Below are 113,347 nucleotides of genomic sequence, written 5' to 3' on the forward strand. Positions count from 1 at the left end.
TCCATTCTAATAAAGGCAAATCCACAGCTTCTGGGAGCTGTCTGGGCAGTTAGAGTCAGCAGGTCTCATAACCGGATACAGGCAGTGTAGAAAATAAGCTTTGGCTGTCTGCCTAAGGGCAACAGAGTGGTAGATCGAGTTTGTCACTGGTGGCTTCTGCCATGGTTGCTGAGGGAATGAGAAACTGGCTGTGTGGCCACCATTGTGGTGATACCCAGCAGGCAGAGTCCTGTTCACTCTTCAGCATTCCCCGAGAGCTTGCAAGTCATGAGAGGTACGAAACCCAACTTTGTAAGCGTTATTCGCAGGCAGGCTGCTGGAATTTGCTGCCCAAGTTTGCCATGACCTACTTTTGTTCTTGTTACTGTGAGGTACAGACGTGGCAGAATCAAGCAGTAATTATTGGCTATCTGAGATAAGCCCATAATTTGGCTGTCAAACATTTATGAGTTAATAATGCAAGTGAAAGCCTTTACAGAGCACGTAATCACAGCGTGCCCGATTCTTTGCAACAGGACATTTTTCTTATTGCTGTTGAAAATCTGTTACTGTCCCTTTTCACACGTGTGATTTACACCTCAACGCACGCTGCAGCCAAGTAGTTCACAGTGAGGATCTGCATCTCTGACCTTCCACCACCTGAGGGGCCCTGACAGCGCACTCTGGAGTCACTGAGTGCATGGTGAGAGATGATCCCAAGATATGCTTGCAGCCTTGGTCCAGTTCTCCGTCTCCCAAGAGCTGCTGATCTGAGATCAGATATATTCTGTCTTAGTGGAGCAGGGAAGGAAATCTCACAATTCAACACTCTCCTTCAGCCCTTCTAGGATCCTCTTCCCAGAGGCATTGCTCCTTCCCGTCCTCCTTCCTGCTGTTCAAGGCAAAGTTTCCAGGGGAAAGAGAGGCCACAGTTCCCCCACCTCTTACCAGCAGCTGATTTTCCTGCCTGGACGAGTGCATGTGTCCAGCACAGTACAGGTACCCACTCACAGGGCAGCAGGCTGCTGGCCTGGCCAGCTGCCCATTATCCCTCTCTAAGGCAGGCTTGGCTGAAAGCCTGGCAGCTGCGTCTCTGCTCACCTTCAGCCTGGCACATTGTTTTTAAAGCTTATTGCTTTTTCTCCAGATTTTACTCCGAATTTCTTCTGGGGAAAAAGATTCCATTAGGGAACCTCTAAATCACAGCATTTATCGGCTCTGCTGCCTAATGGCTGTGAAACTTGGACCTCATTTCAGAGTACAGATACAGGGATAAATGCCCTTGGCAGGTCAGTGTTTGACTGGGATGCCAATGAATCAAAAAACATGTAGCTGCTCTGAAAATAGCAGACTGCAATTTTCTTTTAATGCTTGTCTCTAAAAAGAATGAAGGAATGAAAAAAAAAAAAAAAAAAGATGGAAGAGGGGGGAGGGGAAGTATTCTGTGTATTTTGGATGGTTCAACAATTTCAGTAACCAACCAGAGGTTTGCACAGAGGCCTGCCCTCAGCCTTAGCTTCCCTTCTTACCAAAAGTGGCAAGAGTGCCGGTGACCCTCAAGCTGGCTGTTTGTCTCCTGGGTACATGCTCTGAAATCAAATAGCCAGAGAGAAGGCAGCCTTTGAAGATTCCCCCCTTACAGCTAGGTACAAAGTGTTTTATTGGGACTGCTTTTGTTGCTGTAAAGTGCCAGCTGCTATGAAAAGCTGCAGTGACACACGGTGTCCTCGTGGAGATGAGAGAAGAAAGAAAGGTGAGAGAAGAAGGAGAAAAGGTCAAATGGGAGTAGAAAATTCACCGCACTGGGTTCTCTCCACTGTGACATTTCCCAGCCACAGGATCTGGAGCACTGGCTCCAGTTAGCTTGGTGGCAAAATTTACTGGGACTTGCAGGAAGCCTGGACTTTATTACAGCTGTTTGTTATTAAAGGGCTGACTGAATATCCTGCTCTCCTTGCCACATTTTTCAGGACTGATATCTGCCAAAAAGGAAACTAGTGCTGTGTGCCTCTAAGACTATGTTTAAGAAACTCTGCTCTGGCCCCTGCATTGTACCAAACCCTTTGGCTTCCACTCTCACTTGGCAGCAGCTCCATTCCTCCAGAGCAGAGAATGATGGCAAATACTTGTGGCCACTAATTGCAGATTATTTTCACTTCTCCATCCTGAAGAAACTGAGCTGCAGCCAGTGATCCAGGGCCCTTGGGAGCTCCAGCAGCCCGGCTGGCTGGAGGAGCAGGGTTGCAGCCAACCTGGGTGAGCTCTGCAAGGCCTCTCAGCCACCCCTGCCTGTCAGCAAAACGCTTCACCCACAGCCACCCAGTTGGCTCTACAGACTGCATCTGGCCAAGGCCACAGCAAACCTGCATATGCCCCAAAAGTTGCCAGGCCAGTCGCTTGAAGCCTACAGCTACGCGCCACTGCTAGGAGCGCTATGTTTGCTAGGTCACTGCTAGCAGACAGCATTGTCCCATTTGGGCTATCCAGTCCTGTCACAGCTCAGGGGAATTTTGGTTTTGATGGATGGAGCAGGAACCAGGAGCTGGCAAGCGTGCCCCCAGCCTCATGGACTTCATCTGGTAGTAAGGGACTGCACCTACGGAGAACTTTAGCTTGCATGAGTAAACAGCAGTTGCGAATCCTTTCTACTGTACAGATTCAGCTGAAATCCATAATAGCAACAACACCAAGTCCTTCTTAGGTCATTTCCAACTAGCCCCCAGGGCACTACTTTTTGCTAGAAATTCCATTAGTGTTTACTGTTAAATTTACTGCAAGGCATTTCTGGTTTTAATTATATACTGTAATGCTTCCTCTGGCACTATCTCAGTATGGAAAAAATGAGCATAGGATGTAGACAGATAAAAAAACCTATTAATTCCAGCACTAATAATGCCACATCATTACAGTTACAAACGGATTTGTCTCCATAACCCAGCCCAAACAGCTGGCTTTCAGTGCCTGTATAGGAATGTAGTAAATATGGCAAAAATGTCTTTATCTGGGGAAGCTAATTTTAGATACCATGTTTATCAAGGCAATGCAATTACTTGGGGAAGAAATTATCGAACTTCCAATTAAAAACATCACAGGACACATTGCTTTTCAAATATGCTCCCTTCACTGCATCCACCACATGGGAGTTCGTGCATGTTCAGCAGTGCCCATCTGTGCTGTTGTGAACTGGATGAATTGGAGTTCATCCCTGTCTCTGTAAGGCTGCCATCCCCAGACCTCCAGCCCACTGACCTGCCAACCCCACCACCCTACTTCCATCCTGGCATGGGTAAAACCACATTCAGTCTCCATGGAACTCTTCACCTTGCTGAGGTTTCCTCAGGCCTGCTCTGTCAGCTCTGCTCCAAAAGCAATCACTCTACATGAAAGCTCAGATGGAGCTGCTGGTGTCCAAGGCCATGACAGCACCCAGGGGCAGACCCTTCCTGAGTGCCTTGTGTGCAGGCCCTCTGCCTTCCGAGAGTGCAGGGAGCGAGTGGAGGAGGGCTACGGGAGGTAATGTTGCAGTGCAGGGTTAGTTTTCCCTTGCAAAGCCAAATTGCATATGCTTTCATCCCCCCTGCTGGGGCTAGGGAGGCTCAGCCTCTTCCCTGCCTTGAAAGACCCCCTTTCTCATTCGAGAAAGATTCAAGTGGTTGATTGGCTCCAGAGGTGCAGGCAAGGCATGCATGTATATTTGCCATGAACAACGATGTAAACAGAGTAATTACAATCTAATTAGAGTGGTAAAACCTGCAACACATAAGTAGTTTGTAACTAGAGAGGTGGAGGATAATATTTTTGAATTATGCAGAGCTCCACTGATCAAAAATTCCTCAGTTTCTATTATTTCTGCCATATTTAAAGTTATTTTTTACTTCAACAGCCCCAGCACCCACAGCCAGCTACCTGCATAGTGTTCCTGTTTCAGAACTTCTCGCCCAGAGCTGGGCTCCTCATTCTGCGTTTATGTTCCTTGCACAGCTCTTGTAAGAGGCAGCAGGACTCAGCACTTAGTGGTAGCTGTAGGGATGGGGTAGTTGATGCCAAACATCGACTGGATGCAAACACACACGTATATATTTTTTCAAATTCAGGAAATTGGAGCACAAAAATGCTAGCTCTTGCTAATAGGAATTGAAATACTGAAGATCTACTGGTGTTTCCTCTACTAGTGACACTCTGAGGCTTAGCACCGCACCCCACCTTGAGATGCCCTCATGAGATTTCCTGCGGGGTGGGAACGTCCTCTGTCTATCAACAACAATGCTGATAGTTGTTGTTATCTTTAGAGGACTGGTGAGATAAAGACCATGGAGTTCTGTGTCGCATGGACAGATGCCACAGTTTGTTGCTAAAGTGGTCATAAGTAATGATGGTGAAGACCACTTGTGGCCATTCTCTACCTGACACTATTGGCTGTGGTATTTCCCTTTACAAATCACTTACGGCACTCTGCTCTTTGCTGTTAAGAGCCAAAGAGGATACATCTTCCTCTGTTGAATTTTTGAACTACATGAATCATAGCCCGATGAGTGAAGCTGCAAATTTTATAATTACAGAGCATTTTCTTGTTCCATCACTGAGGTTATTCTGTGCTGAACTCCTTCAGATATTCACTGATAGCAGAAAGTACACAGAGATTCCTCTTCAGAGACATCTAATGAAAGCCACCAGCTCTGATCTTGATATCAAATGACAACACTCACCTCAGGCTGAAAGCCTGCATGCAGCTCAAGGCATCGTCTTGACCTCCCTAAAGGAAGCAAAAAGCATCAGCTGAAGTCACTTGGAAGGGATCACATGGTAGGAAGTGCAAGGAATTGACATCTGTAATCCAGTTGAGATGATGGGAAAGACACCTTTGTGAACACTAGCTGAAACCATCGGGTAGCTGAAGGTGAAATGTCCCCATGCTTTGATAGGCTTCACGCTGGGTCCTGCACAGAAATTCTGCAGTACTACACAGGGACAGAAATTCAGCTGGGTGGAAATTCCTGAATAGATTCCTACAAATTCCCCCAAATTCCTGCAAAATCCTGCTGGCAGGCAGTGTCTCCTGTGACTATGGGAGAAACTGGGCACCATGGTCTGCCAATGCAATCAATGCACAGGTATCACCTCTAATTTTAGCCCCAGGAGCAGTGAAAGCCCTCTTGAGTTGCAGCGTACATTGATAAATCATCTAAATCAAGGCTGCTTAGCCTAAAGCTGGCTTTCAAATGGGAAAGGACGAGTGCTAAATTTTAAATCTAATTTTGAATGATACTGAATTCAGCTGAGAAACTGCATTTTTCCCTTGGGACAGAGATGGGTCTGTGACTGCAGGCAATTGCCTCTGCAGAGCAAGCTTGGGTTTTTTTGTATCCAGTCAGTTTTGAAGCTGAGCGATCCATGTGTGGTAAGTCAAAAGTTGGCTGTCAGTGTAGGGTACAAACCACCTCCCTATTTGGGGTAATTACTGAAGAATTTTACACAAGCTGTCCTACATGTATATGGAACACATATATATATATGCGTGTGTGCATATATGTATACATAAATCATTATTTATGTTACAGATTTTGTTTGAAGTATATACACAGAAATTGATGTATGCATTAATACACACTGAAGGGCTGGTGTTCTGCTTTTCCCTTTTCTGTGCATCTGAGTGATGCACAGGAGTAGTCAGACTGCAAGGAGGAGCACTGTTCTGCTTAGATGAGTACTGCAGTGTTATAACATTAATATTAGACCTCCAAACATCTTTAAATCACCAGTTCCCACTCTTGCGGCAGTTTGATGTTAATGTTTGTCAAGAGCTGGATGTTAGTGATCAGAGAAGCTACTAAATTAACAGCTCTGGAGACTTAATTGTCAGAACACTTTCAATTATTTATTAGGGAAGGAAATTCCTACCTGTAAATAGAGCCAGCAAAGGGTTATTTCAAGCCAGGAGCAGTAACAACTCATCAAATCAGTCACAAGTCTTGAGTTAAGGCCACTAAAATTATCAGCGTGGTTTGAACTTCAAAAAGAACTAAAATAGCATTAATCATTGTATTCTGGCCTCTTTAACCTGCACAAAATGCCATTTTCTAGATTTTCTGTCATTAAATCTGGAACTTACTGTAGAAGTTCTGCCAATTCTCACTTTCTCATAGACCTCTGGGAATCAGATTTTATGGAGAACACGAAATCTTGTGACACTGACAGTGCAGTTGTAAAGCTGCCAACAAGGAGCACACCTTCTAATAAAATCAAAATTTTGAGTAGTGGAATTGTTTTCCCCGAAAAGTGAGCCAGACCATGGGCTGTGTCTTTCTTGTCTGGTGTCTTCTGGGACGTCCTAAGTCCAAGAGTTGAGTGATAATGGCACCTTGCTGGAGAATTTTTCTCTGGTCTATGAAGGGAAATAAGGATAGTGCCACGTTTGCATTAAGTACATGTCTTGCCCCTTTGCCATGGCTCTTGTGGGTACATCTCTGCATCTCTCCACAAGAGAGTGGTCCCCCCATTGTCCTGCCAGACCCTTGCTCCCTCAATCAATCCATTCTCACCAAGGCATTTGGGGTACAAGATGGCTACAATGCAGAATGATTGATGTTGGCAGGGACCTCTGGAGGTCATCTGGTCCAAATCTCCACTCAGCAAGGTTGCCCATGAGCATGGGACCATGCCCAAGACCCAGAATGCTGCATCCCAACAGCATAACTGCTCACCCAGAAGGCACCTTGTTTACTAAATAGAAAAACCTGGCAGAAGAGTGAACCTCGGGTACATCAGCACAGGCAAATGGGGCACTCTGAGTGCTAAGTGCTTGCTCTGCCCACGCTGTACTCAGAGAAGCAGCAGTGGAACATGCTTCTGCAGGGGGATCAATGCCAGCAAGAGAAATTGCAGGGACAGGAAGGAGGGGAGGAGTGAATGGTGCTCATGTTTTTCCCCTGTACGAAGTTCTGCCATGTTGGCCTGAAGATTTGCTAGTCACCCACAGGAATTTGTTTTCTTAAGGCTAAAACTAATAGACTTTCATAATTACATTAAAGCATTGAAGACTGCTCGCGCTGCCCCTGCTTTCTCTCCCTTTGTCCTCCTTGCTAAACCAAACCTCATGCCCACATTCTTTTCCTCTCACTGAATGCACATCTTTCCCCCAGGGCTTATTCAAACTGCACCATGACCCTTTTTCAGCAACTAGCCAGCCACACACCTGTTTTCAATTAAAATTTCTTACTGTAGCTCTTGCTGGCTCAGAAAAGTGTTTTGACAAGCGTGAGGTTTCCTGCCCCTGGAAAGAACAACATCTCTTTAACAGTGCAGTGGGTTCTTCTGGAGAGATGTTACCCTGAGCTGCAAAGAAAGCTGCACTCGCTAAAAGGATCAGAAACTGAATCGGCCATCGTGGTGCTAAAGATGTCCCAAAGCTCCTGACTTTAAGAGGGCTTTTGGCACCAGCACAGGACATGGCTTGGGTTGCTGCCATTGCAGTGCCCTCATAAAGGGCACTTTTCAATCTCTGCTTCTTGTGCTCAAACATCTGCTTACCCCAGTTTGAGACAAAATAGTATATATGATATTCTTCTTAGGGATAATATCAGGAACTTCAGCTGAGCCTGGTGGGGCACAAAGCTGAACTGAGGCTGTAACTACCACCCACCCACCATCTTTTCTGCAGTGCCTAGAAAGCCCTCACTAAAATGGGAGGAGATCTATTCATGCTTTCACACTGCAGAAGAAATCTGTGAGGATGGCACTTTCTGTACAATGGCTTCTCCAGTTCTTAGGGTCTTAGAGTATTTCTGCCTCTGCTCTCCTTGACCTTTGTCTTGCTAAAACTTTCTGTGAGTTATTTGTCAGGTAATATGCAAAAGGGCCATCCATCCCATCAACAGATGGTGACAGTAACTGAGAGCTACCTATTAATTGCTGACCCTGTTTCTATTTTGGTCACTTAGCACATCCTCTAGGAAACAAATGGGATCAGTCATGATAAATCCAATCTCTGTGGTCCCAGATAATCTGTTTTCAAGCTGGAGTGGGTGCTGAACTGTCTGTCCTGACAGCCGGCTGCAGGACAGCCAAGGAACTGCAGGGCAATGTGGCTGCAGCCCAGAAGACTTGTGTCACTGCTCCTGTGTACAGTAAGTTGGTTTGGTTCATGGCACTGTGTCCTAGAGTGTCCTGCTGAGGTATGGCATATGCCACTCTTGCATGATGTACCGTAGGAATGCATCTCTCTAAAGGTGCAACTGATTAATTCCTGAATTGCTTACAGCCTTTCTTTTGGGTATTAAATTCATGTAGAAAGGCCACATGTCTACTGACTGCAGGAGACTGGAGAAAGATACATGTGATTCAAATTGCTCAGTGGTTTTGAGCCCAGATCTCCTGTTTCTCCTCTAGGCACTGTGATGTGAGACACTGTGTCTTAGTGGTAGGGATTTTTGCAGCTTGCAGTGCTGCAAATGCTCTGCTTTGCCCTGGAACAAGGCAGCTTTCAAAATATCAGTAATTGTGGAAGGTGTACACTGGGATTTAAAAGTGATTTGACCATCCTGATGGTCAGACAAAGTGGATCACAGAATCACAGAATCATAGGATCTCTGGAGGCAAAGGACCTCCAGAGATCATTAAGTCCAACCCCCCTGCCAAAGCAGGTTCCTTACGCCAGGTTGCACAAGTAACTGCCCAGGCAGGTCTTGAACATCTCCAGAGAAGGAGACTCCACCACCTCCCTGGGCAGCCTGTTCCAGTGCTCCGTCACCCTCACTGTAAAGAAGTTCTTGTGCACATTTGTGCAGAACTTCCTATGCTGCAGTTTCTGGCCATTTCCCCTTGTCCTGTCTCCACACACTGCTGAAAAGGGTCCGGCCTCGCCATTCTGCCCCCCACATCTTAGATATCTGTAGACCTGGATCAGGTCCGCTGTCAGTCTCCTTTTCTCAAGGCTGAACAGACCCAGTTCACTCAGCCTTTCCTCATAAGAGAGATGCTCCAGGCCCCTCATCATCTTTGTGGCCCTCTGCTGGACTCTTTCCAAGAGATCTCTGTCTTTTTTGTACTGGGGAGCCCAGAACTGGACTCAGTACTCCAGATGAGGCCTCACCAGGGCACAGTAGAGGAGGAGGATCACCTCCCTCGACCTGCTGGCCACGCTCTTTTTAATGCACCCCAGAATGCTTGTCAAGAAACACTTAACCATGAAGAGGAGCAGAAGCTGCATCCCAGCTGTTCCCTTGGGCTGGGTGCCCAGTGCTGGGCTGCAGATCTGGCGCAGCAGCAGCTGGACAGCTGGGGAGTCAGATCTGTGCACCCCAGCAGAAAAGAGAGCTCTGCTGGGATTCCCATCAGGCCAGGAGGGCAGGGGAGGCCCAGAGACTTCCAGAACAATGCAGCAGTTTTCCATCTAGGCAGCTTGTCTCCGCTATATTTGTGTCCCCAGCTGCTTAGCAACGGGATTAAACTGTCACAAAATGCTGGCGGTGCCCTCCCTGCCAGGGCAGGGGCAGGGCTGCATCCCGTGGGACTGTCTGCCAGAAGAGTGAGCAGGTCCTGCTGTCTGTGGCTGTGCCCAGGCTCCAGCCCTCGCCCAGTCTGACAATGCTATGGGAGAAGTCAGGCCTTCTCCCTGCTGGGTGGCCCTGCTCAGTAGTTCTGACCCCCCTTCCAGGGCCATGCAAAGGGCAATAGATGAAAACAGAGTTGTTGGGAGGGCAGTTTATAATATCACTTGTCCTTCTAAGTGGCTGACGTGCAAAAGATAGTTGTTTGTGAGAGTTGACAGCTTGTGTTTACCTCGATCTGCAAGTATTTGTGATTCATTTCCAAAATGATGAAGCTCTAGACATACTGGGGACATTACAAATGACCCTCAGCGCTCTGATGTGCTTCCAAAACATGCGCTGCCATGAGTTGAAAAGCACGAAGACTCAGATGTTTCTGGGGAGAGACAGGGAGATGATGCAGATAAAATGAAAATGGTGGAGATAACTCATCTATCTCTATACAAATATTTAATTTTGATGGCTGGAAGCAACCACAACTATTACAAATGGGGAGAAGGCTCCATCGCTCTGAGCATCTCTCCTGCCTGACGCCACGGCACTACAAGGAGCTGGTGCTAGCAGTAGACCCATGCTTTGGTTTTTTATTCTCTCCCACACCTCCTGGCCCTGCTGTGCCTCAGGCACCACTGTGCTGATGGATCAAGAGTCTGGGGACCAGCGTCACACCTCATGGGGGTTGGAATATACCTATGACAGAAATAGGACGTTTTGGAGGTGGGTGGCACTGCCAAAGATTTGGCGTTACTGAGCTTTTCAAAGAAGCATGAGGTAACTTCTGTCCACACAGGTGCCCAAAATTTCGGCTCTTTCATCTCTGTGTGGTGAAAGAACAGAATGCAGTTTTGCTATTTCTCAGTTTCTTTACGTTTTTATGGCAGTTCCTCACGGTGCTCTGTGCCAGGTTGGATATTCTCCAAAATAATGGTGAGGCATTGGAATAGGCTGCACATGGAGGTGGCGGGGTTGTCACTGTCCCTGGAGGTATTCAAGAACTGTCTGGATGTGGCACTGAGGGAAGTGGTTAGTAGGCATGGTGGGGGTGGGCTGAATGTTGGACCTGATGATCTGAGAGATCTTTTCCAAACTTAATGATTCTACGATTCTGTATCTCTTGTGACAAGGGCAGGAAACCTCTGAGACTGGAAAATCCATTGCAAAATCTGCATCAGAAACTGGTGGTGGAGGTGGGTGGGCCAGCTCTGGCCAACATCTGGCTTGAGGTTTCAGCAGCAGGTTTTAGGGAGGCAGTTTTTGTTCTGAGAGGAGCAGGAGAGGACGTTCAAATTGCAACCTTGTGGCTAAGTGATTTTTTTTTTCCACCAGAAATATGTCTGAAAAATGCATCTAATGTTTCCCATTAAAGCAACCACTAACATAGAGGCAAGGCTCCCAGAATGAGCCAGTACTTGCTGACAAGATCTGCATGCACCACATGAGGGAATGTATAGCTCTCATGGCTTTCAGACCACCCTAAGTGATTTGCCGTAGCTCTTGTAATGATGCAGAGACAAACATGTCCATACTTCATGTCACAGAAGGCAGAAGGATCTGACTTCAAACTCCTTGGCTGAATTAAAAGGGAGCCAGCAAGCCCAGAGCTCTGCTTCTGGGCATTGGACTGCCCTCCTGAGAACCAAGCGCTGAAAGGAACTATTGCATTCTGACGGAGCTGTGAAGTCAAATGTCTTTCACTCGCCCACCCATTCACTTGCACAAGCAGTGTAACAGCAAAATAAAAGCCCATACCTACAGGAGAGATTATACAATCCTCCACTTTCAGATGCCCTGGCTCCCAAGTTGCTTTTCACTTTTGGAACAGGGCCTTATTCTAATTTGCAAAGGATTCAGGTGTTAACTCAGATTCCTTGTGATACAGTCAGCAGGTAACTGTGAGCAGAAAACAAGCCAGACTTTTTTTGTCTTAAATGCATGAATTTTCACTTAAATGCAGAGATTTTTACTTGTGCTCTCTTGCTCCCACTCCAGTATTTATCACTTTCCTTTAGTAAACCTGATCTTTCCAAGACACCATCAGCTCTGTCTAGAAAAACAGAAAGCTACAGTGGAGGAGCCAGACATGGATAAGTCTCTTTTCTTCTGCATGGCTTGTGAATATTGCTTCAGAAAGAAAATGTATTACAACAAATTTGTATCAACATCCAAGCTCATACAGAGAACCAGCTAAGAATCTATTAAGTTAGTTTCAAGTGTGTGGCCAAATATTTATAGGACAGTCTAGATTTCCATGCAAACTTTCACAAATTTAGACAGCTGCCTCCAGTGCTGTTGAAAGCACATACAATCAGCACATCTGAAAATCAATATATCCCATTGGGTTGAGCACCTCGGTTGGTCACATACTGCAACCACTACCTTTCTCTCAGTTTTAAGTTAGCTCCACAGCATTTTCTATACAGATACCACTGTTAGTATATGGATTGCCATTATTGGGAAAAGAAAGGGATATTTTAACCATCGTGATCCTTTTTTTCCCTGTAGTTTGGGCTTCATCTTTATTGCAGCTCAATTTTCATTCCAGAATTGCTCAGTAGGTCTAAATCTAGAGAAAATAGAGCCCTGGCTGTCTTAGTGGTCCTGGACAGCAGAGAACACCAAGCTCTTCTAGGGCCATCTGTTTTGCTGCAAGAAAGGCTTTCGGAAACAAATCCAGATAGTTGATTCATTATAAAATAGACATAAGTTATGAAGATATTCATAGAAACAAATCCATTGAAGACCTCTTAAGTTCCTGGCTGTTATTACTGTTATTTTTTAAGTCAGCACTGACTATCAGCATCACATGAATAATGCAGTGCAAGAGACAAATGCAAAATAGCAATAGCTGCAGAGATCAGAGCCTTACCACTGGTAGCATTTAGATCCCATAATATGATTGTAATTGCTCTTCTAGAGGCATGGTTGTTGTGGGATCAAACTCTGACTGTGGGTGGGGGAAGATGTCCCCAAGCAAGAGCTCACTGTCTCCTGAGTCATGTGTGCCTCTGAAGATGCAGCCAAGCTGTGTGCAACTGTGTGCAGACTCTGGCTTGTGGGACATACTTTGGCCCAGACAGAAGAGGAACTGAGGGGAGTGAGATGCAAAAATTTTTCTCTAAATTAAATCTATGATGAGCATCAGGTCTTAGCTTAAATAAACATCCTTCTAAGGAAGCCTGGACCAGGGACCTGTGTCTTAAGTGCATATTCAGGGATGGATTTTCATCCATCCCTTCACAGAATAGCAGGCTGAAATTCATGTGGCTGCAACAAGAGGCTTGTTATGTAGCCACACAGCAGGCCTGGAAATAAATTCCAAATCAAACAAAATCTAATGCAACTTTATATTTTTAAAAGCATCTTAAAGCAATTTGTAGCCAAGCAGCAATAAAGATGTTTAATCATTGTAGTCTGTGCTATGCTGGAACTAAATACAATCCTATTTCATAAAGGACTCAGGGGCATCGGTTTCAGTCTGCTTGAGAGGCATGTGTGCCTCATCCAAATGTCTCTCCCAGTAACAAATACATCAACAGGTTTTATCAAAATTAAAAACAAAATGAGATCTGTCTGTTGAACTCCTAAACACAACAGGGCTGGAGACCAGAAAGATGAGCAGCATTAGTCTTCCTCCACACAAAAGCTCCTGCATGAAGTGAAGTCTGCATGAGAATGGCATCACAGCTGTTGGAGCAGAAGTCACGGCAGTGACAGCACAGGAGACTCCTGGCATCCAAGTCTGACTTCCTCAGATGTTCATTGCCAAGTTGATGAACTAATATTGAAAGAAAGATCAAATTTACAATAAGTAATTTCAGGCCCTTCAGCTGCCTCCCCAAATGAAAGAGCAAAGTTCAAAAGCACTGCCTTGCTCCGATTTGACCTCACACAGGGAAGGGGATCTTTGTTCACTGGCTTTTATGTCCCATTCCTACACGGAGACCCTAGGTAGTATGCAAGCAGGACTTTCCAGCATTTACTTCTGTGCTTAGAGGGAAGAGGATAGAGCTCTTTGAGTACTGAATGCCAATAACAGCAGTGTGTTTATTTCCTTCACCACAGCCCACATGAGCTTTCACATTTGCTGTGCCAGGGAACTCAATGTGCATTGCCCCAGGAAACTTCGGATAAGTGTAAAATCAGAGACAGACCATGTGTGCAACAGGAAGACAAAGAGAGCACAAAGAAAACAACAAGCCTATGCTGAGAAGCTGAGGATGCACATTAACTGACATGCCGATTTCAACTCCTGAGGGAGTTGAAAGAATCCCGTCCCAGTTTGCTGCCTCTCCTTTCCCCCACTGTGAGCTGGCACCCAAGGAAGGTAAAAGCAGAAAAGCCAGAAGGGGGGATGGGAAGCTGTCTGTGTGCAATAGGGCAAGGAAGGAAATAGCACCAAGGAGATGTAATCAGTCTGTGTGCTGTAAAATCACAGCCCTGATGAAATCTATGGCAGACAGTCCTGTGCTCTCATGGACACAGATTTCACCTCCAGTTCTCATGTGAAGACCAAACACTAGAGAAGCCACATCATTTTGCTGGTGTTTGTGAAGCCGTGCTCATACCTCGCCAATATTCAGGTTAATGAAATCCTTGTTTTTCACACTCAATGCTTGGAATACTCCTGAAATGAAAAGCAGGACACAGGAGCTATAAATATGCTTCATTCATATTCATGCATGAGCTCCCCATCCCACATCGGGTGGCTGTGTCTAGGACAGGGAGGGCCTGGCACAAAGGCTGGATGCTTAGGGCTGCTGAGTGGTGGTGACTGCTCTGAAAAATGAATTCCTTGGAAGGGGAAAAGTCTTGCTGACTTCAGGCCTCTGTGAAAGCCTCACATCAGGAATCAAAAGGAAATGAATGCCTAAGCACTCAGATTTGGATAATCAGAAATGAAGCCAAGCAATTTGCTTTTCTTTCTTCATCTAATTTTTCTCTCAGTACTTTATACTTCTCACAGAATCACAGAATGGCCAAGGATGGAAGGGACCTCAAGGATCATGAATCTCCAACCCTCCCACCACATGCAGGGCCACCAACCTCCCCATTTAATACTAGACCAGGCTGCCCAGGGCCCCATCCAGTCTGGCCTTAAACACCTCCAGGGATGGGGCGTCAGCAACCTCTCTGGGCAGCCTGTTCCAGCACCTCACCATTTCTATTGCCACGGACATAACCAGGAAGTATAGAGAAGAAAAAACAAAAAATTACTCAGGAAAGTTAATTGCGATTCTCATTGAGTTGAGATGTGTTGTGTTCCAGTTGAGTTTGGAGCCACACTGATGATCACTTCAGTATTTATCCTGCCATTTTACTTGTCTCTACTGCTTCTGCTCCAAAACAAGTGGAACACTGCATGTGAATGAACTAAGACCTATGGTGCCTTGATGAGCAGACAACAGTATCTTCAGCCAATTCAAAAGAAACTGGAGGGAAGTGGTGACAGTGAGTCTGAGTACTGGGGAGAATTGGAGCTGAACCCAATAGGACACACAACTGCTCCATATTTTTATGAGTGAGATTTGGCTAAAAACTGGCTTGGCCCCCTATTCCAATGGGTGAGACACAAGGACACAACACAGACTTTGCCAGCATTCTTTACATGCCTTCTGCATTGCTGCGGAGTTTATGAAGCTGGCTCTATTCATGTGGGGAAATTTTCCATCAGCAGCAAAGCATTTTTCTCTTTACAGGAGAAAAGCTATTCTAAAGACAAATGCTAAACAGAGCTACTTTATGTTATCCATTGAATATACACGCTTTACCTGAGATATTATGCAATATGTTTGATAGCAACCAAAAGTGGTGTTTTTTTTTTTCAAAGAGAAAGAAATTCCAGAGGAAGAAGATACTCACGGCTTGCATTCTCTAAGCGAATTAGGCAGTTTAGGAAATCATCAAAATCAATCTGGAACTGCTCATCAGAGTATCGGAGGACGATCAGCTGCAGCAGGTAGTTGTTGAGTTTATATCCTTCCCAAACACATACACAAAGGAAAAAATGAGCAGCCTCATAGAACAGGCAAGAATCTGCAAATCTGTACTAATGTTGAAAACCAATTAATGGTAGGATGTGCAATGACACACATCCACCCAGGAGGTGATCTGATTGTGAAGTGAATAACTAACTCTGAACAACAAATTTTGCAGTCATTGGATATGACAAACAACTCTTTCTCTCTGAAAATTGAAGAGATTTCTGCAAAGCTAGGTGCTTTAATAATAAAAATACTTTTTGATGTTATGCAAACCCACTGATTGCTCTTCATAACAAGCAGCTTACTCACTGCCCCTACACGCCTGAGGTGGAGATGGGCTCCAAAGTGTTTTCCTTTAGGGTTTAACCCTGCAGTGTTGAGTTTTACAGAGCTCAACAAAAATGTAAACATTTATCTGACAAGCAAGAGGATGGAGCATGCCACTGGCCCATTACTGGCTGCTTCCAGCCCCAGCTTGGCCACGCTGCTTCCAACTCTTGTGGGCATAAGGAAAGCTAAGGTTGGCCAAGCAAGTGCTCTAACTAAAGGGAAGTCTGATCTTACCAACATCTCTGTACACATTTCGGAAGAGGCTGCAGGGTCATCACAAAGGAACATGCAGGTTTTCACTTAGATGCTAAAAGTCCATTCAATTTCCCTCCTACATACCTAACGCCTTCTCTGGGACTTAACGCTTCTTGCAGTTATGGAGTGCCCAGCTGGCATCATTGGTTGCAACCATCTTTGCCTACAGCAAATTTACATGACTTGTCTTACCTGTAGTGCTCATAGTGCTTGTCTTACCTGCAGCTTTGAGAGCACTGCGAAGCTCATAGGAGGACATGGAGCCAGATTTATCCAAGTCAAATCGAAGAAAGATATTCTATTATGCAAGGAGCAGATGGAAAGTTCAGTATTTCCACATGAAAGGGAGAGCAAAAATGGCATACAAGGGCAAGGTATTTATCTGCGTGGCATAAGCACTCAGGAAAGTTGACAAGACTTTAGACTAGATCTAGTTTGATCTGCAGTAACTGAGAAGAACATCTGGGCCCCAATTCTCTGTCATATAGAAAGGCTGTTGTGAAACTTAAGTACTGCCAAACACAAGCATTCAGAAATGATGAAGTGCTCTTCATAAAAAGAATTCTGTGATTTTTAAGAAGTAAGTTTATCTGAGAAGGATGTATGTTTATTTGTCTTCTAACTTCTTTCTCCTAAGGCAGAATCCTGAATCTCTTTTCATGTGTTTCTCTATAATCCTGAAGGTAGAAACTAATTGTTTAACAAGAAATTGAGATTATCCCTTACTCATTTGCTTGTGGATATAAACATTCTAAATACTCATGGTGTACCTGGTGCAACTGGTTTTAATTTTGACCTAAGTATTAAATAATGAAATTGGAGTTCAAATCCATCCTTTTAATGAGATGACAAACACAAATCTCCCTTAGAATATGAGTTAAATAGAGATGTTTTCACATTCAGTTTGAAATTTGCTATCAGATATATGTGCAATCTTCTTACAGAAGAAAGGATTTCTCAAGCTTCCTTATTAAAAAACAATGCATCTTTTGATAAAAGAGGTATGACATTAGGACCCAGAATAAGTGTTTGCCATTTCTGATGGCACAGACAAGAAGCAGAGAGCTGCATATTTTGAATGCTTGGGTGAAGTATGAATTCAGAAAAAAAAAACTATTAATGACCAGGAGGAAGCAATTATGATGCCTTTATTTGAATATTCAGTCTGTGCCCTGATTCTGAAAGTCTGCTTCTTTTTACTGCCATATACAGTGGCAGGAAAATGTGTTTAAAATTGGAATCAACTTTCCCAGACTTCAGTACTTTTGATTACTGAGAGATCAATAATGTAAATGCAGTGACTTATGAGATGATTGTTTCCTACTAGAGATGAATCATCATTTTCTTCTGTACATCAGTTAAGTATCAGTTATCCTTAATTTTCATTTTGATTGGATTCCTTGGTAGCACCCACTACATTCTTTGTCCCAAACATACTTGATTTCTTTATAAAAATCTCTGTTATTTCCAGAAAACCATTAAGGTTTAGCATCATGGAAAGCCAAGGATGTCTTTGATGATCCAAAACAAGCAGTATACTTTTAAAACATTTGTTTTGAGTTTAAATTTCTGGCTTATAAACACTCCTGTCTCTATTTTTGTCTGCATATGCATAATAAGCTAGGCAGGAAATAGCTACTAACATGGAGAAACAAATACAATGCATAATGTCACCTACTATCCATTTCTTCAGTTTTTCCCAGAAAACTTTGAACTCACTGAATTCCAGTTTCCCATTGCCACTGGTCTAATCATCTGGATTAAGGAAAATAACACATTGTATACAGGTGCAAATTACAGCTGAATTTACTATTTCTTTAAACATATAACATTACATTGTCTGGTGCCACTGAATCTGATGCAGGATTTATCACGAGGTGCAGCTCAAGCAGTTACAGTCATGCTGTGGCTGAGATACTTAGGGAGCATAATGTGATAGAAAAACACAGCTGAACAATGCAGGCTCCACAGAATAAGAAAGACAGATCGTTCTGAGGCAAGAACTGCTTTGAATGTAAATGTGATCTAGATGATTCAGAGAATGAAATTACCTGATTAAAACAAATTGATACTGTAGTTGAAGCAGTTAGTCAACCAATGTGTTATTCAGTATTGTTATCTAGAGATGATGCTCTACTGCAGTGACTCCATCAAAGATTAAATGAGAGTTGTGAGACGAGGCTGGTAAAATCTGGTCTGAAATAATAGTCTGTAAATTAGTGCTGAGAGATGGTGACAAGATGTACCTGGACTTCACTGTTCCTGAAATGTGAGGGTCTTCTTAATACTTACTGTACTTAGTTACTGACGGTCACCTCACTCGTATTCCTCTTCCCCTTCCCATCTTACTTTTCAAGACAAAGCCCTTGCTCAGATGGACCCTAGCTCAGCAACGGCCAGTGTGTGCCAAGCAGGGTCTAGCTCACCCTTATTTAAACAGCATGCTTTTGTTTAAGCTTCTGTACTGGTGACATTACTGAGGGCACCCACAGGTTCCATAGACACTGTCATTCCTATGAAAAATCTGTCTTTGTACCCAGCCGGGTTCTTCTTCCTGGTGTCATGTCAAGACTTTGCTCCCATCCCCACTGCTGCATGGTGACAATCAGGGAATTTGGTGGCATGTGACATGGAATGGACTTGCAAGCATCAACTCAAGCTTACGTTTGTGTCCTTTTGCTCCTCCATTTTACTTTAAATTCCATGACCATTATGAGATGATTGTGCCTGCATTCCTCTTGCTTCCAAAGCAGATGAAGAGATATCTCCCCATTAATTCAAAACTATGTAGAAATTTTCTTGGAAGCACTACAAAACATGGAAACTATTTGGTTATAACCTAAATAGTAGGAACTGCCATGAGCCAGGGTCAAGTGTAGACTCTTGTTCTGCTCTAAAACCATGTAAGGATGAGAGGTGAACATGGCTGGCTCCCTACTGAAGCTTGGTTTCTAAGGGAGGAGATTTAGGACTGGTCTGCTGTTTCTTGTTGCATGTGTATGGTGACGGATCTCCACTAAATTTTAATGTTATGGACATAGCTTTTACAGGATACAGTTTTATTTGTTTCAGTTTTGTATTAGAAGTATTTGAGAACATGCTACTGCCATCATGGACTTGAGCAACTGAAGGAAAACATAAGAATTTACTAGTTGAACAAGCAGGACAAAACTCACATATTAGATAGTTATCTTGTCAGAACTGTGTCTGTTTTGTCTCTTGTAACAAAATCAGCTATCAGAAAAGTGTACTACCAAAAATAGGTGTACCTGAAGAGAAGCCATACAAAATTCAACAGACAGCAAAATATTGCAAACAATGAACCCAGTGGAGAACTGCCAGGGCTGTGATTCATCAAATCTAATATCTATGCCGTCATTTAGCATTTCTCACAGTCAAGCACATCCAGAACAAGCATAATTATACCATTCTTTTCACTGTCTATAGGAGAAGTCTAGAAAGCTAGCACAGATGTAGGCACTTCCATCACAAATGCCTAAATTTAGACAGAAAAATCTTACCCACAAGTCTGTTTGCTGGAGTTCCAGAGTCCAGCTGAATGACCAGATTTACCAGCTTTTCATCTGGCTGTCAAAAAACCCACTGCCTTGATGTCAGTAATTTTTACCAATCTGCTGACTCCTAATTTTCTGACCCATAATTTCCATGCACACCTCTGTCTGGTGAATTCCACTCTACAGACAGCAGACCAGGGTAATACTTCAGTAATCTTTTCCAGATCTTTCTTTAATAACCTGCATCTTGAAAAATCCACTGTTCGGAATTTGAGATTTACTTGTACAGGTGTTTGGCTTGAAGCATCTCCCTCTGAGTTATGCAGCAGAAAATGGTCTGTCTTGAAACTCCTAACCCTGAATTTCTAAAGCAAAAATCAGGATACAACTTTCACTTTTATTTTCTTTTCCTTTCCAGTGGACAGTGTTCTGAACATGACATTGCCACACTCATTTCCAATATCCATGACAGGCCCTGCTATGAACAATTATATTCAGTATTTGTTCAGCACCACGAGCACTTATTTAAAAGGATACATCCATAAGAGAAATGATGTTTCGGCATGAAATGAGACTTAACTTCTTGAATTTGATGTCCTTTGCTGAAGAAGGACAATAATAAGAAAGAAATCACTGGGCAAACCTGCCTGTTATAATTCCATAATAGAAAACAGAATTTCATAAGCACTGATAGCTGGCTCTTAGGCCTCATGTGGAAGAATTTGTGCACTGGAACATGAAGACATCCCACTCTGCATGGAAATCATAATCCAGACAGAGGAGGTATGAACTGAAGACATAAAAGAAAATATTCTCTTCGTTTCTGGTTATACAAAGGGCCTATGGCAGCGCCATGAACTATGTCCAGGTCTTACTAGTCCCATTCCCAGTCTCTCTAGAGCAGAGTAGTGCAGTGTAGAACTAGCCTCACTGAACTGACATGGGTCATGTTGGAGGCAGGGCAGTCAAGTGGTTAATTCACAGACTAGATGATTTTCCAGCTCTGCCCTGGCTGCAGGACACCATGCAAGACTAGTAACACAGCCTTTATTTTTCCATCTGTAAGGGAGCTGAAGAGCAGCTTTTATAAAGTTCTTTATGGCTCTTAACTGCATGCCACCAAGCAATAACAGAGATTATCAGTACTTACTGTTTTTTAATACTGCATTTAGAACATATTCAAGTTCTTCTGCAGCTACTTCCATGTCCTGAAGTTTGAAAAAGAAAAAGAAAAAAAGAGAAAAAAAAAAAAAAAGAAAAAAAAAAAAAGAAAAAAAGAAAGAAGCATCTGGTGCTTGAATGTTTCTAGAATAAGACATATAAAAAAACTCAGAAAATATCATCCCATTCACCTGCACTTTATTGCACCTCAGGAAAAGAGAACCATACAAAACCCAGAAAAGGCTAAAAATCAAAGAGCTAGCAAAATATAGAAATGCTACTGTGTGTGAGGCTGTCTGCAAGCAATCTTAAGATGGAACCATTGATTCAGAGGAAGAAAAATGCAGCTGGACACTGAACCATATAGGCTCCCTAGGGACTTGAGTTCTAGTCCTGAACCTCCTGTTGCTCAGTAGGAACTGTGTCCTTCTTCATCTAAGGATAAGGCATGGTGACACCTGGTGCCTAAATGACACACTACAGCTAGGCACACTGCCCCCAAAACGCAGTTTTTGCCTCTCTTGGCCCTGGGAGGGAGCAGAACTCTCTCCTCCTTTCTATCTGTTGTCATCACACACAAAGGTTTTGCACTCACCTTTCCTGAGATCTGCTCAAACAGTGCCCGGAACTGTTTTTCTTCCTCAGTTTCTTGTGGACTCGGGGTTGGGTTTGAAGGCTGCAGTATCAATCACAGTAAGAAACTGTATGTGAAACATGGTGTTTCTCCTGCACACAGTCCCTCTTTGCATCAGGGGACCATAGTGTATCTTACAAAAGGGTACATGTTCTTGAGCATTGTTTGCTTTGACGGCAAACCTTAGGCCTTCCTAGCATCTAGCTTTCTGAGGGGAGTCTCATCCCTCACTGCCTTTCCCTGGATGATTACATAGTGTGCCATTGCTTTGGCTACTTCAAAACCACAACCATCAGCACTGGAAAATGCCTCTTGTCTCATCTCAACACCTCACCACTCTGCTTCCACAGTCCTTGAACTACCTTGTTCAAGGAAGCTCTTTCCAGAAGCATCATCCAGGGACTTCTGGCCCCTCTTGATGGCATCAGCTAGAGGTGGCTGCATCTCAGCACTCTGCCCAGGGCAATTGCATGCCTATAAGCATTTTCAGTCAACCAAGAGCCTCAGTATCATTGCAGGGTGTAGAGCCCCGGATTCAGTCTGCCAATGAGACATGCAACAGCATTGGGTCATTGCTACAGCTGTGGTGACCATGCAAACAGAGAGCAGTTCTTGTGCCAAACACTGGGGAAAAGGAGGGCAACCAACAGCATAGCAAACAATGCAAATAATTGAGCTTTGCTTTCTCTATGTAAAGAAGATAAAACATAGGTGATATTTAGCATGTCACCCTCTCAACACTGCTTGGTCATGTCTATTTTTTACCAAATGCCTGTTCTTCACTTTGTACTGCTCAGGTTTGGGTGCATTCCTTTAATGATACTGGGCAGATTTACTTTGACCCTGAACATGGCCCTGAGACCCTAGAAATGAAGGGGTACACTTGCTAGTTGGTCTCTGGAGAAGGTTTCTAATAAAGAGGTTCACATAGAATCATGGCTTAGCTTGTTTGCGTAGGAATTCACACCACAATGAGCAGATTAGCTGCTGGGAAACGCTAAAACAGGAGCTGACCTGGATTCACCTGCAACTGGTGCTCAGCAGGCAGGTCAGGCCATTCAGGAATAAAAAGAATTTTATCGCTTCACTGTGCACATGCATTTACCAAGCCTTTCCTTCCAAGCCTTGTGGATAATGGTAGGTTTGTATTCAAAACAAACATAGGTCTGTAGAAATTCTATTGCCTTTTATTTTTTCCACAATAAACAGAATTCGAACAGATACGAAAGGTCACGTGCAACCCCATGCTAACTAAATTTGCACTTTCAGTGCATCTGTGGTAGCTAATAGCAAGCTCTGGTCTATCTGACTGCCTTGAAGCAGCTGCAGAAGTACAGCAACTGTGATTTTGATTGTTACAGCTCTTTTACCATATTCAGCAGAACTGAATGCTTCAGTCACTCACACAAAGCTGGCAATTGTGGAACATTCCTGGGAAATGAATGTGCTTTAGCCAAAGACAGTAAAAGCAGTGTGAGCTGGCTTACACAGAGCTATCCTCTTGCTATTTTAACTCTGTGGACTTACCTCAGGGAGATCAATGGCAACATTTTCATCCAGATCCCTGGAGAAAACAAAACCTTATTCAGTATCTGAAGATGTTCAATGTCTGCTTGGGGTGGAAAGGGCACAAGCTGGCTCATTACATTTTCCAGAGGTGAAAGATAAAACTGCATTTTTTTCTTACTGAACTACTTATGTTTAGACAAAATTAATCAGAGAGATTTTTGCACAATTCAAATTTTGGCATGAGTCGTTGTAACAGAATTTAAGCAGGACCTAGTGAGGGCAGAGCCTCTGTGCATGCTGTCTGCAAAAGAATTAATCTTATTAATTGTGTATTTTTTTCCTCATTTTTTTTCATACAGAATTGTCACATGGGCAGATTTTGTGAGGAAACAAAGAGGAACCAAACACTATTGCAGCCACATATTGCTGAACAGCAGCAGGCAGCTAGCAGTTTTTCCCTGCAAGCTTCCATTGGATTCACCATGGCAAGCCATATTTCTCCACCTCCTATATTCCTCTCCAAAATAGCCAGATTTAGCAAAAATGGGCAAATGGATCTGCAGATGGATTTTTTCCAACCACTTTGAAAGCAACCAAGCAGATGAGCCTCGACCAAGTTCAGTTTCACATTGGAGGGCACGCTGCAGGCCAAAAGCCCATTTTCAGACCTTTCCTTATTCTCCTTACTAAGCAAATAAAAATAGCAGAGAAGCAAAAAGTCCTCAGGAGCTTCCCACAGTGCGGCTCTGTCATAGGACTGGGCTCCCAGCATTCAGATCCTTCCCAGGAATTGGCAGCCCCATGCAGAGGAAAGCATCAAAAGGGCTGGTGCTTTCTGCTGACTTACTCAGTGATGGCCTTCTTCTCTGAAAAGATTCTCAGGCAGAAATCTGCCTCCTGGTGTGGCTCAAATGTGGTTGGAACAAGGATGTAGTCACCTGGTGGCAGCTTGAATCTGTCAGACACTTCCCTTAAATTGATGTAGGTTTTGCTCCTGGCCTTGGAGGCATGGTACCTGAAGAAGTCTTTGCTCAAGTGTTCTTCTCCACCAGGGCTCTACAAGGGATTCAAGGCAGCACTGCATTGGCTGTGGTATACTGAGGGCTACCCCCACCCTCTTCCCAGTCATGCACCAAACTCTGCCTGACACAGTGCAACTCTGACTATCACCCCCCTTGCCCAAGCACTCACAGAACCTAGCTCATGCTTGTTGGCAAGGACTTGTCTTCTCCCACCCAGAGGACAATCTAAGGGGACACTGGGACACTGCCTTCCTGCATAAACATTTCCTGTTATTAAAGATCACAATCCCAGGAGAGGTGTCACAGAGCAGTGAGACTTCACGGTCTTCTTCTGGATGGAGAACATGCCTCAAAAGATCTTCTAATCCAAACTTCACACAGGGACAGGAACCATCATACACAGTGAGCCCCAAGAGGCTCACAAGATGCAACATCCCTTCCCTGGGAGCCATGCAGGGAGATGACACAGTTACAGGGCTGAGGAGTTTACCCTGGATACCCATGGGACTCCTAAATTCTCCTTTGAAAGGACTCCATCCTAACCAAGTCAAAATTCTCCATGGGGTTTGATGTAACCAAGAAGAGTATTTTAGGAGAAAGGGCCCTAAAAATATCTGATGATTGGCAGGATTATAAATCTGGAGAAAGATGCTAATATTGACGGTGTGGCTACTGCACTGTAAAAGCAATAGAGCACCTCATAAATGGAGTAGCCGATGCTTAGCATTTCAGCACCAAGCTTCCTGAGTTTACGGCGATCCTTTTGCATCAGTGCTGCTATGAACGTGCAGTCGTTTTGACCATCGTCTTTCTCTGTCAAATGCAGCTTGATTTGTGGATTGGTCCAGAAAGTGTCTGCCAATGTAAAGAACACCAGAACATTTCTCGCCTCAGAATAATACCGCAACCACAAAAAAAAAATATATATATATATAAATAAAAGAATAAAAAAGTAAACAAAGAGGACAATTAAGCTGAGGTTTTGCTCAAAATTATTTTTTTCCATTAGTTGTCATGCTTCTTTCCACTCAGCTCTGCAGAAAATTAGCCAAATCCTGAAGTCCTTCATGGAGTTAGGTGTAGAAAAGATTTTAGGGCTGATATTTTATTAAGTTACTGTGGTTTAAATAAAGCTGTTGGCTGGGATTTTGTTCACAGTTACAATGATTCCATACTACTGGTGCCAATATGGAGTAACACAGTTCAGATCCACAGTGCTACTTCAGAGCCACATAAACATGCTGGCTGAGCTGGATTTTTGTCTCATTTTACACTTACTGCTGCATTTTAAGTGACTTATTTAGAGCTAGTACGGCTTGTACAAATGTAAGTGAGAGAGAAATCAGATCCAACAAACTTGAGAGCAAAGAAAGCAGTTCCTTTACCCCAAGTTTCAAGTGGGACTGTATTTGTACCTTTGGCTGGCTTCTACTAGCTGAGACTCAGCTGGCCTGTCCTATTTCCACAGTTGTAGCTCTAGGGTAACAGGAGAGGCGTCTGAGAGAGGTTAATGGCTTCTGTGCCTGTTTTTCATTTTCAAAGCAGTATCTACTTGCCTAGAAAATTTCTGCATCCTCCTGCAGTGGATCCCCGGACCCAGCTCCCCTCATGGATGGTCACCTCCCACTTGTGGGCAGTGCTGTCTTCCAGGGCATCTGGAGTCAGGTTGCAGATCTCAACTTTATCAAAATGCACTTTGAAGTCTTCAAATTTCATCCTGAGTGAAAGACATGGGAATTAATGGACAATTATTCACTTCAGTGAAGGGTGCCCAGACAAGAACTTACACGCCTGGGTCCCAGGGCCAGACTACCAGCTCACATGGATTTGAATAGCTCCACTAACCGTGGAGATAAGCTGGATGCCCACAGAGGAAGAAGATAAGTCTAATTCATTGTGGTGGTGTAAAACACAAACAACCCTACTGTCATAGACTGATTTTGACATCTCTTACACCTTTATTTTTACACCAATTTTATTCATTTACAGTTGAGTGTAAGATACGGTGAAGAGACACTGGCATAAAACCTACTGCGGAAAGAAATACTTGATCGACTCTGTCCCCCTCTGTCTGGACTTCCAGATTCTAATCCTGAGTTGCATCCATACTGACAGAGAACCAACCAAAGGATGGCAGGCATCCATATAGGAGCCAAGTTTGCCTACAGATCATCTGTGCATTCAACACCAGCCACATGGCAGCACTACAAGTGACACACTGTGATGGATTAGCCAGGCTGTGGTACAGCTAGCCTGTCTGCACTGCAGTTAAAGTAATGTTTGGGCCTCTGGCAAGGTTTTTTGGCTCAAGTTTCTCACGCTTTCCTCTATTATGGATGCCTGGGACTTTGTCTTAGCAAAAACATGCACCAAGCAGAGGGGCAAAAAGTATATTTGGACTTGAATAAAGACACCAGCCAGTCCTTGAAGGTGATACGGACACTGCTGGAGTGTCATACAGATTGCAGAATATGTATTTTAAACCCAAGCTGGATACATACACATGATCACTGAAAGGGAAAAGTTAATGCCAAAATACAGTCATTTTTGAGTTTCTATGGTGGATTGGTCAAACTTAGCCTACTCAACATGCTAAGAAGCAGATAAGTTATGGGATTTTAGCTAGCAAGTAAATTGGAAAAGAAATGACAAACTTTCTGGCTGGAGAGCTGAGTATTCAGGGCTGAGCAAATAGCCAGGAAAAGGGACAGCTGGAGGCAGGCATAGTGCATAGAGTGCAGTCCTGGGCAAAGGGACTAAGCAGAGAAACTACTCCCTCCTGACACAAATTCCTGTAGCTATCCTTTTTCTCCTGTGACTAATGCATAACAGCAAAAATAGAATAGAAGGAAAGTGAAAGCTCTTCAAGACCACATGTATATCTGTGCTAGTGGCAAATAGGACCCAGCTAGCAATCGGTGCAGCTCACTGGATAGATCATATTCCATTTTTCTGCTGTATAAGAAATGGATTGTCTATGGTGTCAATAATTTACACCTGCTATGGGCCATTTTACAACATTTTTTTCAGTGACGGATGAAACAGTAGAACTTGCGTTCCTGGGATTTTTCCTCTTTCTTGTCAGCTCATATGTACTGCTGGCCTTGCATGCCACAGGCTCTGTTAATTCTTACTATGGTGCTCAGTGGACTATAGCAGGAGCAGTATAGCAAAATCTCTGCCTCTAATTTCCTGGCCATTCTAGGCAATCTGGGGCTCTCTGGAAGCATGCTGCAAAGTAGATTAAAAAAATTGCACTTTACGGATCAGAATTGGCTTCTAAGAGATAAAACATCTCTTTTGACTTCTGTAGGGCTGTCCTAAATTTCCACTGGTGAAGGCGAGAGAGGACTCCAAGCCTCTGATTTTATAAGGGAAGAGACTAAGGCAAGTTAGAAGCTGATTTCTTAGTCAACAGTAGGATATCTTTTTCCTATTTGGTAGAGTCATCATTTCATCTGCCATGACAAGACAGATCTTTACTGCTAAAATACTGACAAAATGCCTTTGGGACAGTTAATGAGGTAAGCAACCCTGAGCATGTTACCATGAAGATTTTCTTCAGCTCAAAGAACAGAAAGTTCAAAAGGACTTATGAGATGACTTTGCTCACCTTGGCTGCCTTATCCTGTGTACTGTTTCACAACCATGCTGCCTTTTTGGACTGAGTGAAGCCACTGTGATGAAACAACACTTATCTTCCTTTAAACGTCCTGTAGTTTTTGGTCAATTTTCCCTTCCTAACTTTTGTATTCTACCTAGCATGAAACCAAATGCAATACATGAGAATAAACAGGAGTATTTCCTCTTCTGCTTCCCCTGTTTCATTTTAACAAAAATGAGTGTGTGCATGAGAAATGACCATTGCTTTTTGTGCACATGAAATAAGCTGGGTCCAAAACCTGGAGCACAATTACAGAAGTTGTTCAGGAGAGCTCTCTGACTGTATTACCTAACATTAGGTCTACTTCATAGAAACTAGTTGTCACTAACAAGAAAAGTGGCAGTGCACCTAGTGTTATCTGCTAAGTACAATGATAATGTGCATCACAGAGAACATGTTTTGAACTCTTGAAGACCTAATTACTTTGCTACTCACTGTTTAAAAATGCAAAGATCACTCCAGCTTTCCAGGGAGACAAGCCAAGTCACCACCAGAAGTCCTGGTGAACAGGCTGGCTGAAGGTCCCCAGCTACAGAAGTAACAGTAAAGCTACATCTCTTCATTTAAACTGCATCAGCTGTGCAACTGTTCAGTAGGAACAAACTGAAAGCAGGGGAGAAGCAGCTCTCTTCATCTTGTTCCTCATTCTGACCACTTCAGTGTCTTTAGAGATTTACCGCAATCATTGATCATGCAAAGTCTGTATACTTATCCTGATGGGGAAGCCATCAAAGTGCGTCTTAGAAAGGGCAAACAGACAAACGCTCCCTAAAGAAATACACAAAAGTCAAAAGGCATCAGGATAAATAAGTCTGATGGACTAGGTGGAAAGTTTACTGGTCTCAAACTTGTTTGACTGCTTTTGGAAGAATTTATTATATTTTACATATGATTTTTGTCCATTTAACCACTTCATGGAAAATTTCAGTCCCAATGGCTTTTGTTTCTGCTCTCAGTGTCTGAGATGCTGTATGAAGACCAACATTTGCCTGGGCGTGGTGAATCTCATTCATTTTACTGACTTTCTGAGGATGTACTTAGCTATCAATAACAAAATAACTAAAAAACAACATATGTAAAAGTGCTTAAGTAATGTATCAGTCACTGGTCCTACTTCCATCAGGAGCTATCAAAGTGTAGGTGTATGGGAACTGCTGAGTCACAGCCTGAACCTCTGATTGATCACCTGAGGCGAGCCATGGGTCAGCCAGAGGAGCACAGCTGAAGGCAATTCACCTGTGCTTCAGGAAGAGCAGACAGACCTATTTAAGAGCTGGCTCCTGGGGGAGGGGAAGGATCCCTTCTGGAGATTGCCTCTACTGGTGTTTTGTGGGTGAGCCCAGGATAAGCCTTCCATTTATTCTCTTTTGTTATCATAGTCTACTTTGCCTAACTCTTGTTTATTTCTTGCTTATTTTGTGATTGTAACAGCCTAATATTCTTTGATTATACAGTAGGATAAACGATTTTATGTGACCAAATGCTCTTTGTCATCTTTCTTATATCACTTGTCAGGCCTGAAGTTAACTTGTAGGAAAGATTTGAAATACCGCTGCTGAATACCTCTCTACGTTTACCTCTGTGTAAAAGAGATAAGCATCTGGACCCAGAAAATATGATCAGACACACTGTTAGTAGAGCATGGTGTGGCTGACATGGGGTAGAGTGGGAGAGGGAATCTTGTGCAAGTCAGCCATCTGCTCTGTCTGAGGTAGTGAATTTGGCATGAAGAATGCTTCACACTTCTAAAGAAATTCCTACAATTTCCCCCCACCCCCTTTCTTTTCATCTTTTCTTGAATCTTTCCATCATTTCACACATATTCTGGTGTTCTTGTACTTTATGCAACATAGCATCGCTTATAAGCACTTCCTTCTCTACCAGTGTATCACTAACATCAACCCTGAAGGCATTTCATAGCTAGTACAGTGTAGAACAATGCTCCCTTGTGTGCTTCAGTTCCTGTCAGGGATTTAAAGGGTATTACAACCACGGGAGACACATAGTATTTGAAATATGATAGTATCATTAACTGAACTGATATTTAAAACACTTTTTGTTAATAAAATACGTATGTACTCACATGAAAACATGCAGTACCTTCTCTCTCCTAGGAGGAAACTGAGCATTTGATCACTCACATTTCTTCCTTATCACTCATTTTGATCACTTGTGCCTTGATTATTATTTTTTTTTTTACTGGAGTCACGCTCCAACCCTGTGGCTTACCAGAACTCTCCATCATCCAGTGCTGTCTGAGCCAAGCGCTTCTGCTCCAATGGGCTGACCAAACGCCACTCTAGAGAGCTGCAAGAAAAAAAATTAAGATATACTGTGAATGATAGAATATTCTGAGTTGTAAGAGGATCCACATGGATCACAAGTCCAACTCCAGTAATTGAATGCAACTCCAGCAGAGTATATGGCATTTAATTTCTCCTCACTCATAACAATTGGCTGGACACATCTGGAAGAACAGCAGCTTGCAGATATGTTTTCTTTGAGCAGCACACACAAATATGGATGCCTTTAAAAGATTTACTGAACCCTACTACCTACTACCATTTCACCTAGTGGTATAGACTCAGCTAATGTACCTGGAAGGAGGACTGGGACAAAGACCTCTAGACTTCCCTGAGATGATCCTGCCTGAACTATTCTTTGCACTCAGCACTGGGACTGCTGCCAGGCATTGGAGATAGGTAAAATGTGGTAGTCATTAACACCAATATTTTTGTAAGTCACAGTTCTCCTTAAAATCTGTTTTTCATCTGTAGACAAACATTTTGACAAAGTTGATGTAGAGGGAACCAAATAGGCTCCTTGCCCTGTACAGAGAGATTTGCTGAAGTAGCTGGGTTGCAGATAAAATCCTTGCCTCCTTTTTATTTATCTTTACGTCTCCAGCTGCAGCAGATCAAAACCAAACAAAAATCTACTGAAACTTTTATTAAAAAAAATAGGAAATGCCCTAATGCATTTATAGGCCCGGATAGCATGCATAGAGCACCTCTTGTGAGGTTTTCAATTCCAGCAATCATTGCAAAAAGTTAATGCAGATTACTGCATTGACCAGGGAGGTTCTCTGCCTTAGCAAAGCTTTGCTCTGGTATCCTGAGTCCCAGAAATCCTCCACAGTGCAGAATCAGATCTCTGCTTTACAGGGACAGTGTTTTCAATATACAACCTGAATTGTCAGATGCTTGTCCTGATTTGAACTTCTCTGTTCTTTTGGGACTTCATCACTCATTGTATGTGCCAATTATCCACATTTTTCATGTAAAACAAAGGATTTGAGATTATGCAAAAATATTTCATTGATTTGCATTCAAAGGAGTGCTAGAGAGGACTAGAAGTCGCAGCAATTTTAAAGGCCCAGCCAGGTTATGGCTTCTCTCTGTGACATCTGTGTGAACAAGAAAAAACTCACTAGAAAAAAAAAATATAAAGGAAGTGAGATGTGTACAAATAAATTGGAAATCTGTTTGTTGGGGTGGAGATGTGTTATTTTTTTACTATATGCTTTTTTTTTTGTATTATTTGCACTTCATTTACTTCTAGTAGTAGAAGCAGACTGCTTTTCAGACCGATCCTACTGTGTTTTTGTGTCTTCCCACAGCTTTGAATGGCACCACAAGGAGAGAGTCTCATCTAACTATCTTATCATAGAATCATCATAGAATCATTTGAGTTTGAAGGGACTTTTAAAGGCCATCTAGTTCAACTCCACTGCAATGAACAGGGTTTGCCTACCAGCCTGACCTTGGACATCCCCAAGGACTGGACACCCACCACCTCTTTGGTAGACCTGTCCAAGTGCTTTACCAACCTTATCATGAAAAATAAAATTTCTTATGTCCAATCTAAATCTCACCTCAAGGTGACCTATTCCTAAAATGTTTAGAAACCCAAAACAAATGTAGCTAGAGGGGGTGACACAACATCAGTTTTAACTTTATCTATAGTAAGATTAAGTATGGATTTTGTGTTACAAGCACTACAGGAACAGGCTTGTATTTAAAAAAAAAATAAAAATCACTTCAAACATATAATTAGGTGTCTTAAAATTCACTTATCCTATTTAAATTAATGCATGATTTTTGCTAGTACTCTATTTTAGGGCTAAACAATCTGGACAGTATCCCATTAATTGAGCAGCCCTGAAAATATTGAGGATGACAGCCAGTGTGACAGTAATATTGTTAAGCACATGCAAATCCTTAATTTAATTATCTGTGAAATTACTGCATCTACAGAAAGCTAGATGTAGAGCAGCAGATTGATTTATTTTTTTGCATGGTGAGTGTATATGGCACAGTGCACGCACTTATCGCTCCAAGGCCCGTTCCACTCCACTTCTCCCCAGGGGTTCCTTATTCTTATGAGCTGCACTTTCTGGCCCTGATAGCTCACCTGCAGTAGAAGGAAGCAGAGAAAATATTGAGTGTCATTAGCTAGGGAGCAGGGCTTCTCCAGCATGCATAGGTTGGAGAAGTTGGTGTAACTGGCAGGTTAAAGGTGCACTGCTACAGGAGACGTGGGAGGGAAAGATGGATGGGAATTGGAATCCCTCACTCAGGATAATTCCTTCCATCTCTTAAGAGTAGTAGGCACTCTTATCTTTTGACCGTATTTCTCCTTGCCCTGCACTGCTGACAAAAGCCAGAGGGAACATACCTCATCAATGCCAGTTACAGAGTAAGCATGGCCCTTTATGAGGCCAAAGGGTGTCCTGGCTTCTGACTCGGCAGCACTGCTGGTCTGAAATATGGAAAACAATGTGAATATATCTCTTTTCATGGTGAGGCTGCAAGCAGTACCTCTTGGTCCCTTCCAAGAATCAGATGGAAGACCAGCAGCTAAACAGCATAGTAAACAGGCAGTTTGTCTTTCTGCTCCATGCAGGCAGTGATAGTGCAATGGTCTCCTCTGAAAGGGAACTCCTTAGAGCTGTGTGATTTTCTTTTTTGGAGTGTTGTGCACTCTGAGGGAAAACAAGGTGATTGCAGCCAGGAAATAAAGTTCATTCTTCCCATGCGCTCATTCTAATGTCATCATTACCTTAAATACCATAGCCATCACCTGATGAAATATGCTGAATCTTCTTTTCTTTTAAACAGCTTTCAAACTAGGGATTACATTAATATTACATATCTATCATTTCATAGCTATTATTTGCAGAGTCCAGTGCATATTTTTAAATGCAGAAATGATAAAACTAAGCTGAGAAAATCAGATCCCATTTCTTACTCACATCAATAGAGCAGCCCACCATTGATGATCTTTTCAGAGCTTTCTCTAGGATTTCAAAGAAATTGTCAGGAGCTTTTTTAACCTCATACATTTCTCCCACTCCACCAGTGAAATCCTCCATGGCTTCTATTGTACTGCCTCCTTTCAGAGCCTCATAGCTGCCATTCAGCCTGGAAAACACATGTGAGACATGCTTTCAAAACTTTGAAGATATCCATGTGTGAGAGCTTTCTCACCATAGGTATAAAATTGCAGCAAGGGTACTCGGATCAAGAGAGGTGTCCCAGATTGCAACCAGGAGATATGTGAGGTGTAATGGGAACCTTCTGCTTTCCTTGTTCTTTCCTTTTTAATTCATTTGATCCTCCATACCTTAAAGCCTGGGGGTTTTCTTTTGTTCGTGCCGGTCATCAGGTTGGCAAGGGCTGATATCTTTGCGTTATCCGTGGCTAGCTACCTCCCAAATCAGTTAAAAATCTAGAGTTAGCCAGAACCATCATTTGAGTATCAGCAGTGACACAAATGGTAGGGTTCAGGCTTTGATCGAGCTCTACTGCTGTAATGTCAGATTGTATCTAATGATCTGATGGAAGATGGATGAGCTCAAAAAGGATAGACATAATATCTTTAGGTCAGGGCAGCAGCAAATGATAATAATAAAAACAGGATAGAAGCTGTTAGCTTGAATTTTGTATAATGTATTTACAAACTGTGCATAATGTATGTACAAATAATGAACTGTGAATGTACAGTGTGGTATACCAGACTTACTTGGCATAGGCTTTCTCTAGTAAAGCACTCCAAAATTCATTGTGTTCAGCTGAATGTACGAATACCAACCGGTCTTTGAAGGTGGGCAATCGATCATCAATCACAACATCCAGCCACTCATTGTGCTGCCAAAACTATTTAGAAAGGATGGAACGTGAATTGGTTGCCAGCATGTCATTTCCTGAGCATAAGAATTTGGTGTTCCAGTGCTTTTAAGCATAAGTTAGTGCCAATCAAAGGCTTTCTCAGAAGTCAAAGATAAACCATCTCTTCTCAATAAGCTATGATATGTTGGTCTGAAGGAAGGGCACAGTTCAACTCTTGATTCATCTTTAACACCTTATCTCCTAAGAGAGGTTAGGAGGGAAAATGAGAAATGATTTATAAAGCCATATTTTGCTTCATAGAGACTGGCTGTGTATATATGTCTGTAAGAGGCTGTTCCTCAAAATGCAAACAGCAAAGTGAGTTCAGCAATCTCACTTTCTGTCAAGTTTTCTCTGGAATAAGTGACAGCCCCACCACAAAGCAAGACACAATGTGCAACAGTCAACTGACCAGAAATGTTATCATGCTGTACCAGATGTTCATCTTACCTGGAAGTGAAATATCCCAGCATAACCTGGCCCAAAATTTTGCTCCAATGGCACTACTCTTGCTAGTGTTTTCTCATTCAGTGTGAGAGAAGCTATGGCTGCTAATAGCCAGCAGTCACCTGCGAATTGAGAAGGGGGAAGAAAAAGCTTCATTTTCTTCCATTTGAGAGGAAAAGAAAGTGTTGTGGGGATGAGGGGAGATGTTGTCACAGACAGCTGCCATTCCCATTGGAAAGTTATCCTGTGTGTCCCCAGGAAGTGTCCGTGACCAGTGAGTGCAGTTGGGAAGTGCTAGGGGATGAAAAGCTCCTTTGGGCTCCCAGTACATTTGCATGGTGATCTTTCCTTGGCCTTGAATCCCACTGCACCAGAATGATACTTGGCAAACATGGAAGCATGCCATCAACAAGGTGGTTATGGGCAAAGTCAGCATGGGAGGTGACTCCAGCCTGACTGCTGCTATCGGTTCAGGAGGGACAACATCCCCTCACTTGTGAATGTATGCCTACTGCTCTACGCAGGCTGCAGAGGAATCACTCACCAAGATCCCCTTGGCAAATGTCAGTTCTTGTGGCTCCTCCGAGGATAAACTTGGGATCTTTGACAATGTCCTGGAAGAGTGGGAGTGAGACATAGAATGACTGAAAACGTGCCAGAAAATACCGCTGTCACTCTGACCCCAGATATGTGGTGCTCTGCATATAAACCATGTTTTCCTGAGCAGTGTAGCCACCACAAAGAACTAGATGAGGAATCCCTACTAATTAATTGTAATGTAGAGCAATTAAAGAATTAGCTATCCTAATTTCTTCCAAATTAGTTGGCTGTTAATGAAAGGCTGGCATTCTTTGTTCGCCCATAAGCAATTATTAAAACATAGTACATCCTGGTTCAGAATCCCAAAGTTAAGCTACAAGCCTGGCTAACGCTTGCTTTTTTTTTGTTCCTCAACAGCTGAAAAAGAAACCCTAGAATTGGCAATTTACCTCAAACACAGTATTGTGTCTTGTATTTACCTGCACATAATATGGACTTATGGTTGTCAAACACTGTATATTCTATTTCCTTCTCAAATAAGGAAACAAAAAAGTAGACTCCAGGCTTGTTTGTTTTATATAGCTGGTTTTTAGGAGTTGTTTTTTAATACTACCCACCCTTCTATGCTCCGAAGGTGGAGAGAGTATGTGACCATGATGGCATTAAAGTAATTCTCAAGTATCTCAGCAGGATAGAAAAATTGAAGTGGTAAACCCACAAAAGTGGCAAAACCCCCCTTCCCTCCTCCCTTTCCAATGAACTGTAAATTGGATTGAACTGAGTAGGAAAGAGAGGAGGATAACATGTAATATTCTACTGGAAGATTTCCCTGATATCCTACTGCAGACCTGTTGCCTGAAGTTCTTTTATTCAACCATCAGTTTGCCAAAAAAAAGGCAAACTAAAGAAGAAGGAAAAACAGCAGAGTTAATTCAATCACTTAACCTGTGCAGTTGTCCATAAGGAAATTGGGTTACTCTTGGTTCATGTCAGTGCATTTTGTGAGGTCACAAGGGTAGGATACAGCTAGTTTTGTTCAGCTTCCTACACTTACTCATGAAACATCTGCCACTGGCTGCTGCTGCAGCTTGGGCTGTGACCAGATAATCCCTACTGCTGTTCTCATTTTTGGCAGCAAAGCCTGGGCATGCCCCAAATGTGCAGCCTGACTTTTTGGTCTGTCAGGTCATGCAATGCTTTGTAAGGATTTGCAGATGGCAATGGGCTAGTACTGATGCTGAAGGGAACAGCGGATGTACTAGACAGAGTAGTTGGCTTTTTGCAGATATCATGCTGAGAGTTCAGCTAAGATGCACACAACTTGCATCATATCTGAACGTCTTTAAACAAAAAGCACAGGTGTGTTTTTTGGACAGTCAGAGCAGGTTTACTGCAGCAGCAGCAGTACGAAAAGATGGTGCTGTATGTCATTCCATGATGGGCAATGTGCAAGCATTGTCTAGTGAGTCAAGCCAAGGCATGCCAGCGCCAGTTTTTCATTTCCTCACGCCCTCCTAGTAAATTTTGTTGTATTCATCCACTTCCTGTGAGGTGGCTGTGCCAGACATGACCAGCATTACAGCAAACCATGCAGCTCATCACATCAACCACCTCCCTGCTTACAAGAGCAAATTATCCATGACTTATCTGTTGATGAGTAAGCTTCTCTTGGCAAACTCACCCTCCAATGGGTGGCTTGTGCTGATCCACGCAGCCTGTCTCCATATTGCTGAGAGCCTTTATACAGGTCTGAGGTGTTCGAAACTCTCTTGTGGACTGGACAAACAGGAGGGAAGAGAGGAACATCTGCAGACTACTGGTGAACGTGTTTGAAATGGCCCTGGCTACAGCAGCTTAAGTTTTCTGCTTTGTGCCCACAGAGCCCACAGTGCTGCTCTAAGGCAATGCTATCCTGAATCCTCTTCAAAGCTCACATTTAAGACAAGCAGTGAGAGACCCAGTCTTTCAGAGAAAATACACATCCCTGTCGAACATGTAACAGGGACTCTCCCATAGCACCTGGAGCTTGACAGGTCACCAACTCTATTCCATCCTTGTCAGAGTGCTATGATGAGGGCGAAAATGATCCAGGTACTATATCTACGTGTGAACTTACCTGGCTGTCACTAGCTGATAAGTGGCTTTCTGTGACTTCAGTGTTAGAGAGAGTGGTCCTTAGAGAAAAGCTGAAAGTCAGCACTCTCCTGTCATTAACACTCTATTTGGACAACAATCCTCACTGCCTACTGCCAGTTTTAGCTACTGAAGCACACACTGCAGGAGCCAATGAGCCAGTTCTAACAGCTGAGGGGAAGAAAGAATCACTTAGATGGCTGAGGAAAATGGCACACAGCCACAGAAAAGAAAGCAACACCTACGAAGCCAGTCCCACAGAGGCACCATATGGCAGGAAGCTGGTTTCATATTTTGTTTGCCTTTGCTGTGGAGGAGGTGGTGGTGAGGTTGTATCCCCAGTGTACCTGGCACAGGGAAACCAAACAGCACCTCCCTGTCACCTGGCCCACCTGCTTGTTAAATACAGCCAGTCATGTGTGGATGGGATGGGAGTGATAAAAGTACAGCTCAATGCCTTTAGATATGAGTACTGTGATGGCTGATAATGTAGCTGATCTTCAAGAACATGCCTTATTTTAGCACCAGTGCTTCTGGGGAATGTGATTCTCACAGCAAGCACTGCATTTAGCAGTTACCAAGAAACTCTGTGTTAACAAAGACACTGAAATACACTGACACAGACATAAATGCTGCTGAGCATTGTGAGTCATTGCTCTTTGCCTATTACACAGCTCTACAGCTAATAAATGAGAAAATGTTTTCAATCTCTGTGTCCAAAGCAAGCACAAATGAAAATCAATGAAAAGGAATTTAAAGGACTTTGAGTGGACTTGTGTCACATTCTCTGCTGCACAAAAGAAAACCAAGCACCGCAGTTTATGAGTGGAAGTTATAAAAATACTGTTAAAGGAATTTTCAGTCTGGGTAGTATATAAATTTTAATCAGTTCATTCAGAACATTAAAGGACAAAGCCTAAAATTAGGCCCTGCATTCATGCACAGCAGATAGCAATTCAAGGCTTCACCTGCAGAAGGGTGTTGCCTAGAAGCAGGGCAGGGCAATGTTCAGGGAGATGAAAGGAGGCACCTGTACCTCTCCTGCTGTCTATGTTTCTTTAGAGTTCCAGAAGATAAATGGCATCCCTTAGGTCTCTGTCACATATGGGAGATATGTGGAGATCTAAGAAAAGCTGAGGCTGTTTGATGGGGCGTTTTTTTTTGTTATTATATTTCTCTGTCTGTTTCTAGTACATAGTTCCTGTCAGACCAATGGCTGTTTATATTAGGATAATTTCCTTATTATTCCTCCTATAAACCATGGGTAAAATACATTTGACTTCCTTTTCTGGTTTTTCATTCTTTGTCTTACAAGTCTCTAGCTTTCCCAGACACTGAGCTATTAGAAATAAGTGACAGATATACCAGTTTAACAGTTGAATTCAGATATAAATTAACAAGGAAAGAGAAGGAGAAATACAATAAGAAAACGGTAATTTATTCTTAACATTATTCTGAAATTTTATTAAGGCCTAATTTCAAAGATTTCATTTGCAATGACAAGGGATTACCAAACTAAACTGCTAAATATCTTTCTGACTCTCTGAGCACTTAAGATTTATGTAGAAATGTAGGTGTTGCCCTGGTGCAGCTCACTGTGGTTGAAGACTTACAGACTTAGGGTGGCTGAGGGTCTGGTTCACGTTGTGTACAAAGGTCTATGCACATGAAAACAAGGAAAAAGCCTTTACTCCCATTTCTGAACTATATCAAGGTGCAAATTTGAGGGTTAACATTATTTTATCCTGCAATTACCTGCATGCATTGTGCTACGCTATGCTTCAGTGGAGCCACTGTAAAACACTGGTAGGCAAAGCAGGCAAAACCAGCCACCAAGAAGCCATTTGAGCTCTGATACCAACATGCAGGGGCGGTGCTGTTTTTGGGCTCACTCTGCCAAGGCACACAGCTTGGCCAGCTGAGCTGTGATATCAACCTGGCACCTGCTCCAGGCTCATACCCCACCTGCAAAATGCTAAGTCAAAATGATGTTACAGTGATTGTATTTGCTGCTGTAAGTATATATAAGCATAAACTTAATTATAATGTGAATATTTATACTTGTAAGTGTATGAATATACTGATGGCTAATAGAGACGAAAATAATTCAGCTTAAATGCTGAAGAGTTAGAGGAGAGTTAAACCTTGTTTTTTGGGTCCTCAAAGCCTCCCCTGAGCTGTATCTCTTGCTGTGCTGCTCACAGAAGTTCAATTTTTTTTTTATCTTTTTTTTTTTTTTTTTTTTTTCATGGTGGAAATTGGAGCAGAGTAAAGGCAGAGACTGTATCAGGTGACTTATTTATCATAGAAAAATTTCCACTTCAACTTACAAACACCCAGAAGCTGAGCGCAGTAAGAACAACAGGCAGACCACCCTCTTCTCTCCTGGAGTGCCACATACAGGGACACAGAAGCTCTCAGCTGCTACCAGTCACACCTTGGAGGAAGGCAACTCACACCTCCAGCCTGCTCTTGGGGTAGCCCACAGCCTCCCTTTCTTTCAGGGCAATATCAGACAAGATGGCATCAGTGCCATTGGGGCCATCTCTTGGGTTTTCATAGCTGAAACTTGTTGAGGAGTAACGGCTTTAATAACACCGCAGTGGCACTCCATCAGCTATCAGACAGTAAGGCATTTGAATGCTTCTCATGGATTAAATGAAGCTAAAATATAAACCCAGCTTTAAGCTTCTTTTGTTCTTTGTCACTCATTATCACTATCAACAAAAGTAAGCTATCTACTAAGTGAGAAGCTTTCAGACTATGAAGGAAAAGAGAATAAATGTCAAGCATTCGCAAAGAAACGAAATTAGCCACAAATTTTCTGTGGCTACTAGTTAAACTTGGTTGATGATGGGTTTGTGATCTGAGAGCATGTGACTGGTGAAGCTTCAGGCTATCACTGTGTTATTAATGACTGTTACGCAAGATGCATTAAGAGATGCTCATCGAGCCCTTGGCTACTGTGGAATGGCTCAGTGACTGTGGTATGTGGTGCTTCATGAAGGAAGCATCTCATTTTTAAAAGTGAAAAGTTTTTTTTCTTCCTGTTTAGCCTTAATTATGAATTTTCTCTATTACGAACACTTGTTTAGATAGTTATCACATCACCATGATGCATTCCTTGCAAGCTCTCACATTTTCATCTTTACACTACTTTTGTTTAGCAATAATGTAGGAGAAAAGCCTGATCAGAAATTACTTATGCATTTATATAAACATGTGCACATTAAGTGTGCCTGCACATTAAGCTACAGGAGGCAGAGCAGAAGAAAAACTACATACAATATTTAAAATGAAAAAACTGAAGGCCTTCAGATGAGCAAGGGAAAATGGACAAATTATAGGATTTTTCAGAATAGTCTAAAAAGTTACATGCTTCAGAAACACTTGCAACGTTTTATGAAAGATTTTAGCATTTACAACAGTATCCCTACCCTTCCACCCCTCTCTGCAGTTGTAAGCCAGCAACATGCAAATCTGCATTTGCTGGAAGGCAAAACCTTCCAGCTCTTCTCCTTGCCGAGAGGACAAGACCTCACAAAAGCACCCCAAGCAGACATCACGTTTCACTGCTGGATGTAGCAGCGATCCCACGGAACAGTGGGCTGAGTGGACATTGTGTACTCACCCCAGGCCTCTTCCAGAGGAAGGGAATCGGTGGCTTTTCACTGAAGAAGAGGGAGGCATTACTGGCGGGGAAGTCAGGGTCCTCAAAGAGGCAGCCACTGCGCAGGCACTCCTGCTTCAGCTCCTGGTAGCCCTTCCCTGAGCTGTGGATGGCACGTGCCTCCTGTGGCAGTGGCGGTGGCCTTGGCTTTGAGTCGTGGAGGAGGTAGGGCATGGTTCCCAAAAGGGAGAAGTGCAGTGGGCTGAGGTCTAGCAGAAGAGGGCACAAGGGGAGAAATGAGTGGGAGCAGCTCCGAACAGCACAAGAGGTGATGAACACCCTGAAAGCAAACAGGGAGGGAAAGCGTCTGGCCCGGCCGCACCAGCTGCTGGGGTGGAAGCGGGAAGGTGGTGCCAGACCCTCCCTGGGGCAGGGCTGCTGTGCCCACCCGGTGGCAATGGGCCCACCCGGGGCCTGGCACCACTCCCGGCTGCCCCAATGAGGATGTGGGGACAGGCAGGAGGTGGCTGCTGACTTCAAGGTATGCAGCTCCTGAGGAAAGCCCTCGTGGCAGCGAGCCACTGGAGTGAAACTGGAGCTGCAGGAGGGTGTAGCCTCAGCAGACACTGCAAGCTCGCCCTTTTCATCCCGCATCAGAGAAAAGCCTGGCATGCCCAATGGTGGGGCTGTCCCTGCGGCCAGGTGTTGACCATGTTCAAGGACACCAGGGCTGAGATCTGCAAGGGCTGGCTCCGTGTTTGAGGTGGTGGAAGCTGATGCAGAGAGCTCAGAGCTGGGCAGGTAGCAAGAGATTTTAACTAAGGGAGGGATCCTATTGGACTGTGCATTTAAGAAGTTCCATGCCCTCTGTAACTCAGGATTTTAAAACCAAACACACGCCTACCTGCCACTGAGTTCAGGGTTTCACAACCTTGTTCATCTCCTGTTGTGCTTTTGCTGCCAGCCATATCACATCTCACATCAGACAGCAAAACACTGTCCTAGAGAGGATGCCAGTACTGAGGATGATCTGAAGATATAATGGCAAGATTTCGGAGACAAACAGGCATGGATACTCCTATATGCATTGAAAAGAAAGAGATGCCACCCTCTCAGAAAAATTACAGTTCCTGTAACACAAAACACAGCCTTGAGTACAAACACTACACAGCCTCCCTTTTCTTCAATTGGCCCTTTGGTGGACCAGTCAGAGCTTGCTGTCAAAGATGATTTATGGAGAGCAATTAGGTGAAACAGAATTAATTCCTTTCTGTTCTGCTATTTTTCACAGCTGTGCTGGGAGCAAAGCTTTCTCAGAGTGCATATTCCCATGTTTAGTCCCCATAATTGTACCCACTGTTGATGTCTGCAGGCTCCCTCCTGAGACCAACTTGTCCATGAATATAGATGCTGTCCAAATGTGTGAGCAGGGCCAGGTCTTGTACTCCAAATGTGGCAGTCATTTGATCAAACTTTGGGTGTGCAGAGCAGATCCCAAACTACGCATCTCTGCTTTTTCTACAGTCAGCACAGAAGAGCTGTGCCTCCAGCGAGTGATTCATTGTGTCCTCATTCATAAGATCTCTCTGCAAATGACCGTGTCTTTTGACTGCCTAGAGGTGAAGCCTCATGGCCTATCTTACAGAAGCTATTAAATGTGTGTACCAAGTGAGATGAATCTCAACTAAAAGTCTAAGATAGGCAAAGGGCACAAATGCCAACATGAGCCTTACGGATGTGATGTACCCAGTGTACCATATTCAGACAGTGGTTAAAATGGGAATGTTCTTTAGCCCTCACAGAGATGCTGTGGATTAGGGTCACTCTCACATGTCAAACTAACATGAAGACTGGAGAAGGAAATGCTCAGCACCCTGGACTCAGCTATAATGTGCTGAGCTCTGAGGGGTGCTCTTGCTGCTGAAGGGGAATTGATACAGTTTGTCTCCTATGTGTATACTTCGGTGCATCATAAGGGATATTTTCATACTGCAGCAACTCACTCAGGGGGTATGGACAGCCCTTCCCACCTCCTCCCCTCCATCCCCCCAGCATGAAGCTTCAAGTCACGATGCTGCATGAAATGTCATATCTCTGAGATCTCAGCCTTACTTCAAGTCTGCCTGAAAATGGCCTAAAGAGATGATGCCTGGGGAAGGCAGACGGAAAGCCCCATCCCAGGAGGCATTCAGGGCCAGGCTGGATGTGGATCTGGGCAGCCTGATCTAGTGATTGGCAACCCTGCCCACAGCAGGGGGGTTGAAACTAAATGATCTCTGGGTTCTTTTCAACCCAGGCCATTCTATGATTCTATGATGACTCTGTGAAAGAGACAAATGAGCAGAAAATGCTCCCAAAAATGTTTCAGTTCCCAGATTTCTACATCACTTTGTATCTAGCTAGCCATGCTGAAGTGTTTTACAAGAAAAGGGTCTTCAAGCAGTTTTGGTCTTTAACATGAAGTCTCCTTTTAAAGCAGAGAAGTACATTTTTCTCCTGACATAACTCTTGTTATTATTACCACTTTGTGCTGTCTGCAAGCCCTCAGATGTGGTTATAGGCTGGGGGAAAGTGAAACATTTGCATCTTATTTCAGGTAGGATAGTGCAGTAAATTGTGGATTTCTAATAGGAAAAGAGTGGATGAAAGAAATTGATAATATCTCTCTCCATAAATGACATTGGCTGGTCTCTTCATTCATCGGGGCAATTATTTGTGTTAGATTTATGTATAGTAGGGACTATTAAACTCTGCATTGCGCTTGTAGCTGTGTAGATATGTTCCCTGCTGGAACAATGCTGTATGTATAAGATATGAGGTAATGGGGAGATAAAAGAGAAAGGCTATAAAAGTGTTTTTGAAAGGTGGATGTGGCAAGGAGATTAATGTGAAGAGATTACTTTGATACAAGAAAAAAACAAAAAACAAAAAAAAAAACAAAACTATTTGTCCTGGCCACTTTGCCACGGATAACTGCAAGGATACCAAAAGTAGCAATTATTTTTGTGGTATTCCACTACGGACAGTGTAGCAGAAATGCTAACTTGCAGCTGGACCCAGTGATTCAGCACCTGGTGAGAAGGCCAACCCAGGGAAGCTCAGGTGCATGCAATGTACCTGAATGACCAGAAGAGGTGGAGCCAGGATGCACCCCTTCCGAGACCTCATTTAAGGATTAGCAGTGCAAGTGAGGGTATCTTGCTGGAGTTCTCTGTGTGCTGGAGATCTCCTAAAGGTAAGCAGATTTTCTTCTCTTGTTTCTGCATCTATGGCTGCTGCACCTGGGCTTGTTCTCATTTGCTGTAGCCTAGGATTGTGACGCTCCACTGTTATTGTGCTGCTTTCCATCACATTATAGTATTACAGATAGACAATAGAAACATGTTGTTATAGCTCAGGGTACTGACAGACAGTATTAGATCCACTAACTTAAAAAGGCTTTGATCCTTAGTCATGCTCGTCCTCTGAGGAAAAAGCTGAGTAGATTTTAACACTGGAAAAGGAGGTGAAGGCAGACAGTGAGAGGCTGTGACAGCAGGCTTTGTACGCTTTCACTTGGCAAGCTGTTGCAATGGACGTACTGTCATATTAAAGCAGTGTAAAGAGGAGGGCTTGTGACAGGCCTGTGCAATTCCTCCATGCTTGCATTGTCTCAGTGCACAGCAGATTTCCATCCCTCTCTCTCAGCAGGGGTGATAGGGCAGGTCTGTCCTGGCCCTGCAGAGTGAATGCCTGCATAGCTGTGAAGGCACGGTCATCTGAGAGATAGATGTCAGAGTGCATGCAATTAGCTCCCAGTAGTCCTTCTCTGGAAAACCAATAGGCTGTTGTAGATGTGACTGGGCAGGATGTTAAGTTAACGGTGTAGAGTTCATGTGATGCACAGGCTGGCAATGTCTAGTGAAGCTGAACATCTTTTTTTTTTCTTTTTCTTTTTTTTCTTTTTTTTTTTTCTCTCTATACACCATGTCTAAATACCCATTCCTTAACAGACAAAGCTCCATCCATTTTACCTTCAGCCCTATCCAAGGGCTCTAAAACATACGGAGAACGTGAGCACTAGTTCAACAGCTGCTGCCCACAGACCATCATTCAGGCTCCAAGGGTGTAGGCTGCTATTGGAGCCTTTAGGCAAAGGCTGTGTGAAGCACGGCTCCTGGGAACCACCAGCCCATAGCCAGGAGAGCTTGGACTGGTAGGATTTCACTTTTTCTATTACCGCAGAGGTGATACCTTTGTTTCTGTTCTCCAGAGCTTTTGAGTGATGAGATTTCATTTCCTCTTCCATCATTAATGCTGTCAGATTAGATTTCCTTGACTTGTTGCCTTTTCATTGAGAAGGCATAAGGTTTGATTTGGATTTCTGTGGCCTTAACTGCCTTTCACGTGAGGAAGACTCTTAGCGCCTCTCTCTTCAGCTGTTAGTCAAGGTGACATAAATGGAACCTAAAAAGCCCAACATAGAAAACTATTATGTCCACTTCTTGCTGGGCTTTGTGCTACAGCTCTGAATTTCAGCCCTCATTTTAAAACATCTGGTATGAGCTTTTCTTAGTCACGCTTATGTAATTCCTTCTCCATCGACACCAGGTGGACCCTGGTCACTCAGGATTTAAAGTTGGTTATTCAAATGACAGCAACCTGATTAAGTCTTTCATAACCTCGTTGTCATTAAACCTCATGTGCTGTCGTCAGTTTAATGTTTCAGGGTTTATCCTCTGACTTGACTGATCCTAGGTTCTCTAGTGCTTGTTGGCTGCTAAGCCCTTCCATTGCTCTATCCTTCTATAAGGGTCTGTTTTTAGGCCAGATGATTTCATTTTGTGCTGTCTCCAGGGGCTTGAGAAACATGATTGGTTTGTCTGGGTCTCTCTATAGCTCTCCCTATATTTGCACTGATTTATGGATAGAATTTACTATGTAGATTGAGGTGCCTCTGTGAAACTGAGCAGCTCTCTGTCCTTGCTTCCTCCTCTGACTTTGTATGAAGTTATATAAAACATCTTTGTTCTGTCTCTGAGATTAGTCTCATTTTAAACTACTTGGTGCTTTTCTGAACTTTGCATTGATTTGAATCCAAATGTCACAGCCACAGTCACATGAAACCACAGTTTCTAATACTTTCCATTACTTTGGCCCATTGTAGTGTGGACTTCTGCCCGGTGTCTTGCAGCCTGGCAGGGTTTGCTCATGCTCCTGCACACATCTTTGCTAATTGGGAGCATGTTACAACTGAAACTGAGACTGGATGAAACTGAGCCCAGCTTGGGGTTAGTTTTTAAAGGCTTTTCCTTCAGTTTTCAGCAGTAAGGCAATACAGGCTTTCTCTGGACTGTTCTCTAGGGAAAACATCCTTCTCTTCTGTTTCCAGTGGCACAAGAGAGGTAAAGGAAGGGGAGGTCAGGAAGGTCATGCAGAGTTTTAGGGGCTGTGCTGGGACTGCAAGAGCCAGGCCTGAGATCTAGACTGCCCTACTAAATGTCATGGCCAGCCTAGTGGAAAAATGCTTCAGAGCAATGAGAAAAAAGGGTTCTAGAAACCACGGGGAGGGGCTTTAATAACTGCCCTTTGAAAATCCTGTCTGATGGGTTTTTGTTTGTTTGTTTGTTTTTTTTTTTTAAGAAAAAATCCCTTGGAGGGACTGAAAGATATCAGAATCTTATCTAAAGGAGGAGACCAAAATTACATGCTTAGACCATTTTGCCCAGCAGAGAGATGCTAGATGCCCCTAGGCAGTTGCTTTCTCTGTGTTGAATAGTAGCAGAAGAGGAGTCTGTCCCAAATGCGGTCTTAATACTCAGACATGCTCACACCACGTGAGGCTCTGCCATCCCTGACTGCTGGCAAGGAGATGCTGACACAGAGCAGATGGATCCTGGGGCTGTCATTACCCTGAGTAGGGGTGACACCCAGGGCAGACCCCTGCTGCTACACGCAGGCCCCTTCTCTGCCCTCCCTGCACGAGCCTGGCAGTAGCATTGCTACTTCTCCCTTTGTGCACCCAGAATGAAAGACAAAAGACATCATTCTGTATGCTTTGGTGAGTAATGACAGCATTATCTGTGCTGGCAGCTGCAGTATCAGGCAGCTCTCTAAGTACTTTACCAGGGCAAACAGGCATAGCTATCTGAGCTGCAGGTCCAGGTTTTGTTTGAGCCAAGCCAGCACTGCTGCATTCATATGCTACTTTGAAAGAGGAGTTGTTTAATGAACAAAAGGGTGCTTTTATGATTATGTATTTTTATTCTTTTCTTTTGAGCTGTGAAACACCAAGTGGCAGTGTAGGAGAGCAGCCAGCTGCTGCACCTCCTCAACCATTTCATCACAGGAAAGCCGCACAGAAACTCGGATTGTATTGGGAAAATGGATGTCAGAACATCCACTGGGCTTTTGGGGAGCTTAGGGTTTACAAAGGCTTCCATTACTGTGTGTTCCAGCACCCTGACCAGAGGCAGTCCTACTTGTTTTCTCTCTGAGAGCATCCTGGACTGAATTCACTGAATTCGTTCAGTTCCATCCCCCAGGCAGTGAGCTGAAATCTTATTCTACAGTTAATACTGAAAAGGTGGAACAACAAGGCAAGGTAAAATAAACCCAAAACCACAGCAAACATTTAAGTGCTTGCTTAGGAACCATCCAGTAAAAACAGAAGAGTAGGAAACGCTGCTCTCTGACTGCTTTTTGCCACTTACTGCATCCTCAGAAACTTCAGTCACGAGTTTTCATTATTTCCTGTAAGAAAACAGCGGTGGGCCTACGTTTAACTTTCATCCCCTTGCTTCCAGAGCTGTTGGCTGGGAAAAGCGAAAGGTTAATGACATTTCCAAGCGCTGCGTGACCGGGGTCCTCCACACGGTGGCAGCTTCGGCTCAGGAGAAAGGAGCGGCAGTAGGCGGCCGGCGGCCGGAGCTGCTGCTCTGCTGTGTCCTGTGCTGTGTTGTCCTGCGAGCTTCTGGGCTCCAGGCAGCCCCACTGTGGATGCAAGCAGCTCAATGGGAGCTGGTGCGACTGCAGCAGCTTGTATATGTAGCCTTGCTACATATACAGCCTGCCAATGGAAGCTGTATTGTACCGAATGTCGTTATAAGCTGCAGCAATGCCTGCTGGTGTTGGTATGTTTGCAGGTGTTGTATTGTTAGGTGAGCTTTGGAGATAGGTGTGCACCAGCAGAAAGGTCATCTGCAAGAGAAGAGGAGATGCAGAGTTGGTGGTGCTGCTGCAGGGAGCTGGGAGCAGCCTCCTCCATCATGCAGCAGGGCTTGTGGCACTGCTAGAGCACCTTGGGAACATGGTGCCCCATGCATCGTTTTGGGGAGACCTTAGCTACTTGAGTCAGCCCCACAGCTGCCCACTCACAGTGCGTGTGCCCAGGTATAGACAGTGAAGCTGTGAGGGATCTGGAGAACAAGTCTTACAGGGAGCAGCAGAAGGAACTGGGATTATTTAGTCTGTAGAAGAGGAGACTCGGAGGCTTTATTGCTCTTTATCTGAAATGAGGTCATAGCAAGGTTGGGGGGGGGGGGAGGGAGTTGGTCTCTTCCCCTAGTCTGACTGGTAGAATGAGAAGCAATGGCCTCAAGTTGTACCAGAGGAGATTTGGATTGGATATTAGGACTCAGAAAGAGTGGTGAGGCACTGACACAGGCTGCCCAGGAAAGTGTATTGCGTCACCGTTCCTGGAAGTGTTGAAGAACTGCGTAGATGTGGCATGAGGGATGTAGTAGGCATGGTGGGTTGATGGTTGGACTAGGTGATGTTACTGGTCTTTCAATGATTTTATGATTCTATAACCAAGTCGAGCACAGCACTGATTCAGTTTTCATGCTGAAAAATTGGCATTAGGGTTAACCTTTGCTCACATGGTCCCTGGGTTTAGTTGTGCTTCTCTTCACTGTGAGAACCAGCATCAGCAGCAGGATAATCTCTTTCATCATCTGCACTTTGAATGCTATTATTGAGAAGCATTTTTGCAATCCTCTTTACACAAAAAATTGGGCAAGTGCTGAGTACATCCCTCATGTTCACCAGCTGCTTTCACAGAAAAGTGTGTCCTGCCAACAAGGGCAGAAGTCAGGTGTACAGAGAGAACACGGGAAAATAAAAATTACATACAAAGCTTTTCCTTATCAAAGTGTTATTAAAATAGTCCAAAAAAAATTACTTTGCACAGCCTTTCCCCATCAGAGATAAGGAAAAACAAACAAAAAATGGCAACTTGCCGTAGTTGTCACAGAATGGGGGAAGGCTGGTTTATTGTCATGCAGAAACCTGCGTGGCCTATCAGCAGGTCTGTACTACCTGACTCCTCCCTACTTATTTACTCTGGGAAAATTCAATGAGTACTTTGTGTGCAGTGGAAGTGAGAACAGACCCTGAAAGTCTGGCAGGAGATAGAGAATCAAATTTCAGACCTCGTGGCAGTGAATCTGCCAGTAGTTAATATGAGTGCTTTGACTAAGCAAGAAAATGCCTTAAAGTGGCTAACTGATATTAGGAGCCTAGACACTGTTCTTGCATACTGTTCACGTTTCCCTGGGCTTATTGGTGTTGTTTTTTTTTTTCTTTTTGAAAAGACAACAGTGTGCTCCTAAATGTGCTGTACGAAGGAGCACTGCCCAGCTGGGGTCAGGTTTGCAGGGTGTGATGGTTCATTGACATAGTGACACTGAAATAGTATTTCTATTTCTGCAGAATGAGCCAGGTTAAGCTGACCTTAGCTCAGAAATTTCTGTTTCCATCATAGGCAGTAGACAGGCACTTAGAGAGGAGTCTGTGAAGTGCTACATGGATCTAAAACTCATGACGGCTTATTGTGTGGCATCTCCTGAGTTAGCACCTGAACTATCATGTTCTGCATCTTCTGATGACTGTGCCCTTACTGATTTCATGTAAAATTTTGCTTCAGTTAAACTCTTTCAGTTTCTACAGCGTCTTGTGGCTGTGTCTTCTGCAGTTTGTGTATGAAGCAGAACACTTCCTTTCTTTTACATTTTCTGCCTGTAATTTTACTGAGAACTTGCTAATTATGGCAAAATGGAGTCAACATTTGGTGTGTGACTTCAATATTTTGCATTTTCTCTTCCAATCCCAGTGGTTATTCTTCCAAACCAAAAAGCCATGTTCTCCCCAGGCACTTGGTTGCTCTACAAAGATTATACTGGGGGTTTCACAAAATCTCTTCCTTCCAGCATGCCTGCCATCTCACAGCAATCACTACACCTATCCTTAAAGCAATATTTCCTGTCCACTTCTTGGCCAGTCCTCCCAAACGGGCTTCCTCTTTCTCTTTCCTGTCATTTTTGTAGTTTGTCCCCTCCTTATCCAGACCTGATGTGATGTTCCTTTTTCAAAACAAAAGGGAGAGAAGAGTTATGAATGTTGATGGTTGGCAATCACAAATCTCTATTCACCAAAGTCCACAAGTTGTACAGATAAACTCTTTTGGTCCTGCTTTCTATTCAAGGTAAATCAATCTTAAAGAAAGATACTCTACAATTTAGTAACATGTGCACATAGTCACATATCATACACTCTGAGTTAACCCTATGTGAATTCATAATCAATGCAGGCCAGAAGTGTCAACTCAGCCTATGAAGAGCTTGTACTGATGTTCTTAGCACTGCCTTTGGGCTGAGTCTGAGCACATCATTCCTTATCCTCTCTCCAGAGTGACTTCTCCATAAATCCCTTCCTAACTTCACAGGTGACTATTGGGATGCTGTCCTAGTAGTATGTCTGGCCCCTTTGAGTTCAGCTCTCAGAGTGAATTATGGAAGACTGGAAAACGAAGGACAAAAAAAAAAAAGTAAAATATTTACTAGTATCTCTGCACAAAATGCTGAATTTTATACGGCCCTTCCCAGAACTTGGATCAATGGGTGCTTCAGCAGAACAGAGACAAGGTGTTCTTCAGCAAAAGAATTGCTGGCTTGCTGATCAATTGAAGTTTGGTGTTGGGCAAAAATATTTTTTTCCTATTGAAGACCTAATTACTCACTTCTGGCTATAACTCTACTATTACTCTATTGGGGTTATTGGTATTACTCTACTGGGGTTAAAAATTCTGAACCATATCTGGCAGTTTTTACATAAGTAAGAAGCAGCAGGAACACACCCCAGAAGTTTTCTTGGGCAATAAAACTATCCGCTATTTGCACTTCAGAAGACAAAGGCTGGTAAAGGGATTTCTTTTTAATGGAGCAAAGGAGATGAGGGAGGCTGCAATCAGAGCAGTGACTGCAGTATCAGCAGGAGCAGATTCTCAGCCACTCTCTGCTTCTTTTCTGGAGAAGGCAGCTGTGACCATGAATAACAAACAGGAAAAACAGAGGCAGGCTTTTTTTTTTTTTTTTTTTTTTTTAATAAAAGTAGGGCAAGGGGAAGGATGAGAAGCTTGGGCTTGCTTATGTAAGGGTGAGTACAAAAGGGAGTTCCAAGACCCCCTCCAGAGATCAGGAGGAGTGAAGCAAAAGAAAGGCAGGAACTTCTTCGTTGAACAGCAAGCTTGAGAGGTTTGTGCTTCTTTATACCTTTATTGTGGGTATTGAAAGATGAGAGTTGCAACAGAAAATCAGGGCTTTCTTTGTACAGGCAATGATTTTAGGAGGGATCTTGCTTCTATGTTCTTGAATCCCTAGCTGCTGGAAAGCCCTGGGGAACTGGTGGAATTGCTGTCTTTGGAGGCTTTCAAGAAAAGGCAGGTATGGCACCTAGGGATGTGGCTTAGTGGGTGGGCATGGTGGTGATGGTTTGACAGCTGAATGAGATGACCTAAGCGGACTTTTCCAACCTTATGATTGTATGAAAGTTTTTCAACCACTTTTTTCCCAGTACAATTCTTCTGCCACGGTTCTCTTTAGGGACAAGAGTCATCACAGCTGACAGGCAGGATACTTTTTCTCTGGCAGAGTGGTCGGGTGTTGGAACAGGCTGCCCAGGAAGGTGGTGGAGTTACCATCCTTGAAGGTGTTCTAGGAATGTTATGTGTTGTACTGAGGGATGTAGTTTAGTGAGAATATTGGTGAGTTGTGGACAGTTGAATTGGGTAATCTTTGAGGTCTTTTTCAACCGTGGTGATTCTGTGATAGAGACTGTCATCCTGCTGAAGTCTAGCTTTTCAAGCACAGCATCATTCCTAAAATGATGGCAGCTCAACAAAATTAAGCCTGACAAAAGCGTCCACGTATAGTAATTGGGATAATGCTTGTGCTCTCTACCTTAAAAAGAGCGCAGAAGTGAAATGAAAACCTGTAATTAAGTCATACTAGGAAAAAATATGTTCCCAGTTGTGACAATGCATACTCTCTATAATCTTAGAGTATCTTCTTTAGTATAAAATGAAAAAGTAAATGTCAGAGATCTAAGAAATACACTACTGAATGATGCGTAATTGTAGGGGAATGCTAATTGAATGAGCATAAGGGACTGGCAAACTTGGTGGGATTTGTGTCTGAGCTTTGCACTGGGGCATAAACATGGGCAGAAATCAAAGTCTTTACCACCATAAGGCACAGTTACCACCATGCTGTTGAGAACTGTGCCTACAGACAGCAAAAGGAGAGCGTGATTCACTGCAGGAGCTGCAATGTGATGTGGTTACAGCCTACAGGGCAGCTGGAAGCTGAGATTACCCAGGCTGCTCCCTCTGGGTGCTACAACAGCATTTCTGTATCACATGTGAGGCAAAATGACTTAAGAAAAAAGAAAAAGTACAGTAGCTAAGGGTTAGATGATCTCCCATCCAATGCATAACATCCACAATAAATACGTATGTCTGGCAGCTTATTACTGAGCAACCCTCATTAAGGATATTTTTCAGTTTTACAGAGCACAAGGTGCCCTTTGCTGAAACAGCCCAGACTTCAGCATTCTTGATACTGAGAACTTCAGATGGAGCTTGCATTTTTTCTGTGCCCAGGCCTGACTCAGTAGGATGCAGCAGGCTGGCTGTGGTCCATGGGCATGGTGCAGCCCAGCTCAGAACATGCTGCTAGGCCCGATGCCTCCTGCAGGCCTGACTGCTTTGGTAACACATGCATCTTCACTGGCCCTGGGGAATGGAAGGTTAAAAAGAGCTGCTTCTCCCATTGCTTGGATGTATGGCTGGGCTCCATGCATCTTATAGCCATTTGGAGATGGTGCAGATGCACAGGGCTTGTTCTGCAGCCAGATGCTCCTTAGATTCAGATGGAGAAAACACGTTAAATATTTCAAGCTGTTTGTTTAGGCCTTGTTGCATGACAGCATGCCATATGTGGCTATGCTCAGGACTGTTTTCAAACCTCATTACAGCTTAAGTAGTGAAACTGTTCAAATGAAAAAGCAGTGCTGCAGAGATGGACATTTTCCATCCCTCCATCAGGGCTCAGATGTCACTGACAGGCCCTTCAGTTTCACCACTTCCAACAGCCCAAACTCATCTAAAACTTTGTTCAGTCTTTCTTGGCTTGCTTCTTGAAGTCCTCATGTGACTGAACTCTATAGCACAAATTGGGCCTGACTGGCTCTTTAAAACTGAGATGTTGTCAGTTCTATTCCCATTAAGGCCATAGGATTTAAATTGCTGACTATAATGATGGTGCTGAATGAGACCATCTATGTCACCCCCAGTTTAATTTACCACTTACTTGCTTAAAGAGGAAGAGGGACAATACAGGGGAGTAGGTCTCTTCCAACCTGAGCAATACTATCACTCTAGGCCAAAGCTGGAAGTTTGCTTCCAAAGCAGCAGAAAGATCTCTGAATCCCTCTCTTTTTTTCTAAATAGGACTGTTGGAAGTTGAGACTGGGAGAGGTGAATTCTGTTACCTGGATCTGGTGTCCTAATCCCTTCTAGTTTTCATCCTCTTCTTTCCAGCACATTTGCTTTGAAAAGGAAAATGAATAAACTGTTGATGTTATGGATAGATTAAGAGGATAAAAATTGAAATATCCCACTCACTGATGTGTCACAATCACACTGACAAGCCATAAGTTAAAGATTCTTATCCAAGAAGAAAAATATCTGATCTGACTGCAAAAACTGCAGGCACAAGGAAATCTGCATTTATTTGAGTCTGGCACAAAATAAGCAGAGTTATTTTCAGGTCCTATAATCAGTTCTTCTGCATAACAAAACATCGGCGTCCATCTTAGTCAATGTGTAACAGCAGGCTACACAAATGAGCTGGGTCGGGTTAAAGGTTGTGTATTGATCTCTAGGGTTTTTTGTGCATCATCCAATGTTAAATTGTACCCGAGTTTCATTGGGTCCTTTCTGGTCTGATTTAACTTTTTTCAGCCTTCCCACCCATGAGTAGCTTTGTGCAATGCTACTGGAGACATTTGGGAAGGCCCCCAAATTGGGAAGGGCATAAATGCCCCTGCAGCCACCACGCACTGCTCAAAAGGAGCCACAAGGAGTCTGCCCCAGAGGACAGGGCATCTGTGGGGGACAGCAGCACGGACAGTAAGCACACACGGTGGGTTTGCTCTGAATGCCAGTTGTTCACTTCAAGTTTTCTTCCTTTTCTGAAAGGCTCTGTGTGGATTTACTTAGGGAAATACAGCATGTTTGCTTTGCACAGATCAGGTTGTTTAAGTGGCAGCAGTGAGAACTGCCCTCCTGCTGTTTCTGCCTGTGAGAGTTGGCGTGGTGGCTCTGGGAGAAGCAATCTGCCAGCACCAGCTGCTGTGAGGATGAAGGCAGAGAGTGGAGGGAATAGCAGCACCAGCTACTGCTGCTGATGTGCTGATTTAGAAGATGGGATGGGATTAACTACAACAGCAGAAATTCCTTTTGTAAGCCAACCTGTTAGACATGTGCCTACAGCCTGGGAATGTGAATGCATGTTAACAGACATGTACCTAGTGAGGTGTCTGTCTAATTACTAAGTGTCTATTCCTCTCAGGTTTTGCCTTTGCAAGAGGGTGGTGATACTGCAGACTGGAGCATTATCAGGCATGAAACACCTGGAGATCCCTGAGCAAAACGAATATTGTTATACCTTGTAAATCAGGTGGGGTGTCAGCTCTTGAATGGCTGGATTCAATCCATAGCACTTCCACTCTGTGTAAATTAAAGCGTTAGTGAGACAGACATTGCACTGCGTCTTCCTAAAAGTGTCAAGCTACCAGGCTGGCACTACTTGGAGACTGGCACCACTCAAAAACTGGAGGAAGAAGGTGGAGATCAGAGCTTGGTTAGCATTTCGCTTGTTCAACAAACTCTGCAGAGACTGGAAAGGGCAATAAGAAGGTGAAAAGAGTTGAAACAAACAAGATATGACTAGTGGTGTAAAAATGTAGCCCTGAATAACAGCATTATGGCCCATAACAAGCATTACTCTCACGGAAGAGTAATGTCTTACGCATTTGGATTTCAACTATGTGAATCTGAAGTTGTAGACTACAAACCCAAGGAAGGTGCAGCAGAGTTATTACTTATTAAAAAAAAAAATAATGATACAGGAGAAGTGAGAATTACAAATACAGAGAAGTTGTCAGTGTGTTTATGTATACAAGTGTATGTGGATATGTATGTGCACGCATACATGTTGTGCTTTTCTTGTAACCTATATGCAGCTGATCCCTTGTGCTAAAACACTGGCAATGTCCATGTTCAGGAGAAGTCTCCATTTCTAGTCAGGAAAAACAAGAGCGGCAGGAAACCTTTTACTGGAGAAAAGGATTACTTGTGCAATAGAGAAAAACTGAGTTTATCTTTCTTAATCCTGTTTTTAAGTGACAAAAGTGCTATGAAGATAAATACTTGGTTTCAGCGGCAACACACTTGTGTAAGAGAGCCTTGAGGCAGTTTGTCTAGAAGCTAGAATGAATGCTTGCACTGGGCTGTGGAAATATGAAGTGCTTTGTTAGTGCCATGCACTACACTGACTTGACATACAGAGCAGGAGAGCTCAGTGGTGGGACCTTAAGAGAACTGGTTTTCAAACCCACTTCCCCCATAACAGCAGGCAAATTGCTTAGCTTGTCCTCGTCAGCAAGATTTAGTGCAGCAGTATGCAGACAGATCTTTGACTAGGTCCCAGGAGCAACATAGCTGCACTGTTACAATGTTTTGAAAGAACTAGCAGTCTAGTTTGCAAGCCTAGCTCACTGAGATCTGCAGCCCTGTTTCTTCCAGTGCACAGTCTTCAGGTTGTGACAGTGGGTAATGTAGTCAGATTCACATTTAGCATTTTCCCATCTGCAGCCACTGAATCTGGTGGTCACTCCACCCAGGCCTTTTTGTTGAGCAGACAGTGCAGGCAGCATTAGACACTGTTCCTGCCTTTGTAACACACGCAGTGCCAGCACCTCACCATAAAGGAAACAGTATTTATAACAGGCTGATCAGTCTTTCCTCCCTGCTTTTTCTTTCAGCAAACGCTGTGGAAGTGGTTTTTCAGCATGAAGCTGGCAGCAGACCTTCTCTGTTTGCTCCTGTGCTTCACTGCTGTGGGTTGTGATCGGGTCTACGTCCACCCTTTCAGTTTGAATGCTATCAATGAGAGTGCCTGTGAGGAGCTGGAACGCTTGGCCCAGGAAGGAAAGAAAACATTTGTGCCTGCCTCCATTGAATCCCAAACCACGCCTGCCTATGAAGAGAATGTGAAGAATGAAGTCAGGCTAGATTCCCCTAGCCTAAGTGTCCGTGGAAGGCAGAAACTGATCTACCTGAAGGACTTTGTGCATGTCCTTGGCATGCGATTTTACAGTTTACAGAGGGAAGCACGGCAGGGCCAAAATGTCCTGTTGTCCCCTACCAGTCTCTATGGCTCCTTGGCGTCTTTCTACTTGGGTGCATCCAATCAGACAGCTGCTGATTTGCAGGGTTTGCTGGGATTTGTTCCCCCCTCTGGAGACTTCGATTGCACCTCCAGGGTGGATGGGCACAAGCTCCTTGCAAGCCTGAGGACTATCGAAAACCTTGTCAAAACCCAGGATGAGGATCTGCTCTTTTCCAAGATGTTCTGCCTCTTCTCTGCCCCTGGCATACCCTTATCCCAACAGTTTGTGCATAACTTGCTCCGCTCTGCTGATGCTTTTTACACACGAGCTGTGGACTTTACAAACCCAAGTGAGGCAACAAAACAAATAAATGCCTTTGTGGAGGCCAAAAGCAAAGGCCAAAGCAAGCACATACTGACAGACCTCGACCCGACTACTGACTTAGTGTTCGCAGTGGATGTTCGCATGGCAGGTGAGAGGGAGGCAAGTACTTATGTTGAGGCAGGCTGGGTGGAAGAAAGGTTAGCTACTGTGCTTCCCAGGGTAGAAACGAGGCCAAGAGGTGAGAGAGAAGAGCTCACTCGCATGGGAACCTTGAGCACTGCTCCATGCAGTGTCCTGTTCCTGGGGTTCTGCCCACATGCCACCTCCTCTCAGCCAGCCTCAAGATAGCCAGGGCAATGGAGAAGAAGTGGAGGGGGTGGCATCAGGGGACTTTTCCTAGACCAGGCAGCTAAGGTGAAGAAGGGCTTGGGAAGGTGAATAATAGAGTGCTATGCATGATTTCTTACAAAAAAAGTATCTAAATGTCCTGAGGGGCTTTGGGCAAAAGTCATCTGGAAAATAGGTTTAAAGCAAACAAAAGCAATACCTTCCCACAGGCTAAAGGAAATATCAAGGTCAGAAAGTAAGCCACCAGTTAAGGAAGCTGGGAGAATATGCAAAAACTAGAAATAGGGCAATCTCATAATTATGTGGTGTTATTCCATTGCTGATGTGCCAGAACTCCCTCTGTTCTGCATCTAAGAATGTAGTTGCTTTTCAGTATCCTAATGCCTGAATGCAATATCAGAGATGGCAAATTTTTGGGCAATCTGTGTAACAGTGACCGTATTTCAGAAAATTTGCAGTGAATCATAAGTTTCTAAGTGGGCTTCTACTGCTAGCACTGGAGCTCTGGTGTTCATAAAATGCTTTTGTACCTTTATCTTCTCAACTGCAAACTTGATTTCAGATTTCCTTTGCCTTTCATGAGTGCTGTCAGAGGATGCTCTGTAATGCTCATTAACTGATCCCAAATTCTGCAGAAGAGGTGTGACAGACCATCACCTTTTAGTCAGTGTGAGGTCTACCATAGAGATAGCACTACAAAAATAATTTTTGAATTGAAGACTAGGACGCAGAATTTTCTTTTAACAGAGAAATTTTTCTTCTTCTATATAGGAAACTTGTAATTTTATTTGCTTAGCAACACGTCTGAAGCTCTGAACGGCACTAGGTCAGCTGTTCTGCCTCCTCTTTCAAAACAATGCATTTGAGATGCTGCATTCTCCACCTGTGGGCTGGAGAATATTGGCTCAAGGATGAAATAATTAGATAAGTAACTCTTTATTAATAAACGTGGGAAATGGATGGCAGCATTGGCTTGGCCATTTGACTACGGAGGGACAACCATGACAGCTTATGCTGTCTTGTTCCATGTTCTGCCTCATAGCTGTAGGAAGAAAAAAAAACAAAAACAAAAACCAATATTTTGCTCTGACACATATTATAGAGGTTTATGAAACACTTAGAGCCAAAGGATTGATAGAATGATGTGGCAGAAATCTGAAGGCTAAATTTCCTCAAATAGTCTCAAGTGCTGCTCACTTCTCAGAGTTGTTTTCACATTTATAGACTTACTGCTGAGCAGGAACTGCTATTCAGAATCCAGCAGGGAACATTAAGTGCAAATCTTACTGATTCAACTTTTTTTTTTTTTTTTTTTTTGAGGTTGCAAAATAATTACCAACCAGTGAGTGAAGACACTGCAGTTGCATACATGATTTTAAACCCACTGGCATTTAGCAAAACAGCGTACAATGAAATGGTGATATTCCCAAGCAGCACCCTTGCTTTGGAGGGCAGACTTTCTGCATCCAAAATCATGTTAAATGCTCCAGAAGCAATCAGCTTCCTGGCATGTTGTGTTAAGCCCTTCTGGAAGCTCCTTTCATTTAATGGGAATGCAGAAACTGCCTGGAGCTAATCCAAGGTCTATGCCCTCAGGCATTCACCCTTGCCAGAGGGCAGTGCTGCTTCAGGGAAAGGAGTGAGAAACACCAGTAGGCAGCCTACTGATCACTTGCTGCCTCACAGAGTTGGGCATCACTTTATTTTCCCCTCAAGACCAGGTTAGGTTTTTAAAAATCAGTTACTATCCCAATTTAATGCATTTAATCTGAAATTTCAGTTGTATTCATTTGTCTTTTAATTCTGTTCTTGGTTTCTGCTCTCCTGGGCCTAAGTTTGGCAAGGTTACAGTTGCTGTGAAAGTGGCTCGTTACTGCTTTCAGGTGCTTTCTCTTTCTCCTGAGATGTGGAAAAAAAAAAAATAGTGAGCAACTCTTTTCTGTTATTTTGTTGTGTTCATAGAATGGCTTAGTTTGGAACAGAGCCTAAAGCCTTCCCAGTTTCAGCCCCCTGCCATGGGCAGGGCTGCCACCCACCAGCTCAGGCTGCCCAGGGCTCTATCCAACCTGGCTGAGAGCCTCCATGGATGGGGCACCCACAGCTTTTCTAAGCAGCTGTGCCAGTGCCTTGCCTGCCTTGCATCTGCCTTCCTGGCTGCCTCAGCTGTGAGAGGGCACTGCATGAGGGCTACCCTGGCAGATGGGTTCAAAATATGCAGCTGTTGTGCACAGTCATCACAGCTGCATGGGGGATGTAGAAGGAATCCATGTCTTCTGCATCTCACTATAAGCCATTCAAGAACTGCTTAGCAGCTTGGGAGGGAGTAAACAACTGAGCAGGCAGAAATTTCAGCCAGCTTTGTAGCCCTTTCTGGTTGCAAAAAGTGGTATAAACACAGCAGTTTTGATCAGTCTTGATAGCATTTCAGAATCTGTGCTGTGAGTCTGTCCCAGCCTCTGCCTGATGCTACCAAAAGGCATATTAAGGTAGGTTACACAAGCTTACAGTAGCTAAATGCAATTGTACATGTGCAATCCTTGCCAGAGACAGTGTGTTATAAACAAACATAGCCCCCAGTTAAGGGGCAGAGGGGAGAATGAAAAAGAAGAATCAATTTAAAATTTTTTGATGTTTTTGTTTGTTTGTTTGTTTGTTTTTTAGTGAATGCTAAGAAAGCCTCTCGGATGAAAGATCCTCAGGAGTTCTGGGTTGATTCAAACAGGGCAATCTCAGTCCCCATGCTGTCAGTAACTGGGACATTCAAGTACATGACTGACACCAGTGAGACCTTTTCTGCAACTGAAGTCCCTGTTGGCAAGAATGTTCTGCTGGTGCTGCTGCAGCCCATCAATGGCAATGACCTGGACAAAGTAGAGGCTGAGCTTCCCTTGCAGTCATCAGCCTGGCTTGAAAATCTGTCCCCAAGGTACATTTTAGACACCATATGATTTCCTGTAAGAATGAATGGGTGAGGGTGTGCAGTGCAGCTCTGCCTACTTCCTGCTCTACAGCGAGGTTTGGATCCTGCCACTGAGAATGTAGCATTTAATGCAGAGATGCACAGAAACCCAGGGATGCCACACTATTAGTAGAAAGAAGTTCCACTGTGTGGCAACTGACAGATCTATACAATGTGAAATGCATTACAACAGATACGTGATGACAGAAGGACAGGCACAATAGAAAGGTGCTATAAAGGAAGGGAAGATGATTGCTGACCCGTATCAGAAGATTCCAAGGTTCACAGGAGAAAGTTTCACCAAGGAGGGATCCCCAACCAGAGATCCTTTCCCTGTGGGGGAAGCCCTTAAATGAGGCCTAACAGAGGTACAGCCAGGTTCCAGGTTCCACACCTTCTGGTCACACAGCTGAAGTGCCTTCACCTGTGCTTCCAGGGCTGACCAGGTCCATCCTCCAGGTGCTCTATCAGTGGTTCAGGTCCTGACTCAACAGCTGCCCAAAAACTACCCAAACACTCTGCTCTGATTCTACAGGATACACTCATTTTTTATTTATTTATTTTTTTTTTACTTTTTTTTCCCATCCAGAAAAATTAAATTAACTTTGCCTGAGTTAAGAATAGAAGACAGCTGTGATCTACAAGAATTTCTTGCAGATATGAAACTGCCTGCACTGTTGGGGAAGGAGGCAGATCTCAGTAAAATAAGCAACGCCCACCTCACTGTTGGAAAGGTACAGTATACATCACTGGTGTTCAACAAAATATGCCTCCTGTAGCTGTATAACTTCAGAATCATAGAATTATTAAGGTTGGGAAAGATCACTAAAATCATCCAGTCCAACTGTCAACCCAAGCTTTTTTCTCGTTATGGAATGAATATTTCAATGGCTTATTTAATTAACATCCATGAGCCTGGTGGTTATGGCTGATCCAAGTAACTGATTATTGCATGTGCTTTTTTTATTTACTTAAATTCTTATCATATCCTGATGACTCACCTTTTGCATTACAGATAATGAACAAAGCCTTTTTCAAACTGAGCAGCGATGGAACACATCAACCAGAAGACACCACAGCACAGGAAGAAGATTCAGTGCCACAGGAAGTAATGCTGAACAAACCGTTTCTTTTAGCAGTCTTTGAAGCAAAGTCAAGGGCAATGCTTTTCCTTGGTAGAGTAACAAACCCCCTGCAGGAGGTTTAAATGCAAGCAGCAAGGAAGAGGGGAGAAGAAAAAGGATGCACATTTCCCATCACCTTTTTGTACTAATAAGCTGTTTTTATGATCATGTTGAGTGCTCTACCCTACTTGTAGGTCAAGGGGAAAGGGTTTGAAATACAGCTTTTTAAAAGCTAAAAAAAATTACAACATCCCATCTTTTGTTTCATGCAAACCACCCAGTTCCCTTCTTTCCTTCTCCCCCTCTTGTCTTCCTCTGCTCCACCGTTTTTCAAGGCAGTGGGGATAAAACAGTAATCAGCAAGTCAATTTACACTGTTATTTTATAAGTGCAAATGCCACTTACTACAGAAAGGTAGGAAAAAGGATCAGTTTTGCAAGACATCTCTCCAATTTTTCAAATTATCCACAGGGACTTCTAGCTTGATCAGCAGTATTTGCCTTTAAAATGCTGCCAACAGCATGGGAAGGCTTTACTTGTACCACTGAGACAAGATTTTGCCTTGCAAGCAAAAACACAGTTGTAGGAAGTTTTTGCTTTCTGCAGCCTAGATGGACACATTTATTTCTCAACTCCGTGGAAAAACTAAAAATAGGGCTGGTAGCATTAATGAAGTGCTGCAGATGAATTCTCATAGCCTGACAGCAGTTTCTCTGATTATTAAGAAAAAAGAGGCCCACTTACTCTTCCAATACAATTTCATTACTTAGAATATTTACTGATCTGAGATGCATTTATTACAGTCTTATGGTGAAAAAAAGAACATTACTGGTTAGAGGTAAGATGTGTAAGCCTTAACACATCCAAACTATATTTTCTGAGGGGGGGGGAAAAAAAAAAGAACATTATAGTATTAGTGGCAGTAATCTATACTAATGTCTATACTAATGGTGGGTGTGCTGCTACGTGTTAATAAAATGGTTTTAACAGTCCAAATTTTAGCAGTCACAGAACTTGGGAACATTAAACTGGAACAACAGATTATTAAGATTGAGTCCTGTATGAGAAAGAGAGAAACTGGGAGTGAAATCTTGGTACTGTAAAAGCCTGCAAGAGCTTTTCCCTTTGATTTTATTGGCACACAGACTTCCACCTCACATTTTTAGATTTGCCTTTGGAGCTGATGGCATTCAGACAGTAACTGCAAACCCCTCTGCAGTACGATACCAGATGTATTCCACAGGGAGCAGTATCTTACTGTCATCCACAGCGGTACAAATTTCTATCTTGCCCAAAGCCACTCATGTCAGCAGCTAGCTATCGGTGCTACAGATACACAGTGGATTCTTCTACTTAATAAAAAAGACTATTAATAACACAACTCACTCTTGTGAATACTAGGATGTCAAATGCTGTAATATCCATGCATTTATCTAATTATTCTGTATGTATTCCTGATGCTTTAACATATAAATACTGTGCTTGCAGTATACACAGCAGCAATTAACTATGAATTTGCAGAACAAGAAAGCTACAAATAAAACCAACTTCTAATTGCTTTGCCACAGTTCAGTTGGGTTTATGCCTGTAACAACTAAATCTCTTGTTCCAACCTTTGAAATTTGCTCTAAATCAGATTTATGTTTTACAAGACAGTGAGTTGCAAATTACTGCCAACGCTATAGCTGTAAGCATGAAACAGACAGCTTCCAAGTATTCATAAAGGCTCGATTAAGTTATTCCACTTATTCATTGAAGCCAGAAGGTACAATCAACCGCAAATAAAACTGCAGATCATAAAAGTTTCCATTTTTACCATGAAGATGGGAGTGTAATGTAAGGGAGTCCCTGGCAATGATGCCATTAAGTTCTAGGACAAAACACCATCATTTGTATTTGGGGACTGCAAGATAGTAAAGGACTCTGTGCACTGCTCAGTATTACAGAGAAGAGAAACAAGGAAAATACTGGCAGTAGAAAGCAGCTGTCCATTGACACCGTGAGGACAAAAAGGAAGAAAGTAGATGCATCCAGCTGGATGCCTAAGTCTGAGAGTCCAAATGGATTCATCCTAGGGAACTCACAGCTGGCTGATGTTATTGTAAGACCTATTTTTCACAGTCTTGTGAATCTGGAGGGGTCTCAGCTGATTAGGAGCTGGCAAATGCAGTCCCAGGTTTCAAGAATTACAAGAAAGAAGAGCCTGCTAATTACAACCCAGAAAATTACTCTGGGAGTTATTGAAAAACATCTGAAAAGCAATGCAATCTTTGTTCACCATCAACATGGAATCATGAGAAATTGTTTAATGAACTTATATCTCCTTTTATGACACAATTACCTACTCAGTTGACCAAAAGAGGCCACCTGATTTAATCTTTTTGTATTCCAGCAAAGCTTTCCATGGTGTTTCTCACAGCTTTCAAATGGAAAAGATGTCCAGCACATAGCTAGGCAAAAACATAGTATGATGGGTGAACAACTGGTTGGCAGGTTGGGCTCAAAGGGTAATAGTAGATGGGGTTACATCAGGCTAGTGCCCAGTCACTGTTAAGGTTCTCCAGGGCTCTGTTTTAGGTCTAATTCTCTTTTGCATTTTCATCAATTGCTTAGATATAGGACTTGAAGGCAAACTAAACAACTCTGAGGACAACACTAAACTGGGAGGAGCTGCTGACTCCTGTAAAGCGTTGCAGAGACATCCTGACGAACTAGAGAGCTGGACAATCACCAGCTGCATTAAGTTTAACAAGAACAAGCTCCTGCTTCTGCACCTGGGATTGGGCAAGCCCTGGTATATGTACAGCCTTGGGGAAGAGAGGCTGGAGAGCAGCCCCATAGAAAGGGATCGGGGGTTCTGGAGTCCGTGCTACAGTATGAAAAAGATAAGCTTTCCTGAATATTCAAATGCTGAAAAACATGGCATCTGTTCACTTTCCCAACAACATTATTTTACTGAGACTTGTTCTGACATCAATTTTACATCTAAAATACCACGTATTACTCTTCACTCCATATAGCTAATGAAGTTCTAACAGAAAGGTGGATGTGTTATTTTTTGTTTTCTTCTTTTTCACCTCCACAGTTAATAATTTTCTTGGTATTTAAGCTCCAGCTGCAAAACTTCAGTACAGGCTGCAAAGCAGATTCCAAGAAGAGCTCAGACAGAGTTCCAAACCCATGAGGGAGTTTGCCAAGCTAACAGTTTAAAAAGCTCTCACTCTTTTTATAAAATGAAACATATTAAAACAGATTTTCTCCTGGCAGTATTCACACTGTATCTTACATAACTGCGTACGAAACACTACCAAAAAACAGTGAAAGCTTTTCAGTCTGCCACTTCTCAGCAGCTGTTCTGTTATTGCCACATATATTCTTCCCAGTCTTCTGTCCCATCAGAATATGGATGCGAAAATCCCACTGAAACTTACGAAACACGGTTTCCCCAGTCCCAACAAATTCTTCCACCACAAATGCAATAATGTACACAACAGGTATCCTAAGCACCATTCAAACACTGAGCTCTCAGCTGTAGTTTACATCAACAGTCTAGCAAATGAGCACCCAAAATCATGCTCTAGAAAATAGGAGATCTGGAGAAAGAAAACAGGATAACAACACAGATCATCATTGAGCACAGCCTACAATTGTGCATAAAGTCTCCAATGCATCTCCTACTAATCTCTGACTGTGTTACATATTCTTCACTTAAAGAAATGTCAGAAGGCAAATCACCCTAGGTTTGAGGAAACTCTTTGAACTCTTTTAACCATTTAAACCTTAATAACACTTAAAATTTTCAACTATGCAGTGATGCACTTTGTATTGAGGTAGCTAGGTTTCTAATCACAAGAATTCCGCATGCATTTAGGTAAAACGGATCTTAACTGCAAAAGGCAAATTGATCTATACCAAATCTGAATGAATTCTGGCTTAGTATATTAAGTTCTAGTTTGAAGGGAAACAATTATGGAAGCAATAGCCAGAAAGTTAGGTACCGGTACTACAAATGACTTTTTAATTACACAGTACCTTAGCAGCTTTCTGTACGGAGCACTTCTCACCAACAAGGTCCATTAAAAAAATCTGTAAGATAAGAACATCTGAAATCCTAACAAGAGCTAACCATGACTCATGATGAGGCAAAGCTGATAAATGCAAAGCAACAGCAATAAACAGCGGACAGGTATTCCTGTGAACAGTTTCATTATTTCAGAACAGCTGTTCCTTAGGAAGATTTAGACAACTAGCAATACATTTGATTCAAAAAACAAATGGGACATCAGAGTTAGGAAGACAATTTATTACATACTATTTTCATCATATATGTTCATTCTTCTACATAATAAGATTTACAAGAAAAATAATGGAAACATTTTCTTCCACTTCCCACTTCTGCAGTAAGAAGTTTAAACTTATGATTGCTTTCCATATAATGGAAAACTATTGGTAAACTCTCAATCTTTTGGTGAAACAAACAGAAGATGCACCGATTTGTTGCTCGAGATGCAGCAGGAAGCACTTCATTGCTACTTATTTGGGAAAATAACAAATAGTCCTTCATCGTCAATCACGTTTTCAAAACCACTTAGGATTGTTCCACTGTAGCCTGATCCTTGGCAGTTAGAACAAGCTCTGTAAGAGCTGAAAAGCTTTTTATGTTGTTTGCTTCCAGTCCCATCTTTCGTATCTAAAAAGAAACAAAAGCAGCATTGATTTGCTTTAAAACAATAAAAGCTCATGTTGTTAAAGCAACTGGGAAAGTATATGTTTTATCTTACATTAATGAATGGTAAAAAAAATAAGAAAAGAAAACTCTACAGAAAAGTTACTACAAGACATTTCTTACCTAGGAAATCTGTTGTTCTAACAGTTAGAAAAACACAACAATGATAAACCTGAAAGTGCAGTGAAATCTAAATATATAGTAATGAAATAATCCTGAAAAGGTGTTCATTGCTGGAACTCCAAATTTCGTCCAAATGTACCAAATCAACTCCTAAATGATTATTCATAATCTAACCCAATTCAACTTAAATTCACACATTGCAATATTGTTATTGCACATAATAGGAACACAAAAACCAAGAACCCAACTCATGCTCCTAGCTAAAAACTGCCAAATGGTATTTCCTGTTAATACTTTTCATGCCTCCACTTAAATCACTTTCCTTTCAGTTAAGCCTCAGAAATGAGAAAAGCATCAGTTCACACACAGGCCAAATGTATCTGCCTGTTATAATGCAGCCACAGCACGTGCTCATAAACAAGACTGATGACAACTGCTTGGCAACTAATGATGTAGACTACACTTATTTGTTTATATCTGCATATTACATATAGAAATGATGACTGCAAATCAGGATGTTTATGCAGTTTGATACAGCTACTACACATATTTCCTGGACTATCTTCTTCCCCCTTTTTTTTTTTTACTTTGGTAATTAAGGTTTCAGATTTGGCACTGAAAAGACTTGGCACTTACTACTGCATAACACAACAAATAAGAAATCCTCTAAGATCTTGGATGTAAACCCTTGACTATGCATTAAGGCAAGGCTGGAAACACCCAGAGAAAAGACAATCAACAACTGAAGCCACAGAGTCATTTCTACTGGAGGAGAGAAGAAAATTCCCTCTGATTTGTCCACTTAGTATTTCTTTTTAGCTTCTGAGTACTAAGAAATATTTGAATTCAGAACATTGAGAAATACAAGCTTTCTCATTTATGTAAGAAATCACAGGAAAGCATCTATCGCTCAAGAAGACTCTACACTCAGGTTTCAAGTCATCTGCATTACACAGCTGTAAAAGTCAACCAAACAAAGTGTATACAAAGTTTCACTTTTGAAAAATGAAGCTGAACTTTCCTCCTGTATCTCCCCTCCCTTCTCAAAACCAGTAATAGCACTAAACAAACGTTTTCTCTTTTAACTTACTTGCTCTCCAAAATACTCGACATCTAGAGCCAGCTGCAGTCGGATTTTATCATCATCACTCATGCCCCCATTTGTACCAACAGGGTTCAAAGCTGCAGTCCTCCTGGCCTGCTTCAACCTTTTTAAGCTCTCTTCCATTTTCTTAACGGAACTCAGAACATCTGATACAGTTTCATAATACCTAAAAAAAGGAAAATTAATGAGAGCAAAAATTGCACTGTTACAAAAAGCCCACCTGCTGCACAGAATGTTATGTATGGCTCTCTTACCTTTGTGTGCTTTCAGAGAGGGCACCTTCCAACCACTGATGGATCATAGGCTGTTTCAGGACATTTCTGTACTCATTCTGCAGTCGGTAGAAGGGCTTAAGAGCACTATCAACATAAGATGAAGCTTTAGTTGGCACTTCCTGGGAGAAGACAGAGAAAGAAGGTAGAAAAAACAAATAACCTGTAATTTATCTACTGATAAGACAGACACCAATTACAGCATGTATGTAGAATGCTAAGGGTGGATGTAAGCCAAGAAATAGATACTTATTCACGCCCAATCAACAAAGAGGTCTTCATATGCAGGAAAGACACTACGACAACATCATTTAGTAGTGTTATTCTATGGAATATACTATGGAACAATATCCAAAATGACCCAAGTTTCTGAGGATGCATGTGCCAGCCAGCTACTTGTATCATAAGGGCACTTCCTACTCACAATGGCCTCAAGAGAAGCTGAAAAGACTCAGTATATATGATGCACTTTTGTTAGAATAGCTACTATCTTGTATTATACTTCACTAAACTGAAAACACTGCTCCTTCTATTATTATACCACCCTATTACCTCGGCATATTTTCCAGAAGAATGCTTCTGGGATAACTCCAATATCCACCCCCTTTACTACCTTCTTCTGAGCTAGTCTTGGATGCAGAATGTTTCAGCTCTCCAGGACTGATCATCCATCCAAGAGCTTGGACAAGCCTCACTATTGCAGAGGAACCAAACATACACAGGGTACACCTGAAATAACTGTTACTCAAGTTTTCTTACATTGCCATTTTCTTACATCAGACTAGCCACAACAACAACTGTACAGCCCTGGTGAAAACAAAATCACAGTAGCAAAACAAGGCAATATCTGATTTGGGGTTTTTTGGTAACATATTTATGAATTAGCTTTTGTTAACTTCTCACCAAAACAATATTAATTTTTTGTCCATTCTTATTTGTTCTTTCTGTACAATACACTTCCTGAATCAAATCTAAGAAATTAGCTCACTGGGAAAAAGTTTCTTGACACAGGAGTCAGAAAGAACCACCCCCCGGAACATACTCTAAAAGAAGCCTGCAGCTCAGTAGCAGCTCATCTTCTGATACATGCTATGACACAAGCGAAACATTTACTCTTATTATTAACCCTTTTTTGTTTGCCTAATAGTTCTACTCCTTGCCTTTCCTTCCATCACAAGCCTGTATTCTCATTGTTACCTCACCTAAAATTTCAAAAAAACTGTAGAATCATTATGGTTGGAAAAGATCACTAAAACAGCCTAATCCAACCATCAGCCTGTCCCCACCATGCCCACTAACCACATCCCTCAGTCCCACATCTCCAAATTTTCTGAACACCTCCATGGACAGTGACTCCACCACCTCCCTTGGCAGTCCATTCCACTGCCTCGACACTCTTTCGGAGAAGAATTTCTTCCTAATATCCAACCTGATTCTCCTCTGTTGCAGTGTAAGGCCACCATCTCTTGTCCTGCTTTGTCTGAGAGAAGACATTTCCCACCTCACTACACCCTCCTTTTGGGTAGGTGTAGAGAGCTCTCAGTACTCAGGAAGACATTCAGCCTCATCTCCCTTTGGCTCCCTTCCTTTCTATGAGGTAAATGGCAATCACTAAGTCATCGAAAGTTATAAAATAGTTCTGTTGACTGCTAAACAGATACAGACAGCCCTGGAGCAAAATGTACTGCTCAGTTAGCATTCTTCACGCAGACTCCCTGAGATGTATTTTTAAATCTGCAATCAGTACTGACCTTATTGGTTCTCCTATATAATCTTGGAATTTCCAGTGCACTCTTCAGGTAAGTGAAAGAGGACTCGCTGAGATCCTGGATAATCCTGCTATTCAACGTAGGTATGCAGGCTGATAAGGAAGTCTTTGAGTCTTCCAAGGCTCCTATTGTAGTAAAAATACTAAAGTTTAAGATGAGCTACCCTGCCCCATCACAGTACAAATCCGCATCATTCCCATCTCTCTCATCTGTCCTAGATGGCTGCTCCTGGTGTCAAATACAGGATAGTTAATAAATACATACATATTAGCCATTTATAAGACATCTCCACTAGTATCAGCCATTCCTCAGCCAGAAAAATGGGTTCACAGAAGAAGCAAACAAACAAACAAGGTAAAGTGACATACTCCAGGTTCACATTATTTTTCCAGCAATGTACCAGCAGTTTACCAACGTAGCAAGGGGCTTGAATCAAAAAGCTCAGATCCAGCATGGAAACTGGGACTGTAAAATTGTTTTCCACAGCACCTAAATTCCCCAGGGAGTAACTGGAACATGCCTAATGCACACTCGCAATTGTCAGGAGACCATCTACTGAGTTGCAACGTACACAAGCTCCTACCTCTCTTACAGACTTGGACATCTACCCGTAATATTTTAGTTTCAACTGGATACTGCAAACCATCTCCTTTATTGTTCTCCATTTTCCTTACTGCAAGAGTTTAAAGATTTGATACTGATCTTCCAGACTGAGGTTCCTCGCTTCATGGAGAACCATCTTAATTACTAGACAAGTTATCTCCCAAGAAACTACTTTAGACTCAGTAAATTTTAATCAAATGTTTTCTAGTCTTCACAGTTCCATTTAAGGCAGTTTCTATTTCTCAGAGTCACAGAATGGTTCAGATCAGAAACAAGCACCATTACATAAACAAACATAAAACACTCCTATTTTCAAGCTTTTCATTGCAAACAATAAAACTCTGCATAAAAGCTGATATGGTTCAGTTAGCAGAGGGACTTGGGAAAGGGGGAAAGACTGAATTCAGTCTCTCAGATTTACCTTCAATACAAGACAAATTCTTGAAGCCAATCATCTCAAGTTTTGGTTTAATCATTTCTAAGATGTCAGGAATCTAAGGAGTGAAATATAAAATAGACACAATCTTATTATAAACATATTTCAATAGCTCTTCCTGTACTCCGCAAGTTAGCAGTGTATCAAAAGACCCTTTCAATCTTCTCTGCTTTTTTGTCATGGTTATGGAAACCCAGACTCGGGTTAATGAGAATATTATGGGAATTAAGGCCTATTCATTCAATTCCCTACATTACCATTTTTGTCCTCAGAGAAAATAACTGACAATTCACAAAACATCATTGACCCAGATGCAGCTTCACAAGATACAGAAATTTCAGTCTCACTGACTGAAGTACATTAGAAGAGTTCCCACTGAAAGCATATTAATATCATATAGCTCTTTTAAAGTTTCTGGATCGTTAGTAAAATATGATGATGATACAACTCTTTTCAAGAGGTCTTTTATAAAAGAGAACATATTATTAAAGCCAAAATTGCACCACACTTTGAGGCCAGAGATCTTACAGGCAAAAGTGAGACTCTGGGAACAGTGCTACTGTGCACCAAAAAATGAGCAGAAACATTTTAGGAGTAGAGTCTATCAGATACTGATTAAATATCCAAACAGGTTTTTCTTGTAACTTGTAACTCTAAGTCGAGAATAGATCCCTTATTCCAGGTGATATTTTCTCTGTCAGACTACTCTAGTTTCATTATTCAAGATGCATTTTAAAAAATAAGTACTTTTTTTTTCTTTTTTTAATTTATTTTTGAATTAACAGGATCCAAAACCAACAACACTGGCACACAGATTGACAAAGACTTCTGTATGTGAAGTCACAAGCACCAACCTTTTCCTGGAGTTTATCCAGATCTGCAGCAACATGCACCAACTGAGTACTTGATACGGAAGGCAAAGGCTGACTTTCTGGGGAAGATCCATTCCCTTGGTCCTCATTAGAGCTGAGGTTTACAGAAGTTTCCCTTCTACCAGCTGGCATTAATTTTTTGCTTTCTTTTGTATTCTCACTGGAAATGGGCCTTACAGAAACCTGAAATGTCAAATTGAGGTGGCAACAGTAAAGGCAGTTAAGATTGCATTTATAGAGACCGTATATAAAGGATTAATACGTTTTTCACATTATAATGTTGCAATTGCAAGAGATAACTGTATCCCTCAATTACATTAAAAGAGATGATTTTAAAGCAGATTTTGGTGCACTAAGTAATGTGACTCTAAGTGATGACTTAGAGCTTTTTTGTCACTATACAACAAGGCAGTACAGTTGTGGAGTAATTTTCACCTGTGTGGTGCTCAGATGAACAGACCTGATTATCACCTGCTTTACAGAAACTATTCGTTCCTGTGGATTGTGTGGGATGGGTAATTCTCCACTGCAGAGACAACCAATTCCACTGCTAGAGTGTTTGAGTCAAAGCCAAGAATCAACACACAGTCTATTCCACTGTGACACTTTTGAGAGGAATACTCAGGCATACGTCTAGAAGAGTTGTAAGGATTTTCTAGGCCAATAAAATCACCAAATGGAGGAGTTTGAGCCCTCCCCAGTCATTCATCCTCCCTTTTGCTCATATCTGTACAAGGCTAGCCAAGGTCTTGCTTGGTGTCAAGAAACATAACTCACTGTTGTCAATCATCTCCTTTCTCTCACTTCCTCAAGCCCTCTACTGCAAAGCACGCGTTTCACTCAGCTATCTGTTTTAATTCTGAGACTTATCAACACTTTTCAAGAGACAATTCAGCTGAAAGAACTGTACTATTCAGTCTCACAAGGAGTGTTGTCTTTAGCAACCTAAGGGGAATGCATAGAGGAGATGGAATCAGACTTTTCCCTTAAGTTAAAACGACAGAGTAAGAAGAAATGGACAAGTGCAACAAAGGCAACTGTATCGAATACAAGGATATTTGATTGTGAAGGTGGTCAATCACTGGAAGCAGGCTCAAGAGGCTGTGAAGCCTTCAACTTTGCATATTCAAAATTTAACCTAACATGGTCTTCATAACCTTACCTATTCTGGCCCTGTTTTGAGCAGGAATTTGGACTATGGGACTTCCAAAAGTCCCTTTTATCTTCAATTATTCCCCAATATCAGGTGTGTTTTTTTTGTTTTTTTTTTTTTAATGAGGACTCTTACTGATGGGCATAATCTTCAGAACCATAACTATGTTGTTCTCTTACCTCATTAACGAACACAGAGTAACGTGCCAAAATTTGCAGACTAAGTTTCCACAGACGGTGCGCTAACAATGGTAAAAACATTTGATCCGACCAACACTTCAAAAGACTCATCCAGACCATGTGAGTAGCCAAAAGGCAATACGAGCTGCCCTCTAAAAAGAATCAGGCAACAAAAGTTAAGCTCCTAAGCACACTCTTGAAAGATGTTAATTACTGATGTTAATAAATGCATTATCCAACATTTAACAAAAAAATTTCCCTGAGACACAACCACAAGGATAGCAAAGAGAATTTGTTAAACACGGACTAAAATAAACTCTGAAAATACCAGTTCCTCACTCCTTTAGAATATTGTCTAATGACAAGCATACTTTGCAGGGCCTTATGCAAGAGTAAAACTGTATTAGCACTGAACTACTGTTCCTTTCATAGTTAAGTCTGAGGAACATGCTAGAAACAGGTACTGAAAACAGTGGGAATATCCATATTGAAACCAAATACTTATTACAGCAGTTTATGCACTAACATTTTTCCTCTTGAAAGATAATGTGGCTGAAAGACCAGCTGAAGTGCCTCTATACCAATGCATGCAGTGGGAAATTAGCAGGAGTTGGAAACTGTGGTGCAACTGAAGAACTACGATCTTATGTTATCATAGAAACATGGTAGAAAATGAAAAACAATGTGAACTAGCAGTGTGTGCTTGCAGCCCAGAAGGCCAAGGGCATCCAGTGTGTACCAGATGGATGAGAGGTGATTGCCCCTCTCTACTCTACCCTTATGAGGCTCCATCTGGAATACCATATCTAGGTCTGGAGCCCCCAACACAGGAAAGATGTGGAGCTTTTGAAGTGTTGAGAAAAGGGCCACAAAGATGATCAGAGGACAGGAGCACCTCTCCTATGAAGACAGGCTAAGGAGCTAGATTTGTTTAGACTGGAGATGAGAAGGCTGCACAGAGACCTCATTATGGCCTTCCAACATTTAAAGGGAAACTATATATAAACTTTTTACATGGGTAGATAGTGGTAGGATGAGAGAGAATGGTTTTAAATTAAAAGAGGTTAGATTTAGATGTCAGGGGGAAGTTTTTCATTGAGAGCATGGTGAGGTCCTGGAACAGGCTGCCCAGAGAGGCTATGGATACCTTGTCCTTGGAGCTGTTCAAGGCCAGGCTGGATGGGGTGTCTTTGGCAAGCTTATCTAACACTTGACCTAGTGGATGGCAACCCTGCCTGTGGCAGGGGGTTTGGAACTGGATGATCCTAAAGTCCCTTTCAACCCAGACTATTATGATTCTCATTTTATAGCATAGAATCCAAAAGCTAATTAATGTGATCATGAGTTCCAAATAAATGCCTCGAAGTTGTAGGATTTACTCATTTCATCTTCATGAGTTTTTTTCCTCCTTACTTTCTTTAGCTTAATAGTTAAAAGTTCAAAATATTACACACAAGATGTGTATAAAGATATGTATACATATGTGTGCATTATATACATACAGTACTTTTCACTGCCTTCCTCACAGGTATTTTACTCAATTAACTGAAGAAAAACCTTGTCTAATTAAAATATACTTCTAAGAAATACCCTAGGTTTGTCCTTCCACCATAATCTTTTCTATGCTTGCCTTCTCACCTGCTCATAAATCAACGTACATGTTTTGAGTAGAAGCAAACAATACAAACCACAGAAGGCCTAAATGCTGCCAACAGATAGACATCTTCCTCTCCACATGTAACAAGAAATGTGCCCCAACAACAAAGCATAACCTTTTAGATATCATGCACAGGTTGCCAAGTGGAAATTTAGACCTTTTTTGAAATAAGGGAATAGACTCACTAATATGTTAATTACTGCTACCATAAAAAGTGTTTTTAGTAAGTGATCACCAAACAATGCTTTTACATTGCCTTCCCCATAAAAATGTAGTCTACTGTTAAATCTGTTCATAAAAAAAACAACAAAACAGCAAACGTGAACACTGAGGATGCAAGTCAGTAAATGATGAAGAGGCAATAATCACTGCTACTTAAAATACAGCTTCCATCACAATAGGGAGAACTACTAATTTTCAGTGGAAGTTTACCTGGTGCTTCCTCCAGGGAATCTGAAAGTGCAGTTTCTAAGGCCCCTGCTATTTCTCTAAATCTGAAAAACAGAGAAGTGTTGATTATAAATAAATCATTTCTTAAATTGATGCCTCAATACTTTTCAATGTTCAGTCTGTATGCCATTAGTGTATACACACTGACAGGTTACACATTTATTATTTTCCTCAACGTAACCCAGGATATAAGTAGGGCCGACAATCAACAGATACTTGAAAGACAACATTTCATTTTATATAGGCAGATTTAAAACATACACATTACAAGTAAATATACAACTTAGAATTAAGATCATGTCAAGTATTTAGATCTTTTTTTTATGGAGAAAGGTTTGTGTTAGTGGGCTCTTTTTCCTAATTGTTATTGTTTTCACACCAGAAGTGAACACATTACCACATACTTACTTAAGCTGACCTTCAGGTATGTCACGTGGCACTGGGAGCCTCTAGCTTTCTATGTGTTTGTTAATGGACAGTGGCATAAGGTTCTGCAAACAACTCTGTACCTGACAAAAATCAATAGTTCCTCACAGGATGCCCTACCCTCCTCTTTTTCTTTTTTGCCTTCCCCTCCCCCCCCCCCCCGAAGTTTAACAGCAAATAAGGCAGCATTTCCCTTGGATAAAAATGTAATCATTAGTAACATTTTTATTCCTAACTCTGAAATAAAACTATATTTTAAACTTCTCTATAGAACGCTTTTGTCATTCTTCCTTATTGCTTTTATGCTCATCACGGAAATCTCTACACCTACCAAACTTTCTAATTATGAACCTGCAAAGATCATTTTAAAACTTCTCAGCTGTCATTTCCAAATCAGAGCAGGCACCTGCCCAGCTTTTCCTGTTCCAGCTACTAATGCACCAGATGCATATTTAAAGTAATTTAAGTAGCAATATCTGTGATTGACACATTAAGGAGAAAAAAACCCGCAAGCGGTTTCTTGTTCAGTTGCTACCAAGAGTCAGCACGGATTTTGAAGTATTTGTGAAATGGCTTCAAATCTTAATTCCTGCCTGTGCAACACTTTCACTGACAAAGCAGCACATTCAGGTCTCACAGTGAAATGAATTAGAGAACTTAATCACTTTTTTTTTTTTAATTATTCAGCTTTTGCTGAGTATTTCTCACACGGGAAAACAATCACAAGCGTGAGTTCCTTACAGTCCCATTATCTGTTGTACTGATGTAATTGAAAGAAATGGCAAGGAAAAGAGTTACTGAGGCAGCTGGTACCTGCACTGCTACAGAAGAAATGCCTCTACGTCTGTCTATTCCTTACAGACTCCTTTGTAGAGGCTTTAGTGAGGGCTCTTTGTTCTGGGCAATTTCTGTAATTGAAAAAACTAGCAATCTTAACCATAAGTGCAATAGTGGAAGAACACACTTCACTACAAATCCTGTGTGACTTGGGGATAGTTACATACAGCAAAGAAAAAGCTTCCATGCTATGAATACGTTTCATTATTCGTGTACTAAAGGATTCATGGGCAATTCCAAAAGTTATCAGATCATTCCAACATACAGGAATATACTGATGAAAGATGAAGCAACTCCTGTTGCCCAATCATCTCCTGAAATAGTGCACTGTTTGCATTTACAGTAATCTTAAAGGAGAATTACTATTTTTTTTCCTTTTTGTTAGCCAGAACTCAAAACACCTAAGAGATTATTATTTTCTTTTAAAAGAATACGCTGAAGATTGTTTTCCATGTTTAGAACAGCAGTATTACAGCTTGATCAAGTGGTCACCTGTTAGAAAAGCTGTGCTTTCAAACAAAAGGGAGGATTCATAGACTCATTAATGATACCTGCCTTTTGCTAAGAAGTTTATAATTGCTGTAGTTCTACAGACACTTACAGTCTGCATAGTCAGCACCACTATTGTAGTGAGTACTCCTGCCCTTTCCATTGGGCCAGCATCAATATTTGTACAGTTAAGTGGCTTGGAAAAATTGATTGGAGTTGGAAGTCAGCCTTTTTTTTTGCCCAAGGTAACAGTTCTTCATGTTGGTTCACTACACAGCTGCAGAACAGTTGTTCAAGTGGAAAATAAATAAATAAATAAAGAAGGATGTCAGAGGAGGCCAGGACCACCAGTTTACAAAATGTAGCACATCATCAAAACACTAACAAACGTGCTCCCATCCCCACGTTCCTAACACTTGTCTTGAATTAGCTCCAGCTCTAGTAAGATACCCAGATGGAATTTTTCAGCAGTATCAGATTTAAACTGGATTAAACATGATGTATAAACGTGGCTATGGCTGTACCATACTCATCATTTATAGACATGCAATAAGGAAAGTCACCATGGTGATCCAGGTTAAAAAATAAACCTCATTTTCTTATCCTTCTTTTTTTGCATATCATTCCCTTTGCTGCCACTACCTACTTCTCCTCTTTTATTTCTTAAAAAAACCTGATAATTTCAGTGATCCAGCATGTAGGTCAGCCCCACAAACAGCTGAGGTGGAATAAATAAATGTGTAGCATAGTGGGAAACAAAGGCAAGAAAATCTTGTGACTGGATTTGCCAGCATAGAAAACATTATCCAAACCACATTCAAGTAGAATACAGGACAAGAGGCTACATAGAGTTAGGGTAGAACACAGTGTATACAACACAGCCAGAACAGTTCTTAGGCCAGCTTGTTCTAAACTAAAAGCATATTAAAAAATTCATTAATATCGTGGACTGTAAACAAGAACAAGCCATAAACTCAAGCATTCATCCTCACTGTTTGTATGCAAACTAAAAGACGTGTGGAACAGAAAACTGAGAAAGGAAACTGTTAGCTGCCTCTGCTCATGATCTGATTCCCAACTAACAGTGCCGCATTACCCTCAAGGGAACAAGATCTACTCCTGCAACAAATAGCATATGAAGTTGTTGAGAGACTCTCAGAACGCTTTTCAACCTTCGCAACCTCCTGAAGGGAACCTGCTTTAGCTGGGAGGTTGGACTTCACAATCTCCAGAGGTCCCTTCCAACCCTTATGGTTCAGTGATTCTTTGACTCTGGAATGAGAGAGATAACACACAGCACATTTTACTTTTGAAACAACCAACAGATGCTCACCAACCTTATCTGAAAATAAACAGGCAAGTTCCATTTGTTGTTAAAGCTGTGGTAGGAGGGATGAGATCTCAACCGTTTCACACTGGCCTGTGAGCCACACTGCCGTTCAAACTTCCGTACAAAATCCATGCTGGCAGTGTACTTCTGCAGGAAGAAAACGAGCATTCTGATCACTGCCAGGGTCCCATTAAGCAACGAAGGCCACAACGCTCTGAAAAGAACTCCCATATCAGCCTACAGTTAAGCTCAAGGCTCAGAATGGGCCAGCACCGATACCTAATCATATAATGCCAAAATCCTGGAGTGCAGTGAAACCAGAACCAGTTATCTAACAGGTGTTACACTGGAATATGAAAACCCAGTGCATGGCACTTCTGAAAAGCATTAAATTGTCCGAGCTACCTCAACAGCCAGATCAGAGAGACCTGTAAGTATTTCTGAGCTGAATCACCAAGGTGGAGCAACACTGGTGCACAGCACTAAGAACAGTCAGTCCCAGTAAATGAGAAATAAAGGGATACAGCAGATGGATTTTTTGTTCTTAGTTACTTCCAGAAATATGCTCCACCAAAAGCACATGAGAATGAAAGTATGGTATTTTATTTCCGTTATATAGAGCTGTAGTATAGGAATTTCTAAAACTGTTTCCCCAAATGTAAGTTTTAGAAACAACAAATACATGCTAACAGAGCACAAAAACTATGTAAATCAAGGAGTTGTAATATAGCTCCAATTGAAATCTGCCTCTCTGCAATGAAATCAGATGTTGTCCTGTGACATTAGATTGTGCTCATTAAGCCACTGTTGAATTAACGAAATATGCCTGGATTAATCTCCAGGCTTCCCAGTTCAATCAGTAGTTGGACAACACTCTCAGGCATAGTGTTAGAACTTTGGGTAGTGCTGTGTGGAGCCAGGAATTGGACTCCATGATCCTTGTGGGTCCCTTCCAACTTAGGATATGCTAATTCTACTTCTCTAGGGGTACACTGATTTTACTTCTTAGTGCTTCTACAGAGCAGGGCTGTAAGCAGCAGGACTTTTACCCCACTCCAGAGCAGCCGGCGAGCAACACACTTAGATTCTCTTACGAAGTAGTAAAACATCCCCAGAAGTTCCTGAGTTGATGCTGGTAGGTTCCGCCCCCAGAAACAATCCTGGCCAATGCACTGGCATGGACAAGCTTTTGCATGGCATGTCTCAGTGCATTTGGAGCCTTCTGTCAAATGTATAATTACAGTATGCTTTTCTTGTGATGTGGCAATTGCATGGTGTGGAGATGGTATTCTGGAAGTGGCACACAAAAGTCTTCAGGTTAGCTACTTTTGTCCCAGTGTAGTTGTATTTAGAACACAACAAAACTGCAAGAGATGTGGGAATTGAATCCAGAAACACTGAGAGATCAGTGTTCTTTCTACCTGCTTTCTTAAATAATAAACTCAATACTTTCAAAAAGATAAACAAGGCATTAATGCTCAGCTGCCTGACATATTAGTCAAAGGTATAAACAGAACACTCCGGAAAGATGTCTGACACCTTCAAAACAGACAACTCAGAGACATTACCTACTTATTGATAATATTATATTTAAGAGAGGGAACTACAAGCAAGGTTGGTTCCCTTTCAGCTTCTGGGACTGGATACCTGACGAAGTTATTGAATGATGAAAATGTGAAAAAAAAAAAAAAAAATGCAGCAGCTTTCAAATACAGGAACCTAAACTCAAATCAGTGCTGAGAAACAGAAGATACATTATTCTCAAATGCCTCTAAAACTACAAATCTGAGTTTGAACGAAAGGCACAATAACCTAAAACAACTTAAAAACTCTGCACAACGACACAGTTACTTTAACACATGTTTAAGCCAGTCTGATTTTACAGCATGACCTGAAAGAAATGTTTTTTCCATCCACTCCCTCTACACATAAAGACCCTTTAACAAATAATACTTCTGAGTATTACAGCTATACTTACATATACAAAATAACCAAACCAACTTGGAGAAAATGACTACTCTGCAGTTCTATCAACCTAGGAAACAGAAGACTACTGACTACAGTCTGCACTAATAGATTATCAGCAACATGGCAAATGTTTCACAGGTATTTTTCCCTCCTTCATTTATAACTACTCCTACCAGTTCTTCCACAGACATCTGAGCACTTTTACACTTGGCACTTCGGTGATTTTTAGATAAAATATATTAATGGCCTAGACTCCAAGTTTTATCTTATGTAGACAAAAGCAGCCTTGAAAGAAATTAAGAACTTTGGACTGATTACATCAAGTAACTGGAAGTCACTGTAGGTGTTTCTTGGTTGCTTTTTTTTTTTTAAATAAACACAACAGCACCATTGGTTGATATCAGCTAAACATAAGATGAAAGGCTTTTAAGAATAATTCTTTTAAAAGAGTAAAACCATCTAAGTATAAAATACCTTCTTGTATAAAGCAAACAGCACAAGTCACAACGTTAGGTGAAAACCTGAAGGATGACTGAAGCTTTGTGGGAAACTGAGAGGTATTAGGGCAAGTTGTAACCTAGCTGTTAAATAAAAAAACTAAGACAACAGCCCTTTATATACAGAAGACCTGATCTTGCAAAAACACCACAGCCATCCACCTCCACCATTATCAATGTTGCAATTCTATAACTAAAAAAGGATAGTTACTCCTAAAACAAATATTTAAGGCCAAATTCACATGACAAACTGGCTTCCAGTAACCCCTGAAAGAGCTTTCCTGACAGCTGTGATTTAACCCAGAAGGCAGCTAAGCCCCACACAGCTGTTTGTTCCCCTGAGCCCATGTTTGCTTGCATGAGATGTGGGAGAAAACTGAGGGGAAAAAGAAGAAAAAAAAAAAAGGGTAAATCTTCTGTGTTGAGACAGATTGGTTCAACAGGACAGGAAAGAAATGGAAAATAATAATAATAATAGAATACGTAAGACAAGCAGTGCACAATGTAATTGCTCACCACTTGCAGACTGATGCCAATGCCTGACTGGTTCTCAAGCAGTGGCAGCCCCTCCAGCTAACTCCCTCAGTCTCATAGTTCCACGTGAACCCACAAGATAGGAGACATCCCTCTGGCCACTTTGGATCAGTCATCATGGTTCAGCCCCTCCTCATGCATCCCCAGCTCCTCACCAGCAGCACAGCACAAGAAGCTGAGAGGCCTTTGGCTCTGTGCACCACTGCTCAGCATCAACAGAAACACCAGTCTGTTATCAACACAATTCACATGCTAAATCCAAAGCACAGCACCATACCAGGTACCAAACTGAAACCGTGATGCTGACAAACCTGAGGGGAGAATTAATTGCTACGAAAAAAATCAAGTGTTGTGAGATAGTCTTTCTCTTCCAAGCCATGCACAACAGAAGTTTACATAAAAGCAGCAGGAAAAGAAAGCTAGAGCATATCACTCATTCATACATATGTGTCACAGAAATAGCAATTGGAAAATAAGTCACAAAATTAATTACCTCATGAAACACATCTGGGTTTCCAGGGTTAAATAGTGATGGCAATTTTTCTTCTAAACCACGTACTATTTCTGGCCACACTGAGTTCACTAAGAAATCATATCCAGGAACAATATCTGCTTTTTCACTGAAATAAAAATGAAATGATTCCATGGTTGCATTTTACCACTAGGCTTCTATTTAGAGGTAAGGATAACTAAAAAGACATGCACTGCATTAGACAAAATGTAATTACTTTTTTTTTTTTTTTAATAAACATAGGAATGCTGGTTTTTGTTGTTTTTTTTTTTTTACACTGTTCTTCCTTCCACATTGGGATGATCCCAACGATCTCAAGGAATTGCAAGTATTTTTAGAACCCTGAAAGTGTTTTACAATTTTATCAGTTACATATTTTGCAAGTGTGCCTGGAAAGCATCTGCTTTTCAACTGAAAACTCCTAACTCTTAATCATGTATTTTCAAGATTTAAACAGCTCCAAACTTGAAAGAAACAGCAAATATGTGCAAGGTGACTTATGCAATGGAAAGAAAGAGAATCCTCTTTTGTCACTGTTCCAAGCTGTATTTATACACGTTACAGTGATTCCAAAGGATTGAAAGCCACCCTCGTTAGGAAAATTTATAAATCAAGAGCAGAAGAGACGTGAGCATTTCTTTCCATTTCAGTACACAAAAGTCAAAACCTTCAATTATGACAAATACAGATAAAAAAAACTTGCTGAAAGATTAGAGGTATTGTAACAGTAATACAACTTAAGAGCAAATGATGACCAGAAAAACAATTCTGCAGTCCCTATAGGATGTGTTTGTAGTTCTGCTAATTACAGTATTCCACTCTATTAACCAGCCTGCAAACAGATGGATAAGTGGATACGATTCAGTACACATAAAACATTTAAACTTCAGAAAAGGCAATTTAACTGCATAGGGAATTAAGCTCTTTTTAAGACAACAGTGGAAGTACCATAGAAATCAATTAAATGTTGTCATGCAATAAATCTGTCAAATTGCTGGGGATTTCCACTTTTTTGAGGCACCCTAGCAACCCAGTCACTTTTGAACTTTTGTTTTCTAATAGCTCTATGATGCCCTTGGATGAAACATTCAATCATGTTTACTTGAGCGGAAAAAAACCAAAAACACAACAAAACTTTAGATTTGTGGCACATTTTATTGTGATTAGTACTCAATCCTACTACTGAAATACAGGATTTTATTTGCCTTCTGTCAAGGTTTGAACCCCAGATCAAGAAAATATGTTCACTGTTTTAAAAACACACATGTGATACAAATCAAAATTGAATATGAATCCTCTGGAAAGACCCTGTAAATCATTTGTGCATGGAAGGTCAATACACAAGATACTTCAAAAATATATTATCTTTGAGATAGCCATAAAAGCAGTAGCAACCATAAAAGCTTAGAGCAATTGAAAGAAACCCCAAACATTTACCTTGAAATAGCTCCCCCTGTAACTTCACGCAAGAGACGGCAGTGGTGAGGAACAAACTCCAGCAGTTTATTGTACATGGCCTGAAGGCCGTTAGGATGAGCTTGGACATACTGCTCCACAATCACCTGTCAGGAAGAGTTCAATGCTGAACATCAGAAGAGCAAGTATGAAATACAGTAGTAAAAGATTCAGATGTCTATTCACTCAAAACTCCCAATACCTTATCCAAAAATACTGCAATATTCAGTATTTTGCTTTCCCAGTTTCCAAGCAGGACACATCAGCTTGAGAGAAAGAAGACCATTTCCCACTGCAGCAGTTCCAACAGCATTACAAAGCACCCAAAGGAAGTCCATTCTTAAGTGGATGTCACCAACATTCTACTTCTTCTACCATCCAAAAGCCATCAGCTTTGTTTTCTAAGAGTATGTGCACACAAACTAAAAACAGAACAATTTTAAATGTTTCCTTTGCTAAAGAAGGGAAGAAGCATCCTGTTGACAATGATAAACAGCTCACATTTTATCAGATAGACTGTTCTTTCACCGGGGAAGGTAAATAATTTCATATCTTGGCTGCTGAAGGAATTACTAAGTGTTAAAAAAAAAAAAACCAGTAATTTATTTCCCCTATCTTGATTTAGAAAAACTCCTTCATCAGAAGTTATACAGATTAGCTTTTGCTTGCCTTGGTTAGAAACACTGCATGGCAAACTGCCTCTAAATAAAAGAAGGAAACAAATAGCTTAAGTTCACTTCTGCATTAACATGTAGGAAGGCACACTAACCTTCGAAAAGGCAATTAATACTGTCTAATGCTACACATTCAACATTTTTAGGAATAATGTTCACATTGCTTTTATGAGTCTTAATAGAAATGTCAACTCTTTAATATGAGTGTAAAAAAAACAGTAGAGAATAATTGTTTTAAATATCCTGAAAGCAGAACAGTGCCTTGCATCATCCCATGCCTCTCACTTAGGGGTTTATGGAGCCAGGGGAACACCATTAAAACATTTCCATTTCAAGAGTAATGGTAATAAAGGAAAATACAGACAGCAAAGAGAAAGATACAGTAATGTAACTTGGGACTTAAAGTACTGAAAAGTTCTTTTAGAAGCAATGATGAGGGAAAGGAGATCTATTCTGTTTCCTATCAGCATACACCAATTTGAGCAATCACAATCAATAAGGCAGCTCTCATACTTCAAGGCCTTACCTCCCCAAGGACACAAAAGTGAAAGCTTGGAGCCAAACACAGAATCAAAGAATGGTCTGGGTTGGAAAGACCTTTAAGATCACCCAATAACAACCCCCTGCTATAGACCAGGCTGCCCACGGCCCCATCTCAGCCTGGCCTTGTATGCTTCCAGAGAGGGAGTATGCACAGCCTTTCTGGGCAACCTGTTCCAGTGTCTCACCACCCTCACAGCTCTTCCTAACACCTAGTCTAAATCTATCCTCTTCCAGTTTAAAGCCATTTCCCCTCGTTCGGTCACTGTGCACCCTTACAAAAAGTCCCTCCTCAACTTTCCTGTAGGAAATCATAATTAACACTGCTGAGCCGTGCATAACGCTAGTTTTAGAACAACTTTATAGCCCTGGCACTGGCCCAGCTTAACTTTTTCTGTAAGACCAGTGAATTTAATAGTTTTATAAAATGTTCTGATAATCTAGTGAAAACCAGGGGAACTGCCTAGAACAGGGCAATTAGTTAGCATTAGAACTTATACTGTAAAAGGACATTGATTCACATCTATCCCAGTGACACATCATTACTACCTGACCTGGACATAACTGCCAACACACTGATGAAAACTTTCTTAGCATCTATTGCCACTCCGCTCTTACAAGAGTCAATGCTTCCCAAACAAACCCTTGATCTTGCTCCTACTTTTGTCCTGGCACTGGTGGGAACTGCAGATGTTGCCTCTTCTCGCAATGGGAAGAAAAGGACATTGCATTAAGAACTACTTTTGCTGCATTTGCTTGGTACTGAGCCTGCTGATGAAAAATGCTCACTTCAGTCCTGATCCAATGCACTCTGGTCCAGAGTAAATTGTATTTTACTACAGTCATTTGCTTAGTTTCAAGTCTGTTAGTTGGATTTCTCCCCTGCCCAAGAAAAACATAGGTAAAGAACCTCGAATGATATACCCAAAATTGGTGACAGGTGAATAGAGAATTCCTCCACCCTTTTTTCCTTAAATAAAAGAAACAAAAAAAGACATGGTCAGTTCCCTCACTCCTTCCACAAAGGTACTTTGAAACTGCTAACCAGAGCTGGAAAAATAAGCATTCTTGCAAGTCAGTTCACTTTCCCAGGATTCTTGATCTTCTCTTACCTCGTCCATGTAAGGTTTTACAAGCACTTGACCAACTAATGCCTCTGCATCTCGTGTTTTGTCAATTGTTGCATAAGTGCGAAGACAGTGACGTATTATGTCAACATTTGAAGTCTGAAGTCCCTCCAAGAGTAGTCCTTCCAGAGACTGCTGCAACATAGCTGTTATTCCAGCTATACGCTACAAAGAGAAACAAAACATGGTAGTTAAAAAAAGCCTTGCCATCATTGCTAAAGTAAATTCTTCCAGAAATACTTGGTTCAGCTTTCAATTTTTATTTGAAAGGCACACGAGTTCTGATAAATGTTAACATCAAATGAGAATTAACACAAGCTTACTTGGTTACAGACGTTATTCAACGCAGTATTTATTATAATAAATGTTAAATTAAAAGGCAATTATTTTCTTGTATATTTTGAAAGAGACATCATAACTTACCTAAGGTACTCATTATAGTGAAGAAATAAGTCGATAATTATTCCTTGTTCAGCTGAAAAACTACGTGTGATAATACACAAAACTTTTTCAGCATGTTACCTGGGTAACAACTGCAGCATTTATCCCTCTGTCACATACCAAAGACACTGAATTATACTGGCAAAAAAACGATCTGTCAGTACATTCCTTCTGACTTCTGCTGAACAGCTGCTTCAGTTAGCATATATCCTCCTGTTCAGTGTATATCCTCTACAACATTTCTTCTATTAGACCCAACTCCCTGCTACATTAGCTGCAGATATGATGTTGGCCCAAGATGGTCCCTTGCAGCTCTGTATTGAAAGTGAATTCAATAACATGCAATAATTTAATCAAAGTTGAACTATCAATTCAACAACTCAAATCCTCTCTCTAGCACTTATTGCATACATCCATCTTAAAGTTATTTTTTACATGATCAGAGAATCTGATTTGAATACACAAAGCCAATAACCCAACTGCTGACAAGTCATGGAAACCACTATCTGATGACAACCAAAACATTGGTACGTTCAAATTTTTCATCACCAGTCCAAAATAAATTTTAAAAAGCACCAATCAACAAAAAGTATAGGAGACCAGGCAAACACTTTTAAGAAAGCTAAACAACAAAGGTTCTCCCACCATAAATACTACTCCTACTATATCCTGTTGTTATTTCATAGTCAGTAGCCAGAATAGTCTTGTGAGCAGTCCATGAATCAACAAGGTACCACTGAAGTCTTGATATAAAACAAGCTCATATTGCCAGTAGGAATAAGTAATAGCAAGAAGCTGTAATGATGAAACATCTCACTAGCTCAAAAGCCATTAAGAATGACAGATTCCATGCTAATCTGCCTGAAGCATTACCTCAATTCATACTATCTACTTCTTAAGCACCTGCCTTTGTTCCTTCTGACTAGGGAAAAAAAAAATCAGTAGTTCATCTTTTACATTAGATAGTTGCTATAAACTGGCTATCAGGGAGATCAGCCTACCAGCCAGGACACCACAACAGTTAGGCACCAAATACCAGCAAGAGACGAACTTGAATTTATTCAAGTCAGCCACTCTAAGCACATTCAATTTATATTTTGGTCTGGATGCTGCAGCTAACAAAAACAACGTACATTTCTGGAACTATGCTTTGCTATTATTAAGCAGACAAACTGCAAGATGCATTTAGGCTAACAAAAGCGTCTGTCATATTTCCCACTATTATTTTAAGTAATTTATCCTAAAGTTAGCAAACAAAACACAAGAAATAACACTTCACCGCAGCTGATAAAATGGCCTCCTGAAAATAATTTTCTCCTCTGTGGAAATGGACTTTTGTTTTCTAATAGTATCATTTTAGCTCGATCATGCAAAAGGTTAAGCCAGATATTAGGCAATACTCACTGGTCTCACTTTGTCCAGAAGGGGCATTCCTTTGCTTTGTACTGCATGAAATTGTAGTTGATTAAATTCTGTGGCAATTCTCTCTAAAACCTGTCCAGTTAAAAGAGGGCTAGAAAAGAGATAATGAGAAAATGAGCATACACACATCCTTTTGTATCAACTTACTTTCATCTGCATCAGACAGGCGACTCCCTTCCTCAATTTTTGTGATTTGACACAAATATTTGAAATTTAGTACTGCTGCAACCACATGATAATAGCACATAGACTATCACAGTTGTCTGGGGCCCATGAGGATACAAGATTTGTGAGCAGAAGCTGAGGAACACGAGATCCTGCTTAGAAGTACGAAGTGTTTTTTTATTTTGTGATGATGCTTGCTGTCATAGACATCAGTCTCACAAAGCTCAAAAACTGCAGTAAGTGATCTTTACCATCCCAATTTCCTTATTTCCTTCTTCTGTCCAGTGGTAAAACTAACAACAGCTATTTCTAGAGAAACCATCCTTCTCAAGTTTATACGGTGCCAATAAATTTTGAGTCATTGAAGCAGTCTTGCTTCCAAACATGATTCTGCAAAGTCTCTGACCCTGACAGAAAACACTTGCATATGCTTTTTTGTTCTGTGTATCTAGTTAGTCTTCTGTCCACCTCCACACACTCATTGCTGTGTGATCCAGCAGAACACCAGAGCTTATCTCACATTCAAACAGGTTCATGAAATTGTCTTTCCTCTGCTTTTAAGTAACACTTGCATCAAAATCAACTATTACAAGCACCCAGATGGTACATCAGTTACAAAACTGACTAAGAGACATTTTCCATCACTCCAAGATAGAGGGAAAGGACACTTTCCACAATGCTGTTAAAAATCAAAACTTGAGTCTGTGGAAGACTAAGCTCGAAAAAAAAAACCTAAAATAATAGTCACATATTCCACCAGAATTACAAAGATGTACATTCTTAAATTCATTCACAACAATACCATAAAATTCAGTTGGTCCTATCAATTAAGCAAGCACTTTTTCTTATTTTTTATTTTTTACCTGTTTCCTTCTAAAGTGGATAACTCATTAGTGCCTTGGGAATGTAGAATTTTCTCAATTTTCTCAACTGACTGAATAACATGGATAAGCCTCAGGACACACACCTGTAAGTAAAGAAAGACTTCTTAATGTCTGACCTCAAACCCACTACAATACCTCCGAAGATATCTGGGATACCTTTTTTTTTTAAATATTATTTTTCTCCCCTGATGTAAGATCGCTGCCTTCTTAATATTTAAATGGTGTATCAGTTACTGACCACGTGAGTCTATAAAATCCATCAATGTAGGAGAACAGCTGTTCTTACCCCTGAATTTTTCCAAGTCAAGCAAGAAGCCAAATGTTATTTTTTCCCCCATACAAAAATTAAGCTGCCGTGTTTCAATTACTTTCACAATATACAAGTTTACAGACTGCTACAAACAAAAGTAAGAGCAACTGTAATTCAAAAAGCCAACTGAGCCAGTGTTTCCAACAAAGCATTTATCATCAAGACGTAACAAAAATGAAGTCAATCAAAATATCTCAGTTTAACAACCGCAAAATTCTGCACAGCATTCATCTACATGCCTAGATCTTTATAAATTCAATTTTCTAGGGGTTAATGTCAGAAGCTGCCCTAATAGACATCTCTTCAAGGTAACAGTTTATCTATTGTACCTTTTTTTTCCTGATATCTTCCTGTTTGGACAGACGATCATCTATTGCTTGAATTCCCTCACTGACACATGACCTTAGACTCTGTGAGAGAAAAAAAGTCAGCATGAAAAGCTGGCTTGCTACTATGAAGAAGTAGTTTAAAAAAACAACTAAAAATCCAAACTCTAACAATGCAGAATAGGAAACAGATTAACTACTCTCAAAGTAAAAAAAAAAAAAAAAAAGGCAGAAATAGTTCCAACATTCTGTACAGATTTATCTTGCAGGAGTTCACTTGTTCATTATTTAAGGAATCCATAATTGCTTGATTGAAAGGCAGTACTACAACGTAGGAAATGTAGTTTCTGCAAGTCCTAGAAAACACATCTCCTATATTACCCAACCAGGAATATAATTTTTAAATATTATAACAAAGACTAACATAAATAAAATATAGTTTACATATCATGCAGAAGTGAACACAAGTTATAATGACTTTTTTGAGCATACCATAACTTCTTCTCTTAACTGTCCCAAGGGCACTGAAAGCTGATTGAGGGCCTTGTCCATGCCAACCTAAAGAAATTACCATAAAAACATTTGCAACTCATTTGGTAAGTTAGTTGGTGAATTACTATTATTCTATAGATACTGAAGGAGAACTGAGATATATCCTCCTATAGACTCCAGTTTTAAGTGCAGCACAAAAAGATGTTACTTTAAACGCACGTATACAGATATCAGATTGTCACATAAAGCCAAAAGTGAAAGAAAATAACAATTTGTAACAACTTTTCTTACAATAAAAAAGATAAACCTCAATCTTTGAACCTGTATGATGTTGTAAAATGAGGTAAGAGAGTAGGAGAAATAGGGAACGAGTAATTTTAACACAGAAGGGATTAAAACTCTCGGTAAAATGAGCTGGAACTTCTAAAGATGGGCAGTAAGTTTGAAGACTCGTGAAGAATCCTGCAGAGTGGCCTTGTCTGAAACTTTACTATTGAATATTAATTACTCACAGCATTACAAGTATTAGAAGATGAAAACAGAAAGCATCTGCCTTGAATCTATTTTCCTCATCAGTTATAATACATAATCAGAACATATATATATATATTGTATACTATAAAATATAATCAGAACAAAAGTGCATTCTAAAACATATTCCATGGGTCAATCCTCTACTTCAGCTAAATTCTCCAGGAATGGTCTTTCACCTCCTCTCAATGCAAGGAGACACTGTTTAACATGCCTTAAATCTAACATATGCTTTTCACATGGAAAAACAAGAAGCACGTTACAGTGCACAGCGTAAACACGACAGCAGCACTTACCAGGTTCGTTGAGAGATTAACAAAGTCCGCATAGTCCTTATTTATGAGCTCTACCATGGCCGTCTTAAGGAGTTTGTAATAGAGCTCCAGATCCTCCCTGAGCTCCTCCAACTGCACGCGCTTCCTACACTCGGATACAAAGTGATCGACGTCAAAATCCGGCTGGAAACGAAACAGGAAAAGCAGAACGATGGAAGGAGAAGCGCAAACCAAGCACGCACACACCCATCCCACCCATCCCCTCCCCTGGATCAACCCCAGCGACACACACCGCTTCCCCGCTGCGGGCTCAAAGAGCCCGACCGAGGCTGCAGCCCCCCCCGCTCATCCCCGGGGCACACACGGCCCCCAGCCACCTTCATGAACTCGTCCTTGTCGAAGCAGAGGTTCTCGGGGCCTCGCGGCAGGTTCATCTTCCTGGCTTCCATGACAGCCCGGCTCGGCAGGCCCAATACGACAACAGGAACCAGCTGCCGGCGCAACGCCTCATCCGCCCCGCGGCCCGGACGGGGCGGGCCCGGCGTGCGATAGTGGCGCGGCACCCCCTGCCGCCATGGCAGCGCCCCCTGCAGCGCTCCGAGCGGCACTGCGGGCGGGGCCGGGCAGCTCAAAATGGCGGGGCCGGGGTAAGTGCGGGGCTTGTCGTTTGAGCTGGCAGCTCCAGGCCGTGCCAGGCCCGGTCCCTGAGGTTTGATATCTTTTGGAGTAGAGTTCCTGCTGCTTTTCTTGGTAACCTCTGCCCCTGACAGCAAAACCAGCTTTTCCTTGTCCGCGCGTTTCAGGTTGTGCCCATGTGTTCCTGAGTATCAGAAATGAATCAGAGCATAATTCACCTCCTCCATTCTGCTGCCTTCCAGTGTACCCTGTTAACATCTTCTTTCCTTTCAAGTCTTTCATTCGCAGTTTCTCACATGTTAATAAAGGTAACTTCAGATCTAAAAATATGCCTGCCTATCCTGTGCTTCTGTATGCTGCCTCAGAATGGAAGAATAAATGACTTCATTCCTCACATAAGTGCTTTACTTTCTATTTAACCTTGCCTCTTTGACCTGTACTGAGCCATTGCACTGGTGTCCCTGTTGCAGTGCTCTTTGTCCATGGACAGTGGTGGGAGAGGGTCACTGGGTGCAACAGGTGTGGGTTTTGGTAGGGAGGTCAGTAAGGGAGAGCTGAAGCCCTGCAGATCTGTGCAGCGTGGGTATTAGCAGGCTGGAAGCCTACATCCCAGCTTAACTTGTTGAGCTGGTCTCTCCCGGCATGTAGTTAATTAGGATTTCCATGACTTATCAGGATGAAGAACTGAAGAGTTCAGTAACAATTGTGGGCACTTCACCCCATCTGCGTGCTGGTTGTCTCTGTGTGGTAGACAGGCTGATTTGCATCCTGTGAAACAGCCGTTCTCACCATGTCCATTTGGAAAGTACGTTGAGGCTGAGGTTTCACACAACCCAGCCCGGTTGGAGATCTCAGGTTTGGCATCAAGGTTAGTACCTGTCACGTGTCATCAGCTGCAAAGCAGGAAAAATACATCCACCACATAAATCCATGCTGGCACTTTATTTCTTTTTCTTTTTTTGTTTTCTTTTTTTCCCTCATTTTTTGTTTTTCTGTACCTTATGCTGATACAGGAGCAAAGCCATATTTCTGCTCACCCATCTTTTCAATTTAAATGAATTTCCAAGATGTTGGAAATTAAACTTCTAAACAATTTTAATTTATGTGCTTTACAAGGGGGCTAAGATCTCGTGTTAGCTAAGACAAATGCTGCTCTAAAAGTATCTACTCATTCGTGGGTTTGCTTACAAAGTTCTTTGAGGAAAAAGGAGTATGCTTCCACTTGAATCTGTTTGTTGATGAACTGTTTATATCCTTCAGATTTGTTGTTGTACTAGTAAAATAACCATGGAGTGGAATGTAATCATTTGCCAATGGAAACTGCAATATAACAAGTTCAGTAAATTATCAGTAAAACCAGAATAAGGCTGCCACCTTCATCTGGCACAGCCAAGCACAAACCGGAGCATCCCCATGACTCAGCAGACCAAACCAAGAGGAGAATTGAGCCATTTCACAGCAATGTAGGAATCATAGAATGGCTTTAGTTGGAAAAGACCCCAAGGATCATCAAGTTCCAACCTCCCTGTTACTGGCATGGTTGCCAGCCACTAGATAAGTACTAGATCAGGTTGCCCAGGGCCCCATCCAACCTGGCCTTAAACACTTCCAGGGATGGGGCATCCAGAACTCTTGGCAACCTGTTCCAGCACTTCACCACTCTCTCCGTAAAAAACTTCTCCCTGAATCTATCTTCTATTATTTTTGTGCTAGGATTATTTATTTCATTTATATTATGAAGCCTTTCTTGTTTTTCCTTTCCCAACTTTCATCACTCATTCCAAGATTTCTAGGTCTAGCAAAGCACAGGTTTTAAATTTTTTCCTCATCATTCTTCCCAAGACACAAAGGCATGACACTTAATAACTTCCTATGAAAGCTGGAATCACTATATAATCTGCAGGTTTTGGATAACATATGATTAATGAACTCATTGAATGAATGAAGAGAGAGCATCTGAAAGTCTATCTCACTTTATTGTTACTACCTGAATAGGGTTGTTGTAGGGGCTAGTGAGTAGAATAGCTACTTTTAGCTTTTGTGTGGGCACTGAATTTTAAAGATTCCAGCATCCCTTCTTATTCTCAAATAATGAGCATTGTGAGGGATGTGTAATGATATGACAAATCACGCTTAGTATAATTATATAATAATTTTCTTGAAGGCTGCCAGTAACAAATCCACTATCTTGGAAATACTTTCATTCCAGTATACATTAGGTAAGCTGGAAAAGAAAGCATCTGCTTTTACCTCCCACCACATTCTTAAGACTTCTCTCTGTTTCTATCATTTTAAAAAGCTGAAGGCCTGACATGCAATTTATGATAAAGAAGTGTGACAATGTGCATCATGCAGGGACAGAGATACTACAGGTAATTTGTGGTGAACGCTCTAGGTACAAAAATCCTTCAGGAAATGTAGATAATATTTGACAAACTATCATGGCAGTACTGATACATTAGCTTGAATATCTTGCCTGACTAAAATGACTTCTCCATCAACATATCTCTTGGCTCTGGGAAAAGTGTGAGAAAAAAGGTGTTTGCTGCTTTCAATACATACTAGAAACAAAGAACTCCAGCTAAACACAGAAGTTCACAGCAAAAAAAAAAGGATATTTTCCTAATATTAATGTTTTACAGCTTTTTATTTGTTTTCTTTTGATGCATAAGACATAGGAATGAACTTGCTTACGTGAATACAGAAAGAAGTGTTTATGCCTCTTGTTCCAGTCCTGAACACTGAAGTCAATGAATGAATGCTGCTGATTTCTTGGATGACTGTCACTCATTGCAACGTCACTGCCTAACTCTAAAGACGTAAATAATTCTAGTGTTATCAGTAGGCAAATTAAAAAAAACACTTTGTCCTAATTGGACAAGGTAAGGAAGTTTGCTAATTCCTCAGGTGATGTGACTTGGAAGCTAACAATAAAATTGAAGTAATGCCATTGTTTTGTGATTATATTAAGATCTATTGGGTTGGTTTTGTTTTGATTTGTTTTGATTTAAGTATGATATGTGCTGTAAGATCTATAGTGAACATATGTAGAATATAGAACTGGAGTTTGAAAATGAACTGGCCTAAAACATGTTTTGAACATATGTCATGTTAAAATGTTGCAGAATAGCCTCTATTCCCTGATGTGCTCTGTATGAGGTGGTACTTTACATAAAAAAACTCCTTCTGAGATGCTCACCATGATTGTGATGGGAGCTCTCATAATTCAACTTAATTATTTTGAGTTAATCTGAAAATTTCTTCTGGGCTGTTGGTGTCTCAACTGGCTCCTTGAAACTGATCAATATCCTAGACAGCGCAGAATTGGCAGCATTGGAGCTGAGATAACTGCCTGTGGCTGATTCAACAGACTCTTGCCCAAAATTCAGAGACTATCAATTTATTTCCATTGGGAAAGGAAACAGATGATAGAGTTGCTTATTTCTTTGAGAACCTGATTATTTATAGCAAAGCGCATTTTCTTCAAGAGGAGAGAATTCAAACAACACCTTTTTTTTTTTTTTTTTTTTTTTGTCCCCAGCCTTTCTTAGCCAACACTCTGCCCAAAGGTGCCTGTGATGCTTTTCATCAGACGTATGTTATGGCTGTTGCTTTTGTTTCTTTCTGTGTTCTTTCTTCATCTTCTCATGCTGTCATTCACACACCTCCATAGAAGACTATCTAGTGAAACACTTGTATGTATACAGCTAATACTTCCCAGTAGTCTCATATCTGATTGTTTAGTTGGTTTTCATTGTAATCTGTATCTGTTTTGATGGGAGATGCCTTTGGTGGCATGATTTCAGCCACCCGGTTTCTCAAAGGGACTCTGTAGGTTCTTACACATAATACAGATGAAAAAGAACAATTACATAATGCATGATCAGTGAGGTTTAATCAAACCCAGATAAGGATGTATTGTGAAAGATCCAGGAAACACATCTTTTCTGCCTTTCTACTTTTTCAAGCTGCCTGTTACAGAAGGAGAAATATTAGGTGTCCCTTGAGAACAGGGGTTAAGCATTCTTGCCATTTGTGTTGGTAACCACTGGATGTCACCAATGCTTCACACAAACATAGAAATCCATGTATATTTTCCAGGCTGTAAAAAAAAAAAAGACTTAAGGAGCTGGCCTGGGGAAGTATTTCTGGTTAGAGTGGGAGCAGATTGTATCAGTGTGCAACAAACACAGAGCCTGTTGGGTTCACCAAGTTGTGTTGAACTGGATGACTTTATAAGTGGTAAGCAGATCTTCTATTGTAAGACTTCGAGAAACAAAGCCTGCAAAGGTTTTTTGCATGTGTCAGTTAAGAAACATGAGCACAACCAAGCTGCTAGAGAAACTACAAATGGGAAGGCACTGATATGAGTTGGGATGTATGTATGTTTTACACTGTGTGTAAGTGTACACACATGCACACACAGACTTCATCTATTATCAGCAAAGGAAAGGAAATAATGAAAAAGGCTAAGATATGTCACTACTGTATAAAGTTAAGAGGAAGAATACGTCTGAGGATTTTAATAACTGCAATTTAAAATCGCAAAGCATCTTCTGCTGGCATCACCACATAGGTTCCTCTACTGTTGTGCCCTTTTTGAATGGCTTGCACTGCAATTCTCAAAGAGACAGCTTACTCAGTGTCTTATGCTGTCATGACTTTTGCATTAAATTATCAACCACTAGGATACCTGCTGCAGATGTATGTAGGATTTCCAGACTTCTGTTCGAGAAATCTCAGAGAGATATTTCCATTTACACAGTGCATATGCCAGATATCAGATATATCCCAGCTGCTTCAGATTTGCTGTGAATTTAGAGATCAACTGTGCAGCCACTCTGCAAGGGATGGCTGTCTACTGCCATCCAGGCAGCTGCTTTGGTCAGATTCAGCAGGCTCAGTTGCCATCCCCTTGCTGAGAGTGCCATGAATTCCCTGACGTACCCAGGCAATCTGCTTGTGCACCACCAGCGATCTGCCAAGGTCTGTCTTGCTTCTAGAAATCCCAGAAAAATAGCCAGACTGCTTATTCTTCCAAGACAAAAACTGCAGAAAGTGAAAGAGGGTGTGCCAGGCTTAAAACTCTATAAGCAAGCAATAGTGAGTAAAAAAAAAGAAAAAAAGATACACTTTATACATATACCATACTATACTATATACTATATACTATATACTATATACTATATACCATATACTATATACTATATACAGTATGGCCTGCTACACAAGTCAGGCTGGACAGGGCTCTGAGCAACCTGGTCCAGCTGCAGGCGTTCCTGTTCATTGCAGAGAAGTTGGACTAGTTAGACTAGATGACCTGTTAAGGTCTCTTCCAACTCAAATGATTCTATGATTCTATTTTTTCAAACTACCATTTCATTCTTTATTCTTTTGCTATCCTTGTTTTGCATATTATTATTATTTGTTTTGTTGTCTGTTAACTCTTCGCTCTCTTTTCCTTCCATTTCAAAATTAAGGTTTTATTGCTATTTCATAATTGTCATCATTTTGATTCTTGTCTGTTTACTAAAGCCTAGGCCCAACTCAAAGGAAAGTGGCAGCAGCACTAATGTATGTCAAGTATGAATCTTACGGTGTGGCATACAAAGAAAACCCAGTCAAAGCATAATGATGCTCAGTGTACTAATCATCTTGCTGTAACTATGATTTTACATGGATTATATCAACAGAACAAAAATTTAATTTCTTTCTATAAGCAAAAAGGCATGCTGAGTCAACATTTTTCGATGGGAGCTGAATGTGAGAGAGACGTTTGCAATCTTAAGGGACTGATCATTCATAGACAGCATAGCTACAGCTCTCTTCTGGCAGTCCCTGGGCCAAGGACAGATGCTTGCAAGAAATCTTGTCAGTTCCTTTGTGGAACAGCATCCTGCTGTAAGACCTTGGGGAGCTGAAACTTTAATCTTAACTCTGGCATTGAGTTTCTTTCTGATCAGAGGCAATGTACTTAACCTTTACTTGACTCCATTCCTTCACATTTCTAAAAATGACACTGCATAGCTAGAAACTTAGTGATATTAAAGAAAAAATAATGATCCTAAACTCTATTGAAGTTAAGCTTACCCAAAGGTCTGGAAAAAGATCTCTTTTATGAGGAAAGCTGTATTTGATTGGAATTAATTTTGCCCCTTCCTACCAGGATGCTGTCAGGCTGCATTGTTTTCTTCTGAGAAGAATTCTTAATCCTTATGCAGATGGGAAGTAACAATAAACACCATCTGCTGTAAATTCGGTTACTCTCTTAGCAACCACTGTGATCAGGCTCTGTCTCAGCCTCTCATTTCTCTATGCTGAAGTATGCACTGGCACTTCAGCTTGTATCAGAGCAAGTGATCAGAAAAAAAGTGGAAATGAGAAATGAAAAATATTTCTTCCTCTCCTCTCTGTGAGATCCTGCCCTTCCTGCCAATCCTGCTACGTTACTGTTGGGGAGCGCTGCTCCTCACCCACCTTCCTCCTCTGGGGGTGGTGAGAGAAGTATCATCAAATGTTGGCAACCTCTCAGCTGCTCAATGCTGGGAGCCATCCCCAAAAGTAAATAGAATCAGCAGGAAAGGGCTGCTTACAGGAATGAAGCTTAAAGCTGCCTGCCACTGGCAGAGCTGGTGGGGGGGGAGAGCCAGCAAGGCACTTGATTGCAATATGGCTTCCCCCATCCCATCCCATCCCATCCCATCCCATCCCATCCCATCCCATCCCATCCCATCCTCAGTGTTTGCCTCTCTGATCAGCCATCAGTCTTCTCTTAGAATCAAAGAATCATGGAATATCTTTGGTTGGTCTTCCCTGCTTCACCTAGAGATGGTTCCATGATTACAGCATGCCAAGTTGCTTAGGACAGCAAATGTACGGACAGACACTTGTTATTCACTTGGCGTGGCACTGCTCCACGTAAGGTGATCTAAAAAGAGAATGATCTTTTTTTTTTCCCTCCCCCAGTGTTTCACCTGGTGCCTGATCAACACTCTGTCCATGAGATCTTGACCAGGATTGGGCAGCTGTAAGTTCAAGTTCTGCACCTATCACACACACATACACTCAGAAGACATAAATTCACAGTCTTCACAGTCATTTAAAGCACCCTTCTGATGCAGCTATATAAGGAAACCTTATCCTTACCTTGAAATCACCAAAAATATACTTGTAGATAAAGGCCTCGAATTAGACTCACTGTCAGAGGAAAGATCTTTCTCCTCTTTATACAAATATTTTGGAAAAAAATGTGCCCATCTTGACAGTTTCAAGAACTCCACATAGAAATATTGTATGTGTCATTTCTTTCTTTGTATTTGTCATGCTATTGTTTTGAGTCAGCACACAGGTAGGTAGGCCTTTGCACTCTTAATCACCAGGGACCAACCTTTTTAATCTGCCCAGAAAATATTACTATCTCTGTCCCGGATTTGTCAAATTAACACATGCAACACACAGTGAGACTCAGGTGATTGCAGTGAGCAATGTAGACTGTTCAGTGCTGCACTCATCTGCCTGTGGACACATCAGTTGCGTGTGCTAACCAATAGGTGCTCCTGAGAAGTGCAGGATTTATGGGCACAGCCTTGTGCTCATGTGTTGTTCCTGCATCTCAGGCACTATACAGCTGATCTGTTGGCGCTTTGAGGAGATACCCCTTGCTTTCCAGACATACGTGGCTGGAGCTAGTGAGAAATACTGCCATCTGCCCAGAATTCACAGGCAAATGTGAAAAATCCTCTCATTCTGCCCAGGCAAACTTTTTAAGTGGGAAAAGACCATATTTGAGACATATGGCAGATGAGATGCAGGCTGAGTCACTGTCATCTAATGCTGTACAGTTAGAGCTGGGAAAAAAAACAGAGCAACAAGGTTATGATATGCAGTTCGCATTCTGTCCTTAGGTCATCTTTGTGAGGTCTCACTTAGGCTACCAGCTAATTTACACCTGGCAATAAGTGATCAGAGATGACTTCGCATTTTCTCTCGATTCCACCATTTTCAGCTTGTCCTCTGCAGTATAAATGTAATTAATGGTTCTCGATGGGATGCTTCTGCAGCCAACTACCTTTTTTAAAAGAAGTTACCCCTGACCTTAGCTACAGTGTGGAAAGATATTGTAATGAAATTTTCAAGCTATTAGTTGTGTAGTGCTTTTGGCTTAGATAGGTTATAACACTTTGAAGAGACCACATATTCAGAAGGTTCTAAAGAATCAGATCCTTTCAAGATGGATCGCCTTCAGTATCTGAATGCAAGGCAGGAAAAATCATGAGTCATAAAAAAGTAGAACAAATCTGTGCTTTACCAGAGGTGTAATTTATGTACACTAGGATAAGAAAGCTCTTCTTATGAAGAAGAATTTTTAGCACGCAATCTCCTGAGATATAAGCAAAGAAATTAGCAATAGAAATGACCTATTTGGTCATTAAGTCTATCCCTTTACAGCAGGATAGTTTCTATGCAATGCATTGCACAAATAGCTCAAATAAGCTTTCATTTCTTGCACAGAAGGCTCACAGCAAGATATTACTTCTTTCTATAGATTAAAGAGACTTGCTTTGATGAATGGTCAATGTTTGGTATAAAAAATTCATTGTGACAACATGACAATGCCCACCTTTGATAGTCTCTGAAAAGCAAAAGCCATGGTTTTGTCTTTTCTGCTGTCTATGAGTATGAGGTTCCTGTGAGATATGGGAAAAATATGCTATGGAGACTGATAAGAAACAGACATGCTCAATATTCATTTGCTATGAAGAATATCTTCCATTCCTCCCTCACTGATTAGTGAGGGCCATTCTCCACTTTTGGAGCACACATGGATTGTCCTTGCATGTAGACGTTGCATGAATGACACTGAATGTACTCAGCTGGGGTTCTTGCTCCTCCTGGAAATGTAAAGGTGGAGGGCAGAGTGCAGGGGTGCAGAGACGCTGCCTGTGACCCCTACCTGCTGAACTAGCAGGGTGTTTGCACCTGAGGCACCCTGAAGTGCAGGGAGGCATCCGTGACAGCTCTTCTCAGTGTTCCCACTCCCACTGCTTGCTGAGGATCTTTATTGTAAGTCTCACAGTAAACCACTTGTTTCCTTGGTGCTTCCATTTCTATTTCACTTTCCCACAGCCAGATGACAGAATGAACAACAGCTGCTTTTCATTAGTGGGTGAATCCTTGCTGGTATGTACAGGGGCCAATGGGAAGGCATTTAATCACAGAATCACAGAATTGTAGAGGTTGGAAGGGACCTCCAGAGATCATCGAGTCCAACCTCCCTGCCAAAGCAGGTTCCCTACAGCAGGTCACACAGGTAGGCATCCAGGCAGGTCTTGAACATCTCCAGAGAAGGAGACTCCACCACCTCCCTGGGCAGCCTGTTCCAGTGCTCCGTCACCTCACTGTAAAGAAGTTCTTGCGCACATTTGTGCAGAACTTCCTATGCTGCAGTTTCCAGCCGTTTCCCCTTCTCCTGTCACCATTCACCACTGAAAAGAGTCCAGCCTCGCCATTCTGCCCCCCACACCTTAGATACTTATAGACCTGGATCAGGTCCCCTCTCAGTCTTCTTTTCTCAAGGCTGAACAGACCCAGTTCACTCAGCCTTTCCTCATAAGAGAGATGCTCCAGGCCCTTCACCATCTTCGTGGCCCTCTGCTGGACTCTTTCCAAGAGATCCCTGTCTTTTTTGTACTGGAGAGCCCAGAACGGATGATTAGAGAATTTAAGAGCACTTCTCAGCCTGAAAACAGAGCTTCACACCTCCCAGACATGGGTGCAGCCCAGAGCAGGACTGAGAGGTGTTTTTGACAGGCATTCACAGTTACTGTTTAAAAGCCTGTAGGACTGAGGAAGCCCATACAGAGTATCCTTGCATCTCAGCTGAGGAGAGCAAGAGGACAAAATCAGAGGAAGAATGATACTGAAGGAGATGTAGACTGAACTTACCTAGCAAACCTATATGCAGATACTGCTGAGATGTCCTAGAGTGCTGTGTAAATTGTTTGAAGTAAAGAAATCACAGGAAAGGAACATGGAAGAGTTATGGGCTGTTTGGGAATACTGAACAAAAAGTGGATTGAAGACAAGAGAAAGGATAGTCCCTGTCTGAGTCATGGTGAAGACAAGTCTACAATATAAGTCTATAATATTCTAAGCCTTTCTGAAGCTCACTTTTAAGTTGTTGCCTTCAGAATTCTTGGTAGTGCTGAGCTATGTGGTGCTATGCAATGATGCTTTTCCTTGCTAATCACAGCTGGATTCCTCTTGGCCAGGTAGAGTCTCTCTTGATCTATCTCCATTGCTTTTGTATTCATCAGAATCTTCGTAAGCTGTATTTTACATGTATACTAAGTGATGCCCAGCTGGCTATGTTACCACTCACATAAAAACAATGACAATATTGTTTGAAAAAGAGAAAAGCTTGGAGGAATTTTCAAGATTGAGGTGCATTTAGAGTAAGCTTTAGTAAGTAGACTAAAACCATAATCATATCTGCTTTTCTTTTCTAACAGTCCCCAAGATCACAGGTTCTGATTGTCACACTCAGCAAGGACAAGAGAATGCAAAAAAAGAAAAGAATACTGCTTGCAGTGTAGAAAATGCAAGTTTAAAATTTATTTCTGTCTCACAGGCCCTAAGCCATGACTATTTTGTGCAGGTGGTGAGTTCAGCCGTGAAAGCGCATGGGGTCACCTTGCTATGAATATAACTCACTGCTATTTTCTCTCCTTTGTCTCACAAAGTATGGCATGGGTGGTTTCAGTTCCACTTTGTTCTCTCAGCTCTCTCCCATGCTGCAACATCCCTTTCCTAAAATGTTTTCTCTCTTCCTATTTGTAAACTAAAAATGTTTCCACTTCAGCTTTTCAGTTCTTCTTTTATTTAATATATATATGATAGCAGTTGCTAGAGAAACTCTGACTGACAGCTCAGCTGGCCCCACATTCTGTCTTTGATGGTGTCTAAAAACAAGGATATTTATTGAATCTCTGAAAAATATGCTACTGAAATTTCTCCCAGTCTAATTCTTGAATTCACTCAGATGCCTCAAAGCAAAATAACATGGAACGTCAAAAGAAACCCAACAAAAAAAAAAAAACAAAAAAGACAACCATTTTTGACACAAACAGTGATTGCAGTGTCCCCATTACTGAAACAAAAGACCAACACTTGTTCATACACAGTAAGAACCAATCACTGCTATGATCATGTGTCACTCTTCCCAATTCTGCATCCTATCAGGCAAACCCTCTGCAGCAACTGCTTAAGTGCAGGCTTTAATTCAGGATAATTTGATGCCTCTTTCTCAGGAGGAGAAACAGCTTCATGTGCCCTGTGGCACAAGGAATGGTGATGGGAGCAGTGGATGCATTCTGGTGGGAGGTAGTGCATTTGCAGCTCCCAGACCTCTTCTGCAGCACCCCATGCACAGACTGAGCGATGCCAGGACCTGTGCTGCCCACAAAAGCTCTGTAGAGACCTGGAAAGTAGGGTGCAGAGGGAAGTGAGCAATGGAAGTGAGCAGAGAGAGTGTGGGAGAGTTAGGAATGGTGGGGACAGCCACAGGGTGGGCACTCATCCCTGGCGAGAAGGTAAATTGACTTATTTTAGAGCTACTGAATCCAAGCTTGGCTGCTGGCCCAGTTTTATTTCAGGCCAATCTTTACAGCACATATTCACTCCTCACCATGGAAGAAGAGTTTTCTTCATGACATCTGAGCTGACAGGACCAGCTGGAAGCAGAGAGAGTGTGAAAGGGAAGAGGGACTTTCCACTGGTCTTCACTGGCCTGGTTGGTGGCAATAATGTAATTTGTTGCTTCAGCTCAGAAAGCTCTGCAGAGAGCAGACTCGTCAGTATCTTAATTTGTCATTCTGACCCTAGGGCAGAAATCTGTGATGGTTTTTTTTTTTTTTTTTTGCATTGACCTCTTAGATTGTTATATTTTAATTTTTTAAGAGAGGACACAAAGTATTCCATGTGCTCTAACAACATTTGCTGTTTATTATTCTCCATCTTATTCAGATTATGGCTTGCAGCTTCTGGACACCAGGGAAGTCTGCATAATAGTTGCAGTTCACTTGTTAACAGTAATTATTTTTTCCTAGCTTCTCATTTGATGTACGCTTAGTAGCTTGGCCTCTAAGAGATGTAATTAGTGATTCCTGCAGTTTGCTATGGAATGGGGCAATTGCATCATTAAATTCAAGATAAGTCCTCACTTTGTGTTTCAGACATTCACATAGCATGTTATGCATCAAGGGAATAAAAGCTATGAGAATCTGCTCTTAGAACTTTGCCCCAGCTATTTCCGCCTCTCGACAGCTCTAACACAAAGTGATAAAACACTGATTTATCAGTGCAGGTGAAGGGATATTAACTGCCCCCACAGCACCAGCTGACATGTCACTGGCTGGTGTGACATGGGGTGAGAGGCTTCTTCCACTCCCCTCACCCTTTTGACTATTCAGCTTTCGACTATTCAGCTAAGAGAGTCTGGACACAGAAAGTACACCAGCAAAGACAAGAAGTGATATTAACTCAAGAGAAATTAAGAAAACAATCCTAACTTATTTGAAATGAATCATATCTGGGAAATTCAGGTCAATCATTCAAGAGATTTATCATTTACTATTTTCTCTGCAATTGTCCAATGTCTTCTGTGGAAACTCAGTTATCAACAACACTTGATTTTTTTTTTTTCCTAGCATTTTCTACTGGTGGATATAAAAGCAATGTTATTTAATCTTCATCTCATTCCTGCAAAATAACCGTGATGTTATTGATAGGAATGCCTTACCCCATAGGGAAATGAAAGCACAGAAATTGTAACAATATTTGTCTATGGCTGTGCATAAGTGGAAGAGTGGAGAACTGACCCCTCACAGCATGTAGCTTTTGCAGTTTCCTGCCTTCCTGCTTCATTTCAATTTTGAAAGAACTCAAAAAATAATCTTTTCACTGGGGGGGGGAAAAAAAAAAAAAAGAGTTTTATTTAGTAAAATTGAAATACACTATTTTTTTATTATTTTCATTTTATTCGCCCCCCTTCTTTGCAAATAACTAGGGTTGATTTTAAGGTAAAGGCTCTGGAAGATTATTTATGAAATCCCTAAAAATGTCTCTGTTTTGGGACTCTGCTTTCCTCAAAGTCATACACCCTATGACAAGGCACCATTGTACCTGCACACACAAGTCCTAACACTGCCTCAGTGATTAATAGGACACTGCCACACAGGAGACAGAAGCTCTTTTTTTAACAAATTGCAACCCTGTCTTAGGATCAGAACTGCATGACACTCAAAAGAAGTGGCAACTGCACCAAAACTTATCACCTTTATTTCTGTCTGAAGTGCCCTGCAAGTTAATACATAGCTGGATGGATGTCTCCAGTACCTGCTATCAAACCATCATTCTTTCAAACCACCCAAAACTTATATGGTCATCCTTTGACTGTTCTAAATGCACCAAGAGGCTTCCATTCCACAGTTGTAAGACAGTTTTACCAGCACTAGTGCCTCATCCCTCTGACATTTTCAGAAAGAGGAGAAATTTGGTAGAAAGATTCGGTTTTTTGTGCTTTGTTGTCTTTCTCACTGTTTTTTTTTCCTGTAGTGTCTCTCTTACCTACATACACTTTTCTGAAAGACATTCCTTCATGCTCTCTTCCCTCCCACTTCTTATCTGTTATAGTTTTTGCTCTCTTACTCTTTCTCTCATTCCAATTCTTCACTTTGATCTTCCTGCAAGAATAGCCCAGATATTCTGATGGATCCATGTGAATACTGGTTCAGATTTAAAATTCATTTTAACCAAAAGAAATCTATTTCAGCTATAGAAAAAAATAGTGTAACAAGAACTGGAGTTTGGCCTATTTGGAGTCTTCTTCAGAAGAACAGATCACGCATTGGAATTTGGCAAATCTGTCCCATATGTTATTTTTTCCCTTTGTGGAGATCCATTCCTTTGGTAGGCTTTGCATGCTTCCCCATGTCCAAATTAACCACATCTCTTTTAATTTTAACACACAGACTCCCTTATAAATGTTTCATATTGTAGCAATATCAGTATTTCCTTGAAGAAGATACACATCAGTTCTTTTACTTTCTTTAACAAGCTCTGCCTCAGATACCTGGAATCATTTTTTGAAGATATCCTTTTAAGCTCAGTTAATTGGTCTGTCACATTTATATATCAAGCATTTAATTCCTCATTCTTGCTGTATCAAATAGACCTGGAAAACACAACATTCCTCTAAAGCATGCTACCATAAAGATCAAGCCCAGCTTCTTAGGCTGATTTATGAGATTTACAAGACCACTCTCAGGTGGCTGAACCTTTATTTCTCTTCCCATTGCTGCCTTTCCCATTGATGGATGCACCTTCCAGGGATCTGTGAGGTGACAATGACTGTGCTGTATCACTCTTCCTATCTTTGGTTCACATTATCCTTCTATTCCATCAAGGTTTGCCAAACAATGTAGAAAAACAACAACAGGTGGAAGTCTCTGATTAAGCTAGGAACAGGAGCTGTTGTAGTGACATATGTGAAGAGCAGCTCCCATAGCATTCCCAGGAAGCACAGCTACTGATAAATGTTAATTAGTTCATTAGCATCCGCATTAGTATTTGGCCGAGTTTGATTAAGCTGCACAGAGCACAATGGGGAAGCCAGTCAAAAAGCTATGGGGATCTCAATCCACTCTGTAGAATTCTGCCAGCAACAGAGCCTCAGAGGGCTCTACTCAGTGGCAACAACACAAGTTACAGTAACACCACAGGAGTGAGAGGAATAGAGGTTCTACCTTATTATCAATGTGAGGAAACTTCACCAAGAGCGCTGTTGGGAGTGTCCATGGCCCACCTCCAGCCTTTCCCTGCTTTCTCCTTAAGCTAAAGCTTGAGGAGCCTGCAGCTCTGAGCAGTGAAGTGAGGCACAATGCAGATAAATACTCAGCAGAGCTGGCCCACATCAGGTCTGGCATGAGAAGATTGTTGCAGGCACAAGAAAAATATGACCATCGTGGTGTTTTGTGTTTTCTGATCCTGCCAATGTTGCTACTTTAGCATTACCTGTATATCCTCTAGGGCAGATCTCTGTATTCTAATAAACACTTCTGTAAGAAAAACTGGATGGAGAGTTTTTGAAGGCAATGCTGTGGGAATTACTCTTTTCTTCACTGCTAATACAGCACATTCTTGCACCTCTATCATTTACTGCATTAGCATAATTTTGTTTCTACTAGAAGTCACTGCTCAGTGCTGTTTCTTCTGTTTATTGTTCTCTTTTAATGATTAAATGTGGTGCTGATGGAAAATGTCTCCTTATCTAAGACACAGACTCTGTGTTAGCTATCAGTCCTTACAGGAATATCCTTGACCATCACACTAGAACAGTCCAGCCTTATTCTTTTTCACAGAGAGGGAAGGGTATTTGATTTCTCACTTTATAATCCCTGTATTTCCCAGTATCTGCAAAGTTCTTCTCCTTACATGGGAAGAATAGTCACTGAGGCTTTGAGTGTGCAGGTGGTTCTACCATGAAGGGATGCTCCATTACCCAGGACTTGGCAGTGAAGGTATGTAGAGGCTGCAGATAAAACAGGCAACTCTCTAGTAACAGAAATACCAGCCATGCTTTGCTCCTAACAAACAGATTAATCCTTCGCAGCCACCAGCAAATAGAGCTTATGAAGTGCCACAGCCTGGGTCTGTTGTCTGTTGTCACCATTTCCCACTCCTCAAAGACAGAACATCACATTCCAGGTCAATGCACACATAGGCCCAAATCAGCTGGGTGGCATACTGAAATCCAGAGCTGCTGCTCCTTGGTGTCACTATAGGACAATAGAACTGGTAGGATCACTGCCTCCGCAGTAGCTGGAGGTTGTTTTGTAGAAGTTATTTAACAATCAACTGGGGAAATAACTTCTCCAGTCACTGAATATTGCAATGACTTTGCAGTTTGTGACAACCCCGAGCTTTACTGATTTAAACGGCTCCTTGCAATATTCTCACTTCTAAATTATTAATCAAGTGGCTTAAGAAAGTTCTGGTAGCAAACTTGTGGCTACTTGTTTCCCTGCTGTGGCTTAGGCACTATTTTTTCTGTAGTTTCCTTGCGTGAAGCATAAATTATCAGTTGCATGGTACTGTGCTGGAGACACATCTTTCAGAAAGATGAGAAAGAGCCAATTATGACAGAAATTATTTTGGATAGCCAAAGAAAGCTGCCTTCATATGCCAAGCTTAGCTGTCTTGACAAGTCATTAATATTAGGTTGACAAAAACCTCCTTTTTCGTTTTAATCTATATTTTTTAATTTACTGTCCCCATTGATTTTATGGAAGACTAATACTGAGCCAATACAACCAGTGAAAAATAGGGCACAAAGTTACCCAGAGGAACCAATAACAAGGAGAAGAAACATGAAAAACCAGACCAAGTTCATATCACTGCCTAGAGGTAAGGCTGCCTGACACTTCCCAGGTAGAACTACTTTCTTTGACTCTAATTTTATAAATCTATAGCTGCTTAGGACAGAACTTGCCTTGCTGGGTGTCTGTCATAAATTGTTGTTGGATTTTATTATTATTATTTTTTCTCTTAATGCCAGCTAAATACTCAATAACAGAAAAGAAAGCATAGGGAAGCTTTTCATGGTATTCACCATCTGGAACAAGAAATTCCAGACTGCAATCTTCTGAAACAGACCTATCCAGAAAAGAATCCTCAATTCATTATGATATATGTGGCTACTGGATAAGCCACAGCAGCCTTACAGATAGAACTGAATAGAGTTTAGTTCTCTGGAGTGTTTGTGGATTGAAAAAAATAGAAGCTCACACTTTGATATTGTTAAAAGCAGAAGAAATAAATCATGACACAAATGAACTCACTGGGTGTGACTTCTGAAAGTAAAGAGGTGCTGAACTTTTCTCTCTTCCTGCAGTATTGGGGAATTCCTCTGCAACAACTGGAAGCCAAGAAATATTTGGTCTGTCCTTGTAAGCTATGAAAAGCACTTTCTTTTTGAGTTCTGATATCCTGATCAATGTCACACTTTTAACATGACACGCAGTTGTGAAAATATGCTTTATGTACATGACATCATCACTTCAGCCACATCAGCTAAGTAAAGCTGAAAAATTTGCTAGTCAGAGCTGGATTAAGAATATAGTTCTTCACAAACACCCTGAGCTGAAATTTCTGCAGTTGATGGAAGTCTAAAGAGTTACCAGTTTTTTAATAGTTTTGTAGCTTTTGCCTTCAAATTTTAAGTGGATGCTGAACTTTGGGAAATGAAAGTTTTGAAGTAGGTGGCTTAAAAACATTCACCTGCCATCCTGATTTTTTGAACTTACTTTTTCACCTACTTTTGCATTTTCTCAGACTTTGCTTGTGTATAATCAAGATGTTATAATCACAACATAATCAAGAGAATTAGGTAAAGTAAATTAACGATCACAAAAGAGAATTAATGGAAGAGCTTACCCTTTGGCTGAGCTCACCAGAAGACATCAAGAGAGGTGATCTCCAGAAGAGATCCTTCCCCACTGGTAGGCAGCTCTTAAATAGGTCTGGGAGGGGTGGAGCCATGCACCACCCTTTCCGGCAGCACAGGTGAATTGCCTTCAGCTGTGCTCCTCTGGCTGACTCATGGCTCGCCTCAGGTGATCAATCAGAGGTTCAGGCTGTGACTCAGCAGTTCCCATATAGCTTGTTATTAGGAGCTCAGAATCCTCATTAATTTCCAGCTTCTGGCAGTATTGCTCCTAGCAAAAGTTGTGGCTTCTTAACTCTTTGGATGGATAGAAGTGAATTGATTACTGTTTTTATAGGAATGTTGTTGGTGAAATTTCCATTCTTTGCAGTACTTTCGAGAGTCTGATAATTGAGATTCAGTAACAAAGGAGTAGATTAACTTTCGTATCTGTCACAACATGCTCCACCATTCAAAGCCTCTTTCTGTGGCCTTTCACTGCATCCTTTGAAAACACACTGTACCAGATAGCTTTGGAAAGTAGAGTCAAAGCTTTCAAGCAGACAGTTCCTCACACTTGGTGAAAGAAGTGCATGCCTGAAACTGTGACTAACACTTCCCACCTTATGTCCTGAAATACAGCATCCTGTTTGGATCATCTCTTCCTTCCCTTTTCTTCCCTTCCTAGATATGTAAACAGTTTTTGGCTTGTCCCTTATGTTGGCTTTTGGCTAGTTGCATTCAGAGCATGCCCATGACAACAAATACATGTAGCTCGTATTTCCTTCTATTGCTGTCTGCTTTCTACTCCTGACACAGAGCTGAGCCTATTAGCAAAGCCATTAGTGTGTATGCTCTTTTTTTTCCCCACAAGAAGTTGTTATTTTTCCTCATAATAGCTAATCTCAGTGACATTCATCATGTGACTTGTTTATTTAATAATTTCCATTTTATTTATAGCTTGTTTGAGATCATCATCAGCTTGCTCCTTGTGCAGCAGAATAATTGATCATGTGGTTCACAAAATTCCCCTGACCAGAATAGCTTGCACAGGCACTATGTTAACACTGCATCCAAAGATCTAGTCAACACAATATATGAAGAAGTGTCTTCCTTGGCTAGAATTTTCTTGAGATGATTCTGCACTGGGAGCAACTTTCTGCATTCCAAATATTATTATAATCAGTTCTGTGCTTACTTCTCTTCATTCGGGGCATGAAGGCACTTCTGGTTTGAAAGTCTTTATCCAGCCCTTCCTCCTTCATTGCAGGTGGATGCCCATACTGAGTGAGAGCAACAACTCCTACAACTCAGCATCCTGTCTCTGATACTAGATGCTTAGAAAAAGAAAGTAAGAAAAAGGCCAAATATTAAACAATCTGTCTTCCATTTCTTGCAGCCTCAGCTGTGGAAGCTGATGATATGAGATTTTTTTTAATTGCTTTAGAACTGATTTTCTAAATTATCTTTTATTGTCCACAAAAACTTTGTCATCTAGGCATTCATACCCTCCTGTCATCTATATTTTATATCATCCTGTCATACATTTCTCAAATCCAAGCTTAAAATATTTTAGATTCTTATTAGTAATTTCCCTTCCCTTATTAAAAGCGATCATTTGTTCCTATTTTCCCTCTTATGCTAAGCAGTTTTTAATGACAAAAGTTCCTTCTTTCCTAAGTCATGATAACTATATTCCTTTAAAAACTTACTGTGAAAGAGCTTACTGAAAGCTTAGAAAGGAGTTTTGACCTTTGAGTGCTGAGGATTCAGATTACAGAGCAAAGCATCTGGGTCAGCCAGAGGGAAGCTAGAGCTACTGAAGGTCACGACAAAACAGCTGGAGAAAACACTGAGGAGACCTAAAATTAGGACTGGCTGAGACAAAACAGGTTGGAGAGGCTAAATGATCAGCTCATGCCAGATCTTGCTCAGAAAGCTAATTCAGATTAAGCTATGCTATATGAATGCAAAGAATTATATTAAAATCACATCACAGAAAAAGGATTAGATGACTTGACATAGAGGCTCTGTATCTCATTCCTCTCCGACTGTCAGTTTAAATCCAGATCAGAGCTGTACTGCTCAAGACTTACTAGTATCGTGTGGCCCATCTGCGTACAGTGTGATTATACCTGCAATCTCTAGTAATTCAAATGGAGACAACATAGGAATTTTCCCTCTATGTCTGCTCCACCCTGGTCCAGTTCTCACGATCAAACCTCTTACTATATGTGGGTGACCCTTGGTCCTGAAATGCCATATTAGAAACTGGGAATTAATTCAGAGTGGGTACAGCTCTTCAGACACAGTGAAGGTGGGTATATCTTAGTTTCTCTCACAACAAATATTGATGGGTAGGAGCCAAGAGCTCAGTTTCTCATCAGCCTGTTAGTGATGAAGGGTGCCAGCAGAGATGCCAAAGACTGACGAAATAGGCTGGAGGAAATACCATATTTCCACCTCCAAGCAGGTTCATTTCTGATGGCTGATGATTGAAGACATACAGTTCTAGGTGGGTGAGGTCTTTCATTCAATCTATCCTGTTTTCATGCTATTGCTTACCTCTGATCTATCTGATTTATAAATGTTGCATCATTCTGAAAATTGTTTTTGAAAATATTCAGAGCTTTCCTCTTCATTCCCTAGCTTTGGCTTTTTGAATTCGCTGCATGCTCCATCCTTCTTTGTAAGACTTAGTGAACTCTGCTGCTACCAAACTGTCCTATTAATAAAAAGAAATACTGTGTTTAATTGATTGAATTTATTTTCATTTCCTACACTTCCGTTCACTCAAACTGCTATTTCTCGAGTGTATTTTTAAAAAGCAAGGAAATAAAAATACCTAATGATCTATTTGAAACAAAGTAATGGTTGAGAGAGAATTTTAGTTTATATAAAATTATATGTTTTAGTCGACAGACAGGGTTCTGATTGCATACAAGAAAATTTCTTCCCTCTTTGTTTTAATGTGACCAACAGAGAAAGGAGTATTTCTTTGTAGAGTCTTCTCATTTTTCATCACAGACTTGCACCTGGTTTATCTTTGAAGAAATGTTTTTACTGTATGAAAAGGGAGTGTTCAGTATGATATATTGTTGTGCTGTGCTAGTGGTGACTTTTGCTATTTTAGTGCATAAGGCCAAAAACTCTTTCAGTCTGGAATGACTTTAATTTAAATTTCATATAACAAACTTCCATGTCAGATAGTACAGTGTGCCTCTCTTCTTTTCAGACTACTGAGAATTCTCCCAGAGAGTTATTAGTTTGAAAAGTTAGACACGTGAAGCCATGACTCTCAGCTGTTGCCTTTATGACCTGTATCTCAAAGACCCTTCACTTTGTACAAGTAATGAGGTCTTTAAAAGAGAATTCCTTGATTGTCTCTACTTACCACCTCCTGGTTTGATTCACCAAGTGGTGTCTGTGCAGAGCAACTGGATTTGCTAAACTGGAAACTCTGCTCCAGCCGTGCACCAAATGCCTTCTCACTCCTGATGGGAAACATCAAGTTTTGTGACAGCTACTGGTCCATGGGACCTGATCAGCTTCATTTACACCAGATTAAGTGCCTGCAGACAGCTCCTGGATACCCGAGTCCTCAGCTGGTCGGTAGTACTGCTAAAACGACTGACAAAACCAGACATCTTCCAAAGATAAATTCCCACAGTCTAAGACTTGGTGGGATGGACAGGAGGAGCAGCTCCTTGTTGCCTCGCTGTGTGGCCAGAGGCTGCCCTGCTGGGTGAATGGAGATCAAACAAATCAATCTCAGATTTCTGGGAGCAAGTTGTACTCTGACTTCCCACATAGTGTCAGGTTGGTTGAAAAAACCTTCCAGTGAAGCAAGATTGTCAGTACTAAACATGCTTTCAGCTGAAGATGTTGTATTTCTAGGCAAAACTTTTGTCTTTTCAAACTTTCCAGATTAGTAAAAGAACCTTCAGAAACCTTCTTGACATCTTCTCTGCCTTCCTTGCAACACATTTGCTGATCACTTCTCATTTGGAACTGCACTCCAAGGTGGCTGAAGCTGAAGACAACCAATTCTGGTTAATTATAGCCTTCTCGTTCACTCTAACTTGTCAGCCAAAAAGAAAAAACTGATAGCTATGTGCTTGTGTGTGTGTGGGTGTAGAGAGAGACAAAGTGAAATACTGGAATCAGTGAGTATCTGTGGGACTACTAAAAGGGAAAAAAAAAAGCACACGTTTAAAAACTTGAAAGATGTGGACAGACAAAAGCAAAAATTCTAGAACTAAGAGAGAAAAGGAAAAGCATTGTTCAGACAAAGGGAAACAGAAAGACTATCGAGGAATAATGAAAGAATGAATACCCAGAAGAAAGGTATTAAAAAACCCTCAGTATTTTCATGATGAGAAAGCAATTTAATTTTATGCCCATGCATCAGTGAATGAAGTTGGCTGCACTGTCAATGAGTTTCTGAAGGCTTACAGCTTCTCTTCATTTTTTCAGCAAACTTCTCTCATCTCAGTTGCAGTTTCACTTAATGAACTCAGCTGTAAGTCTCTTCTCTCCTACCGGGGCTCCAGGAGCCATGACCAGCCCCTGGCATCTCACTGATCTGTTATGGAAAGCTGTGGGGACCATCACCATCTACATACGAAAGCAGCAGGGATGGCAGCTATTTTTAGGACATCCTGCAGCATAAAACCCAAACCGGTCAGGATCTACATTCATATTTGCAACTGCTGACAGGTTCTCAGATGGCATTATTGCAATTCAGGGCTTCAGAAATTATTAATTTGGATGACTTGTCATTCTTGCCTTCTATCCATTTAAGGTGGAAGTGCACTGTTGGGTTGTTTTTGTTTTTGTTTTTGTTTTTTCAGAGGGATTGATGTACTTTCTGTAGCATTTTAAATTAATGGGGAAGACATTTTTCAGTGCAAGTTAAAGGCATTTTGGAGATAAATTTCAGTTGAACTCCGTTTAGACAGTTTATCTCCTCTTGAGATAAAGTCCTGTCTTGAGAGTTGTTTCTAGAGGTCACACCAAGGAATGATCTTTCTAAAGGCCTTAAAGCCTCCTTAATTCCTTCACACATTATAGAAGATGAAAATGTGCGGTGGAACAACTCCACAAAAATTCCCGTCTTGAAAGAATTAATTATGTAAAAGTAGGAATTTCCTTGTGCAAGCATACACTTGAAGGAGACTTTCTGCAGAGTATTTTTAGTAACAGCAATAGCATTAAAAGCATTAACAATGAAAATAATGGAAAAATAAGGAAATACATTTTGTGTATATAGCACAGAATCATTTCTCTGGGGATTTGCTTCCAAAAGTGATATTCTTCCAGTCCAGAGGCACATGCTTATTATGGTATCTATATATCTAATTAAATCCAAGCAACAGTGCTCCAGTTTCAGATATTTTGTATTATTACTAAGAAGAGAAGTCATCTGACAGTGGTAGGAAGATCTTCCTAAGGTAGGCTTTATTAATCTTTATTCGTGCTGATGAGCATTTAGTCACCTGAGAAGTCCTGCTTAAACAAAAGAGAGAATGGTAAGGAATTTCTCCATCTCTATAGACAGTTATCTGTAGCTTTGAATATATGATAAATGCCATCTTTGCCCCTTCTCTAAAAGAAGGGGATGGATAACCAAGGTGTATATAAGCTGCATAGTCCAGATTTGTAAACAGTGAAATGAAGATTTTAAAGA

The 113,347-nt window shown here is 41.6% G+C and overlaps 3 protein-coding genes across 6 annotated transcripts; 1 reads left to right on the top strand and 2 right to left on the bottom strand.

Moving 5' to 3' along the window:
• Positions 1-12,833: 12,833 nt before the first annotated feature.
• Positions 12,834-40,845, bottom strand: CAPN9 (calpain 9). The gene is made up of 20 exons (XM_052685982.1): positions 40,517-40,845; positions 34,757-34,826; positions 34,216-34,334; positions 33,620-33,753; positions 32,850-33,018; positions 32,273-32,356; positions 31,923-32,008; positions 29,825-29,902; positions 25,488-25,648; positions 24,629-24,786; positions 23,757-23,965; positions 22,928-22,964; positions 21,362-21,442; positions 20,756-20,813; positions 20,143-20,207; positions 17,769-17,837; positions 16,310-16,388; positions 15,384-15,500; positions 14,090-14,148; positions 12,834-13,299 (listed from the first exon to the last, which is right to left on the bottom strand). Exons 1-20 carry the CDS (start codon positions 40,727-40,729, stop codon positions 13,273-13,275), a joined length of 2,073 nt encoding a protein of 690 aa, XP_052541942.1. The 5' UTR covers positions 40,730-40,845; the 3' UTR covers positions 12,834-13,272.
• A 2,864-nt stretch (positions 40,846-43,709) lies between these two features.
• AGT (angiotensinogen) lies at positions 43,710-62,528 on the top strand. 3 transcript variants are annotated; one of them, XM_052684333.1, is made up of 5 exons: positions 43,710-43,730; positions 55,859-56,678; positions 59,540-59,804; positions 60,427-60,571; positions 60,853-62,528. In XM_052684333.1, exons 2-5 carry the CDS (start codon positions 55,886-55,888, stop codon positions 61,042-61,044), a joined length of 1,395 nt encoding a protein of 464 aa, XP_052540293.1. In that variant the 5' UTR covers positions 43,710-43,730; positions 55,859-55,885; the 3' UTR covers positions 61,045-62,528. The 3 variants fall into 3 exon arrangements, with proteins under 3 accessions (XP_052540293.1, XP_052540284.1, XP_052540274.1); XM_052684324.1 differs by lacking the exon at positions 43,710-43,730 and adding an exon at positions 50,887-51,006; XM_052684314.1 differs by lacking the exon at positions 43,710-43,730 and adding an exon at positions 53,803-53,955.
• A 2,715-nt stretch (positions 62,529-65,243) lies between these two features.
• Positions 65,244-90,073, bottom strand: COG2 (component of oligomeric golgi complex 2). 2 transcript variants are annotated; one of them, XM_052682006.1, is made up of 18 exons: positions 89,918-90,073; positions 89,562-89,723; positions 88,735-88,800; positions 88,246-88,326; positions 87,586-87,689; positions 86,540-86,648; positions 84,680-84,859; positions 82,336-82,460; positions 80,881-81,007; positions 77,396-77,535; positions 74,289-74,350; positions 72,200-72,351; positions 70,850-71,050; positions 69,981-70,053; positions 68,939-69,081; positions 67,170-67,309; positions 66,901-67,081; positions 65,244-65,651 (listed from the first exon to the last, which is right to left on the bottom strand). In XM_052682006.1, the coding sequence occupies exons 1-18, from the start codon at positions 89,987-89,989 to the stop codon at positions 65,550-65,552; spliced, it is 2,220 nt and encodes a 739-aa protein (XP_052537966.1). In that variant the 5' UTR covers positions 89,990-90,073; the 3' UTR covers positions 65,244-65,549. The 2 variants fall into 2 exon arrangements, with proteins under 2 accessions (XP_052537966.1, XP_052537973.1); XM_052682013.1 differs by having other exon boundaries at positions 89,562-89,685; positions 89,918-90,030.
• Between the last annotated feature and the right edge of the window lie 23,274 nt (positions 90,074-113,347).

This window comes from Tympanuchus pallidicinctus, unplaced genomic scaffold (genome assembly GCF_026119805.1).
Source record: "Tympanuchus pallidicinctus isolate F22 unplaced genomic scaffold, pur_lepc_1.0 scaffold1, whole genome shotgun sequence".
Classification (NCBI taxonomy): Eukaryota; Metazoa; Chordata; class Aves; order Galliformes; family Phasianidae; genus Tympanuchus; species Tympanuchus pallidicinctus.

Bases quoted from the DNA above. Each gene is read 5' to 3' on its own strand.
- COG2 (XM_052682006.1), bottom strand. From the start codon at position 89,989: ATGGAAGCCAGGAAGATGAACCTGCCGCGAGGCCCCGAGAACCTCTGC. The intron at 74,351-77,395 runs GTTGGTGAGCAT...TCTGTTTTTCAG, and splicing joins CCTGTTTATTTTCAGATAAG to ATTTAGAGAAATAGCAGGGG. The intron at 72,352-74,288 runs GTAAACTTCCAC...GATTCTTTTTAG, and splicing joins TTCCCTGGAGGAAGCACCAG to AGGGCAGCTCGTATTGCCTT.
- AGT (XM_052684333.1), top strand. From the start codon at position 55,886: ATGAAGCTGGCAGCAGACCTTCTCTGTTTGCTCCTGTGCTTCACTGCT. The intron at 56,679-59,539 runs GTGAGAGGGAGG...TTTGTTTTTTAG, and splicing joins AGTGGATGTTCGCATGGCAG to TGAATGCTAAGAAAGCCTCT. The intron at 60,572-60,852 runs GTACAGTATACA...TTTGCATTACAG, and splicing joins CCCACCTCACTGTTGGAAAG to ATAATGAACAAAGCCTTTTT.
- CAPN9 (XM_052685982.1), bottom strand. From the start codon at position 40,729: ATGCCCTACCTCCTCCACGACTCAAAGCCAAGGCCACCGCCACTGCCA. The intron at 23,966-24,628 runs GTGCTCTATTGC...AATCCCTTGTAG, and splicing joins TCGGCTACTCCATTTATGAG to AGCCCTGGTGGAGAAGAACA. The intron at 21,443-22,927 runs GTAAGTCCACAG...TTGATACTGCAG, and splicing joins TTGCCATTGATCTCCCTGAG to CCTTCAAACCCAACCCCGAG.